The sequence below is a fragment of the Thunnus maccoyii genome, chromosome 12 (genome assembly GCF_910596095.1).
Source record: "Thunnus maccoyii chromosome 12, fThuMac1.1, whole genome shotgun sequence".
NCBI classification, from domain to species: domain Eukaryota; kingdom Metazoa; phylum Chordata; class Actinopteri; order Scombriformes; family Scombridae; genus Thunnus; species Thunnus maccoyii.
The window spans coordinates 30017873-30144932 of NC_056544.1; the positions used below are offsets into that span (position 1 = coordinate 30017873).

Genomic DNA, 127060 nt, shown 5'->3' on the forward strand with positions numbered 1-127060 from the left:
AGTCATCTGTAGATCTCTCCCATATTCCCAAGATGACTTTGACACCAGAAAGCAGGTGACCAGTATTTTCAAATGAGACGTGAGCTTCATTGTATAAAAAAAGGTTTAAACACACAGTATCTCTCTCATACTGCTCCTCTTCCTGGAATGAATCATAGCTTGATAACTCCTCCCTCTTCTTCCTGCTCTCAAGCACAACAAGCTCCAGTCTGTCCACGTATTTCCGTGTTCCCTCCACTTCAGATCTACAGTTTGAAGATGGGTGTAACCAACATGTAAAAGAGCTGCAACCTCCATTCACTGCAGAATCACATGCTGTTTAGATCAGAGCTCAAACTAGTTTCACTTCTCACAAAGTGAAACTCAGACAGTCGTCACTGAGAGGTGAAATGGCGCAGCAAGGAGCTCAGCTGGACGGAGCAAAATTCTGCTGTTCGATCTGTTTGGATCTACTGAAGGATCCGGTGACTATTCCCTGTGGACACAGCTACTGCATGAGCTGTATTAAAGGTTTCTGGAATGAAGAGGATGAGAAGAAAATCTACAGCTGCCCTCAGTGCAGACAGACCTTCACACCGAGGCCTGTCCTGGTGAAAAACACCATGTTAGCAGATTTAATGGAGGAGCTGAAGAAGACTGGACTCCAAGCTGCTCCTGCTGATCACTGCTATGCTGGACCTGAAGATGTGGCCTGTGATGTCTGCACTGGAAGGAAGCTGAAAGCCCTCAAGTCCTGTCTGCATTGTCTCATCTCTTACTGTGAGAAACACCTCCAATTTCATTATGAATCACCTAGATTTAAAAAACACAAGCTGGTCGACCCCTCCAAGAAGCTCCAGGAGAACATCTGCTCTCGTCATGATGAGGTAATGAAGATGTTCTGCCGAACTGATCAGCAGAGTATCTGTTATCTCTGCCCTGTGGATGAACATAAAGGCCACGACACAGTCTCAGCTGCAGTAGAAAGGACTGAGAGGCAGAGAGAGCTCGAGGTGAGTCGACAAAACATCCAGCAGAGAATCCAGGACAGAGAGAAAGATGTGAAGCTGCTTCAACAGGAGGTGGAGGCCGTCAGTCGCTCTGCTGATAAAGCAGTGGAGGACAGTGAGAAGATCTTCACTGAGCTGATCCGTCTCATCCAGAAAAGAAGCTCTGATGTGAAGCAGCAGATCAGATCCCAGCAGGAAACTGAAGTGAGTCGAGTCAAAGAGCTTCAGGAGAAGCTGGAGCAGGAGATCACTGAGCTGAAGAGGAAAGACGCTGAACTGAAGCAGCTCTCACACACAGAGGATCACAACCAGTTTCTACACAACTACCCCTCACTGTCACAACTCAGTGAACCTACAGACTCATCCAGCATCAATATCCGTCCTCTGAGATACTTTGAGGATGTGACAGCAGTTGTGTCAGAGCTCAGAGATCAACTACAGGACATCCTGAGGGAGAAATGGACAAACATCTCACTGACAGGGACTGAAGTGAAGGTTTTACTGTCAGAAGCAGAACCCAAGACCAGAGCTGGATTCTTAAAATATTCATATGAAATCACACTGGATCCAAACACAGCACACACACAGGTGTTATTATCTGAGGGGAACAGAAAAGCAACATTTATGAGTCAAAAACAGTCTTATTCTAGTCATCCAGACAGATTCACTGGATGGTGTCAGGTCCTGAGTAGAGAGAGTCTGACTGGACGTTGTTACTGGGAGGTGCAATGGAGAGGGGAAGCAGTTCGTGTAGCAATCGCATACAAGAATATCAGGAGAGCAGGAGGCTCAAATGAATGTCTATTTGAATGTAATGACAAATCTTGGGCTTTAAGATGTGTCAGTAACAGTTATACGTTTTGGTTCAACAATGTCTCAACTCCCGTCTCAGGTCCTGGTTCCTCCAGAGTAGGAGTGTACCTGGATCACAGTGCAGGTATTCTGTCCTTCTACAGCGTCTCTGAAACCATGACTCTCCTCCACAGAGTCCAGACCACATTCACTCAGCCTCTCTATGCTGGACTTAGTCTTGGTTCTGGAGCCACAGCTGAGTTGTGTAAACTCAAATAGACAGAAGTCATTTCAGACTTCATGTGTCAGATTCTTTGTTGTAATTCTTCATGTTTTTGTCTCCATTGTTTCTGAGAGCTCGTTGCTGTGGTGTTTCTGAACTGCACAGAGATCAGCTGTCAATCAAACTGGGATTGTCAACACTTTTTTACCATTTGTTGTTCTGATGATGTTTTGAGTTTCTTTAAATGTCACTTTTTCCTGTGTGTTTTTATCCATGGAGGCTATCACTGCTCATGATGACGTCTTTTACCTTCACTGACGTTTCTTCAGATGAAAATATAAACTTCTCTTTGTTCTAAATGTTAGTTTCATGTTTGTATTGATGTATTTGTTTGTTGTTGTTTCTTAAACAGAGAAAACAGCAGAACTTCCTTCATCATACATATTTTGTTCTCATCACTTTGTAAATTTGTAAAGAAATGTGTCATAGAACTATAATTATCTTGATAATAATCAAGGAGGAGATCATTTATTATGTTGTTGTACATAGCTGACATTCTGGGTTAAACTAACTGATTGTGTGGATGAAGTGAATCTGAACATGAAATCATTGAACAAGAGTCATTTAACAGACTTTACTGATTGGATGTGTGAACAATCTGAAGCTTTACATAATCAAGTTTTTCTCAAGAATGAACAAAGTATTTTCTTCTGTCTTCATCTCAGGATCTAATTCAAAGCTTCTGGAGAAAATATGAAACTAATATGAGAGTTTATTTGAGGCAGTTTTCCTCCTGAAACACCACAAAGTACAGAGTTCATGTTCAGAGCAGAAGAACGTTTGTCAGTCAGTCTCTGTACTTTCAGCTTTCTTCACTAAAACAGAGAAATGAGCAAAGTTTTCTATCACTTGTTGCTTTTAACAAACTGAGATTTTATTTGTGCATTTAGTCAATAAAGAGGATTTGTTACACAGGCCTAAAAAAACTGGAAAAAATAGTTTAAAAAAATTAATTTGGTCAAATTTGGGTGTGAAGATGTTTTGTTGAGTCGTGACGAACATAAAACAACATCTATGTGTAATTGTGAACTTGAGGTCATTTCATTAATGTTGAAGTTGATTTTCATGAAGATGAAAGTTCAGAATGAGGCTGTCATGTTGGTTCAGTGTTTAGCTCTGTCACCTCAGAGTCAGACGCTTCTGGGTTGTAAAGTTTGAATCCAGACTTGATTCAAACTTCTTGTGACTCATTTTGTTCGGGGTTTAATCTCTCAAGCCACAAAACTGCCTGCTGTGCTGAAGACTTTCTGTTATTGATGCTTAACTGACAACAAAGAAATGCATCTAAAACTGTCATGATTAGTGTTTCTGATAACTGTGATTGATTTATTGCACCATCACAGGTGAAGTTACTCCACCTTTTCTAGTCCAGAAGTAATTTAGGAATCATTTCATCATAATGATACCAAACATATGAAAATCTGCATTCAGTCTAATCAGAATCAATATCAGGAGAACTTGACATGTTCATTCTAGTTTTAACAGCTGCACTGAAACTCAAAACAAATCAACACAACAAGAGTCCAAAAAAGAAGAGAAGCTAAAAACAGATCAGCTGTGTTACCTGTGGACAGGTGTGAGCAGTGACAGGAAGCAGCCAGCAGGTGGCAGCACATCATCATAACAGTAGTGGGATAGTCATGACAACAGATGACAGTGTGTGATTGGTTGACCCTGAGGGAGCCTGGTGTCTAGTTCATACATGTTGGTTCTGTTTGTCATCATGAACCCAACATGAAAATTAAAAGCTGTTTAACTTTAACAAAGAAGAGTGTCTTATGTAATAAATGTGAGTATTTTTCCAAACATGAAGAAAAAAGGTGAAAAAGTGTCTCCAACCACGACTGAAGCAGAGAGAAAATAATCCAGAACAAACAACTTCAAATCACCACAGAGCTCTGAAATAAAACAAGTTTAGATTTTTTCAATTTATAATTACACAGTAAACATTTTTAATAATTTTACTTCAATATTTGTTTAATTAAGCAGCAAAAGACAAACCAATCTGTTTGACCTGCAGTCGGTCGTCTTGGAGGTCACATGATGAAGCAGCTCTGTTACACAGTTTGTGTCTTTTTGTCGCGCTGCAGCTCACATTCAACAGTCACATTCACAAGTTATAAAAACTCTGATATCACATTACTCGGTCGTCATAGAGACCCATCTGTAGTACAAACTGTGTATATACAGGGCTCATTATTTGTTATTCAATTAGGTAATTAAAATCACTTCTGTCTCTGCACTGCTGGAACACTTCTACATTTCAAATTGGACATTTACTATTAGCTTCATATGGTTGCTGCACACTTTTTAATGCTCTTTAAGACCTCAACATGGAAAATGTAACAAAACCAACAAATGCACATTAGGTCTGAGCGATACCTTTGAAATCAATATCACTATTATTATTGATAGGGATGTTTTTGTTATTCAAAGTAAATAGTCAACATGAGCCTGAGACTGAGTCAAGGCCAACAGAAATAGTCCTGTTCTAATACAAAGCTCCAACTGATTAACCAGCAGCCACTGAAGAACTTTCTAATTTTGTTATTTCAGAGTTAATTCTGTATGAAACCTCACGACTCAAGAAATTACACAAGTTTTAGACATAAAGTTAACTAGCTCAGCAGTTCTGGACATACAGAATATCTACCAACCTTTCATCCACTTTAACAGCCCATTAAACAAGTAGGAAACAAGATTTAATTAGTGTTTATTTTGATATTTCAGTAATACATAGTAAGCTTCTGTCAGTGAGTTGGGAGTTCTGTCCTACTCAGTGATGGTCTGAAGGTGAAAGATGCTTCGGTTGTTTCTTTATTTTCTTTCTCTGTTGTTTGACAATGTACAAGCTGTACTCTGGTCCTGGCTTGTTTGAATTTATGGTGTCTTGTAAACCAATGCAGGCTGAGCAAAGTCCTCTCCTCTGTTTTGTTTACTTCCTCAATCTGTTACCTTTAGCCGGACCTGACTGAGTCGAAACCGAAGTCCAAAGTATTTTATATTTAAACAAGTTAATCCTGTGAGTCTGCATTGATTCAGAATTTAAGACCGACCATAATTCAAAATAAGGATCTGCAGGAAACCTGAGATAAAATGGACCTACTTTGAAATGAAAATCTGCAGGATCATTTTTTTTAAAAAACTGAGGCGGGTTGTTCCTTGTGGGTGGTGCTGTACAAGCTCCAGTAACGTGTCTGACATTAAGTCCTGACATGAATTGCTCTTCGTCTGGTTCATCACTGGGGACCAGTTTGCCGTGGGAGACCCTACCAAGAGCTTTGCTCCAGACAACACAACTGCCAGCATCCTCTGAGCACACAAACCCCTCCACCACAATAGGGTGGCGACTCACAGAGAGGTCACATGGTCAGATGGTCTGTGCACTGACTGGTGGACCAGAACTGAACATCGACTCACAAGTTGAACTACCACTACTCACCTGTGAGTAATAACCAGTAGAATTGTTTCTGAAAATTTCCCTGACAGATTGTCTTTAGTGGATCCAATAATCAGTTGTTTTGGGGACATTTACACCAAAGTTTTTACCTTTACTGGTGTTTCTATTAGTCTTTTCAGTGGTGGATGATGAATCAAGGCTCACTGGTTTTTCTGCTGCTGTTACAGAAAGAAGTTTAGAAAGCAAAGCCAATGACAATGTTTCTGTAGAGATGCAGTCGGGGCAGATAATATAGATATATATCAATATATCAATAAATGTGAAAAACAAGTTGTTTTCTGGTTTTGGTTTAATTTCTATTCCAATTTGCCGATTTGAAGACAAAAACGGGAAAAGGACGTGGATTTCCTTTTTTTTTTTTTTTAAATTCACAAGAAAAACAGAAAAACAAAATAATATACTGTACTGTATACACACACACACACACACACACACACACACACACACACACATATATATATATATATGTGTGTGTATATATTCAGTACTTTGCAAAAGTTTTCGGCACTAAAAATAAAGTGAGAATGCTTACAAAAATATTGCTATAAATTGTTTTAATTTATCAATTAACTTCTTACAAAGTTGAGTAAACAGCAGAAGGCTATATGAAATCAATATTTGTTGTGAGCAGCTTTGCCTTTAAAACAGCAGCAGTTCTCCTCGGTTCACCTTAACACGGTTTTTCATGGTAACTTGCAGGTAGGCTGTTGTAACCATCCTGGAGAAAAAAATGTTCTTCTGTGGATTTATTATTTAGGCCATCTCAGGTGCTTCTACATGTAATCCCAGATTGAGTCCATGATGTTGAGATCAGGGCTCTGTGGGGGCCAAACCATACCATTTGTTGCAGGACTCATCATTCTTCTTGTTGCTGAAAATAGTTCTTTATGACTCTAATTGCATGCTTGGGGTCATTGTCATGTCATGAATAAATTTGGGACCGATCAGACACCTCCCTGATGGTATTGCATAAGGGATAAGAATCTAAACATCTAAGGTGCCTAAAACTTTTGCACAGTACTGTATATTTCTTTGTTCTGTGATGAAACAAGTAGATCACAGCTTTGGACGGAGGGTAACACGGATCATTACAGTTTTATTATTTGGCTCTCCAGTTTAACTGCAGAGCCAAATAATCTGGTGAATTCATGTCCTGTGGGATTCAGAGATGCAACAACGTTATTTACTTTTTGTATTTTTTTAGATCTGACATTAGAATATAACTTCTAGTCAATTATCTTAAAACAGTTCCGAGTTTAAAATGCTAAAAGCACTAATACTGAACATTAATTGATTAATATTTTGAGAAATTCAATATTTTACAAGAGTGTTTCATGTCTTCATTCTTTATCTATTGTGTTTGAAATGTTGCATTTAAGAAAAAGTTGAACTGAGCTGGATTTTAGGAGAATACAGTAATTCAGAAAAACAGGGAGTCATCTGTAGATCTCTCCCAAATTCCCAAGATGACGTTGACACCAGAAAGCAGGTGACCAGTGTTTTCAAATGAGATGTGAGATTCATTGTAGAAAAAAAGGGTTATACACACAGTATCTCTCTCAAACTGCTCCTCCTCCTGGAATGAATCATAGCTTGATAACTCCTCCCTCTTCTTCCTGCTCTCAAACACAACAAGCTCCAGTCTGTCCACATATTTGCTTGTTCCCTCCCCTTCAGATCTACAGTTTGAAGATGGGTGTGACCAACATGTAAAAGAGCTGCAGCCTCCATTCACTGCAGAATCACATGCTGTTTAGATCAGAGCTCAAACCAGTTTCACTTCTCAGAAAGTGAAACTCAGACAGTCGTTGTCACTGAGAGGTGAAATGGCGCAGCAAGGAGCTCAGCTGGACGGAGCAAAATTCTGCTGTTCGATCTGTCTGGATCTACTGAAGGATCCGGTGACTATTCCCTGTGGACACAGCTACTGCATGAGCTGTATTAAAAGCTTCTGGGGTGAAGAGGATGAGAAGAAAATCTACAGCTGCCCTCAGTGCAGACAGACCTTCACACCGAGGCCGGTCCTGGTGAAAAGCACCATGTTAGTAGATATAGTGGAGGAGCTGAAGAAGACTGGACTCCAAGCTGCTCCTGCTGATCACTGCTATGCTGGACCTGAAGATGTGGCCTGTGATGTCTGCACTGGGAGGAAGCTGAAAGCCCTCAAGTCCTGTCTGGTGTGTCTGGCTTCTTACTGTGAGAAACACCTCCAGCTTCACTATGATGTTGCTCCATTAAAGAAACACAAGCTGGTCGACCCCTCCAAGAAGCTCCAGGAGAACATCTGCTCTCGTCATGATGAGGTAATGAAGATGTTCTGCCGAACTGATCAGCAGAGTATCTGTTATCTCTGCCCTGTGGATGAACATAAAGGCCACGACACAGTCTCAGCTGCAGTAGAAAGGACTGAGAGGCAGAGAGAGCTCGAGGTGAGTCGACAAAACATCCAGCAGAGAATCCAGGACAGAGAGAAAGATGTGAAGCTGCTTCAACAGGAGGTGGAGGCCGTCAGTCGCTCTGCTGATAAAGCAGTGGAGGACAGTGAGAAGATCTTCACTGAGCTGATCCGTCTCATCCAGAAAAGAAGCTCTGATGTGAAGCAGCAGATCAGATCCCAGCAGGAAACTGAAGTGAGTCGAGTCAAAGATCTTCAGGAGAAGCTGGAGCAGGAGATCACTGAGCTAAAGAGGAAAGACGCTGAACTGAAGCAGCTCTCATACACAGAGGATCACAACCAGTTTCTACACAACTACCCCTCACTGTCACAACTCAGTGAACCTACAGACTCATCCAGCATCAATATCCGTCCTCTGAGATACTTTGAGGATGTGACAGCAGCTGTGTCAGAGCTCAGAGATCAACTACAGGACATCCTGAGGGAGAAATGGGCAAACATCTCACTGACAGTGACTGAAGTGGACGTTTTACTGTCACAACGAGAACCCAAGACCAGAGCTGAATTCTTAAAATATTCACATGAAATCACACTGGATCCAAACACAGCAAACATATGGCTGTTATTATCTGAGGGGAACAGAAAAGCAACATCCATGAGTCAACAACAGTCTTATTCTAGTCACCCAGACAGATTCACTTATTGGCAGCAGGTCCTGAGTAGAGAGATTCTGACTGGACGTTGTTACTGGGAGGTGGAGTGGAGAGGGGAAGCAGTTCGTGTAGCAGTCACATACAAGAATATCAGCAGAGCAGGAGGCTCAAATGAATGTGTATTGGGACGCAATGACAAATCTTGGGCTTTAAGATGTGACACTAACAGTTATACATTTTGGTTCAACAATGTCAAAACTCCCGTCTCAGGTCCTGGTTCCTCCAGAGTAGGAGTGTACCTGGATCACAGAGCAGGTATTCTGTCCTTCTACAGCGTCTCTGAAACCATGACTCTCCTCCACAGAGTCCAGACCACATTCACTCAGCCTCTCTATGCTGGACTATGTTTTGGTTCTAAAGTCACTGCTGAGTTCTGTAAACTGAAATAGACAGAAGTCATTTCAGACTTCATGTGTCAGATTCTTTGTTTTTAATTCTTCATGTTTTTGTCTCCATTGTTTCTGAGAGCTCGTTGCTGTGGTGTTTCTGAACTGCACAGAGATCAGCTGTCAATCAAACTGAGATTGTCAACACTTTTTTTATCATTTGTTGTTCTGATGATGTTTTGAGTTTCTTTAAATGTCACTTTTTCCTGTGTGTTTTTATCCATGGAGGCTATCACTGCTCATGATGACGTCTTTTACCTTCACTGACGTTTATTCAGATGAAAATATAAACTTCTCTTTGTTCTAAATGTTAGTTTTATGTTTGTATTGATGTATTTGTTTGTTGTTGTTTCTTAAACAGAGAAAACAGCAGAACTTCCTTCATCATAGATATTTTGTTCTCATCACTTTGTAAATTTGTAAAGAAATGTGTTATAGAACTATAATTATTGTGATAATAATCAAGGAGGAGATCATTTATTATGTTGTTGTACATAGCTGACATTCTGGGTTAAACTAATTGATTGTGTGGATGAAGTGAATCTGAACATGAAATCATTGAACAAGAGTCATTTAACAGACTTTACTGATTGGATGTGTGAACAATCTGAAGCTTTATATCATCAATAAAGATGTTTTTGTCAAGATTGAAGTATTTTCTTCTGCGTTCATCTCAGGATCTCATTCAAAGCTTCTGTAGAAAATGTGAAACTAATATGAGAGTTTATTTGAGGCAGTTTTCCTCCTGAAACACCACAAAGTACAGAGTTCATGTTCAGAGCAGAAGAACGTTTGTCAATCAGTCTCTGTACTTTCAGCTTTCTTCACTAAAACAGCTTCATCACAGAGAAATGAGCAGAGTTTTCTTTCACTTGTTGTTTTAACAAACTGAGATTTTATTTATACATTGAGGCAATAAAGAGGATTTGTACTCAGGCCTGAAAAAAACTGATGAAATAATAAGAATTAATTTGGTCAAATGTGGATGTGAAAACGTTTTGTTGAGTCCTGACACACATAAGACAACAGATATTGTGTCGTCATGAACTTGATGTCTTTTAATTAGTTTTTATATTGATTTTCATGTAGATGAAAGTTCAGAATGAGGCTGTCATGTTGGTTCAGTGTTTAGCTCTGTCACCTCACAGTCAGACGCTTCTGGGTTGTAAGGTTTGAATCCAGACTTGATTCAAACTTCTTGTGACTCATTTTGTTCGGGGTTTAATCTCTCAATCCACAAAACTGCCTGCTGTGCTGAAGACTTTCTGTTATTTATGCTTAATTGACAACAAATAAATGCATCTAAAACTGTCATGATTAGTGTTTCTGACAACTGTGATTGATTTATTGCACCATCACAGGTAAAGTTACTCCACCTTTTCTAGTCCAGAAGTAATTTAGGAATCATTTTATCATAATGATACCAAACATATGAAAAGCTGCATTCAGTCTAATCAGAATCAATATCAGGAGAACTTGACATGTTCATTCTAGTTTTAAGCCATTAAGAGTTCATAATAGATGTTTGGTGAAGATTTGTGTTGACACCTGCTGTTTTGCTGCTCATCTCCATCATGTTACTGTTTGTTAAGCATCCAAATCATAATAAAGTAAAGAGCAGGGATGTGGGTAAAAGACAAACCAGAGTTTGGCTTCATCAGTTCCAGACTTTCAGCCAGTTTGTGGCTCAGAGACACAGAGGTGTGTGTGGTAACAGGAAACAGGAGAAGTTGTGATGTTTCAATATCCTCACATTGGTCCACTTCCTGATGTTTGACCAGGACTGACTGACAGAAATCAGCTCCTGTGAACAGAAAGACACACAGATGTTAACAGCTGCACAGAAACACAAAACAAATCAACACAACAAGAGTCCAAAAAAGAAGTGAAGCTAAAAACAGATCAGCTGTGTTACCTGTGGAGAGGTGTGAGCAGTGACAGGAAGCAGCCAGCAGGTGGCAGCACATCATCATAACAGTAGTGGGATAGTCATGACAACAGATGACAGTGTGTGATTGGTTGACCCTGAGGGAGACTGGTGTCTAGTTCATACATGTTGGTCCTGTTTGTCATCATGAACCCAACATGAAAATTAAAACCTGTTTAACTGTAACAAAGAAGAGTGTCTTATGTAATAAATGTGAGGATTTTTCCAAACATGAAGAAAAAAGGTGAAAAAGTGTCTCCAACCACGACTGAAGCAGAGAGAAAATAATCCAGAACAAACAACTTCAAATCACCACAAAACTCTGAAATAAAACAAGTTTAGATTTTTTCAATTTATAATTACACAGTAAACATTTTTAATAATTTTACTTCAATATTTGTTTAATTAAGCAGCAAAAGACAAACCAATCTGTTTGACCTGCAGTCGGTTGTCTCAAAGGTCACATGATGAAGCAGCTCTGTTACACAGTGTGTCTTTTTGTCGTGCTGCAGCTCACATTCAACAGTCACATTCACAAGTTATAAAAACTCTGATATCACATTACTCGGTCGTCATAGAGACCCATCTGTAGTACAAACTGTGTATATACAGGGCTCATTATTTGTTATTCAATTAGGTAATTAAAATCACTTCTGTCTCTGCACTGCTGGAACACTTCTACATTTCAAATTGGACATTTACTATTAGCTTCATAGGGTTGCTGCACACTTTTTAATGCTCTTTAAGAACTCAACATCAAAAATATGACAATACCAACAAATGCACATTAGGTCTGAGCGATACCTTTGAAATCAATATCACTATTATTATTGATAGGGATGTTTTTGTTATTCAAAGTAAATAGTCACCATGAGCCTGAGACTGAGTCAAGGCCAACAGAAATAGTCCTGTTCTAATACAAAGCTCCAACTGATTAACCAGCAGCCACTGAAGCACTTTTTAATTTTGTTATTTCAGAGTTAATTCTGTATGAAACCTCACGACTCAAGAAATTACACAAGTTTTAGACATTAAGTTAACTAGCTCAGCAGTTCTGGACATACAGAATATCTACCAACCTTTCATCCACTTTAACAGCCCATTAAACAAGTAGGAAACAAGATTTAATTAGTGTTTATTTTGATATTTCAGTAATACATAGTAAGCTTCTGTCAGTGAGTTGGGAGTTCTGTCCTACTCAGTGATGGTCTGAAGGTGAAAGATGCTTCGGTTGTTTCTTTATTTTCTTTCTCTGTTGTTTGACAATGTACAAGCTGTACTCTGGTCCTGGCTTGTTTGAATTTATGGTGTCTTGTAAACCAATGCAGGCTGAGCAAAGTCCTCTCTTCTGTTTTGTTTACTTCCTCAATCTGTTACCTTCAGCCGGACCTGACTGAGTCAACACCGAAGTCCAAAGTATTTTATATTTAAACAAGTTAATCCTGTGAGTCTGCATTGATTCAGAATTTAAGACCGACCATAATTCAAAATAAGGATCTGCAGGAAACCTGAGATAAAATGAACCCATTTCTAAATGAAAATCTGCAGGATCATTTTTTTTTTAAACTAAGGCTGGTTGTTCCTTGTGGGTGGTGCTGTACAAGCTCCAGTAACGTATCTGACATTAAGTCCAGACATGAATTGCTCTTTGTCTGGTTCATCACTGGGGACCAGTTTGCTGTGGGAGACCCTACCAAGAGCTTTGCTCCAGATAACACAGCTGCCAGCATCCTCTGAGCACACAAACCCCTCCACCACAATAAGGTGGCAACTCACAGAGAGGTCACATGGTCAGATGGTCTGTGCACTGACTGGTGGACCAGAACTGAACATCGACTCACAAGTTGAACTACAACTACTCACCTGTGAGTAATAACCAGTAGAATTGTTTCTGAAAATTTCCCTGACAGATTGTCTTTAGTGGATCCAATAATCAGTTGTTTTGGGGACATTTACACCAATGTTTTTACCTTTGCTGGTGTTTCTATTAGTCTTTTCAGTGGTGGATGATGAATCAAGGCTCACTGGTTTTTCTGCTGCTTTTACAGAAAGAACTTTAGAAAGCAAAGCCAATGACAATGTTTCTATAGAGATGCAGTCGGAGCAGATAATATAGATATATATCAATATATCAATAAATGTGAGTTGTTTTCTAGTTTTTGTTTAATTTCTATTCCAATTTGCCGATTTGAAGACATAAAGAGGAAAAGCACGTGGATTTCCTTTTTTTAAACTCACGAAAAACAGAAAAAGAGAAAAATAAAATATTATATATTTCTTTATCCTGTTATCAAACAAGTTGATCACAGCTTTGGACGGAGGGTAACACGGATCATTTCAGTCTCCAGTTTAACTGCAGAGGCAAATAATCTGGTGAATTCATGTCCTGTGGGATTCAGAGCTGCAGCAAAATTATTTACTTCTTGAATTTTTTAGATCTAACATTAGAATATAACTTCTAGTCAATTATCTTAAAACAGTTCCGAGTTTAAAATGCTAAAAGCACTAATACTGAACATTAATTGATTAATATTTTGAGAAATTCAATATTTTACAAGAGTGTTTCATGTCTTCATTCTTTATCTATTGTGTTTGAAATGTTGCATTTAAGAAAAAGTTGAACTGAGCTGGATTTTAGGAGAATACAGTAATTCAGAAAAACAGGGAGTCATCTGTAGATCTCTCCCAAATTCTCAAGATGACGTTGACACCAGAAAGCAGGTGACCAGTGTTTTCAAATGAGACGTGAGCTTCATTGTATAAAAAAAGGGTTAAACACACAGTATCTCTCTCTAACTGCTCCTCTACCTGGAATGAATCATAGCTTGATAACTCCTCCCTCTTCTTCCTGCTCTCAAACACAACAAGCTCCAGTCTGTCTACATATTTCCTTGTTCCCTCCCCTTCAGATCTACAGTTTGAAGATGGGTGTAACCAACATGTAAAAGAGCTGCAGCCTCCATTCACTGCAGAAACACATGCTGTTTAGATCAGAGCTCAAACTAGTTTCACTTCTCAGAAAGTGAAAGTCAGACAGTCGTTGTCACTGAGAGGTGAAATGGCGCAGCAAGGAGCTCAGCTGGATGGAGCAAAATTCTGCTGTTCGATTTGTCTGGATCTACTGAAGGATCCGGTGACTATTCCCTGTGGACACAGCTACTGCATGAGCTGTATTAAAGGTTTCTGGGATGAAGAGGATGAAAAGAAAATCTACAGCTGCCCTCAGTGCAGACAGGCCTTCACACCGAGGCCTGTCCTGGTGAAAAACACCATGTTAGCAGATTTAGTGGAGGAGCTGAAGAAGACTGGACTCCAAGCTGCTCCTGCTGATCACTGCTATGCTGGACCTGAAGATGTGGCCTGTGATGTCTGCACCGGGAGGAAGCTGAAAGCTCTCAAATCTTGTCTGACTTGTTCGGCCTCTTACTGTGAGAAACACCTCCAGCTTCACTATGATGTAACTCCATTAAAGAAACACAAGCTGGTCGACCCCCTGGAGAAGCTCCAGGAGAACATCTGCTCTCGTCATGATGAGGTGATGAAGATGTTCTGCCGTACCGATCAGCAGAGTATCTGTTATCTCTGCTCTGTAGATGAACATAAAGGCCACGACACAGTCTCAGCTGCAGCAGAAAGGACTGAGAGGCAGAGAGAGCTCGAGGTGAGTCGACAAAACATCCAGCAGAGAATCCAGGACAGAGAGAAAGATGTGAAGATGCTTCAACAGGAGGTGGAGGCTGTCAGTCGCTCTGCTGATAAAGCAGTGGAGGACAGTGAGAAGATCTTCACTGAGCTGATCCGTCTCATCCAGAAAAGAAGCTCTGATGTGAAGCAGCAGATCAGATCCCAGCAGGAAACTGAAGTGAGTCGAGTCAAAGATCTTCAGGAGAAGCTGGAGCAGGAGATCACTGAGCTGAAGAGGAAAGACGCTGAACTGAAGAAGCTCTCACACACAGAGGATCACAACCAGTTTCTACACAACTACCCCTCACTGTCACAACTCAGTGAACCTACAGACTCATCCAGCATCAATATCCGTCCTCTGAGATACTTTGAGGATGTGACAGCAGCTGTGTCAGAGCTCAGAGATCAACTACAGGACATCCTGAGGGAGAAATGGGCAAACATCTCACTGACAGTGACTGAAGTGGACGTTTTACTGTCACAACGAGAACCCAAGACCAGAGCTGAATTCTTAAAATATTCACATGAAATCACACTGGATCCAAACACAGCAAACATATGGCTGTTATTATCTGAGGGGAACAGAAAAGCAACATCCATGAGTCAACAACAGTCTTATTCTAGTCACCCAGACAGATTCACTTATTGGCAGCAGGTCCTGAGTAGAGAGAGTCTGACTGGACGTTGTTACTGGGAGGTGGAGTGGAGAGGGAGAGGAGTTTATGTAGCAGTCGCATACAAGAATATCAGCAGAGCAGGAGGCTCGAAGGAATGTGGATTTGGATTCAATGACAAATCTTGGGCTTTAAGATGTGACACTAACAGTTATAATTTTTGGTTCAACAATTTCAAAACTCCCGTCTCAGGTCCTGGTTCCTCCGGAGTAGGAGTGTACCTGGATCACAGTGCAGGTATTCTGTCCTTCTACAGCGTCTCTGAAACCATGACTCTCCTCCACAGAGTCCAGACCACATTCACTCAGCCTCTCTATGCTGGACTTCGGCTTGTAGATACTGGAGTCACAGCTGAGTTCTGTAAACTCAAATAGACAGAAGTCATTTCAGACTTCATGTGTCAGATTCTTTGTTGTAATTCTTCATGTTTTTGTCTCCATTGTTTCTGAGAGCTCGTTGCTGTGGTGTTTCTGAACTGCACAGAGATCAGCTGTCAATCAAACTGAGATTGTCAACACTTTTTTATCATTTGTTGTTCTGATGATGTTTTGAGTTTCTTTAAATGTCACTTTTTCCTGTGTGTTTTTATCCATGGAGGCTATCACTGCTCATGATGACGTCTTTTACCTTCACTGACGTTTCTTCAGATGAAAATATAAACTTCTCTTTGTTCTAAATGTTAGTTTTATGTTTGTATTGATGTATTTGTTTATTGTTGTTTCTTAAACAGAGAAAACAACAGAACTTCCTTCATCAAAGACATTTTGTTTTCATCAATTTGTAAATTTGTAAAGAAATGTGTTATAGAACTATAATTATCATGATAATAATCAAGGAGGAGATCATTTATTATGTTGTTGTACATAGCTGACATTCTGGGTTAAACTAACTGATTGTGTGGAAGAAGTGAATCTGAACATGAAATCATTGATCAAGAGTCATTTAACAGACTTTACTGATTGGATGTGTGAACAATCTGAAGCTTTATATCATCAATAAAGATGTTTTTGTCAAGATTGAACAAAGTATTTTCTTCTGCGTTCATCTCAAGATCTCATTCAAAGCTTCTGTAGAAAATGTGAAACTAATATGAGAGTTTATTTGAGGCAGTTTTCCTCCTGAAACACCACAAAGTACAGAGTTCATGTTCAGAGCAGAAGAACGTTTGTCAGTCAGTCTCTGTACTTTCAGCTTTCTTCACTAAAACAGCTTCATCACAGAGAAATGAGCAGAGTTTTCTTTCACTTGTTGTTTTAACAAACTGAGATTTTATTTATACATTGAGGCAATAAAGAGGATTTTGTACTCAGGCCTGAAAAAACTGATGAAATAATAAGAATTAATTTGGTCAAATGTGGATGTGAAAACGTTTTGTTGAGTCCTGACACACATAAGACAACAGATATTGTGTCGTCATGAACTTGATGTCTTTTAATTAGTTTTGATATTGATTTTCATGTAGATGAAAGTTCAGAATGAGGCTGTCATGTTGGTTCAGTGTTTAGCTCTGTCACCTCACAGTCAGACGCTTCTGGGTTGTAAAGTTTTAATCCAGACTTGATTCAATGATGAAATGCATCTAAAACTGTCATGATTAGTGTTTCTGACAACTGTGATTGATTTATTGAACCATCACAGGTAAAGTTACTCCACCTTTTCTAGTCAAGAAGTAATTTAGGAATCATTTTATCATAATGATAACAAACATGTGAAAAGCTGCATTCAGTCTAATCAGAATCAACATCAGGAGAACTTGACATGTTCATTCTAGTTTTAAGCCATTAAGAGTTCAGCATAGATGTTTGGTGAAGATTTGTGTTGACACCTGCTGTTTTTGTGTGTGAGCGGTGACAGGAAGCAGCCAGCAGGTGGCAGCACATCATCATAAGAGTAGTGGGATAGTCATGACAACAGATTGATATGACAGTGTGTGATTGGTTGACCCTGAGGGAGACTGGTGTGCAGTCCATACATGTTGGTTCTGTTTGTCATCATGAACCACCATGAAAATTAAAAGCCGTTTAACTTTAACAGAGCAGAGGTTTCTTTTGTAATAAATGTGAGGATTTTCCAAACTTAAAGAAAAAAGGTGAAAAAGTGTCTCCAACCACGACTGAAGCAGAGAGAAAATAATCCAGAACAAACAACTTCAAATCACCACAAAACTCTGAAATAAAAACAAGTTTAGATTTCTTCAATTTATAATTACACAGTTAACATTTTAGAAACTAAATACAGTATTTTAAACATAATTTTACTTAAATATTTATTAAATTAAGCAGCAAAAGACAAACCGATCTGTTTGACCTGCAGTCGGTTGTCTCGGAGGTCACATGATGAAGCAGCTCTGTAACACAGTTTGTGTATTTTTGTCGTGCTGCAGCTCACATTCAACAGTCACATTCACAAGTTATAAAAACTCTGATATCACATTACTCGGTCGTCATAGAGACCAATCTGTAGTACAAACTGTGTATATACTAGGGCTCATTATTTGTTATTAAATTAGGTAATTAAAATAACTTCTGTCTCTGCACTGATTGAACACTTCTGCATTTCAAATTGGACATTTACTATTAGCTTCATAGCGTTGCTGCACACTTTTTAATGCTCTTTAAGACCTCAACATGGAAAATGTAACAAAACCAACAAATGCACATTAGGTCTGAGCGATACCTTTGAATCAATATCACTATTATTATTGATAGGGATGTTTTTGTTATTCAAAGTAAATAGTCAACATGAGCCTGAGACTGAGTCAAGGCCAACAGAAATAGTCCTGTTCTAATACAAAGCTCCAACTGATTAACCAGCAGCCACTGAAGCACTTTTTAATTCTGTTATTTCAGAGATAATTCTGTATGAAACCTCATGACTCAAGAAATTACACAAGTTTTAGACATTAAGTTAACTAGCTCAGCAGTTCTGGACATACAGAATATCTACCAACCTTTCATCCACTTTAACAGCCCATTAAACAAGTAGGAAACAAGATTTAATTAGTGTTTATTTTGAAATTTCAGTAATACATAGTAAGCTTCTGTCAGTGAGTTAGGAGTTTCTGTCCTACTCAATGATGGTCTGAAGGTGAAAGATGCTTCGGTTGTTTCTTTATTTTCTTTCTCTGTTGTTTGACAATGTACAAGCTGTACTCTGGTCCTGGCTTGTTTGAATTTATGGTGTCTTGTAAACCGGTGCAGGCTGAGCAAAGTCTTGTCCTCTGTTTTGTTTACTTCCTCAATCTGTTACCTTCAGCCTACCTGACTGAGTCAACACCGAAGTCCAAAGTATTTTATATTTAAACAAGTTAATCCTGTGAGTCTGCATTGATTCAGAATTTAAGACCGACCATAATTCAAAATAAGGATCTGCAGGAAACCTGAGATAAAATGAACCTACTTCGAAATGAAAATCTGCAGGATCATTTTTTTTTAAAAACTGAGGCGGGTTGTTCCTTGTGGGTGGTGCTGATCAAGCTCCAGTAACGTGTCTGACATTAAGTCCTGACATGAATTGCTCTTCGTCTGGCTCATCACTGGGGACCAGTTTGCCGTGGGAGACCCTACCAAGAGCTTTGCTCCAGACAACACAACTGCCAGCATCCTCTGAGCACACAAACCCCTCCACCACAATAGGGTGGCGACTCACAGAGAGGTCACATGGTCAGATGGTCTGTGCACTGACTGGTGGACCAGAACTGAACATCGACTCACAAGTTGAACTACCACTACTCACCTGTGAGTAATAACCAGTAGAATTGTTTCTGAAAATTTCCCTGACAGATTGTCTTTAGTGGATCCAATAATCAGTTGTTTTGGGGACATTTACACCAAAGTTTTTACCTTTACTGGTGTTTCTATTAGTCTTTTCAGTGGTGGATGATGAATCAAGGCTCACTGGTTTTTCTGCTGCTGTTACAGAAAGAAGTTTAGAAAGCAAAGCCAATGACAATGTTTCTGTAGAGATGCAGTCGGGGCAGATAATATAGATATATATCAATATATCAATAAATGTGAAAAACAAGTTGTTTTCTGGTTTTGGTTTAATTTCTATTCCAATTTGCCGATTTGAAGACAAATACGGGAAAAGGACGTGGATTTCCTTTTTTTTTTTTTTAAATTCACAAGAAAAACAGAAAAACAAAATAATATACTGTACTGTATACACACACACACACACACACACACACACACACACACACACATATATATATATATATATATATATATATATATATATGTATATATTCAGTACTGTGCAAAAGTTTTAGGCACTAAAAATAAAGTGAGAATGCTTACAAAAATATTGCTATAAATTGTTTTAATTTATCAATTAACTTATTACAAAGTTGAGTAAACAGCAGAAAGCTATATGAAATCAATATTTGTTGTGAGCAGCTTTGCCTTTAAAACAGCAGCAGTTCTCCTCGGTTTACTTTAACACGGGTTTTCATGGTAACTTGCAGGTAGGCTGTTGTAACCATCCTGGAGAAAAAAATGTTCTTCTGTGGATTTATTATTTAGGCCATCTCAGGTGCTTCTACATGTAATCCCAGATTGAGTCCATGATGTTGAGATCAGGGCTCTGTGGGGGCCAAACCATACCACTTGTTGCAGGACTCATCATTCTTCTTGTTGCTGAAAATAGTTCTTTATGACTCTAGCTGCATGCTTGGGGTCATTGTCATGTCATGAATAAATTTGGGACCGATCAGACACCTCCCTGATGGTATTGCATAAGGGATAAGAATCTAAACATCTAAGGTGCCTAAAACTTTTGCACAGTACTGTATATTTCTTTGTTCTGTGATGAAACAAGTAGATCACAGCTTTGGACGGAGGGTAACACGGATCATTACAGTTTTATTATTTGGCTCTCCAGTTTAACTGCAGAGCCAAATAATCTGGTGAATTCATGTCCTGTGGGATTCAGAGCTGCAACAACGTTATTTACTTTTTGTATTTTTTCGATCTATCATTAGAATATAGCTTCTAGTCAATTATCTTAAAACAATGCTGAGTTTAAAATGCTAAAAGGAATAATACTGAACATTAATTGATTAATATTTTGGGAAATTCAATATTTTACAAGATTGTTTCATGTCTTCATTTTTTATCTATTGTGTTTGAAATGTTGCATTTAAGAAAAAGTTGAGTTCAGTTGGATTTTAGGAGAATACAGAAACTGAGAAAAATGGGGAGTCATCTGTAGATCTCTCCTAAATTCCCAAGATAACTTTGACACCAGAAAGCAGGTGACCAGTGTTTTCAAATGAGACGTGAGCTTCATTGTATAAAAAAAGGTATAAACACACAGTATCTCTCTCAAACTGCTCCTCCTCCTGGAATGAATCATAGCTTGATAACTCCTCCCTCTTCTTCCTGCTCTCAAGCACAACAAGCTCCAGTCTGTCCACATATTTCCTTGTTCCCTCCCCATCAGATCTACAGTTTGAAGATGGGTGTAACCAACATGTAAAAGAGCTGCAGCCTCCATTCACTGCAGAAACACATGCTGTTTAGATCAGAGCTCAAACTAGTTTCACTTCTCAAAAAGTGAAACTCAGACAGTCGTTGTCACTGAGAGGTGAAATGGCGCAGCAAGGAGCTCAGCTGGACGGAGCAAAATTCTGCTGTTCGATCTGTCTGGATCTACTGAAGGATCCGGTGACTATTCCCTGTGGACACAGCTACTGCATGAGCTGTATTAAAAGCTTCTGGGGTGAAGAGGATGAGAAGAAAATCCACAGCTGCCCTCAGTGCAGACAGACCTTCACACCGAGGCCTGTCCTGGTGAAAAGCACCATGTTAGCAGATCTACTGGAGGAGCTGAAGAAGACTGGACTCCAAGCTGCTCCTGCTGATCACTGCTATGCTGGACCTGAAGATGTGGCCTGTGATGTCTGCACTGGGAGGAAGCTGAAAGCCCTCAAGTCCTGTCTGGTGTGTCTGGCTTCTTACTGTGAGAAACACCTTCAGCGTCACTATGATGTAACTCCATTAAAGAAACACAAGCTGGTCGACCCCTCCAAGAAGCTCCAGGAGAACATCTGCTCTCGTCATGATGAGGTGATGAAGATGTTCTGCCGTACTGATCAGCAGAGTATCTGTTATCTCTGCTCTGTGGATGAACATAAAGGCCACGACACAGTCTCAGCTGCAGCAGAAAGGACTGAGAGGCAGCGAGAGCTCGAGGTGAGTCGACAAAACATCCAGCAGAGAATCCAGGACAGAGAGAAAGATGTGAAGCTGCTTCAACAGGAGGTGGAGGCCGTCAGTCGCTCTGCTGATAAAGCAGTGGAGGACAGTGAGAAGATCTTCACTGAGCTGATCCGTCTCATCCAGAAAAGAAGCTCTGATGTGAAGCAGCAGATCAGATCCCAGCAGGAAACTGAAGTGAGTCGAGTCAAAGAGCTTCAGGAGAAGCTGGAGCAGGAGATCACTGAGCTGAAGAGGAAAGACGCTGAACTGAAGCAGCTCTCACACACAGAGGATCACAACCAGTTTCTACACAACAACCCCTCACTGTCACAACTCAGTGAACCTACAGACTCATCCAGCATCAATATCCGTCCTCTGAGATACTTTGAGGATGTGACAGCAGCTGTGTCAGAGCTCAGAGATCAACTACAGGACATCCTGAGGGAGAAATGGACAAACATCTCACTGACAGGGACTGAAGTGGACGTTTTACTGTCAGAACCAGAATCAAAGACCAGAGCTGAGTTCTTAAAATGTTCATGTGAAATCACACTGGATCCAAACACAGCAAACACACAGGTGTTATTATCTGATGGGAACAGAAAAGCAGTGCGAATGAAACAACAACAGTCTTATTCTAGTCACCCAGATAGATTCATTGATTATTGTCAGGTCCTGAGTAGAGAGAGTCTGACTGGACGTTGTTACTGGGAGGTGGAGTGGAGAGGGGAAGCAGTTCGTGTATCAGTCACATACAAGAATATTAGCAGAACAGGAGGCTGGAAGGAATGTGCATTTGGATGTAATGACAAATCTTGGGCTTTAAGATGTGGCACTAACAGTTACACATTTTTGTTCAACAATGTCTCAACTCGTGTCTCAGGTCCTCGTTCCTCCAGAGTAGGAGTGTACCTGGATCACAGTGCAGGTATTCTGTCCTTCTACAGCGTCTCTGAAACCATGACTCTCCTCCACAGAGTCCAGACCACATTCACTCAGCCTCTCTATGCTGGACTTTGGCTTTATAATTATGGAGTCACAGCTGAGTTGTGTAAACTCAAATAGACAGAAGTCATTTCAGACTTCATGTGTCAGATTCTTTGTTGTAATTCTTCATGTTTTTGTCTCCATTGTTTCTGAGAGCTCGTTGCTGTGGTGTTTCTGAACTGCACAGAGATCAGCTGTCAATCAAACTGGGATTGTCAACACTTTTTTTTATCATTTGTTGTTCTGATGATGTTTTGAGTTTCTTTAAATGTCACTTTTTCCTGTGTGTTTTTATCCATGGAGGCTATCGCTTCTCATGATGACGTCTTTTACCTTCACTGACGTTTCTTCAGATGAAAATATAAACTTCTTTTTGTTGTAAATTTTAGTTTTATGTTTGTATTGATGTATTTGTTTGTTGTTGTTTCTTAAACAGAGAAAACAGCAGAACTTCCTTCATCAAAGATATTTTGTTCTCATCACTTTGTAAATTTATAAAGAAATGTGTTCTAGAACTATAATTATCTTGATAATAATCAAGGAGGAGATCATTTATTATGTTGTTGTACATAGCTGACATTCTGGGTTAAACTAACTGATTGTGTGGATGAAGTGAATCTGAACATGAAATCATTGAACAAGAGTCATTTAACAGACTTTACTGATTGGATGTGTGAACAATCTGAAGCTTTACATAATCAATAAAGATGTTTTTGTCAAGAATGAACAAAGTATTTACTTCTGTCTTCATCTCAGGATCTCGTTCAAAGCTTCTGGAGAAAATGTGAAACTAATATGAGAGTTTATTTGAGGCAGTTTTCCTCCTGAAACACCACAAAGTACAGAGTTCATGTTCAGAGCAGAAGAACGTTTGTCAGTCAGTCTCTGTACTTTCAGCTTTCTTCACTAAAACAGCTTCATCACAAAGAAATGAGCAGAGTTTTCTATCACTTGTTGCTTTAAACAAACTGAGATTTTATTTGATCATTGAGGCAATAAAGACGATTTTGTACTCAGGCCTGAAAAAACTGATGAAATAATAAGAATTAATTTGGTCAAGTGTGAATGTGAAGACGTTTTGTTGAGTCCCGACACATATAAGACAACAGATATTGTGTCGTCATGAACTTGAGGTCATTTCATTAATGTTGAAGTTGATTTTCATGAAGATGAAAGTTCAGAATGAGGCTGTCATGTTGGTTCAGTGTTTAGCTCTGTCACCTCACAGTCAGATGCTTCTGGGTTGTAAAGTTTTAATCCAGACTTGATTCAAACTTCTTGTGACTCATTTTGTTCGGGGTTTAATCTCTCAATCCACAAAACTGCCTGCTGTGCTGAAGACTTTCTGTTATTGATGCTTAACTGACAACAAAGAAATGCATCTAAAACTGTCATGATTAGTGTTTCTGATAACTGTGATTGATTTATTGAACCATCACAGGTAAAGTTACTCCACCTTTTCTAGTCCAGAAGTAATTTAGGAATCATTTTATCATAATGGTAACAAACATGTGAAAAGCTGCATTCAGTCTAATCAAAATCAACATCAGGAGAATTGGACATGTTCATTCTAGTTTTAAGCCATTAAGAGTTCATAATAGATGTTTGGTGAAGATTTGTGTTGACACCTGCTGTTTTTGTGTATGAGCAGTGACAGGAAGCAGCCAGCAGGTGGCAGCACATCATCATAAGAGTAGTGGGATAGTCATGACAACAGATTGATATCACAGTGTGTGATTGGTTGACCCTGAGGGAGACTGGAGTGCAGTTCATACATGTTGGTTCTGTTTGTCATCATGTACCCGCCATGAAAATTAAAAGCTGTTTAACTTCAACAAAGCAGAATTTCCTGTGTAATAAAAGTGAGCATTTCCAAAACATGAAGAATGGTGTTCCTCAGCTTTGACATTCTACAGTCTTTGAACTCTCCTGGAGGGTTGAACACCTTTCTTTAAAAAGATATTCCCTCATTTGGTGTTTTGATGATGGTGGTGGAGAGCGCTGTCTAACACATCGGTACAAAATCTCCCATAGGTGTTAAACTGGGTTGAGATCTGGTGACTGTGAGGGTCATAACAAATGTTTCACTTCATTTTCATACTCATTAAACCATTAAATGACCCCTCATGCCCTGTGAAAAGGGGACATTGTCATCCCAGAAGAGACTGCTCCCATCAGGATAGAAATATTTCATCATAGGATAAAGGTGATCACCCAGAACAACTTTGTATTGATTTGCAGTGACCCTGTAAAGGTAATGAAAGACCAAAGGATTGGCTAATCATTTTAATGTGCAGAGTTGTGCAAGAATGATCATTTGCTTTGTTAATGTGTGCATGTCCTTGGGAGAAGGAATGTGTTTTAGGATGCCCAATCTTCTCTTTCCATTCTTGTTTAGGCTCAGATGAGGTAACATCCTGGGTCTTGGAGTAGACAGGACAGGTTAAGGGGTCAAAGGCCACATATAGGTGAGGGCTTTTGCCTTCCTGTGTCCTATGGAGATGTGGCTCTTATCTAGCATACATGGGCATGTAAATGTATACCTTGTGGCTGTTTGCCATTGGTTGAAATCCACAAGTTTGTATGACTTGACCAATCACAGATTATCTCTCTGTTCCTTCTCTCACTATAATAGATTAGGTTTGCTCTTCGTTCAGTGAGACAAACTGATGCAAATCTTTGTGTGTTCTGTCTCCTTGTTGTACATTAATATTTTTTAATCTTCAACCCAGCAGTGTTTTGTGTATTATTTCATGTGTGTTCAGTGTTTTCAGACAATTTCCACAACAACCCTTCCCTCGAAGGGGACAAGTGGACCCAAACCATGCCAGCAAAATGCCCCCCACAGCATAACAGAGCCACCAGATCCCCTCACTGTAGGGGTCAAGTATTCAGGCCTGGGCCTGTTTTTTCCTTTAATTTGTCACCTGTCTGTAGATACAACAATGAAAGCAAAAAAAACAAGTTTTGGTTTCATTTCTATTCCAACTGCCAATTTGAAGATGAAAACAGGAAAAGTACAAGGATTTCCATTTTTTAAAATTCAAACGACAAATAGAAAAGCAAAATAATGCATATTTCATTGTCATATTATCAAACAAGTTGATCACAGCTTTGGACGGAGGGTAACACAGATCATTACAGTCTCCAGTTTAACTGCAGAGCCAAATAATCTGGTGAATTCATGTCCTGTGGGATTCAGAGCTGCAACAAAATTATTTACTTTTTGTATTTTTTTAGATCTAACATTAGAATATAGCTTCTAGTCAATTATCTTAAAACAGGTCTGAATTTAAAATGTTAAAAGGACTAATTCTGAACATTAATTAATCAACATTTTGGGAAATTCAATATTTTACAAGAGTGTTTCATGTCTTCATTCTTTATCTATTCTGTTTGAAATGTTGTATTTAAAAGTTGAACTGAGCTGGATTTTAGGAGAATACAGTGATTCAGAAAAATGGGGAGTCATCTGTAGATCTCTCCTAAACTTTGACACCAGAAAGCAGGTGACCAGTGTTTTCAAATGAGACGTGAGTTTCATTGTAGAAAAAAGGGTTAAACACACAGTATCTCTCTCAAACTGCTCCTCCTCCTGGAATGAATCATAGCTTGATAACTCCTCCCTCTTCTTCCTGCTTTCAAACACAACAAGCTCCAGTCTGTCTACATATTTCCTTGTTCCCTCCCCTTCAGATCTACAGTTTGAAGATGGGTGTAACCAACATGTAAAAGAGCTGCAGCCTTCATTCACTGCAGAATCACATGCTGTTTAGATCAGAGCTCAAACTAGTTTCACTTCTCAGAGAGTGAAACTCAGACAGTCATTGCCACTGAGAGGTGAAATGTCGCAGCAAGGAGCTCAGCTGGACGGAGTAAAATTCTGCTGTTCGATCTGTCTGGATCTAGTGAAGGATCCGGTGACTATTCCCTGTGGACACAGCTACTGCATGAGCTGTATTAAAGGTTTCTGGGATGGAGAGGATGAGAAGAAAATCTACAGCTGCCCTCAGTGCAGACAGACCTTCACACCAAGGCCTGTCCTGATGAAAAGCACCATGTTAGCAGATACAGTGGAGGAGCTGAAGAAGACTGGACTCCAAGCTGCTCCTGCTGATCACTGCTATGCTGGACCTGAAGATGTGGCCTGTGATGTCTGCACTGGGAGAAAACTGAAAGCCCTCAAATATTGTCTGAATTGTCTGGCTTCTTACTGTGAGAAACACCTCCAGCTTCACTATGATGTAGCTCCATTAAAGAAACACAAGTTGTTCGACCCCTCCAAGAAGCTCCAGGAGAACATCTGCTCTCGTCATGATGAGGCGATGAAGATGTTCTGCCATACTGATCAGCAGAGTATCTGTTATCTCTGCTCTCTGGATGAACATAAAGGTCACGACACAGTCTCAGCTGCAGCAGAAAGGACTGAGAGGCAGAGAGAGATCGAGGTGAGTCGACAAAACATCCAGCAGAGAATCCAGGACAGAGAGAAAGATGTGAAGCTGCTTCAACAGGAGGTGGAGGCCATCAATCGCTCTGCTGATAAAGCAGTGGAGGACAGTGAGAAGATCTTCACTGAGCTGATCAGTCTCATCCAGAAAAGAAGCTCTGATGTGAAGCAGCAGATCAGATCCCAGCAGGAAACTGAAGTGAGTCGAGTCAAAGATCTTCAGGAGAAGCTGGAGCAGGAGATCACTGAGCTGAAGAGGAAAGACGCTGAACTGAAGCAGCTCTCACACACAGAGAATCACAACCAGTTTCTACACAACTTCCTGAGGGAGAAATGGACAAACATCTCACTGACAGGGACTGAAGTGGACGTTTTACTGTCAGAACGAGAACCCAAGACCAGAGCTGAGTTCTTAAAATGTTCATGTGAAATCACACTGGATCCAAACACTGTAAACACACAGCTGTTATTATCTGAGTTGAACAGAAAAGCAACGGTAACAAGTCAACAGTCTTATTCTAGTCACCCAGACAGATTCACTGGATGGCCTCAGGTCCTGAGTAGAGAGAGTCTGACTGGACGTTGTTACTGGGAGGTGGAGTGGAGAGGGAGAGGAGTTTATGTAGCAGTCACATACAAGAATATCAGCAGAGCAGGAGGCTCAAATGAATGTATATTTGGACGTAATGACAAATCTTGGGCTTTAAGATGTGACACTGACAGTTATAATTTTTGGTTCAACAACATCTCAACTCCTGTCTCAGGTCGTCGGTCCTCCAGAGTAGGAGTGTACCTGGATCACAGAGCAGGTATTCTGTCCTTCTACAACGTCTCTAAAACCATGAAAACCATGACTCTCCTCCACAGAGTCCAGACCACATTCACTCAGCCTCTCTATGCTGGACTACGTCTTTATAATGATGGAAACACAGCTGAGTTCTGTAAACTGAAATAGACAGAAGTCATTTCAGACTTCATGTGTCAAATTCTTTGTTTTAATTCTTCATGTTTTTGTCTCCATTGTCTCCGAGAGCCCGTTGCTGTGGTGTTTCTGAACTGCACAGAGATCAGTTGTCAATCAAACTGAGATTGTCAACACTTTTTTTATCATTTGTTATTCTGATGATGTTTTGTGTCTCTTTAAAATTCATATTTTTATCCATGAAGGCTATCACTGGTCACGATTTTTGTGCTGTTGTTTCTCTTCCACTTCAGCGTCTTCAACAGAGAAAACAGCAGAACTTCATCATAGATATTCTGCTCTCATCACTTTGTAAATTTGTAAAGAAATGTGTTATAGAACTATAATTATCTTGATAATAATTAACAAGGAGATCATTTATTATGTTCTTGAACATAGCTGACATTCTGGGTTAAACTAACTGATTGCGTGAATGAAGTGAATCTGAACATGAAATCATTGAACAAGAGTCATATTCATAATAGATGTTTGATGAAGATTTGTGTTGTTTCTAAGTTTTCTTACTCATTTCTTACTCTTACTCATTACTCAACCTTGGTTTTAACAAAAATAAATAAAAAAACAAAACAAACAAAACAAACAAAAAACCTTGCATTTCAGCAACAGGAAAATAAACGTGTGTAGACTCTATCAAGTCCAGTCATGAAATTATTAAACTGTAAAATGAATAAATCATTCTTGACATCTGGTTTCAAGTATTTCCATGTTGGTCAATCAGATTTCCTGAGATGTGTAATCTCAAATAACACACTGCTAAGTTTTTATTTACAACCCGAAAGCTGATGTGACTGCACACAAGATGGTGCCTTCATCCTGCTAGGTAGGGATGTACTGGAGTTTAACGCTCCTTAACTCAGTTTGTCTGTAGTTTTAGTTAACATGTTTTTAGGGCAATAAGATGATGGTGTGAAACTGCTGAAGATTATTATACATATTTTAAGTTAAAAAAGGGCAAGTTTTTTTTTTTGCTTTTTCGCTATTGCTTTTCTTTTGGTTTTGTTCTTTTCTTTTATATTAAGAACAGCCTGGTGGGTTTTATGTAGTTTGCCAGTTAGACTTATATAATACTCATATAAGTATATATGTAAAAACATATAAGGTGGTAAAGTGTAAAAATATTTTAAGTTTTTAAGTTTTTAAGTTTATTCAACTATAAGAACAATTGCTGCCCAAACTGAATATTTCACATTTCGATCTAGCTGATACAATGTCCACCCAGTTCAAAATATTAAGTCAAACTTTTCTTTAACTTAAAGTGAAAGTGAGCTCAACTAATCATTCCTCTGTTGGGTCTCACCGGCCGACCAAATGTTTCAAGTAAATTTTATGAGACTGAATTGGCTATCTTTTCCCCTGACTCCAGGGTGGTGCCCTGTTATTATTCATTCTCATTGATAACTTCTATTGATTTTAATAATTAATAATTATCTTATCATGAATTGTTGCTGTTAGCCAAACCAGTAGCCAAGTCCCAGCAAAATGGTGCCCCGTGTGAGGCAGAGTATTGTAGGCAATTATTCATAATCGTGTAATATTAATTTCAGCATAATTTCGGCCAGTACCAAAATTTTGGAATTTAAAACTTTTAGACTATCCAAAAGCCTTTATATTCAACAAAACTAGTCAGCCACAGGAGTACATATCTAGCTGTGCCTACAAACAAGTGCAGTGTAGTGAGATTTGATTTTTCAAATCAAATTTAGCTAAGGCAATTAATAACCCAAATCTTAAGTTATTGGTAAATACTGCTTTAAGCCCTCATAGTGTTAAACTAAGAGCTTGCTGTTGCTGCTAGCCACTCAGGTTGAACCTACTCTGTAGGAAGTATAAGAATTTCAGTTTAGCATCCGAATACCACATATTAAATGCAATCTAGTCAAGCTGTCAGAATTGGCTGTTAATTCATGTGCTCACCGTTTTAACTAAAACACAGCATGCCACCAGCCCTGTGACACATAGAGAGTTTGTGCCTGGCTGTTAATGCCATGCATTCCAGCCTGAGTAAGAAATAGAGCCTATGAGATAGAGCCACAGCATGCTACCAGCATTTTCCCCATAGACCACCATTGTAAAGAGACGTGTGTAAAACTGTTGATAGGATGCGTCGACCTGCAAACAATGTCAATTATGACTCTTTCTATTATGGGGTTTTATATTTGTATATATTTGTATTTGTATATTTTTTTATATTTGTAAAACTTTTCTTGAGCTGAGGAAAGTGATTTAAAAATCCATGATGTTATCACAATGTAAAGTCTATGGGCCAAATGGGAACTCGCAGGCCCTTCTGATGGGTGTATATCAGGAAACTGAGTAGGGTATTGTGCTCTCACTCTGTTCTTTGTATATGTGGAGAGAGTGGTTAACTGTATTACAGTGGTACATTAAAAATATGGTGTGCTCTTGCCTTTTTTCTTTTTGAGGGTGGAGAGAGTAGCATTGGTGCCTCAGTAGTAGTAGCAGTGTTGTCTCCCTCCTTAATGTAATGTATATGTATCTTTGGTTTTATTTGAGGTTCATAACAGTACATTGTACAAAGCAATTGTTGGCTCATTAGTTTATTAGTGACCTGCACTAAAATTCACCAGAATGCAGGAAATCAAGTCTTTGTAACTAAAATTTTCCTAGTGAGGGACCCCGAGACCCCCCCCTTAAAAAGTGACTTGACTGGGGCTATATTTCGTGCCATATTTCCCGGTCTGAATGATTTTCCCAGTCCAGCCCTGTCTATCTCTGTTATAATAAACATTATCTTTACTCTGTTCACTTCTGATTTAAATTGTTCCTGTATAAAAGCAGTTTGAAAGAAACACACAAGCATTTATTTTCTAACATTTATTCATCCAAAATTGGACAAAATGAAAACAGCTGCTTCCATAAAACAGTCAGTCTCCCATATTGCTATGTGGATCGTCCAGTCTTCTTTAATACAACTTTTTTATCATTTGAACACTGTAGTTTGTAGTAACAAGGGTTAAGGGGTGAGTAATTGTTCACTTTTATGAAGTTCAATTTCATTTCAATTCAGCTCCTAAATGGAATCTGCTCTCTATTAAAAAAGGCTGTAGCCAAGAATTTACCTAGTAGCATTTTAATTTAAAGAAAGAATCTGTTTTATTTGAACCTGATGTATTACCCATAAATGTGGCAGTTGTGGCTCATTGTGATGTGCTAATTTTTTGCTCTCAGCTCCATGATAGAGATTCGGGCGATTCCCAAAAACAGCTTTATTGCACAAAACAATGATTATCCGGGCAAGCTCCTACATCTTTCCAAATAAACATGACTTTTTCAATCAATCACTTCAAATGTTTGTTTCTGAATCTGAACAAAAGTGACCACAGAAACTAGCCGTCTGTAGCAGCCATTATGGCTAAACGAAGCAAGCTGCCCCATAGTTCCCTATGATACATATCTCCACAGTAGCACCTGTCTGGTTTCAGAAAGCAAGGAAATGCTTAAAATAAATTAAAAATTTTGACAAAGAGATTGCAGTGTTGTGTATTACTACCTGCTGCAAGGTGGAACAGGGCACTAAATATGTCAATACTGAGTGGAACTGTGATTCTCTTTGTGAGTAAACCTACAATCACAGCCTTGTGTTCAGACTGCTCTGACACCTAGTGGTGTTCTGTGCATACTTCATCTCCATTCTCCTGATCTCCATGGTGTCTTTATATCTACACAGGCCCACAGGTAACACTCTGAATAATTCACTCACCTTACAGACACTCTATCAATCAACCAACCAATCAATCATGTATTGCACATTATCTCTATCAGTTATATGGTGTTACTGGAATGTTATTTAACATCAATCTTTGACTGTCAGTTGTGTTCTGGAAAATGTTTCTAAATCTCCTCATACAACAGGAAATGGCCATCTCCATGGCAACACCACTGCCCACCCAAACTGTGGAGAGATTGGCTTAGGAGTGCAGTGACATCATGGCGGTCACCACCGAGCATCAGATAGACGTAGCATTTCTGCCTGACTGTTCGGCTGTGCTGGAGTGACTGCAGAGTATATTCAGATCTGTTCACATGTGATACTGTCTGTGTGTTTTCTACAGATTAGTCAGACAGAAAGCACTTGTATTTGTTGTGGTTTGGTAATGGTAAACCGAGTGAGACATCCTGTCTGTCTCTTTGGTGTGTTTGATCAGTTTCTACAGAGAATTATGTCATTACAATAACAGGCTCATCACACTGACGCTCTTAAAATCCTGAACTGAAATCACATTTAATCATTCCTCTATGCTGTCAAAAATAATGTCAAACATGTTTGTTAAACGTATTCTTAATAGTTTTGTATTATTAGAATGATGAAAAAAGTGCACTTTTCCCCGATGAATGTTTGTTTCATGGCTCGTTCAACAAGCTAAGCTGCAGGATAAGACGTGTTCATGTTTGTAAGTTAGATAAGAAGGAGACTTTAGCAGGAAAGCTAATGTGAGTTGTTGTTCAGAGTCTGTGGCTCCTGTGTTGTGTAGCAGGATGCTATCAGGCTCAGTGTGACTGTCTGCTCTGACTATGATAGAACGACACGTAATCGCACAATGCAAACATTTGACTTGCTGTATCGAAATAAGGACTCCAGTTGCATAAGTGGATGATGGAACAGTATTTAATCGAAATAATGTAAAACTAGGAGACGCTACAATGAAACCAAAGATGACATGTCTGCCTTTTTGGTTTCAAGTGTTCCTCAAAGGAGAAGACAGGACAAGTGATTTACAGAGCAGATATGTTGCTGTAGAAGATATAAAGATGCAGTTTAATTTCAGTTGGACAGTGTGCGTGTCTTTAAATAACAGACATTGTGGGGACTCGCTTTGCGTTTGTGACAAAAAGCAGGTCCTCCACAAGGTAAACATATGTGTGTGGTTTGGTTTTTGTGTGGTTTTTCAGTAATTTTGCTCAAACAACAGGGTCTTCTGACATGAGTCAGGCATGCACAGTACAGAGCTGTTCACCAATGGTTGCTGCACAATGCATGCTGGGTAGAATTCAGTCTGGCATGCTGTGTCGTCTTTGATTTTACATGGTTTGGAATATTGACTTTGATGGAAGACACTCCTGATCTGTCAGAGTAACGACGCTGAAATCGTTGTTTCAGGTTGTGTCAAAATGTTCCTGCATCAGAGGAAAATCTCAATCAAATAATGATTGTTTTTAAAGATATAACAGCTGTACTGACTAATAGCTGCGCTGAAACACAAAACAAGTAACCACATGGACTCTAAACAGGCAGGAAGTTTCCTTCATAAACTAAAATCATGAAAGATGGCAAACAGGAATCAATTAGTAAAGTGTTATTAACATTTAAAGAGTACAGTCTTGACCTGCTCTATGTGAAAAGTGCCTTGAGATGACTTTTGTTGTGATATGGCACTATATAAATAAAAATTGATTGATTGTTTGATTTACCTGTAACCTGTAAACAATCACCTGTATGTTCTTTTCCAATATAGACAAAAGTCACACACAGCTGTTAGCAATAATTACTGTTATTGTTAGAGACTTAGAGTTAGTCTGACTGCTTGAAAAATGACAGCAATGAAGCCAAAATGTTGAAATGTAAGAATATGAGATACATTCAGGCTGCTAGCTGCTGATGCTAACGCTACCTGCTGTTAACTGCGTTTGTGTGTGTTCAATGATATAACTTGAGTCCTGCAGCAGACACAGTGATGACAGAGAAACATTCAGAACTCAGACACTGATAGAAAGCCCAGTTTGTCAAAAAAAAAGTTAAAGAAGTAGTAAATCTGGGAGAAAAATACAAGAAATGAAGAGCAATAGACGGAGACAGCAGCACAAACCTAAAACAGTAGTAGAACACGGAGAGAAAATATCAGCAAGTGAATGGAGAAAGATTTCTGAATGTTCTAATTTTCTTGAACTGTGTTGTTAGTAAAACATGATTAAATGTATTAACAGTTCAGATCTGTCTGTGAAAACCAAATGTAGTTATGTATACATTTAAAACATGTCTGTGCCAAAATATCTTAAAACAAAACCCCCTTCAGTAGTTCATACATTGATTTTGTGTATTAAAACAAATTAAGAATAATCTTTTTCAACAAAATCACTTTCTGTGACGCCTCAGCAGATAGAAACTTATAAGTTCTCAGAGTTAGAAACATCTATCTGAAAATCACCTGATCCTGAAAACCCCATTAAACATGTGATAGGATTTTGATATTATGTATTTAGAGTACATTAAGAGTGTCTGTTATTTTTGACATTAAAAGATAACTGACCTTTATATCAATTTTGTTAACTAGCATGTCAAAATTTTGAACCTGAATAACTGAAAACCTCTCGGACTGCAGAGAGAAGCTGATAATATTTCACCTGCACTGTAAATTTTCTGCCTCTGTCACAGGGTCAGCATCTCGTTGTGCCGTGTGTTGGTGCTGCATTTCTGCTGCTCACAGCTTCATCTACCTAGATCAAAATTTATGGATACCTGAATTATAGTGTGCCTGAAACAGTATACCTAAAATGTAACCTTTACATTGGAATGACCCACATCCATGATGAATGTTGTAAAATAATGTAAAATGCTGAAATGGGGTTGAGAACATTTGACTGTTACTCATCGTCAACTCTGTTATTATTAAACTGAGTAAAACATTAACAGAGTTGACATTTTCCACCATTTTGATCCTTAACATAACTGGCTCACCTGAAATCAGATAGCACATGGCACGTCTAAAAACGAGAGATTCATCACAATACCAGATTTGACAAATAATAAATCTGCTGTAGGTGTATCCTCATCAAAATAAAGATAGAAGAAGCATAACACACCTCATTCTCCTCCAGAACATTTTAACATTTGTCACATTTACTGCACAACCTGGAGCACAGACTGTTGAAGAGGTTTTGGACAGTTGTTTATTCTTCTCTGGACTTTGACTGCTTTCAGTCTCATCTGGAAGCAGAAAGCTGTTGTTAATTTTTTGTACATATATGCAGCAACCCCCCCCCCCCCTTTTTGATTATTATTTTTTCTATCCTCTACCTTTCTTTAGTTTTGATATGATTTATCTATTTCCTTTTTTTTCATAGGTATGTGACTTAAAGGATGTATCTGCACATATATTGTATAAATCGGTAGTAGGAATACACCACCTTTGTTATTTTTTGTTTGTTGTTTTCCATCAATTTGGCTCTTACTGTTAAAAACTGGAATATGGTGGAAAGCTGGTTATGCTGTATATATATTATGTACAACTGTACAAAACCCTTGTTATAAATGAAAAATAAAGACTGTGTAAACAACATTATTAAACAAGTCGGTCAGTATGACGGGTAGAAAGGTGGCGAGAGAGAGGTTGGTCAGCTTTAAAGCATCAAAACTGTGTGAACTTGAGCGGTGACATTTAAAAAAAAGATATTAGACACGGGCCAAAATGTAATTTACCCTTAAGACTTCTGCACTAGTGTTAAGTGAGGAAAAGTTTTTTTTTTGTAATTTGGATGAACTAAATGTTTTGACATCTGAGCTTCTGTATCGATACCAAGACAAAACTTTGAGGTCAGTAAAAATATGAATCATTGTTTGTTTACGTGAATATCCTGATAATTAATCAGTCTTTCAGAGTATTCACCTGTTAATTTGTCATCAGCTGAAATTAGTTTTTTCCAAACTGTTCATCAACTTCAGGCGTCAGTCAGCTGCACCTGAAAACTGATTTTCATTACATGTGGACACAAAACATTGAAATAAAGACTAAACAGAAGTCCAGAGTTTGTCTTTACAGCAGAGTTTAATGGATGATAAACATTCACTTTTTTTTTTAGATCAAACAAACACTTTCACTTAAATGAAAAATATTTGACGATATACAAAACACTGTAAAAATTGAATCTTAAAACACAGCACCATGAACTCAACTACTGTTTATCCATTTAGTCAATTTACTGATTGAAACACAGCGGTCAACACTGTAAGAAAAGGACGACTTCAACCTCTAAAGCGTCATTTTGGAAGCAAATACAAACATAATTTGTTAATTTATGTTCACAATCTTCTTCATGTGTCCGTTTCAAATCCAAATCTAGTTTGCATCTCGTTTAAGGTTTAAATTTTACAGTTTTCAGAACAGCTGATTAACTTTAATAACATGAATACAGTACAGTGGAATAAAAAAAAATAAAAATAAAAATGAACAGATATAAGTGCCGACACAAGCAGAGTATCACATTTCCACCTATGGGAACAAGTGCAGTCAATAAACATAATCAACTATGTACAACATCATAAACACAATGTACAGTAGCTGCATCACAAACAGATCCAGAGCTTATCTGAAGGCAGGATTCCTCCAAGAAAATCAATCGTCTCTGCCTCATGAGAATTTCCCAGTAAATTCAAGATTTTACAACACATCATAAAAGTCTATTGTAAAAAAAAAACACAAAACAAAACATGTCAAACTTGATCCACGTTTAACTTCAAGCATTTAAAGCTGGATTAATGGATTATTTGGACACTTGGGGGCAGCAGAACAAACATTTTAGTTGTTTATTCTCATCATCATGAGTAAAATACTCAACTTTTTCACCTTTCAGCTCTGATTTGCTCTCCTGACAAAAATATCTGACTGATAAAACCAAATCTAGGAGCTAAAAGAGGCTAAAAGTTGCAGAGTTGCTGTTGATTCTCAGTGGGATTAGCACTAAGAGACCCCCTCCCTTTCACATTAGACAGTCATTTGATCCATTGGTAATATAAAAAATACTGATTATTGCAGCTCTAAATGAAAAGTAATACAAAGTCATGCAAAGCAGTATTAAAAATATTAGTACTATAGATTGATTTTTGCTCATTGATGAAGTATTGGTGATGTAACATTTCCTGAATTGTCACATTTCTACAAATTTGGCACTTTGAGTGAACAAAAACACATCAGGTGATTCAGAAGCTCCTGATTTACACAGAAACAGAGAAGTTTAACCTTTAACCCTTCATGTTACAAGTCAGAGCTACACCAATAGATACATCAATATATATACTGTATAAATCAATATATGTCGGCCACTGAGAGCACAGGCATGTTTATTTCATCCCATTCAGCACATATGGTCACAATTCTTTTAAAACCAACTTTAGAGGATTCTTGTCGATAACGTTGTATTTTTATGTGCTTATCTTACAAAAAAGACTAAATGCTTAGATATTATTGGATGCTTTAAAGTCTCAAATATCAAAAATGCAGTACATCAGATCTGATGCCACGTTCACACCAGGAAAAGGTTACTGTGTTTCTAACTTGTAAATGTTCACGTTGTGCGTAAAAATGCAGAGTTCAATTTAATCAATTAATGACCTTGAGCATCAGACTGGCTGATGGCGTCCATGCTTGTTTTGACGTTTTGTTGGATATATCAGAGCTTTCAGAAAGTCAGAATCTATTCAGTTACTCCCTGACATGACATGAACGCTGCATCATAATCACATCGTGCTCCTTTGTTTGAACAGGAAGAAAATTCACGATCTGGAAGAAGATCATGAAGAACTAAACATCAGATTTCTCTGCTGCTCTGACTGATGTCGACAAAAGTTTGTTACACAAAAACACACGAAAACACTGAAAGTTCACAGAGGAAGAGTTGATTTGCGCTGCACAGCTCATCTCTCCCTTCGTCAGGTTTTCTAAAAGGCTTGGCGTAGTTTGAGGCCCAAATATGATTGAATCTTTACAAACTTTATAAAGTAGAAACCTTATAAAGTGTACAGTACATGCTTTTCTTTACTTGTTTGTTCGTCCCAGCTTCCTGCCACACGTCTTTTCCTGATGAAAACAGTTTCCTTTTACAGGAATCACAGAGTGATAACTGATCAATACTAACAGTTTATATTTATCTGGTATTTTGAGAGCTGAGGGGGACTGAATGCAGGGAGGAATCTTTTTAATGTATTCAGTTTGGGATTGGTTTGAAATGTCCAGCATGAAGTTAAAATGAAACATGTTGATATTAAAAATTAAAAACTTAAAAGAGATTTTTTTCCTTTTGTTGTGACTTTAAAGATTCGCTCCCTGATTTTGTAACAGCGCCCTCAGATCCCAAAATGTTTCCTCCCTGCTCGCCCTTCAAACTCAACGCTCAAAGTTTCACAGTTGAGTTTCTTCCGTTCACTGGAATTATTGCTCCCTCAAAAGTCCCTGTTTAAAAATATGTGTGAAAAAGTGTCACACAGAACCAGACCTGACTCACACAGGAGTTGTAAAAGTTTCAGTTTTTCCCTGCTCGCAGTGCCAGCTGGGTGGAGTTTGCATCAAAAGAAACAGGATTGACAATCAAAGGCTGAGTTCACACGAGGATTTTAAAACGCCCGGCAGCTTTTATGGCTTTCTGAAGCTGAGAGAGGTTCAGCTTTCCAGGAAAATATCAGTTGCATCATTTCAATGCATCAAACAACAGCACAGAACTCTGTGCAGCACAAAAACTGATGTTTTGTCCACTAGTTTTCATCAGAAACAAGTTGTGACCAACACTGACACATCATCAGCTTTTAAGTTGATATGTTGAACTTGTTAGCAAACAGTTGCTTATTTCCACATCCAGCAGTTACGGAGCAACATTATCATTCATTTGGAGTCGTGTTTCTGTCCACCTGGTGAATGTAAGTCCAATATTCACTCTCTTTTAGCTCTGTTTTTGTTCTCCACCAACTCCTGAGGGAAATATCTGGCTCTTTAGCTGCTAAATGCTCCACTATGTTCAGCAGCTAGTCTACAGCTAACTGTGTCTGTTTGCTGTTTGGTGCTGAGCAGGTAGTGTACAGTAGCTTTTTACAGCTTTTATTCTGAAAACAGCTGCCTGCTGCGGCCCAAAACGACGCTATGAGAGCGCTGAGAGTGAACCAAAACAGTAAAGTTGCAGCCGGACAGATAAACAATGAGCTGAAACTCACTATAAAGCTTCTGCTTCAGCGGCTTCTCTTCCTACAGAAAATAAAACCGCGTGAACACAGCCACATATATTTGAAAATGTATTTTGTATAGTTAATGCAGTGACTCCACCCATCTGTTACACTGCGCAGGTTAAACCTAGAGCTGCAACGATTAATCAATTAGTTGATCAAAATATCACACTTAGAATAATCACATTTTTCAAGCAAAAATGCCAAATATTTGATGGTTCAGGTTCCTAAATGTGGAGAATTTGCTGCTTTTATTTGTCTCACATTATAGAAAACTTGTTCTTTTTGGGTTTTGTACTGTTGGACGGACAAAATAAAAGCTGCAGAAGACATTGAGGGACATTTTTCACTGTTTTTCACAATTAATTGATTAATCAATAATGACAATAATGACTAGTTGCAGCTCTAGTTAAATCACACATTAACACTGATCTGCATGTAACTGTGGAGCAGGTCGGTTTATGTTTCAGCAGCATTTTAGGATAAATCGAACACTTCCCTGTATTGTTTTTCTGTATTTCTGAGCTGCTGGCAGGTAAATGAAGGCACTTTACAGCTGAAGAGTTTTATTACAAAAAATGCTCTGTACCTAAAAAAAATGATCATTTAATATCCAACAAACAAAAAGGTTCATTTAATTCGTTATCCGATACTGTTAAAGCTGCACCAGGAAACATTAAGATACTGGATCTTTTAAAAAAAAGTTTCCAGGTTCTGTGTGTGAACTTACAACTTAAAACTTAATAACAATAAGAAATGTTTAAGTAAAATGCCTTTTGCACCTTATTTTACCACATTTTCTACTTTTATTTATTATTATTTTTTGCATTTTTGTTTTACATTTATTTTGATAACATTTATTATTACTAGCAGTACTCTATTCATTATAATTATGTCATGTCTCTTTTTTTTAATACATTTTAAATATATTTATTTATTGATATTCATGTTTTAATTAATCACAGTTTTTAATTAAACTATTTTAGATTTAATACTCTACCCATGTACATTTTATTATCATAAATTATAATGATGAAGATGAAATGGATGTCTAGTAGCTGTTGTGTCACACACACATTTTGGGAAAATATAATGTCATAAAATCAGAAATTGTATTTTTCCACCAGAGAAAAGTCCAAGAAACCACAAGACCCGGTGCAGCTTTAAGGTTCCTGCTAACAGGATGCTTCACATCTTGTGCTATCAGACGTTTCATGTATGTGAGTTTTTTCTTTTTTTTTTATCGTGGCTTTTACATCTTAATTTAATAAAACTCTTCATTCAGTTTCCTCAGGAAAACAAATGGCACTTTTATCTCGTACAGTAACAAATTTCAGGTAGATCAACAAGACGTTCAGGTGTTTTTGTGCGTTTGGTTTTCAGAAAAAGTAACTTTCTCTCTTATTTCAATTATTTTTGCTTGTTTGTTTGTTTGGTTGTTTGTTTTTTTTTGCTTTTCAAACCTGAATTTGTTCTCCAGACACTGGAAGTCTGAAATGTTTGGTCACTTTGGACAGCTCAAAAAAAGCCAAGTTCAACATGTAACAATAGAAGATTCATTTACAGCGTTTGAAAAATACATCAAGTATATTTAGATGTTTGATATGATTATTATCGATCTTTTAAAAGCTGCTAAACTACAGTCACCATGTTAATGAGCTCCTTCAGCATTTTAACAAACAACACGCCGTCTGCTTCGGCTTTTAACACGCCGGGAAAATCCAAACATCCTGTTTCATGGAGGCTTTTTAATGGAAACATCAGAAAGTTTGTTTATTCACAGTTTCATTCTCCATCTAACTGAAATACTTCCATCCCTTCCTCATTTGTCCTCCTGTCTCGTGAGCATTTATCAGGATAAAATCAACTTTTGTGTTGATGCAAAGTAGAAAACTGTCTGAGGATTTGTTGCCATGGAAACTAAGCCCATCAGGACAACTACAGCTTCTTAGCGACAACCTGGATGTGACATGATGCTAATTTTCCCAGCATTTTTGCTTTGGATTTAAAGGCTAAATATTAATAATATGTCAATTTGAATCTATTTTCAAACATTTTAAGAGCTGCAGCCCGTCTGGTCGACGCTTCTCAGCTCACAAAAACTATTTAGATCAAGTTTACATTCAAAAAGTAGTAATTTTAAGTTTGTCAAAGTGTCAGGCGCTGCTGTAAAATGTTTTCCAGAGCTCAGTATAACTCTTAAAGTCCTTTAAGTGCAACTTACATGCAAACAGTTAGTGAAATGTAAAATATTTCTATTAAGTTCCCATCAGACCTTTTCTTTCAATCTTCTCTTTTTACTCGTTTCTTGATGTAATGTCCTGGAAAAAAAAAAGAAGCAGAATGATTCCTTGTTAGTTCTGTTATGTCTCAGCTTCAGTTTGACAAACTGAGATGAAACGATTTGATTTCAGACTCACCTCCGTCTTCGCCTTCCTCCACTCGCCCATCGGGCCCGACTTGGTCAGGACTGAAAGAGAGCAGATCGACAGGAAACATGAAACTGATCCGCTTGTTAAAACTTCACACTTTCCCAATGAGTGTGACAATAAGGTTCGACTCATGTGGGTTTCAAAAACTGGTACCTATAGTTAAAATTGTTGTGTTTTTGACCATTTTATTTCAAAACATCACTAAATTTTGTAATTTATTTCATCATTTCATTCCCTTAATTTTGTTTTGTTCGGGTAGAAAAGTCAGTAAAAGAAACATTTGGACCATCATTGCAAATTGGAAGTTGGTTAAACAGTGTTTAATTTAGCAGAATCATTAAAAAAACATTTGATTGACTTCATGTAACCTGCAAATACGTGATACTTACACATAAATGTTGTGATCATCATGAACGCAGTCGATGCTACGGCGGTGCTCCACAACAGACACCTGCAGCGAGAAAACAGTGAAGTTTTACTGATTAATCTGTAAAGATGTGAAGAAAAAAACAGCCGTGTTGAAAAACTGAAGACAGATTTAAAGATCCAATTTTTAGGGTTTATAACTGGAATTAGATTTGAATTAACACTTTTCAGTGTTAAACTGACTTTGTTCCTGATCACCTGGTTGGTTTTTAGTCCAAAAGATCAAACGTTAACTAATATTATCTGCTGCCGTCATCAGCCGCAGTTCCTCTGACGGCCACTAGAGGCCGAAAGAAAACTGTGACTGTATTGAAGTGAATGGGAAAAACCCCAAACGTCTTTCTGGAAACATAAAATCATTAAAGTAATTTCCACAAGAGGTTAGGCTCTTTGTTCAATCACTATATTTACATCATCATCATCATCATAATAATAATAATAATAATAATAATAATAAAACAGATAAGATTTGATAAGTGATTTAAAAGATGTCACTCAGGTCCTCGAGCAGGCTCACAGTTGACAGTTTTGATTATAGTTTAATGTAAAGTGCCTGTTTAAATTGATATAAAATGAGAGTTTTACCCTGAGTATAGAGCCGTAAAGATGAAGATGGTGAAGATGAAAAGCAGGAGGGTCTTCATGGTTAAACCTGAAACATGAACACAAACATGTCAGAGAAACAGAAACAACTTTTGTGACACAACAAACATTTCAGATATCTTCTGTGATTTCTGTGTTTGAACCAGAATTTAAATTTGATTTGACTAGAAACAAAAAAGTAAGTAAGAAAAAACTCAAGAAAGAAAGATCAATTTTATAATGTTCAAATTCTTCTATTTATGTTTTTGTCTCACAAACTAGAATCTGATACATGTTATCAAAGGCTGATTAATTAATAAGCCTAACTATGTTGTAGGAATATTTAATATCTTTTCATGATCAATTTGTTTATTTTAAAACCCTATTCCAGCAGCAGTGATGTACCTGTGTGCTCAGGTGAGCTCTGACAGCAGCAGTGATGTACCTGTGTGCTCAGGTGAGCTCTAACAGACAGCAGTGATGTACCTGTGTGCTCAGGTGAGCTCTAACAGACAGCAGTGATGTACTTGTGTGCTCAGGTGAGCTCTAACAGCAGCAGTGATGTACCTGTGTGCTCAGGTGAGCTCTAACAGCAGCAGTGATGTACCTGTGTGCTCAGGTGAGCTCTAACAGACAGCAGTGATGTACCTGTGTGCTCAGGTGAGCTCTAACAGCAGCAGTGATGTACCTGTGTGCTCAGGTGAGCTCTAAACGCAGCAGTGATGTACCTGTGTGCTCAGGTGAGCTCTAAACGCAGCAGTGATGTACCTGTGTGCTCAGGTGAGCTCTGACATCAGCAGTGATGTACCTGTGTGCTCAGGTGAGCTCTAACAGCAGCAGTGATGTACCTGTGTGCTCAGGTGAGCTCTAACAGCAGCAGTGATGTACCTGTGTGCTCAGGTGAGCTCTAACAGCAGCAGTGATGTACCTGTGTGCTCAGGTGAGCTCTGACATCAGCAGTGATGTACCTGTGTGCTCAGGTGAGCTCTAACAGACAGCAGTGATGTACCTGTGTGCTCAGGTGAGCTCTGACATCAGCAGTGATGTACCTGTGTGCTCAGGTGAGCTCTAAATGCAGCAGTGATGTACCTGTGTGCTCAGGTGAGCTCTAACAGACAGCAGTGATGTACCTGTGTGCTCAGGTGAGCTCTGACATCAGCAGTGATGTACCTGTGTGCTCAGGTGAGCTCTAACAGCAGCAGTGATGTACCTGTGTGCTCAGGTGAGCTCTGACAGCAGCAGGTGTTGGTGTAGAAGGGCGAGGGAGGCGGGACTTCTGACAGGCCGCCCAGTGACTGTGTGAACGTCTCCTTTGATTGACAGATCTCAGAGCAAATCTCCTCCTGGATGAGCAGCTTCGGGGGCGGGGCCACTTTGTCAGGGGGGGGCAGGACCTCAGTGTGGTCTGAAAGAGACAAAACAAATTCTTTTAATGTTTTGATTCAGTATATTTATTTATTTTATTATATTTTATTATTTTTTATTCATCTTTGTTTTAAACTATTATTATTATTTGTTCATTATTATATTGTTAATTTTCTTTCTTTTTCTTACTAATTCTTATTTGCTCATTTATTTATTTAAATAAAAAAATATTTAATTTAATTTTAAAAAAGCTCTTAATGTTTTGATTCATTACATTTATTTATTTTATTATATTTTGTTACTTTTTATTCTTCTTTGTTTTTAACTATTTTTATTATTTGTTAATTTATTAAATTGTTTTTCTTTCTTTTTATTACTAATTCATATTTGCTCATTTATATATTTAATTTAATTTTAATTATTTTTTGTGGGGAGTGGAGGTTCCACCTGCAGGTGTAATTGTCTTCATTTGTTGATGATTTGACATGAGTCTTAAAATTAATCATGATCTGTTGTCATAGCGACAAGTCATGAAGCCCAAACCTGCTAAAGTGCAGTTTATTGACAGTTAGCCAGATTATGACAAAGATGTCTTACTATGAATAGATTTTCAGAAAGAAATGTCTAATTTTCTAATATTTATAATGTGCTGTCTTATAATTATGACTTTCGTATGTCATAATTATGATTTAGTATCTCAACTCGTAGAAGTTGTTGGGATTGTTCAGGCAGAAATAAAAGTGAATTAAATGAGGTGATGTCATCAGGCTTCTGTGTTCACAAATAATGTTTGATTCCAACCTTAAACATCTCTCATAATAACGAGATCAGGATCTCGTTATTATGAGAAAAGATTTACAAGATCTTATTGATGAGACACATACGTCATAATTATGACGTAAGGCCTCCAATTATTTTCACTGGTGAATGAGATGTGCTTCTGTAATAATGAAAGAAGTATCAGTCTGTATCTAGAGGGAAGTGAAGTTATTTGGGTGAACTGAACCTTTAAGCAGACTGAAGTTGTTACTCACCGTACGTGAAGTTACGGCTCTCGTCCAGCTCAGTGCTGTTGAATACGGACCAGGTAGACTCGTCCAACAAGGGGGAGCAGTTTTCCTGGCAGGTTCTGTCCCAGTCACAGTCTCGGTCCTGCTCCTGCTCTTGCTCCTGGTTCTGGTTCTGGTTCTGGTTCTGGCCCGTCCCGAAGACGCCTCTGAAGACTTTCTCGTCCAGCCACGACTGGCAGCTCTCCGTCACGTCGCTCAGTAACCGAGCCAGAGAGCCGCGAGGCCTCCGTCTGCGCCGAAAGACCCTGAGAGACGATGATGAAGTTTAACTTCTGCTCTGATTTTACTACTATTGTTAAGATTTTCTCTTCGATCTGCCCCTTAAAAGATACGTTTTTATTCTCGTCAACGAATCTCATGTTTGGATCCAAACCAACAGCGAACTGATCTACTAACAAGTATTGTGTGTTATTCCTCCGTTGTTGCTCTGAAAACTATTAAAAACACGTTGATGAGCGACACCGCTGCACTGGGTGACGTGTTCCTTCATTATCAAGAGTTTGATCACGTTGGTTTGTTTAGAAACGGCTCCAAAGACTAATAACGGCACGTTTACAGTCCCCGAAAAGTAGCAGAAAAATATAGAAAATCACCAGCCTTAATGTTAAAACTACAGAAAAGGCAGGAAATTCTTGGTTGTTTATTGGACAATTTAGCGTTTCTGTAATCCAGATCGGTCAGTGACACTGCAGTAAACTACCACAGATGTATATGTATGTATGGTGGGATAGTATTAATAAACTGTCATCTAAAAGTTAATTTATGAAGGAAAACATCTATAAACGAGGTTTTTTAAAAGCTCTGAAGGTTAATCAGTCATGTCGGAGAACAAAGAAGCTCTTCTCATGCTGATGATGAGTATCTCAATAACATGCGGGTCTCCTAGCAACCGTGACAGGTGACGTCACGCTCTGGCTCCTGAGCGCAGCAGATGTCATACATGAAGAATTTACAGCCTTTAAAACCTGCCCGACATGTGCCGCACGGCTCGCTCTGATTGGCTGCAGAGAATTATCTCATCGCTATAAAGAGTTTGTGTGTGTGTGTGTGTGTGTGTGTGTGTGTGTGTGTGTGTGTGTGTGTGTGTGTGTGTGTGTGTGCGGTGTAGCAGCCATGACAACATGTCTGTTTGCTGCGTGTTGCTGATGTGACTTCATGCTTCAGGCTGATAAAATTGTTCTTTGAGGGGAAGCGTCCTTTAGAAGTCCAGGTTCCAGACATTTAGACTCCGTCCACCAACTCTTCCGTTTTACATTTGATTTCCATCCTGAATCATACAACGTCTCTCTTAAAAGAGGAATTCAACTCAAAAAGTTGCTTTCTGACCACAAAACACAGAGTTAGACGTTCTCTCTCGGGTTGGAAACGTAACCACTGCTGGAAAGTTGACCAACCAAAATTTCCAAAAGGTAGTGAAGCTGTTTAAGCTGTGAAGACACTGTTTTTATTTAGGGCTGCAACTAACAAATATTTTCATTATCGATTAATTGATTAGTTGTTCGGTGCATAAAATGTCAGCAAATATATTTGTCCTCCTGATAAAAGCTAAAGTTTTGACTTTACATCAAAACTTTTACATCATGTTTCACAAATCGACACAATATAATCTCGTTCCATCCGATAGTGGACAGTCTGGACGGATGGTTTGTTGCCTTGAACCATCTGAGGACTTTGGAAACTGTTTGGAAAAGGGCGAGCATGTTAAAAAAATACTTGGCAGGTGATTGGATGAACCATCTGTCTAACTTCTCGCTGTTGTCACTCCTAAACCACGCCCACAGCTGCCAGTAGTTCCTCACAGGAAGCTGATTGGTCCGAACCACCGTTGGTTCGGACACGAGCGCGTAACTTGAAGCCTGACAAGATGGCTTCCTGCATGATCTTGTGATGTTATGATCTCATGAATCCGGCTGCCTCGTGAGGTGACCCTCACAGCAGGAGAGGTGTTAAATATGTGCTGTTTGAACGCTGCTGAACTTAAGTCTAATAAACCGACGAGAAATGACATTTCAATGTGTGAATTCTAAAACTTTCAGCCTGTCGGACCAGGACATGTTTGTTTGTTTTTCACAAACACAAACAAGTGGCAGTGCGACAGAAATTTCAACCAACCATAAACGTAGCTGACACTGTTTATCGTCTCTAGTCTCACATGTAGGAGACATTTTTAGACAAATTAATTAAAATAAAATAAACTGTAACTTACTGATGGGAAACATGACATCTGAACTCAGATACAATCCTAAACAGTGTTATAAATACATTTTTTTCTAAAATGAATTAAACAAAATGAACTAAACATATGTGCTGGTTAACGTTCCCTCGATGGAAAAACGCCTGGATTACATGTTTTAATCTTCCTTTCTGCAGAACTGAACCTGTGACTTTTATACTGACACGGATGAACTGAGCGTCGATGACGTGGAGCTCACAATGAATGTAGGCATCCAATCTAGAGCTGCGATGATTCATTGATTAAACTATTTTGATAATAAATTAATTGTTTGGGGTCATTTTGTAAGAAAAAAAAAGTCCAAATTCTCTGATTCCAGTTTCTCAAATGTGGATATTTTCTGGTTTCTTTTGTCCTCTATGATAATAAACTGAATATCTTTAGTTTGTGGACAAAACAAGACATCTGAGAACATCAGTTTTTCACCATTTTCTGACATTTAATAGTCAAAACAACTAATCGATTAATCAAGAAAATCACTGATACATTAATGAAAATGAAAATAATCATCAGTTGCAGCCGTAGTTCGTTAGAATATCTTACTTTGGTTAATCTTTTTATTAATCTCGTCATATCTTTAATGTTCCCATTTCTTACATCTGTCTTTTAAGTTTTTTCCATATTATTGCATCTTTTTGTACGAAATGTTCTGTATAAATAAAGTTTATTATTGTTGTTCATGTAAATGGATTTGATAAACATTGTGTCCATCTCACCTGACCAGGTTCTCCTTGTAGGACACGTTGGTTTTGCAGGGCGTCAGCGACACGTTGCCGTCGTCGTCCCAGGAGAAGCTGTCCTCGGTGACGGCGTAGTATCCGTTGGTGAGGAGGCGCGGCGAGCGGCGGCAGCTGCAGGGATCGCCGCCATCCGCGGATGAGTAACAGACGTACGAGGAGTCGGGAGAGAGGAGAGACAGGTCGAGGCTGCGGGAGACACGGACAGGAGGTTAGAGGGCGGGATAAAACAGACAATTTAAAACTAATGAATCAGCCTCAGTTATACTTTGAAATCATTGCTAGCATGACATGCTAACAGGCTACATGTTAACATACTATCCGTGTGCATGTTCAAATATTAACATAAACATGTTAAAATGCTACTAATAGAATATACAAACACGTTAAATGTCAGCTTGTTATTGATTATATTTTAAATGAATTGATTAATTGTTCAGTCTATGAAATGTCAAAAATTGTCAAACATGCTAATTACAAATTTCTCACAGTCCAAGATAACGTTTTCAAATTGGCTGTTTTGTCCAACCAATGGTCCAAAACACAAAAATATTGAATTTATGATGATTTATGTGAAGAAAATAAATATAAATCACTAAATCCTCACATTTGAGAACCCAAAATGAGATAAATTTTCGCGAAATGGTTGTAAAGTTCAGTCATATTAACGTCTGTGTGAGATTCATTGACAACAGGAACTGAATACATCTCGTCTCTTTCTCCATTGAAGTGAATGGACGGAGATTTTTTCTAAACAGCAGTAGTTCAGTTTTCTTTCTATGAAAACAAACCGTCGTCTCTGCTGCAACTAAACACAACAAACAACTTCAGATTTAGTCACAAAGAGCAAAAGAAACAAAGTTTTTACCTCTGACAGGAGTGATGACCTCGCAACCGTCGTTTTATGGGTGAACCTGAACAACAAAGATCAGATATAAGTTACACTAATAAACAGGTTAAAAACTAAATATATTTACTCAAGTACAGTTTTGAGGTATTTGTACTTTACTTGAGTATTTCCATGCGATGCTACTTTCTACATTTCAGAGGGAAATATTGTACTTTCTACTCCACTACATTTATTTGACAGCTTTAGTTACTTTTCAGATGAAGATTTGACACAATGGATAATATAACAAGCTTTTAAAATACAACACATTGTTAAAGATGAAACCAGTGGTTTCCAACCTTTTTGTCTTTTGACGTCTTACAAAAAGCAGTGTGTAGTCGGGGTCACATTTCACATGTCTATGAGTTGTTAACAGCTCTAAAAGATCCAAAATTTACAAGTAAGACAAATGATGAATTTTTTTTTATCTGTAATTCATTTTTTATCACTTTGGCTTCAAAGGTCTTTTTCTAGTGATCAGTGTCAAAAAAGTCACATAAATTCCCAGGAGGTTGAATAATCTTCACAGGGGATATACATATATATATATATAAATACAACACTGAGTTTAACATAATGAGTACTTGTACTTGTGGGTTCACATTTTTTGAGTGTGTCTTAAAGCAACAGTCAGGAGCCTAAATGCACATTGAAATAATGTGATGTATGAATAAACCTTTAAATCTTTACTTGCTTACTTATTACTTATTACGTATTTTTACTTAAAGGGGACATATTATGATTTCTGTGTTTTTCTGTTATTTATATCCTGTTATAATGTTAAATGTTAAACATCAGAGCATTAAACACAAAAATCCTGCCTGCAAGTCAAAATCCAGGGCTTCAAACCTGCACTGAGCTCTTCATTTGCAACAATTTTTTCTACCTTGCTGAAGAGACATCAGCACTTTTACTTGTAAAGAGTATTTTTATACTGCGGTGTTTCTAAATTTTACTTAAATAAAAGATCTCAGTCCTTCTTCTTCCACTATAAAACAGCTCACATGTTACTGGTGTGTCCTGTGTTGTTTCGTGAAGCCGACTTTGCTCTGAGAGTTTTCTAAATAAAGACAACTTTATCAGTCTGAAGAGCGACGGAGCATTCCCGAGGACTACATGCTGATAAATGACCGTCAGCAGGCAGGAGAGTGACACACACAGGAAGATAATTAATCACCTTGTGCTCAAGATCATTTAAACCACATCACAGCAGCAAAGTAAAGAACAGAGAAGTTAACCGTGTTACATCACATCACAACACGCCGTGTTAAAACTGTTTGCATCAACAGGTCAACTGCAAGTTTCCCCATAAACAGGTCAACTACAAGTGTCATCAATCAATATCTTTGTTTCAGTACCGATACTGAAGTGATGATCTGCTGGATGCACGGCGTTGCCAGATGGGAGATGTTAAAGTATCATACTAGAGGCTTAAAATGATCGTATTTTGAGGAAAATGATTGTACATGAGTCATAACCAAGAGAACAAACTGCCGTGCTGCGTTCACGGACGCACCATAAAATCCGACTTTGAAGATGTGCGGTCACAAATACAACTTAGAAAATATTTCTAGATTACTAATGTAAAATATCTCATCAAAGGAGGCATATTGGAGAAAAAAAAACATGCATGTTAGAAGCTTTTTAGACAGCGTGATGTTCAGATGTTGCTCTACACATCGAGGCTGCTGTCTTTCTTCTGCGTTGTAGACGTGAGTTTTTAATTTCCCACAGCACTGGAAGGCAGCAACTGACGCAACCTGTGTGACGAGCACATACAGGTTGCCCTGTATTTATACTAAGTGTCACAAAATGATCAAATTATCGTATATTATGGGACTTCTGGCATTATTGATCGTACATCATAAAGAGGGATAAATTATCGTACAACTATGATAATTATCACACATCTGGCAACACTGTTGATATTTATGTTTGTGGAATCGTAAACATGTTTCAACCTTTTTTTTCCATTTAACAAAATGATAAACTGCTGAGAGCAACGTATAAAATAACAAATAAAGAAATTATAACTACTTACATATATAATAGATAACGCCACTAATTATTCGATTTTTTTAAAAATTAGAATTTGTTTTGGATAAATGTTGTTTAGAGTAATCTACAACTGGCCAATAACAATAAGCATTAAACTTTATTTTCTAATTCACACATGAGAACTTCAAATTAAGAGCAATTTAATGATTTGAAGGTGTGATTTTTGTTCATTTTAAGAACTGAAGATCATGGCTGTGTCCAAGGTAATTTCCTCTTCAAAATATTTTTTTTGACATTTTGCATTATTACATCCTATAAAATAATCAAACAACACAAGATAAATTGTTGTCTTACACTCATTGGTCACTAACCAACAGCAAACTACCATCATGTGTTGCAACGACAGACAAAATGGTAAATGTAGACGTGAAATGACCAGAGTGTCTGAAAGTGTTTTGATGACGCCATCTGACACTAAACAGAAATAAAACTAAACATGAAATTACAAATTTGTTTGTTTTACCATCAAACGCAGGTGAAGAATCACTGTACAGACACCAGACATGATGTTGTCTTTATCAGAGGAGAAAACAGGTAACGTGACGCGTCAGATGGTTTGTTTTACACAGAAACATCTTGGAAACAGATTGGATGAAACATCTGTCTATCAAAGGGCAAACTTCTCGCTGTCATCACATCTATACCACATCCATAGCTGCCAGTAGTTCCTCATAGGACGCCGCAAGTGCATAAATTGAAGCCTGACAATTATTATTCTCGCAAGGTAAGAAAACGGGAGCAACATGACGTCATCAGAAACTGTTCTGGGCTGCGAGTTAACCTCTTCAACCCGTCTGGAGCCGCCAGTGGGCTCATTAAACAACACATGTGGTTTGGATAAACCACGTTCAGAGCCACAGAACAATTTTTAATGCTGGTAAAGATCTCAAAGTTTCCAAACATCAAGCTACATAATAGTGCAATAGTATCTAGAATGTCATGCATTAGAAAGTATAATCAAGGCTTTTTCTCCCTTTAACCACTTAATCAAACTTGAATGAATTTGTCTTGACAGCGTTAGTTTCACCAGACAGGCACTAGGTGGCGACCTGGTACTTCCTCCATCGAGAAATAATCATTTAAAATAATAATTTAAAATCTACAGTCAGCTACAGAGCCGTATTTAATTGGAACAAGCTACCAGCGTCCGCAAGATGAATACAGAATAAATATAGATTTAAAAAGATACTGAGAAGTGTTACAGATGTGATTGTTGTTTTTCTTCTGTATTTATCTTCTTTTTAAAAAAAGTGTTTTTATTTCATTATCTTCATGAACGGGTAAATTTAACGTTGTGCTACGTCCTCAAAGTCAGCATGAATTTAAGACTTTTCTCATGCTTTCTTTTAGTTTATCGTTATTAATATTAACAACTTCTTTTCTTAATTTATTATCATTAACGTTCTGTATTTGTGTTCTGTTGTTATCATTGTATTGCGAGGAACCCCGGGAAGACTAGCTGTCATTAAACTGGCAGCTAATGGGGATCCTAATAAAACAATGTGTGTGTGTGTGTGTGCGTGTGTGTGCACGTGTGTGTGTGTGTGTGTGTGTGTGTGTGTGTATTTGGCGTTCACGCTGTTGTTGCTGACGTACTTGTAACAGCTCCGGAGAAGAACAGAGCCATGTTTGTCTGCAGCCGAGCTGTCGAGCTGTCGATCTGTGAAAGAAACCAGAAACCAGAAACTATTAACAGGAAGTTAAATAATAAAATAACAAATTACAGTCGTATTTGAAACAAAATCAGCCAGTTTATAAATGAGATTCTGTGTAAAAGTTGCTGACTTAACTTATTACTTAATAAATTTCTTTCCCCGCTGGAGTCATGAGGATGTTTTGGTCTTGGATGAGTTCATGAAATGTTAAATTTGGATCCAAACCAACAAATGAACTGATCCACTAACAAGTACAGTGTGTGTTCATCCAAAGCCTGATATATCTAATAACACGTCAGAGACATGTTCCTTCATCATGAAGAGTTTGGTCACGTGAGTTCGTTTAGAAACGTCTCCACAGACTAATAACAGCGATCACGTTTTCAGTCTCCGGGGAGTAGTTTTATGTAACGCCACTGAGCATGTGCAGACAAGTACTTCCTGTGCTTCAGATTCACACTCTGGCTGTATTTGTCTTTTACTGAAGCAAATTCAGATCTATTTATTTATTTCAATCTCACACTGCATGAGGGCTGCGACTAACAATGATTTTCATTATCGAGTCATCTTTTTTGATTAATTGATTGTTGTTAATTGATTGATCGATAAAACATCAATCAAATGTTTGGTTTTGCCTGATCGACAGTACAAAACCCCCAAAAAAGTCAATTTATTATAATATAAGACAAAGAAAAGCAGCAAAATATCAAATTTTAGAGCCTGAGAAATTACCTAAGCCATATATAGATTATCAAAGATGATCAGAATAGTTGAATCAATTTTCTGCTGATCAGCTAATTAAGACCAGCTGATTAATCGACTAATTGTTGCAGCTCCTCTTTAGTCTGTTATCTTCTGTTTTACCTTACTTTTATCTTCTTTTTTTCCTTTGACTAATTTAAAATCCTATATTAATGTGTATTTTTTTATTGTCTTGTTATATTATTGTTATATATATTGTTGCATTTTATGTTTTATATAAATCACTTTGATTTGCTTTGTTGTTGGAAGCTGCTGTATAAAAAAAAACTTGCCTCGACTCGCCCGAGACAGACCAAGTCAAAATAAACTGCAGTGTGTGTGTTCATGGTGATGAAGGAATATGTCATCCAGTGCAGCGATGCGGCTCTCTGATGTGTTTTTAATAGTTTATAACAACAACAAAGGTCTACGGCACAGAAGAAGAAGATATATCAGGCTCTGGATGAACACACACGAGAGTTGTTAGTGGATCAGTTCATCGATGGTTTGAATCCAAACATGAGATTTGTTGATAAGAAGAAAAATATTGAATAAAACCAAACAGACAGGAAAGAAAAAGCAGAGCGGTTTGATTTTTTAAAGGCACCAAAATGTAAGTTCCTCCCTCATCTGCTCTTCAGTAAGTTATTATAGTTCAGTTAATCTCTGCTGAGCTGATCAGAGGAGTCCTCCTCCTTCTCCTCTCGAGGATTAACTAAACTAAGACTCTACCAGCTAGAATCTAATCCAAACTGATCAGACTACTGAAGAAGAGCAGCGTATTTACACCGAAACACATCACATGTTTTTTTTTAAACCCTTACCTTTAAACTTTCTGCTCAGTTCTTGTTCTTGTGCGCTCGGTTTTCAGCAAAGTCTTTCTTTCTGTTGTGGTTCTTTCACATCCTGCAGCAGCGGCAGCCTGAGAAAAAAAAATGCAGAAGAAAGAGAAAAGAGAAAAACAGATGGGCTGTGACTCTGAGCTCATGTTTCCTGTTAACTCCGTCTCTGCCGGAAGATAATTCAACTGTCACAGTCACATGGTGACAAGCCCGAAGGCTCCGTTCAGATCCATCATTTGTCTTTTCGGTCACGTGTTTTGTTTTGTTTTTTTTCCCAGTGACTTCACGTGCAAAAATAAACCAGATGATTATGAAACATCAGGCTGAAGAGAGAGTTTTATAACAGTTTGATCTGTAAGACGTCAGTTTAGAGCTGATTGATCGACAGAAAATTGATCAGCAACTTATTTTTGATAATAACACCTAAAAGGAAATAAGAAAAGAGACACAATGCAATAAAAAAGACAATAAAATTAAGATTTTAAATGAGTAAAATAAAAAAATAATACAAAGGTCAAATAGAAACAGATTAAACAGGAGAATAAAAATTACAGTCAGGGTGTAGAACTGAAACAATTAGTCGATTAATCAATTAGCTAATCTGCAACTTTTTTTGTCACTTTTCAAACCAAAACAGTAAATATGTGACGCTTTCTGGTTCTTAAATTAGAGAATTTGCAGCTTTTCTTTGACAGTAAATTGATTTTCTTTGTGTTTTGGACTGTTGATCAGATGAAATGACACATTTAAAGGCGTCATCTTACTTTCTGTCATTTTTTACAGCTTATTGATGATTTATATTGGAAGATTAACAGATAATGAAAATAATTTTTAGTTGCAGCCCAACCTGAACTTAAATGATTAAAATAAAAACATTAGACCCAAACAATAACTTATAGCTTATATACATACAAATCTGTCAACACATTAATAAAGACTAAAAGTAAACAGGCCTGCTGTACATAAGATGAGATTCGACCTTATTGTGAATGAAAAATGATACAAAGAAATACAATTTAGCATGTAAACAGAACCACGTAGCAAACAACGTACACGCAATAAATAAAAAGAAAAGAAAAGGTTTGTTTCTACAACTTTTAACAGCATCAGAAAATATTAATAATCTGAATTTAGTTGTTTAACATCAGACCTGTCAATCATTATTAAAGTGGTAGAAGGTTTGAATCCCACATTATCTATTTTCTGAACATCAGCGGCCTCACTGAGCACGCTCAGAGATCCTCTAAAGATCTCCTCTGTCTACTCTTGTTCTTTTGTGTCGGATGAAAGATAAACGACGGTGAACAGATGAACTGGGTCAGCGACTGTTAGTGGGCTGAACACAGAGACTCTCTGTGTTACAGTGAATGCAGGACGGGGTGAGGGAGGGGTAAGGGGGGGGTTTCCCTTCCCATCTTTCTCTCTTTCAACTGAAAAATGCTCCTTGTTATTTTAAACAATAACAACAGACCCCCGGAGGCTCCAGGACAGTGTTTAACAGAACAAACATGCTGGTGATTTAGCGTTTAGTGAAGTTAAAGATGTAAAGTTGTTCTGGAAATGTCACAGATCTTTACTGACAGTATTTGAAGCTGTTAAACGCTCAGTGAAGTTTTTACAACAACTGAAATCTGAAAACTGAAGCAGGACACAAGAGGGCGCCGTCACATCCTGATGAGCAGGGATGCAGTGGAGGTTAAAGCTCCTCCACTCAGTACAGAGACGATTAATGATAAAAATACCTGGAGGAATAAATCATTGTGTTAAACTGTTGGTTTATGATTTTCACTGACTGGATGTTTAAATATAGTTTTCCCTCCTATAATATAACTGAGGCATCAATACACTATTTATGACAATAAACTCATTTAGTTTTAATAAAGCTCAAAGCTTGACAAAGCTTAAATACTTTATTGGTATGATGAGAAAGAAAAGCTGTGTGTGGTTTGATAATTACTTATCATAAGTCAAATGTTTAATAAAAAAAAATAAATACAGATTGATTTGGAAATTATGAGAAATATGGAGCAATTACCAATCTCATCTCATGCTAACAAGTATTTTACACCGGAAAACACAAATGGGGAACAGATTTTAAGAGAGATTTCATCATAAATGAGGGAACACTGTTTAACATCACAGTATTTCTACTCCTGCTAGAATGAATCAGCACTTGATAACTCCTCCTTCTTCTTCCTGCTCTCAAACACGACAAGCTCCAGTCTGTCCACAGATTTCCTTGTTCCCTCCCCTTAAGATCTACAGTTTGAAGATGGGTGTTACCGACGTGTGATGTAATACAAGAGCTGTCAGCTGTATTACATGCAGAGACATGCTGCTCAAACTTGTTCAATTTCTAAGGAAGTGAAAGTCAGACAGTCGTTGCCACTGAGAGCCGAAATGTCGCAGCAAGGAGATCAGCTGGACCGAAAAACCTTCTCTTGTTCGGTCTGTTTGGATCTACTGAAGGATCCGGTGACTATTCCCTGTGGACACAGCTACTGCATGAGCTGTATTAAAACACACTGGGATGGAGAGGATCAGAGGAAGATGTACAGCTGCCCTCAGTGCAGACAGACCTTCACACCGAGGCCTGTTCTGGTGAAAAGCACCATGTTGGCAGATATAGTGGAGCAGCTGAAGAAGACTGGACTCCAAGCTGCTCCTGCTGATCACTGCTATGCTGGACCTGAAGATGTGGCCTGTGATGTCTGCACTGGGAGGAAGATGAAAGCCCTCAAGTCCTGTCTGGTGTGTCTGATCTCTTACTGTGAGAAACACCTCCAACCTCACTATGAATTGCCTGCTTTCGAAAAACACAAGCTGGTCAACCCCTCCAAGAAGCTCCAGGAGAACATCTGCTCTCGTCATGATGAGGTGATGAAGATGTTCTGTCGTACTGATCAGCAGAGTATCTGTTATCTCTGCCCTGTGGATGAACATAAAGGCCACGACACAGTCTCAGCCGCAGTAGAAAGGACTGAGAGGCAGAGAGAGCTCGAGGTGAGTCGACAAAACATCCAGCAGAGAATCCAGGACAGAGAGAAAGATGTGAAGCTGCTTCAACAGGAGGTGGAGGCCGTCAGTCGCTCTGCTGATAAAGCAGTGGAGGACAGTGAGAAGATCTTCACTGAGCTGATTCGTCTCATCCAGAAAAGAAGCTCTGATGTGAAGCAGCAGATCAGATCCCAGCAGGAAACTGAAGTGAGTCGAGTCAAAGAGCTTCAGGAGAAGCTGGAGCAGGAGATCACTGAGCTGAAGAGGAAAGATGCTGAACTGAAGCAGCTCTCACACACAGAGGATCACAACCAGTTTCTACACAACTACCCCTCACTGTCACAACTCAGTGAACCTACAGACTCATCCAGCATCAATATCCGTCCTCTGAGATACTTTGAGGATGTGACAGCAGCAGTGTCAGAGGTCATGGATCTACTACAGGACATGCTGAGGGAGAAATGGATGAATATCTCACTGACAGTGAGTAATGTGGATGGTTTACTGTCACAACCAGAACCAAAGACCAGAGCTGGATTCTTAAAACATTTCAGAGACATCACACTGGATCCAAACACTGCAAACGTACATCTGTTATTATCTGAGGGAAACAGAAAAGTAGAAGCAGCTAAAAACCAGGGTTATCCTTATCATGTAGACAGATTCAATTTTTGGTATCAGGTCCTGAGTAGAGAGAGTCTGACTGGACGTTGTTACTGGGAGGTGGAGTGGAGAGACGGAGGAGGTTGTGTAGCAGTTGCATACAAGAATATCAGAAGAGGAGGAGGCTCAGAAAAATGTAGATTTGGATACAATGACAAATCTTGGGCTTTAAGATGTGACACTAACCGTTATGAATTTTGGTTCAACAACATCTCAACTCCCTTCTCAGGTCCTCAGTCCTCCAGAGTAGGAGTGTACCTGGATCACAGAGCAGGTATTCTGTCCTTCTACAGCATCTCTGAAACCATGACTCTCCTCCACAGAGTCCAGACCACATTCACTCAGCCTCTCTATGCTGGACTTAATGGAGCCACAGCTGAGATTTGTAAACTCAAATAGACAGAGATCATTTCAGACTTCATGTGTCAGATTCTTTGTTGTAATTCTTCATGTTTTTGTCTCCATTGTTTCTGAGACCTCGTTGCTGTGGTGTTTCTGAACTGCACAGAGATCAGCTGTCAATCAAACTGAGATTGTCAACACTTCTTTGTTAAATCATTTGTTGTTCTGATGATGTTTTGAGTTTCTTTAAATGTCACTTTTTCCTGTGTGTTTTTATCCATGGAGGCTATCACTGCTCATGATGACGTCTTTTACCTTCACTGACGTTTCTTCAGATGAAAATATAAACTTCTCTTTGTTCTAAACGTTAGTTTCATGTTTTAACCACTTAGTAAATTGATAAAGAGATGTACAATCAAACTGTAATTATAATGATAATAATCAACAAGGAGATCATTTATCATTTTCTTGTACATAGCTGACATTCTGGGTTAAATGAACTGATTGTGTGGATGAAGTGAATATTTGCAGACTGTAAACTCTTCTCTCCCATATTTCCCATGTGACCTGAATGCAACGTCAGTGTTACAGACAGATTTACATATATTTAAATCTCTCTTTACTGATATTGTTTGAAGCTGCCAAAGGCTCAGTGGAGTTTTTACATGTTTTCCTGCAATGAAAATCACAGCAGGTCAACAACTGAAATCTGAAACCTGAAGCAGGACACAAGAGGGCGCCTTCACCCTGCTAACCAGGGATGTAGTGGAGGTTAAAGCTCCTCCAATCAGTGTATAATTTGCAGGTATGTAGCAGGTAGTTTTCAGGACATTTTGCAAATCATTTTGGTGGAACTGTGTACAAATTATATGAAAAAAGGAAAAGAGTTGGTTTATATTTGGATTCATTATGTAGTTCTTGATTTGGAAAAATTCTTAATAAATTAGAGTCTTAACAGTTCTTTCACAGACCAAAAAAATGTACTCTTGCATGCGTATATTTCTGTGTGAAATTATATGTTAGCTTATTAGGTTGTTTCTTTTAAAATGCTGTAACGATTGAGCATCTGTCAACAATTTAGGCAACATTTTATTTCCACAGATTCTTACTTGACTCATAATTTCCAGAACAATTTTTCAATAATTTCCTAAAGTAGCGTCTGTGTAATGCTCTCATTTCAGAGCTGTTAAGAAAAAATCTAATAAGCTATCATGCAGTTTGACACATAAAACTACACACTGAAAACTGAGTATTTTCTGTCAGTTAATGAATTATCAAGAGGTTAATTTATTAATTGTTTTTGGAAACTAACAACTCCGATATAATGCTTGGACACTTACCAAATAAACCAACTTATCATTTATCTGTTTTTTAAAATATTATATTTTATAAAAAACAGCACCACCCTTTCTGTAAAATGTCCTTAACGTGAATCATTACATTTTCACAAGTTACAAGGAACATTTCCTGGAAATTAGTATAAAATAAGCGTCACCTAAACTCATCTACCAGCAATAATAGTTTAAAGAAAAAAGGAAGTAGATGGTATAAGAAATGTACTGGTTGAGGTGAGGTCGGCATACTCATGCACATGTTATGGTTTTGCTCTGATGTGAAGAGGTTCAGGAAGAATCTAATTGATTACCCGTCATCAATGTTAAATGTGCAGACTCTCTCCTGTCAAGCCAAATGTTTACTCAGAGAACAACATGAGGATGTAAAAAGAAGCAAATACAGGACTGTTTTACAGGATTTCTGTCAGTAAAACAGACGATCTTCATGAGCTGGACTGTTACAGTTAACTACAATCTAACATCTGATTATATATATATACACACATATATACACATATATATATATATATGTGTGTGTGTATATATATATATATATGTATATGTGTGTGCCTCAAATAGCATGTATATTCTTTGAGACACATTCACTGTATATCAGTCCAAAATCATACTGGATAAAGTAAATTGTGGACATTTGTAAAGATATAAGCAGTGAAAGGACAGAGCTACAGTGATCGACATATAGAACATCAGATCTCAGATCCCACGAACACTTTGGCAGCAGAAAGCAGAGGTGAGGAGTGTTTTTTCAAACGAGAAATGAGCTCCATTGTAGACACAAACAGGCTGAAATACACAGTATCTCTTTAAAACTGCTCCTCCTCCTGGAATGTACCAGCGCTTGATAACTCCTCCCTCTTCTTCCTGCCTTGAAACACAACAAGCTCCAGTCTGTCCACATATTTCCTTGTTCCCTCCCCATCAGATCTACAGTTGGAAGATGGGTGTAACCAACATGTGAAAGAGCTGCAGCCTCCATTCACTGCAGAAACACATGCTGTTTAGATCAAAGGTCAAACCTATTCAACTTCTAAGGAAGTGAAACTCAGACAGTCGTTGCCACTGAGAGGTGAAATGGAGCAGAAAGGAGTTCAGCTGGACTGGGAAACATTTAGCTGTTCGATCTGTTTGGATCTACTGAAGGATCCGGTGACTATTACCTGTGGACACAGCTACTGCATGAGCTGTATTAAAAGTTTCTGGGATGAAGAGGATGAGAAGAAAATCTACAGCTGCCCTCAGTGCAGACAGACCTTCACACTGAGGCCTGTCCTGGTGAAAAACACCATGTTAGCAGCTTTAGTGGAGCAGCTGAAGAAGACTGGACTCCAAGCTGCTCCTGCTGATCACTGCTATGCTGGACCTGAAGATGTGGCCTGTGATGTCTGCACTGGGAGGAAGATGAAAGCTCTAAAGTCCTGTTTGCATTGTCCGGCCTCTTACTGTGAGAAACACCTTCAACCTCATCATGAATCACCTACATTCAAAAAACACAAGCTGGTCGACCCCTCCAAGAAGCTCCAGGAGAACATCTGCTCTCGTCATGATGAGGTGATGAAGATGTTCTGCCGTACTGATCAGCAGAGTATCTGTTATCTCTGCTCTGTGGATGAACATAAAGGCCACGACACAGTTTCAGCTGCAGCAGAAAGGACTGAGAGGCAGAGAGAGCTCGAGGTGAGTCGACAAAACATCCAGCAGAGAATCCAGGACAGAGAGAAAGATGTGAAGCTGCTTCAACAGGAGGTGGAGGCCGTCAGTCGCTCTGCTGATAAAGCAGAGGAGGACAGTGAGAAGATCTTCACTGAGCTGATCCGTCTCATCCAGAAAAGAAGCTCTGATGTGAAGCAGCAGATCAGATCCCAGCAGGAAACTGAAGTGAGTCGAGTCAAAGAGCTTCAGGAGAAGCTGGAGCAGGAGATCACTGAGCTGAAGAGGAAAGACGCTGAACTGAAGCAGCTCTCACACACAGAGGATCACAACCAGTTTCTACACAACTACCCCTCACTGTCACAACTCAGTGAACCTACAGACTCATCCAGCATCAATATCCGTCCTCTGAGATACTTTGAGGATGTGACAGCAGCTGTGTCAGAGCTCAGAGATCAACTACAGGACATCCTGAGGGAGAAATGGACAAACATCTCACTGACAGGGACTGAAGTGAAGGTTTTACCGTCACAACCAGAACCCAAGACCAGAGCTGAGTTCTTAAAATATTCACGTGAAATCACACTGGATCCAAACACAGCACACATACTGATATTATTATCTGAGGGGAACAGAAAAGCAGAGCGAATGAGTCAACACCAGTCTTATTCTAGTCACGCAGACAGATTCACTGATTGGTGTCAGGTCCTGAGTAGAGAGAGTCTGACTGGACGTTGTTACTGGGAGGTGGAGTGGAGCGGGAGAGCAGTTTATGTAGCAGTCGCATACAAGAATATCAGCAGAGCAGGAGGCTCGAAGGAATGTGGATTTGGATTCAATGACAAATCTTGGGCTTTATATTCTGACAATAAAAGTTATGGATTTTGGTTCGAAGGTATCAAAACTCCCGTCTCAGGTCCTGGTTCCTCCAGAGTAGGAGTGTATCTGGATCACAGAGCAGGTATTCTGTCCTTCTACAGCGTCTCTGAAACCATGACTCTCCTCCACAGAGTCCAGACCACATTCACTCAGCCTCTCTATGCTGGACTTTGTCCTGTTTATCATGGAACCACAGCTGAGTTCTGTAAACTCAAATAGACAGAAGTCATTTCAGACTTCATGTGTCAAATTCTTTGTTGTAATTCTTCATGTTTTTGTCTCCATTGTTTCTGAGAGCTCGTTGCTGTGGTGTTTCTGAACTGCACAGAGATCAGCTGTCAATCAAACTGAGATTGTCAACACTTCTTTGTTAAATCATTTGTTGTTCTGATGATGTTTTGAGTTTCTTTAAATGTCATTTTTTCCTGTGTGTTTTTATCCATGGAGGCTATCACTGCTCATGATGACGTCTTTTACCTTCACTGACGTTTCTTCAGATGAAAACATAAACTTCTCTTTGTTCTAAATGTTAGTTTCATGTTTGTATTGACGTATTTGTGTGCTGTTGTTTCTCTTCCACCTCAGTGTCTTAAACAGAGAAAACAGCAGAACTTCCTTCATCATAGATATTTTGTTCTCATCACTTTGTAAATTGATAAAGAAATGTACAATCAGACTGTAATTATAATGATGATAATCAACGAGAAGATCATTTATTATGTTCTTGTACATAGCTGACATTCTGGGTTAAATGAACTGATTGTGTGGATGAAGTGAATATTTGTAAAGTGGAAACTCTTCTCTCCCATCTTTGCCATGTGACCTGAATGCAGCATCAGTGTTTCAGGGTGTGACTTCTGTCAACAAACTGACACAGTGTGATATTACATATATTTAAATCTCTCTTTACTGATATTGTTTGAAGCTGTTAAAGGCTCAGTGGAGTTTTTACATGTTTTCCTGCAATGAAAATCACAGCAGGTCAACAAGATAAGATTAAGATAAGATAAGATTAATTATAAAAATGCTCAGAGGAAAACATCATGGTTAGGGATGTCAAACTGCTGTAGGTCATCACAAATGCATTTTTTTAAGTTAAATAAAGTACAGAAATTATTGCTTAAAAAAAAAAAGGATTATAACTCTCACAGACTGGTGGGTTTTGTGGAATTTGCCTTTGTTTATTTACGCTACCTTCCCTCTGTCAATTAAAATGCCATTTATTACTGTTCATTTGAAAATAACTTGTTTCTGACATTTTTTTTTTAGCAGTGTTCTGGTTTAATTTGCACCAGTTTTAGTCTGTGCTACCAGCTATTGGTAAGAAAAGGTCAGGTTAACCACGGTGTGTTTGTGAGAAGGTTTCATTTCACGTTGATGCTTTTAAATGAAGAATTGTCTTTCAAACTGATCAATAAAACTTAAATCCTTCACTGGTATGATGAGAATTAAAAGCCAAAGTTTGATTCCTGTTGGTTTATTTGAGACACATACACTGTATATCAGACCAATAAAATCATACTGTACAAAGTAAATGTGGACATTTGCAAAGACATTTAACATTAAAAAACACACCTTTTATTCAAATTTACATTCTGAATTTAAACTGCTTTATCCACAAATACTTAGAGGACGTTATCAAATAACATTAGTTCAGTAGATTTTATAACATTACTGGAATTTCATCATTTCTACAACAGTGATTAATTTCTGTTTTTCATCTAGTGTATTTGAATTATTGTAATCAATAAAGTGTTTAATTAAGCTGAATATCAGAAGAACTCAGTAATTTTATGCACTGAGGAGTCATCTCAGATTCCAAGAACATTTTGGCAGCAGAAAGCAGAGCTGACTCTGCTCCCCCAGAGCTCTGCAACTCCTGGGATTGGACAGGATGCATCTTCTGGGTGGGCAGACTGAAATTTTAAAGCAGTGTCTTACCTGAGACTCTAGGCTGTTTTTAAGGTGCTCTTTTGGCTGCTGCTTTTTGCTGGTTGCTACGTGCTGTTTGCTTTTGTCTTTGTCTTCTTGCTTTCTGCCATGCTGGTTGAAAGTTTGCATTTTGCTAGTCTGAAGATGTGACTCAGAACAACAGGAGGTGAAACCTCAGAATGTAGAGTCATGAGTTGAAGATCAAGCTTAGGAGAGCATGAGAGGATAAACCAGGAGCTCTCTTCCAATGGAAACTTTTCCGGACTGGCCGACTCACTCATCATTACAAGATCCAAACTCCAGCTCCTCATCCCGGTGCATCGGACTCCATTCTTCAAAAGAAGCCACCACAGGGAGCAAGCAAGCAGTCCTACAAAACCTTCATCGACTTGCTCGAACCCTGGTGTTTTCATAATTTGCAATTTCAATTAGCAATTCAGAACTAACTTGTTGTACCGTTGATTTGACTCACTGCTTCTCAGATAACAGTCATCTCATCTGTTTGTCAGGTCTCTCATACCAACTGCACAGTAGATAACTCTGCATCATGCATTTCAATTATTCACTAGCCATAGCCTTGTGTACCAGTTTCCCTTTCCCTCTTGTGTCTTGTTTGTAAAATGTTGTGGTGTTTAGTACTTGTACCTGTAGTATTAGTAATAAATGTGTATGTAACTAAAGTGGACTTGTTTGTGTTTTCTTGTGCTTGTATCTCAGTCACTTAACCTTAAAAGACCTATACCCTCGCAAAATCATAATTAATATTAATAACAATCACATTTCTAATTGATCTCTCTTGTGTGGCCAACAAGGAGGACTATTTCTTTATTATTATACCTACTCTAATATGAGATATGTCACTGGACGAATAATTTCATGTTGTGCACAATAATAAATCATAATTCCCTCATAAAATCATAAAGATATTTGAGTGCACAAATTCCTATATACATTTAAAGAGCACTTATGGAGAACTTGTGTTTCCAAATGAAGAAGAAAAAACAGATTTAGATCTAAAAAAACCCAAAATAAGTTAAAGATCTGATAAAAATCACTGTATATTAATTCAGTAGAGATGTGTGAGATTCTTTATATCTTATCCTTGAAATAAAACATCCCTAAAACATTTCTATAATCCTCTTCAACCGCCTTTAAGTGTTTTTGTCTTTTTTCCTCTGGTATCTCTATAATATTCCTTTAGAATAAAAACTCAGTACCTTCAATGCTTTATAATAGAATTACTGTCATTTATTTATTTATTTATTTATTTATTCCCCCCCTTTTTGTTTCACATTGGACTCTCCCCATCCTATCTTTCCCAGCATGCCTTGCAGCAGCAGTCTGGTCTCTGCTTTGTTGGAGCTGCTGATGTTGGAGGAAAACGCGTCGCAGGAAGCAGAAAGATGGATCGAACCATTTTACCAGCAGCTCCAACATCACTGTAACACTTAAACTGCACCTGCAGTCAGTCTCTGTCACATCTTCTTAATATATGAATATTAAGATATTAATAGCATGCAGCCTGTTGAAGCTGCTGGGTGTTGAAGTTTTAAAGCCCTTTTTGTCATTTGATGCTTTTTTATTTATTATTCCCCATTATATTATTGCTTTAGTACCTCTTATTGCATGTGTGATTCTCTATTTTGATTTACAGCAGTGTTAGAATATTGTTATTGAATTGTGCTTTTAAATAACTTTCATGCTTAAAATGATAATGCAGCTCAGATATGAATTTATAATTTTTCCTTGTGTTTCCATTTTTAAAACATGATCTACACCTATAACAGCGCCTCATAGTGTGTTTATTGTTCACTAATGAGATGTTGCACCATCCTTGCTGTTCTCATAGTATTGTTATTGAACAGTATTCCCCTATAATTTGATCACTTACAATATTTATGTTGCTCAGAGGTGAATTTATAAAGATTTTCTTGTATTATGAGGTATTCTTTTTCATATTTACTCATAAAATATTGCACTATGTTGCCTCATGGTGTCTCTATTGTCCCTGCAGTTCTAGTAAATATTTCTATGGACGTTTTATAATCTCTATAATATTCCTACAGCATATTTAGAGAGTGCCTATAGTAGCTATTTTTAGCTGCATTCCTGTAATATTTCCATGATAAAGTGTGTCTGGTATGTCTGTATCCTCCTGCTGGTGTTGCAGTGTTATTAGAAATTAAAAATAAACTATGATATATGATTATTGTACCGGAAGATATTAAAGAATGTTGCATTCGTCATAATCTAGATGAAAGAATATGGTCATTTATTTCAGTTTTTAACCAAATAACGGAAAAAATTAGTTAATTTGCATGAAATAAAGTATCGTTAAAAATAATTTCAGTTATTTTAAAAATGTCTAAAACCTTCAACGCTGTTTGTTTCTATTTGCTTCAAATGTTCAAGTTGATCTCAGCAGAAACTGAACAAAATGCAGACAAAGAAATAACTGAACTGAACTCACCGTTTTGTTTTCCTGCAGGTTTTTTCTGCTGAAGTGAAGAAAAAGTATTTTTCCAGCGGATAGTTCAACTTTCCTTTCTGCTATTCTTCCTCCTCTTCTTCTTCTTCCTTCTGAACTTCAGTCTTTTTAAAATCTTGATATTTTTTTATTGGGCTGAACAAAGTCCGCAGCTCGGGGCTCCGCAGCTGTTAGTGACGTCACTGAGCCTCGCCTCCAGACAGGAAACAGCTCCTCCTGTCCCGTCAAAGTAAAACACAGAACAATACAGGTTCCAGTGACGGTTTCATAGTAAAAACACAATAAACTGTGTTTTTTTGAATCAGTGGTTCACAACGTTTATGACCTGTGACCCCTTAAAATAAAGCAAAGTCTACCTGAGACCCCTTGACAAATGTTGCATAGTTTACCAGTTAAGTTACCGATTATTGTCTTGATTCTGTTCATCATTTTGTCCACAAAATGTCAGAAAATAGTGAAAAATATCCGTTAAAGTTCCCCACAGTCCGAGGTTACATCTTCAAATGTCCAGTTTTATCTGAGCAACAGCCCTAAAGATTATCAGTTTATCATCATGTTCAACACAGAAAAGCAATAAATCACATCTGAGAAGCTGAAACCCGCTTTATTTTTTTTTATATTTTTGCTTAAAAAATGATTAAAATGATTATTCAGTTATCAAAATAGTTGTTAATTTATCTTCTGTTGATCAACTGATTGATTCATTGACTAACCTTTCAGCTCTACAAAGAGAACTTGTTGTTTTATTTGAATAACTTTTAAAGGCTTGAGGAGATAATAAAACACAGAAATTCACAAGTAGCAAAAATTAGAAGAAAGCTTGACCTAAACAAACAAACAAACAAACAAACAAACAAACAAACAAACAAACAAAAAAACAAAAAAACAGATCACAATTTTGTGTCCTAAATGTTTTTTGTTTGTTTTTTTTTCTCTTCTGCATCCTGTCCCTCCTGTGGGGGTCCCGATCCCCAGGTTGAGAAACAATGTTCTAGATTAATAAAAAGTACCAAATATTTAAAAAGACAAAACAGAATTTTATCAGTATTATCACAAACATTCCATTTAAAATCATATCTAAGATATTACATATAAGATTTATCAGTATTATTGTAGATAAGACATCCACGTGTTGAAACATTAAAACATAACAGAAGTGAAACAGAAGTGAAACAGATGTGACATATAAAGCAAGAATAAAATTTGATTATAAACTCTCTGATTTTTAAACGGTTTTATTTATGTACACTGTTTAATATGTTTCTATTTTGTATTTATATCACATGTTCATGTGCTTTGTGTTTTTTCACTCCTGTGCAACTGATCATCCCACATAAAGTTAAGTGATTAATAAGGGATTGATTTTGCATCAGCCAATTAAAATACACACAAACATAATAAAACTTACCTTTTACCATCAATAAATAGAGAATCCACCTTAAGACTGTCTCATCAGGAAATAACATTCAGATTGAAATATATTCTTTCTTGTGTTGTTTGTAACGCTTTTTTCCCTCCAAGAGCCTGTCCCCTTTATTTTGAAGGTAAAGTGCCTCAATTTCCGGCATAGCTTCATTAGCTTGACACAAAATAATGGAATCAAACTTCCCCCAAAATCCCTACAAAAATGTCCCTGTAGTGGAAAATATCCCGTCGTGATGTAATTTGTGCATATTATATACAATATAATATAGTATAAATATTGTAAATGTTCAAAATAGACATTCTTATAAATAGATGAATCCCCAACAACTACTTTGTTTGCTGGTGATATCTGGTGGCTATTTTGCTCAGATTAAATTAAATAAATGATTATTTAGCTTCACTGTAAAAAAGAGAAAATGACAACAACAAAAACAAAAAGAACATCCGTATGTCACAAAATACACAACACAGAAATTATTAACTGTATTAAAATTTATTTCATATTTATATACACACAAAAAAATATGCTAAATAATATACATATAAAAAATAAGCCGAAAAATAAATAAGTTACATTCTGGACAAGGAGCCAAATGAAAGTGTTAATATGTTTTATGAATTATATGCACAAAAATTCTGAAGACTGAAGAAAGCTGCATTTCTTGGAGATGATTTGTGTTTTTAAATTAAATTCCAGGAGAGTTTTGAAGGATGCAACGTCATCAACACGTCAGCTGTCAGTTCAGTCGTGTTGGTGTTGTTTTGGCTCAGTGGTCTCAACCTAAGAGAAGGACCCGGCGGCGGGCTCGGGGATGTTGGTTGCGTGCATGTCTCGCGTCATGTTGGACTTCTCCTTGAGCTTGGCCTGCAGCAGCGTGTGCTCGACGACGCCGATCCTGACGTCCATCTGAACGATCTCCTGCTTCAGTTTGGTCAAACTCTGCTTGATCTTCACCACCGGAGCTGAAGGGGGGGGACGAATGCAGACGCTCAAGTTTCATATTAAAAAATAAAAAAACAAAACAAAACAGAATAATACGAATGATCAGCTGAACGTCGTCGGTCTCACCTCCGTCAGACATGCTGCTGCCTTTCTCCTCCATCTCCTGCTTCACCTTCTCCAGCTCCTCACTGATCTGACACACACACACACACACACACACACACACACACACACACACACACACACACACACACACACACACACACACACACACACACACAGGTCGTCACAAACTGTCTACCTGCAAGTTATAATTCACTGGAGCTTGTGTGAAAAGTACATAAACACACACACATAACATAAATAATACAGACATGAAGTAGTAAAGGACGTTTTCATACTTTCAGTGTCTTTTCTCTTGAATGTTTTTCTTGTCACAGTTTATTAATCCTCCGTTTGCATGTTTTAATAATATCAAATATGTAAATAATTACAATATATTCATGGCAAAGATAATAAAATGGTGTTAAAAAAATCCAGCCACTCCATATTTTGAGCTCAATTAACCAGCTCTGCGGCTGCTGATGGATTTATATTTTTGCACCACCGCAGGTCCCAATTAATACAAATAAATATGAATCCTATTATAACTCGATATGTTTGTAATCAGATGTCTGACTGCAGATGTTTCTTCCAGATGGCTGTGCCAAAGACGGCGCCGTTAAATATAAATTAGTAAACGAGTCAGAGAAAGCGTCTCTACGGACGCTGTGACTACGCACGGTAGTGAGTGAAATACGCTCCGAGGCTGCTGAGGAGCTTCAGCAACGTCGTTTTTGTTGCATCACCCTGGATTCAAAATGAGCAGCCAGATGGCCTCCGCACGAGACAGTCTGACTGGAGGCCGGAGTCACGTGATCCGACATGCCGGAGACTCAGAGAGGACTGATTAATAGTCTGTAATGTTTATATATCCGATACAGACACAGATAAAATGATAAAAGAGATCAGTCTGACTGTCAGGATGTGACCCGGTCATGTGACCCGGTCATGTGACCCGGCACAGAGTGAGGTGTATGATTGAAGCTCTGTAGTCTTGGTAACAATGTGGAGGAACAGATAGAAAGATGGAAAATGATGGAAAACGAGGAGATCTTTGTCCACATAAACATGAATGTCGAGTGATATAAAGCAGCGTCCTGGATGATGCGTTCACTGACCTCTGCCAGGACTCTGGTCCTCTCAGTCACACCTCCGCTGGCCTGCTGGTAGCGCTCCTTAGCCTGATGATGAAGAACACAACGAATCAAGAATCATCCAGTTCTGCTGCCTTATCTACAGATGTGAGAGGAGAGGTCTGAAACTTTGCTGTAGTTTTCAGTTTCACAGTTTGTCTTTCGATGCTCAGGTGACTAAAACTGAGACATTTAACTAAGATTAACTTCTCATTTACAGATCTAGAAAAGGTCGTCTGTGCTTTTATATCCTCCGGACTTGACCACTGCAACGCACTTTATTCAGGTCTAAGTAGGCAAAACATCCAAAGACAACTTATACAAAACGCTGCTGCCCGGCTTTTAACGTGTTCTAAGAGAAGCGATCATGTCACATGGATCCTGGCTGCTCCTCACTGGCTGCCTGTGAGTTTTACACTTGATTTTAAGATTTGGCTTCTTGTTTTTAAAGCCTTGCATGGTTCCTGCTGATATCTGTACTCTGCTCACTCCGTAAGAGCCCGATGGCTGCTTTAGAGCCTCTAGCAGGGTCTGATTAATGGTTCCTAAATCTCACTGTGTCACTAACGGTGGCGAGGCCTTCGCTGTCCGGGACTCAGGCAGGAAAACTCAGCATCTTCTTTTAAACCTCTTCTAAAAAATTACCTTATGACTTATTCTTGACTGATGATAATTTGTGTATCTATTCTGGATTCTTTATTTACTTTTTACTTCTTGTTTGGACTGTAACACACTTTGTTTCCTGCGTGTATGTGATACTTTCATCGCAGCCGTTCCAGATTCATGCAGCGATCAAAATGAAAGTTCGCATGTAAAATTGTAAAAAAAAAAAAAAAATCACCTCGCTGAGTTTGGCCTGAGCGCTGCGGTACTCCTGGATCAGATGCTCCAGCTGGTTGTTGATGTATTTCTCTCTGCTGCTCACCTTCTCCAGAGTCTTTCCGATGTCCTCCTGCAGTTTGTCCAGGTAGCTCTGCGGAGACACGGAGAGATGACGTGTGACATCACAGCCAAACGTGGATGTGTTAAAGGCTGATTTCAACATTATCAGAGAAGAAGAAATGATTGAATGAGTCCAGCAGGTGGAGCCAGAGACAGACAGACTGGACTGACAGTCATCACCGCTGTGAACCGGGTCAGTGAACGCACCTTGGCATCTTTGAGTGAAGACTTGATCCCGTCTCTGTGTTGATGCATCTGGTCCACGTGGACCCTCCAGTCCTGCAGACCAACAGACAGACCGGACACCTCAGTGACCAGGTTACGTTTACCTGCACTGTAGTTACCATGGTTACTGTAGATCGACAGGTTTCTTGTTTACATGACAGTTAAGATATCGAGCGTTCTGGAGAAAGCTGACAGAGAGCATGCTGGGAAACCGCAGCACCCGTCTCAGTTTGTCATGATGTGAAAATAATTAAATTCTACTAAACACACGGCATATTTTGTCTGTAATGTTTCTATATCCTATAAATACAGTTTATTCACACCAACTAATGAAAAAATAGATTCATCTCATGTTTTTTTGAATTTATTTTATTTCACTTTTGACTTTTGCTTTTGTTTTGAGCTCATTTTAAAAATGAATAAAAACATAAAGTTTATGATTATTAATAAGTAGTTGTATTAATGGTTGTCATCAGAGACACCTCCCGCCTGCTCAGACTTTTAAACTGAACTCTGTCTTTTCATTGGATGAGCTCTCTGAGTGTTTCATGTAAATGTAGAACAGAGACTCAGCGGGCTTTCATTATTAAAACAGTGCTTGTGTAAAAGTTGTTTGAGCCACGTAATCCCATCAACTGGAAATCTGACATGAGGTCAGTTTTGAGTCAGAGTGAGGATGAGGATGAGGATGAGGATGAGGATGAGGGTCAGAGTCTCACTCTGCTTTGACAGGAGAGATGACTGCTGCTGTCAGCTCTGCCCTCTAAAGGTCGCAGAGTCGCTGCATCAGTCGATAAACCTCCTGAGTTGACTCACATTCTGTCAGTCAAACTGCTGCCTTCTCTCGTCTCCTAATGACGACTTATCTGTCAACAAATCTGATTCTGATTCTAAAAACATAACTGTGATGAACGGACAGCGTGACGCAGAGAGACTGTGATGTTAAAAACAGCAAAGTCGGTTAAACTCCTGTTTAAACAGACTCGTACCAGCGTCTCTACCGTCCAGTGTGATCGACCGTTCAGCTGTCAGCAGCCAATCAGGAGAGACGCTCTGTGCTGCGCCTGGATTTTACAACTGAACCGACACCAGGATGCACTTTTTTATTTCTCTGACTGACGTTTTCACATCACAGATGATGAACAACAGCATTAAAAGACGAGTTTAAAACATGAGACTCATGTAGCTGTTGCATCAGTTTAGATGGTAACTGAGACATAAATAATGTTTCTCACAGGCGGCTGTGTTGAAGAAAGAAACAAACAGTAATAATATTGTTTAGTATGTCGGCTAGGACTGAACAATTCATTGAAATTTTATTGAAATGGCAATATGGCGTACTGTTAGATCTGACCTGCACATCATTTTCTACACACTTAAGAAAACATATTTGTTTGGTACAAAAATCACAACATAAACATTTTAATATGTTTTTCAATGAAAATGAGAATAATGATGTAACAGTTATCATCCCTCCGGTGTTGCAAATCATATCAAAATTGTGATCTCAGTCAAAATAATCGCTGTTAGATATTTTTTCAAAATCGTTCAGCTCTAACGGAGGCTTCTAAAACTAAAACGTATGTTAAGAGATAAAAACAGATGAGAATGTGAAAACGACACGCAGCTGTTTTACAGACATGTTGATGCATCTGAAGGATTATCTTGGAGGCTGTTGTTGACACTCATTGATATAAATGGATGAAATATTAGAAACGCGTCGGTATAAAGCGGCACAGACTACGGCCTCCGACACGACCACGAGGTTGAATCAACAACATTCTGCTTCTATGAGGGTGTGATGTGACTTTGAGCGTCTGGAAGCTGAACCTGTATCTCTACAACTGATCCACTATTTAAAAAATAAAGTGTTTCAATTAAACTAAGTTAAACTGACTGACTGTAACTTCCTGCAGACGCTTCACAGACATCAAATCTCTTTATTTTTACTTTTATTTTATGTCATCAACTGTTTTAGAGGCTGTTAATAAAAGTATCTGTAGTAGTAGTACCTGTGAGATCATGAAGTGGAGGAACAGCTGAAACTGACTGATTTAAGTTGGACTCGTAGGCTACACAACTTAACTACACACAGTTTAGACAAACACTTCGTACAGCAACCCCAACACATCCTCCAACCTGTTTCTCACATCCATAGCTTCGACCCTTCACTGTTACCTTTTTTTTTATGTTGTTGTTTTCTGCTGTTTTTTTCTTGAATTTCTCTGTTTTCTCTTCATTTTTTCTGACCTCTTACTTGACTGTTCCGACCCATAGACTCTGTTTTATTTACTTACTGCAGGAACATTTAAACATCTTTTTGCTTGCTTGTTTTTTTTAATGTCATGAGCACATTATGTTTGATTTTCACATAAGGAAATAAAGAAATAAATAAAAGAATGAAACTGATTCTGGATCAGGTCCTGGAGTGAAGACTCAGCTCAGCGTGTACCTTGTTGTCTGTCCTGATGGTGACTTTGAGCTGCGGCAGGACTCTCTCCACCTCCAGGTTCCACTCCGCTGCGTCGACCGTCGACTCCAGAATCTCGTCCGGTTTGGAGGAAGGTTCTGTTTCCTGTCAGCGGAGGACAAACGACGTTTCTTCATCGAGTGTGGCAGGTTTCCAATGAACCACAGATGGTTTTTGAATGAAAAAAAGTTGACTGGAGTCAAAGTGTAGTTGCTCAAAATGTCCCAAAACATGAAGCTGTCAGTCATCAGCATCAACAAGATCAAATTACACATTTTAAAATTCAGTTCAATTAATGAAGTGATTACAAGGAATTTAAATGCTTCTCAGGCTGTTACTAAAGATTAGTTTCATTATCGATTTTCAGATTATTTTCTTAATTAATAAATTAATCGTTTGGTCTATAAAATGTCAGAAAATTGCAGAGTTTCCTAAAGCCCAACGTGGCATCTTAAAATAGCTTATTTTAACAATCCATAACCAAAAAATGATCAATTTACTATCACATAAGACAAAGAAAATCAGCAAATCCTTCCAAGTGAGAAGCAGGAACAAGATACTGTTTGGTAGTTTTTAGTTTTTTGATTATCTATTAATCTGTTGATTATTTTCTTGATTAATTGATCAGTTGTTTGGTTCATAAAATGGTGAAAAATGTTGATCAGTGTTTCCCAAAGTCTAAGATGACGTCCTCAAATGTTTTGTTTTGTCCTAAACCCAAAAACATTCAGTTTACTGTCACAGAGGACTAAAGAAAACAGAAAATATTCACATTTATGAAGCTGGAATTAGAGAATTTGGACATTTTTTTCTTAAATAGTGACTCAAAAACAATTAATCGATTATAAAAACAGTTGGAAACTAGTCGATTAATTGTTGCAGCTCTAGTGTTTTTGCTTGAAAAAGGAAAATAAATTGTGAAAATAGTTGCAGATTAATTTGTTGGTGCATGTGATCTCACAGTGTGAGTGGTCCGTAACTTCAGGGCTTCCAGGTCCATCACGTTCTCCTCCTCATCATCAGGCTCCTCCTGAGTTCACACACAAACACAACAAATGTTCACGAACGTCACTCAGCAGTTTTAAAAACTATAGAGATATGACGAAGCTCTGAAGACGATCTTTACGTCTCGCTGTGACTGAAGCATCAAAAAGCTGAATATCGTCGTCGCTGCTGGAGATTAAAGACTCGACTGGTGAAGAAAGTGTCAGAATAAAACAACTTAGTTTTTTTTTACTTTTTATCCCTGAACAGATCATTTAAAATAAAATATCAATAAATAAATAAATAAAGTGTTTCTTGCTGACAGACAGATTCTCCTTCACTTTAATTATATCCATAATAAAAGTTAACAAGGGAAAAAACAGATCATCAAAATAAAAATCTTTCTCATGAATGAAGAAAGTTGTTTATGGTTCTTTTGTTGATCAGACCGACAGTTAAACAAATAAAACATAGGAAGTGATCCACTTGAGTTGAATCTGTAATCTGTCTCCACTCAGTGACGCTGTGATGTATCAGATCAGTCCGATCAGCCGCAGCATCCAATCAATAACTGATATCCAATAACGAGGACTTTAAACAATAAGGACGAGGAGTAAAACACCTACGATCATCTCCTCCTCTACTTTGCTGAGTGTGAGCTCTGCGTCGTCCTCTATCACAGACTCTTCTTCTGTGGTTTCTGTTGGGTAGGTTGGCCTGGAGGAAACAAACAGGAAGTCAGAATGCATCAACATCAAACAAACCAACCAGAGACGTTGAATAAAGACAGACATCAGCTCAGAGTCGTGTCCACATGTTGAGATTAAAAGTGTATTTCTGAGAAACATCTTTAAACGTCAACTTAAAACCTCTCATGAAATGCCACATAAACACTGAGCATAAAGTTAAAACATCTGAGTCCATGATGAGAGTAAAAGCTTTTACAACATACGTGTATATGAAAAACTTTCCTCTCTGTCAGACTGACTGTTATTACGAATTTAACTTTTATTAAGTAGTTATGTTGTATCACGTTACAATACAACAGGTTAAATTCACCATTAACAGTAACACCAACTGTAAAGTCATATAAACGTCTATTTTTAGTTTAGTTAGTCTTTTATCTACTTGTTGTGTTTTTTTCCTTTCGTACAGTAGTTGCATGGCGGTTTTTATACTTTTGCATGTATTGTTGTTTTACATGTAAATTAATACACTCAGCACTAATAAGGTACATTAACATTTTGTGTCAATAGATATATTTGATATGTTGGGTTTTTAAATACATAAAAATAGAAAAACATACCATAATGTGTAAAAGAAACCTGATAACAACTAGATAAAACTAAACTAAAACAAAGGGAATAAAAGTAGTGATAATAATAATAAAATGTGTTATTTATAATGAAAGAGAAAAGACAGAAGAAGAGAAGGAAGACTGAGCAAATAAACTACAAATAAAAACAAATTAGTGTTACAGCAGCACTGAAATTGGCACCGCGGGGAAAACATTTATCATCATTTTATTCCAGCATATTAAACTATAATATGTGCGTTTGCAGCAGGACTTTTATATGAGACTGAAACTATAAAACCAGCAGGTGTTGTTGTGTTTCAGCTCCGGTCTTAAAACGCTGCTATAAGTTCTGCAAACCACAAGATGTCACTGTGCTCTTTTACAGAGACTCAGACTTTAAAACCCTGAGCTTTAAATTTACAGCCGTAAAGCTTCATGCAGCTTCATTCACCGATCACTCGTAAAAGGTCGAGTGCTGGTCGAAAAAAACACAAAGAAACAGAGTGAGATTTGTTTTAGAGAGAAAAACAAGGGGGACTGGAGGAGAAATGCGTCCGTACCTCCTGAAGGAGAACCCCCTCCTCTTCAGAGCCTCCTCGGCCAGTCGGTCCAACACGAAGCAGACGAACTCGCCTGAACCCGATTTCAGTTTGGAGGGCGGGAAGTCCACCTTAACACCCTGAGAGATGCACAGCGACGGGTCAAATACGTCTCTCATGTTCTCAAATCTCTGAGTTCTTACAGTGTAACAGCAGATAACAAGGTCAGGATCAAAAACACACCCAGATATTTTATTCATTGTTACATTTTTCATTCACCTTTTCAATCAGTTCTCAAGCAAAAACATAATTTAAGAGAGTGAGGAAATGTCAGAAGGACAGCGAGTTTTACTCTGATTTGATACTTTCTGATATTTCCAGCACAACAAGTTGGCATCGACTCTGTCTCTTTTTTTTTCTATTTATGTATTCTCCTTTTTCTAAAACTGACAACAAAGCCTAACTTTACTTTTAACGTTAACAATTGAAGAGCAAACGTCCTCCTCTCGTCCTCCTGCATCGACAGGAGAGCAGCTCCTTGTTTTATGAATGAGGCAGTAAACGAGGTGAAGCAGCCGCAGTGTCTGTGTTTGACTTTTTGGGGGTAAAACAATCTCTGGAGCTTTGTTTAGACGCTGGATCCTCTGATGGAAATGCAGGTAGAGGAAGCGAGTTCCTTAAAAGGTTCTTAGTCCCTTGGGGAAAGTTCCTGCAGTGGAAACGCGGCTATAGTCAGACTTTTGAACTTTTTAAGACCTTTTCAATGAGAAACCCAATTACAGAGTGAAAGAAGTTGTCAGGAGAACAGCGAGTTTTACTTTCAAGTACAAAAAGTTGGTATCGACTCATTATTTATTATTTATTCTCTCTGTTCTCTCCCCTCGTCTTTTATTTTTCTTTGTCCCATCATGATGCAATTGTTTTATAATTATTTATTTTAATATGTCACTGCTGGTATTGTTAATTTATTTCATGTTTTCATTATTCTGTTTTATGATTGGCTCCTGGCAGCATACTGGTTGTGACGACCACCTTTGTTGTTGTAAATATTAATTGTAATAATGAATAAATTAGGGCTGTAGTCTGTTGGTCGATATGCTCTCGTCCGACTAAATTCTCATTGGTCGAATAATCTCCGTGTTATTTTCATAAGGAGAAAAGTGCAACATCAACAGCTTTCCAGGATTAATCCATTATTTCCTGCGGCGGGAGGGACAGACTAACAAATTACCTGTGAAAACAACGGGGGTGCATTCAAAACACCCCCGTTGTTTTCACAACTTTGAACTCGCCCAACCTAACGGAGACCGCCGGGTCTAACTGTACTCAACGTTTACTGAACGTTTACTGAATCAGTGTTTCTCCACAATGACACAACCAGAACCCCCGCCAGGCCAAAAAAAAAATAAATTAATATTTGATATCGATATAAATCGATAGCGTTTGGGAGTGTCAGAGCAGCGCTGTTCCGGTACGTGAGTCAACCTCTGTCGTTGCCTGGGAAACCACTAGTCGCGTGGCTCCGTTAAGGAGTATGTTTGCGTCGCGAGCGGGAAACAGCGAGGGGCAGAGAAGTGACGGTGGATGCGAGCGGAGCAGAGGAAAAGGTTAGTAGTAAGTTGTCAGTCTGGCAGTAAATGTACAGTACAGACTACAGTGTGTCAGTTAATAAATGCTAAAAAGTCACGTCTGTTGTTTCCCCAAATGCTGGAGAAGTAAAGGAGGTTAGCTCCAAAGTTAGCAACAATGGGTTAGCATAACCTGAAGACACAAAACAGAGAAATACAGAACAGAGAAATGCGTGGCTGCCGAGTTTACTGTGCACTCTGTCCCATTACACCCCCCACCTCACCCCGCGACTAATCGATTAGTTGAAGATTACGTACGATTTCAGTCGACCATGATTTTCTTTGGTTGACTACAGCCCTAGAATAAATAAAAGTGTGAAGAAGCAGAAGTTTTTCTTTGATCAGACGGTTCCTGATGTGACCAACAGTTTCTCAGTTTTACACAATATTTTATTTAGAGAAAGTTCTTGTACAGCTGCTGGTGTTTAGAACTGAGAACATTTGAGAACTTTGGTTTCTTTTGTTAAATGAAAAAAAAAGTTTCAGTAGATTTTAAAAAAAAATATTTCTCAGAGTAAGGAATCCAAAAATAAACAGTCTGTGTATTATTAACTCAACATATCAGCGTCACTTAAGTAAAACATTTGTATGACCTCAAAAGCAAAAATCCATTACAGCCTTGATTTTAAATAGTAAGACTATAATCCAGGACCTGCAGTTACAACTCAGTATGTACGGAGATAAAAAGGCAGCTTGTGTGTTTTATCGGTGAGAGACGCGGAGCTGAATGTCACTTACGAAAGCTCTGAGCTCAGCCAGGATGTTGGACACGGTGGCGTTGGGTTCGTCGTACTCCTGCGGCTCGGTGAACGGCCTCCCCGCCGCGTTGATGAGCCACGCAGCGATGATGGTGAACATGTAGAACTGCTCACCCGGGTTGGACGCCAGATACGGACTGGAGACAAAGTAATGTCTGGCGAAGAAAACAGGCAGGAGGTTAGAGACAGATAGAGAAAACACTCAGGATAATTTAATCGTGGTGAATTTACATTATCAGGTTAATGTGAAGTCCTGTTGATTTCCTGATATATTTTGAATTGCCAGTTGCCACAAGGGGGAGCCGCATCTTTCCAGTCATTCCTCACTGTGGCTGAAGGCTCAGGATGTGAATGCTTGAATATGATAGGTAGATTTTTTATTATTGTTTTTTTTTGTGATTACCTGCTGGGTGTTGATGAAAGTCTGAATCTGTCTTTGTTTGTTTTTGACTTAAAAGGATGTTCACAAAAAAAGAGATGTGTGTCCTATGATGCAATAAAAATATTTGTTTCTTAACTAAATGTAAGGTAAAGTGATACCAGTGTGTTTTAGTGCCGTTTTAAGAATTTTAAGCGTATTATATCATTAATCGCATTATTTTGGCAAGGATAATCGTGATGTGAAATTTGAAGATTCTCTAGTTACAGTATTAACATGATTTTCTGATTAATTGGTGTTACCACTTACTACTTGATTTTTTGATTATTTTCTCAATGAACCAGTTGTTTGTTGTCTGTAAAATGTGAGAAAATAGTGAGAAATACATGCACAGTTTTCTAAAGCCTAAGCTGACACCTTCAAAGTGCTTGTTTTTAAATACAAAACATTTAATAAAAAAAAACAAAAAAAAAACCACTTTGTTTTTTCTTCTTTCCTCTCCCATTAATCATCTCACGACCCCTCAGATTTATCTGCTGACCCTTTGGAGGGGCCCGACCCCTAGGTTGGGAACCACTGGACTAAACTAGCTAACTGTATATAAAGTAGTGTAAACTAGCTCCACCTCCAGCAGCTACAACAGTAACATGCTGCTCTAATACTGATGCTTCACTATTAATAATCTAATGATGTCATATATAATAATATATCAGTCAGAGGGACCAAACCACTACTTTTACTGCAATACTTTAACTACATCAAGCTCATAATACTTATGTACTTTTACTGTAATACTTTAACTACATCAAGCTCATAATACTTATGTACTTTTACTGTAGTAGGATTTTTCATGCAGGAGTTTTACTTGTAATGGAGTATTTTTTAATCGCTGTATTGGTACTTTTACTGCAGTAAGGGATCTGAATACTTCTTCCGCTACTGTGTATTTCACATCTGAACAGTTTTTGGGAACTTCAGGTTGAAGCAGAATAGCATTGAAATGATGATTAGTCGATTGACCAAAAACTATCAACATTTTTAATAATAGTCATCAAGTAAAAATGTCAACATTTCTCTGGTTTCAGCTTCTCTGATGTGTAAATTTGCTCCATTTTTATGTCACTCTAAATAAAATATTTTTGGATCTTTTGGACATTTAAAGATGCCACTTTTGACTCTGGAAATTTAACAAATTCCCTTTTCACTATTTCATATCATTCTGCAGACTAGAGGATTCATAGATTAGTGGAAAGTGATGATTTGATAACAAAATAATTGGTAGTTGCAGCCTGTAATTCAGAACATAATGAACACTTCTGATTTGCAGCTTGCTGTTAAAATTTTTTTACCATGAAAGAAAAACAAGAAACACAGTAAAACACAAACATCTTGTTGTCTCGGGCTGCAACTAACAATTATTTTCATTATCGATGAATCGATCTGTTGATTATTTGCTCTGTTAAGCTGAATACTTCTTCCACCGCTGCCGGTACAGTCATTTCTCACCTGGACAGGTTCTTCATGTTGTGTTTGGCTAAAACATCCTCCTCATAATTCAACACCTTCAACTTTTCCAGCAGACACTCCATCACTACAAACACCTGGTGAGCCGCTCCGGGGCCGCGATCCTCTTCTTCCCCTCGTCTACCATCATCCGCCATGATGTGTGATCTACCGGCTGTCAGTCACACAAATAAACGTTTAGAAAAAAGCGTGAGAACGCATCAAAACAGCAGCTTTTCACTCAGGGTTGTTTGGCTTCCTCTCCGTTGTTAGGCAACCGGGGGCTAATGCTAGGCTAGGCTAGGCTAGGCAGCTAACGTTAGCTGCTGGCGAAATCATGTTTTCAAATGTTTCTTCGTTTATCGGAGTCTGAGCATTTGTCAGTCTGCAGTAAATCTACATGAGAAGAATATAAAATAAGCAATGAACATATAAATTACATCATTAAATCCTGTAAAGTGACTAGCTGTGTTGTTGGCTAAACTCTCATCTAGCCTCAAGCTAACCACTGACTTCCTGTTTCTTCTTCTTTTATTATTTATTGGTGGTTGGTAAACAGCTTTTAGCACATTACCGCCACCCTCTGGATTGGCGTGTTGATCAGAACTTACTATACTATTACATTGAATTCTACCATTAAGTCCTGTGTTTTCTAAAAATCTGAAAATAGCTCTTTATCCTACATCACCTGAACTCCTCTGCAATATTTCTCTAATATCATGTGACTCCTTTGGAGAGTAATTTTAAATATCCGTGTCTCTTGTTGATATCTAGGACAGTGTAAAAATAAACGCTCCACCGTTTAGTTGTTAAAGTTCTTCCCAACACTGTTGCAGAAGTTAAACGTGTTGACATCTCAGTTTGAAATAAAAACAAAAACAACAAATGATAAATAAATACAACAAGGGGAGAATTAAATAACATAAATGACAAAAAACAATAAAAAATGAATAAGATGCAGAGACTTTGTGATGCTCGACAATGCTTTTTCTGTACGATTCAAACAATTTCTTGACTTTTTTTTTACAAGTAATTCTGTGTATTTTTGTAATAAGATAAGTAAAGTTTATTTGTAGAGCACAATATCATACATGTACTTTACAGAGTGATAAAACAGTAAAAAAAAATCGTTAGAACATAGATACAGGCAGACAAAACAAAATTGTGAAATTCGTGATTTTTGTACAGTACGTGGAATTTGCCTAATAATATAATGTGTTTCAGTATGTTGAGACCAGACTGAATGAGGCAGATTGCAGCACTAAAATCTAAAAAAGTTACACTTTTTAACCTTCATTTAACCAGGAAAATCTCAAGATCATCTTGCCAGGACGCTCTTGAATTTCAATGAGGTTTTCCTGGTTATATAAAGATAAACATGTCAGATGCAAATATTGTACTTTTTACATTTATCTGACAGCTGTAGGGCTGCAATCAGCAATTACTTCCATTATCGATTATTCTGTCCATTATCTTCTTCGTTAATTGATCAGTTGGTCGGTCCATTCCCAAAGCCCAAAGAGACGTCCTCAGATGTCTAGTTTTATACCGACTAACAGTCCACAATCCAAAGATATTCAGTTTACTGTCAATTGTTTAATCGTTGCAGCTCTCGACAGCAGATTTTAAATAACACATAGGATCATTGTTATTACCCAACTGTGCATAAAGTTGTTATAAATGAGCTTCTTCTAAAACAGCAAACACCATTATAATCATGCTTATATGTTAAAGCATCAGTAATAATGTTGATATAATAAAACATATAATAACAACACTGACAGGCTGCATGACGAGTGCTTTAACTTTGATACTTTAGTACATTGAGAACTGTACTTTTACTTGTAATTGAGTGTTTTAAAATTGTGATGTTACTATTTTTTACTTGAGTAAAGGTGCTGATAATAAATATATTGACTTTAATTGGTCTTTTGTGCCTCATTTTTAATTAAGTAAGAGATGATATACGGGTGATCACACTGAGAGAATGTTACTTTTAATAAACGTTCATATATCCTTCTCATCTTTTCCATACTTTAAATATTCAACATCAACATAACCTTGTGACCTTATCTAGTGAAGCATGATACACACAGTTTCTACCTTGTGTGTTAGTTGGTGAATAATTCATATCTACACCCCCCCTGTGGTGCAGCAGGCAGTTGAAGGAGGAAGGGGGGGGGACGTTTGTTTAATCTGCATGCTGCTCCCTTCCTGTCTGTGAGCGCACAGGTGGAGCTCCCTGGTGACTGTGTTTGATTGACAGGCCTGCTGACTGCCTGCTGCATCGCTGATGACGTTCAGTGAGCCGCATCCCAACTTTCACCGACAGCCTCGACTCACCGTGACGCCGCCGAACTGAGAAATGTAATCACACGACGCAACGCAGAGAATTGGGTGCCACACAAACATATTGGAGTAATATTCAGACTCTTTGGGAATATGTTTGTTTGACGTCCACACAGAGTCAGATGAGAAGATAGATAGATGTAATCTCTGTTTGTCCAGCACAGAGACAGGAAGGGTGAATTAGAGTAATGTGGGACAATTTTTGCGATCGGCACTTAAGCAGTATATTTTAATATGAAGCACTAAATACCATTGTGTTTTCTACCAGAAACAGAGAATGTACACAGATGTCACACTCAGATAAGAAAATACCAAATATAAAAGTGTTTCTTGTGCCAAATTGTTCCAGATTATGTGCCTTTCCTAAAGTGGGACAGTTCAGGCTGAAATCTGGGACACTCATTGGGAGGCTGAAAGGTCTAAATCACCTTAATTCATACAATAAAAACCTCTCTGGTTGGTAACACTCAAGGCCAAAGTGCCTCATTACAGTGTTTTTTCTGTTAAAAATAGTAATGTATCATATTATGTATTAATATCAGTAATCAATTAGTATCGGTAATTTGCAATCTGCCTAAAAATGACTATAAATTAAGCATTACAAGACTAAGACTCCTGAATAACTGTTGGTATTGCACATTTAATGTACTTAAATGCATATTTAACCAATTTAAGAACATAAATTACTGTCCCACATTATTAAAACCACATTTCAAACCACTTTTCTAAAGTGGGACAATAAAAAAATGGACTGAAATCACAAAAAATATGAAACATGTTTAAACATATTTTATATCATAAACAGAGTCTGATAACAATTAGCAGCGTTGCTTCATTTATGACAGATTTATATCCTTAAAATTAAATTACTACCTTTAATTGGACTTCACAGCAAGCGCTTCCTGTTGGAAGGTTGCCCCGCCCCTATCTCTGACATCACATGTGTGAAGTCATGTGATTTCATTTACGTGACACCTCAGGTTTAATTTGACAGCAGTCCTACTCATTAGCATTCGTTAGAAGAAGAGATAAGATATATTTGAGCTGAGGTGTCCCACATTACATTCATTCATGAATGCTCCCAAGTCAAAGAAACGGGAGGTTTTTCCACATTAGGATGAAAATAATCTGAGACAATTTGGCACAAGGGACACTTTTATATTGGCCGTTTCTCCTCTGGCTGTGATATCTGCGTTCTTCTTTTCTGATATTAGTAGAAAACACTTTGGGGATTTCAGAACAGAACTGGCTTCATATCAAAATATATTACTGAAGTGCCAATTGCACAAATTGTCCCACATTACTCTAATTCAGTTTATTCCAAGATTAAAAGAAGACAAATGGCCTATAAGCCTCTGTTATGTACTATTTGTAGCAGAAGTCAAACAAATTGTGTGTAGCTCTGTTTTAATTCACTGAGTGAGTCTTAATACTGGATTTTTTTTGATGTAACTGCCAGTTTGTTGACACTTCTGTTCTTTTCGCCAAGTAGGAGAAATTCCTGTTATGTTCGACTCAGAGTTACAACTAGGAGGTCATTTAGAGTCAACAGTAAAGTCAACGTGCTCACAATGACCATGTTAACACGTTGATGTTTAGCAGCTTTAACATTTATCATGGTCACTGTTTCACCGTTTAGCGTGTTAGCATGCTAACATTTCAGCAGGATGATTTTATAAACTACATGATAATCATACCATAGAATCTGCATATTGATTGACAACTTTTACATTACAGGAAGCCATTTGGTGCAATTAGTGAAACAATTATATGACTACATAATTATATAATTCAATTGTTTAGTCTTTTCACAAGCAAACCTGTCAATCAATTTATGGGCTTCAGTTTCTGAAATGCTGCTTTTCTTCGTCTTATACCGCATAAAAGCTGAATATCTTTTGGGGTTTTTGGATTGTTGATCTGACAAAACAAACAAGTTGAAGACGTCGCTTTGGCTTGACAGATTAAGAGATATTAATCCTAAATTGCAGCTGTGGATTCACTGTTTCTATGAAAAACATCACCTAACGTTGCTTCCTCTGAACCTGTTCTGTTAATGAATCTCCTCCAGCCGCCTACAAATCAAACCCAGACCTGAGCGAGTCTTTACACAAGCTGTGGAAAAAGGGAAACTTGGCTTCATCTGTGCTCCGGTGTGATTACAGGCTCAGCGCAGCCAGACAGCATGTCAGCCTGTGGCCTGGCCTCCTTTTTTTTTTGGCTCACCAGCGTTCGATGGAGAGGTAATTGGGAGGAGAGGCGGAGGTGGATCCACGGCTTAACCTGAGCGAGGCGGTAATGAGTGCCGGCTGCCGAGAGGCCTCGCCTGAGGGCCAGCAGGCAGCTTATCAGCCTGCTGGGCGTCATTCAAAAATGCTATTTATGCCTTTTTGCACTAAAATAACTGCTATCTGAGAGCTATTATTTCACTCCACATTTTCTAAAAGGGGTGATAGGTGATGTTTTTTACTGCTCTGTAGCATTAAATGACCATGTGGTTGTCAAGGTAATGTGGAGGGGTTTTTTTTGCTCTTATGAGTTATTTCTACATACACCTGTTTATCAATAAATACAAAAAAAAAAAATACAGTATCGTTTATCTCCCAGGTGTATTTTGTGATTACCTTATGCTGTACCTTTCCCTCCCTACGATTAAAGCTCCACTGATAAGGAATAGTTTTTAATAAATAAAATGTTTGACATAGTCTCTTCTAAACAAACCACCAGTTTCATGATATATTATGCATAAATATATATATATATATTATATGCTGCTGCTGTTGTAAACAAAATGTGGCTCCATAGTTGGTGAATTCACTGAAAAAGTGACCCAGAAATTAAACGTGTACTGATTCACGCTGTTAGCGGCGTATGTGACAGAGTTTTATTGGACGTTCCTCGCCGAAATGCACTTTGGGAGTCGTAGTTCACTTCTATCTTGAAGTTTTTAAGTCCACAGTCTTCTATCATTGACTTTTTTTTTTTTTTTTTACTAAAGAACCAGATATTTTCTAACACAGTTGTTCATCTTTTGTTTTGATGTTTCAACCAGGAGATTCGTGCAGATCAAAGCTGTAGAAGAGAGAGAGAAATGACAGTCAGTGGGACTTTAACTTCTGGAACAAGTCGCCGAAACAGCTCGGAGAAACTCTTAATGAGCTGCATGTTGCACAATGCAGAAGCAAATCTGGAAGCTAGAGAGCTTTTTTGGCTTATTTGCTCAGCGAACAATTTTCCGGTATCCAGTTTCTACATATATATATATATATATATATATATAATTCATAAAGTGGACACAAACACAACTCCAGTGTATGATCATGTTGCTCTGTGTCTGCTGGATGTGAAGCTATATCAGCTGTAACCAACAGATACTGTCAGCCAGAGAAACTTTGTAAGATAATATGTCAGTGTTGGTGTCTATCAGCTTGTTGTGGAGCTCTTCGGCCCCCCGAGTGGCCAAAAAAAAATCAATGAATGCACCTTTAATGATATCACAGCACACTCCGCTTACCGCTCACGTCTTCCAGCGTCGTCGTAGTTTACTGACAGAGGTCGGTAAATGATACTAAAGTCTCTCTTTGAAGGAGTAGATTTCATGGTGTTAATCGTAGCCGTTGTGTGTGTGTGTGTGTGAGACAGATGTTAGATCGGCTCACAGCTTCATTAGTATTCCACTTCCTCCGCCGGCGTGTCAGCGCTCATTTCCCTAACAGAAGGTGTCACTTCTTTCAGACGGTGGATTTGTCTTTTTTTTTTTAGAAAGAAAACACTCTCTTTTTCACAGCTTGATGAGTCATTATATTCCCTGAAACCGACTGACAGGAGAAGCGATTAGATCCCACACACCGAGAGCTCCATTCACACACACTTAACGTTAACATTTCCACATGAATACAGTTTCCAGGCCTGAAGACGATGTTCTAGAAAACTCTCTGATATCAGTGAGCACCTGCCTTTTCTGACTACAGATTATTTATAAGGCATCAAATATGAGAAGAAATATAAAATCCTCGTACATACTTAGTTTTATTTGTGTTGTGGGGCTTTGTCTAACATATGTTAATTTCTACTGTTTGGTTTTTTATTGGTTAATGTGTCTGAATAAGTCAGAGAGGGATGGTTCATGTAAATATATTTGGTTGATACAAAAACTTAAATGTACAGACATGAAAATAAAACTGTTCAGTCATTCAGTGGACACAGTGATAAAAGAATAAAAGCCGACCTGACAATATATAAGAATAGTAAAACCCATAAAACAGAATAAAACTAGCATTAAGTTTTGAGCTTAGATTTGAAAGAAGCCACTGACTCGGCCTGCCTTTATTACCTCAGGCAGGGAGTCCAGAGCCTCGGGCTGATCTCCTGACAAGTATCGTGTGTGTATCAATGCCTGATATATCTTATTCCTCTGTGCTGTACAAAAAAATATTAAAAAACGCATCAGTGAGCTACACTGTGTCCTAGAAATGACGTTCATATACAGCTAAACTGTTTTCCCCAGTTATGTTGCGTTTGTAAATGTAATCGCTACCTGGATTACGTTCACAGGAAACGTTTTTCTGGATCGCTCTGAAGTCGGAGGATGGACAAAAACCAGGCTTCACATCCTCAGTTTAGAAATATAACATCAAGTCAGTAGTGGAACAGGCTTAAAGGACAGGTTCACAATTTATCAAGTGTGTCTTAAACCAGCAGTCATGTGTCCATATGAACAGTGAAAGAGGTTTTCCTCGCTGTAATCATTCCACCTGTTCATACTGGATATTAAAAGATCCTTCAAATGTGTTTTCAATGGAAGTAATGGAGGCCAAAATCCACAGTGTGTCCACACAGTCATTTAAAAGTTGATGTGAAGCTTCTATTCAGCTTCAGCAGTCTGAGTTAGTCATATCAAGTGGATATCTGACACATTTACAGTCTTTTTAGCATCAAATTCTCTCTTTGTGTTTCCTCGGACAGTGTTTCCCTGTTGAGCTGCAGGTGGAAGTATAGTAACAAAAAGAGGAACTTTGGTACTAAAAAGACTGTAACGTTGAAAGATATCTACTTGATTTGACTCATTTGGACGCTGAAGCTTCATTTTAGCTTCAGATAAACTTTTAAATACATTTAAGCACAGAAGGAGGACTGTGGGTTTTGTCCTCCATCACTTCCATTGTAAGGTCATTATGAAGGGATCTTCTAATGGTCAGTATGAACAGGAGGAATGATTACAGCAAGAAAAACATGTTTAATGTTCATCTGGGCCCCTGACTGTTGTTTTAAGACACATTTGAGAATTTGAAACTGTCCTTTAATGTAACCTTAAATATATTTTCATTCAGTGTTTTCCCTGCCTTGCGGTAGATTTGGGTTTTCACAAGAAAATTGGATTTAATTTAGTAGAACATGAGTCAAAAAGTAAGATACTTTACAGAATAAGTGGCATAGGAAGTTGGAATACGGTAAAACAGCCACTATAGCTTCATAGAAATATATATAATTCATTCAGAGAGATAAAACTTAAAGAATATGTAATATAACCCTCAAATGAATGAATGAAATGAGAAAGTAATTACAGAAACTTTAACATTTTCCTTTAGGACACATTATACCTGCACATTATTCATGTCCATAACTCACAACACTCTTTTCACAAACTTTTCTTTTCACAGTTTTCTCAACAGCAGGATGAAATAAATGAACAGATGAACCATTTAAACCACAGAATGACTCTAAACGTGTTTACTGACATTTTTCTTTTTTTTACAACATTTATTTGGCGTCAACGCAGAAGCAGGTGGACACGTTTAATTTGTCTGTAGCTTCCATATTTGAATAATTATGAAACATTATGGAGTCTTTTCAGTGTCACAGTATAGTTGCAGAGTGATGCTTCCTTTTATTCATGTTTTTTGTCCCTTTATAGCTGCACTAATCAATATTTCATATTAATAATGGATCAAATGATTCTATGTAATATGAAATGAGTCATATTACTCAACTCTGCAGCTCTATGAAGCTTTTTAGACTCTTTTAGCTCCTAGTTTTGGTTTTATGGCATGTTTAGTGTTACTCAGTTTATTTAAATACTCAAGTCCTTTATTTAAGTAAAAGTACCAGTACAACAATGTAAAAATACTCCATTACAAGTAAAAAAATCCTAAGTTAAAGTATTAAGTAAGTAAGGAATGAAGTATTATCAGCTTTATGTAGTTAAAGTATCTGCAACGATACAATGATTTGTATTTTATTAGCTTGTCGTATGTCTGAAAAGTAGCTAGTAATTAAAGCTGAAATGTAGTGAAGTAGAAGTAGAAAGTGATATAAAACGGAAATACTCAAGTGTTAAAGTATCAAAATTGTCCATAAGTGCAGTAACCTTGAGTAAATGTACATCAGCGGGATGATAATGCTGCTCTGTGTTTGCTAACATGTCAACTGTAACAACTTTATAAGATGTTAATATGTCAGATGTTGCGTTTACGGCTCGTTACGCTGCCCCCCAAACTAAACAAAACATGAATTCACGCAGCTTTAAATTAACTTTCTACTAAGGGTGTGCCCGAATACAAATACATTATTCGGCAAAGCACAAATAGTGGGTTTTATACGAATATTTGTTTCATACATTCATACATTTGTTGGGGGTGTTCCCCAGAGATGAAGCTGAGCTACTGACACAAGCAAAGTGCTCCCAAGTGACTCTCCATCACCTGTTGTTCCCCTTCTCCTTTCCACAAAGTTAGGTTGTAAAAAACTAGACAATAAATGAAAAGTGCAAAGCAAGAATCACCTTTGAAGTTCCTCCCTACATGTTGCATGGTGTGCTGTCTCTGTGTTGTGGGTGTATAAATAGGTAGAGGTCTGTCTGCAAGGATAATAATAATAAAAAGAAAAACAGGATTTTTAAGCCTCTTTCCACTTTTATTCGAATACAAATACAAATTATTTTGCTGCCTCAACAAATACAGATACAAATACTGGGATCTCTGCACATCCCTACTTTCTACCACACTAACTATTGTTTTCCAAGAGTTTAAAAAAGCAAAATGTTTTTATTCCTCTTGTGTCAGGTATCACTCCCTCTTCCTCTTCTTCTTCTGTGGTCTTGTGACTGTCACTGTAGACCTCTTAGTGTTTGCTTTATGTGGATAATTTTAGAGAAAACATTTCCTGGATTGCAGCCAGACAGATTGACTCTCTCAAGGGAAAAAAAAAACAACCTCAAAATCCACTCCTGCTGCGTGTAATGTAAATCCTACCTCTGATGGTGTTAATGCATATTACTGCGGCTGAAAGAACGGATTTGACAAGTCAATCTCAATTTGACAAGCAACAGAGACTCCTCAGGAAATATCTGCAGGTTATTCAAGTGTTTCTGGCACAGAAGAGGAAGTGGTTGCGATGAAAACGTCTTAATGGAGTCGTGGATCAGCAGACGGCACTCCTCTTTTCCTTCGCTGCACCTGAATCGCCCGAGGCCGTTCATTTCTCTGCAACAGATTGCTCGAAAAGTGCTCGATTGTGCTCGGCTAATGCATAACAAACAGATGGAGCTGAATGCAATCACTCCAAAGTGGTGTCTCTATCTCTTTCTGTCCGTCTCTCTCTCTCTCTTTCTCTCTCATGAGCTCTGAAATAAATCAAAATTATGGTTTTGGCATCAGTGCCGCTCTGCAGGAGGAGAAACATTGCAGAGGAACACTGTGATCATGTGGCTCCAGAATCACAGATCTGCTCTGACTGAAGCGAACTTAATTAAAGTCATTTTGCTCCACTTAACTGAATTTTTGATGGGTACAGTTGCCGTGACAACCCCGGTAACGGTGGAGCACAGGTGCCCGTAGGCTATGACCGATATTTTGCAGCAGGAGGTGCAGACGGCGGCGGCGGCAGCGGCGGTGTCATCTTTCTAAGTGTGTCAAGGTTATAAAAAGCATCGCTGAAATTAGACAGAGCAGCTGACAACCTGCAGAGGTAAAGAGAGAGAGAGAGAGATCAGAGTCTGCAGCTCATTAATAGAGATTCATAATCACATTCAACACGCCGACTGAAAGACGTCTCAGGCCTTTAGACAAAGAGAACCCAGAGGACTCAATCAGATCAAACCAGTGACCTCTGAGTCAGGTATACGTCCATCATTTTCTATATATGGACACTTATCCATAATCCATTAATATACATTTATTTTCCCCAGTTTTCAACGTCCACTTCTGGTCTCCTTGTCCCTGCTAATGCTGTAATGCTTATACTGGGAAACTGGAAGCTCTTTGCCTGGTTCAGACCTTTGAATCCTCCCACTGAGTTGACTGATTCTGTTCTGGCATCATGACATGAAACGGTGGATTATCGGATGATAAACTGATTATCCAGTAAGCGCCGTGGGAGATTTGACCCCCCTAGATTAACAAATGTATTTTACATAGACAGCATGTCTTCTCAATGTCGCCCGACATCATAGTTTGTTTTTACTTCGCTGTGCTCTACTCTTAAAACCCCAACAAAACCAGTATGTTGGAATTACTACTATTATACGTTTCAAATGGATACATTGGTCTCTATCGATTGATTAGGGAAAATCGAATCCACTTCCGCCACGGAAATCGGTTACAGTGGAAGCAAATGTCAGACTGAAGTTGGAAATGGAGTGTAACGCTACAGATTTACTCCCGAGTGGATGCGAACACGGACAGCTGCGGACACAGCCTGGTCGCCAGAATAAAACGTTGGTGTTGAATGTTTCTGCAAACCACAGAAACGTTGAATATCTACGTTTCAACACGTGAAATACGTATCATATTAACATGGTTAGTAAGTTTGTTGGCAGCAAGTTGGAAATCAGCAGGGAACACGGTTCGAGACCACCTCGAAACCGAAACCAATGTCCGCTTCCTGTTTCAACCGACAAAACCGGGTGTTTTTAGTGAGACATCAGCCGTTTTTGTTTTATTTTTTATTTTTATTTTAACCCAAACCATGGTCTATCGCTAACCCTAACCAGACCTTAACCACAGCGTTGTCACACCATAAAACATCATTATTCAACAGGTAGAAATGTTAATATGCTACGTTTGTAGAAATGTTGGTATGATATGTATTACACGTGTTGAAATGTAGATGTTCAATGTTTCTGTGGTTTGCAGAAATGTTCAACGCCAACGTTTCCTCTGGCGACTGACACCACGTAGCTCTGTTTATACTATTTTCTGAATCTGCTTGGAGGACACGTTCCACACATGTGCAGTAGATCAGCGTCCACAGAAAGACAGCGTTAATTGAAGGTACGCAGATGTCCGCACAGAGCCTACGTGTACTCCCTCTGAAGACAAAATTTACGTCACACGGACCCTAGTGGACTCTAGTGGACCCTAGTGGACCCTAGTGGACCCTGGCGTACTTGCGAATGCAGAAGGTATAATTTCAGCTTAAAGAGTTAACAATTCTGTCTGATATCAGGCAAGAAAGTTCAGATATTTCTTGGCCCTTAATAACAGTGTTGGACAAGTTATTTGAAAATTGTTATTAATTACTGATTACAAATTAGTCATTGTAAAAGTAATTACATTTACATTTACTCATTACTCGACAGTCTGAAGGAGAAACATATTTGATCCTGAAGCAGTTTGTATCTTTAATCTCAGCATCTAACTTCCTGATGTAAAAGTACGTAAGTATTATGAGCTTGATGTAGTTAAAGTATTGCAGTAAAAGTACATAAGTATTATGAGCTTGATGTAGTTAAAGTATTGCAGTAAAAGTACATAAGTATTATGAGCTTGATGTAGTTAAAGTATTGCAGTAAAAGTACATAAGTATTATGAGCTTGATGTAGTTAAAGTATTGCAGTAAAAGTACATAAGTATTATGAGCTTGATGTAGTTAAAGTATTGCAGTAAAAGTACATAAGTATTATGAGCTTGATGTAGTTAAAGTACTGCAGTAAAAGTACATAAGTATTATGAGCTTGATGTAGTTAAAGTATTGCAGTAAAAGTACATAAGTATTATGAGCTTGATGTAGTTAAAGTATTGCAGTAAAAGTACATAAGTATTATGAGCTTGATGTAGTTAAAGTATTGCAGTAAAAGTACATAAGTATTATGAGCTTGATGTAGTTAAAGTATTGCAGTAAAAGTACATAAGTATTATGAGCTTGATGTAGTTAAAGTATTGCAGTAAAAGTAGTGGTTTGGTCCCTCTGACTGATATATTATTATATATGACATCATTAGATTATTAATAGTGAAGCATCAGTGTTAGAGCAGCATGTTACTGTTGTAGCTGCTGGAGGTGGAGCTAGTTTACACTACTTTATATACAGTTAGCTAGTTTAGTCCATTGGTTCCCAACCTAGGGGTCGGGCCCCTCCAAAGGGTCAGCAGATAAATCTGAGGGGTCGTGAGATGATTAATGGGAGAGGAAAGAAGAAAAAACAAAGTTCTGATACACAAATCTGTTTTCAGTTTGTGGACTTTTTCTCTAATCTTTGATTTATTGGTGAAATATTGGATCATTTGAATTGCTCTTCAGGGACAAATAAAGTTTATTGAATTGAATAATAATAGAATAATAATGGGATGGTGGTAAAACAATTTTTAGGGAACACCGGACACATCTAATCAGGGAAAAGTATTTTCTCTTGCCATGCTATGAATGAAAGGTGAAGGTTTCCTCTTTTATAATCTTTCATCTCTTCACTGGCTTTGTGTGGCAGCCGATTGGTTTGACTGGACTATTTCAGGAAATACGGGCCCCGTTGTTTGTTTTAGGGCCAATAAATTCACACTTGACAAACTGCCGCTGTGACCCGCAGCCACACAGAGACGCGTCCGACTGTAAATTCCCTCCGGAGCGAAGCAGAATGATTGGCATTTCATTTAGACGCCGACGCTGGCGGAGAAGTGAATCTGTGGGACTCTGCTGACTCAGTTGAGTGATCGTGTTTTGCTGGAGCCGACATCAAGTTAGTGATTTAATTTGAGCCGCAGATAGATGAGATCAGAGGAAGGCAGCGACTGAGAGGAGAGAGATGATGATCATGAGCCTCGATTGCTGCTGATAAACACAGAACTGATACGATGAGAAACCCCCATATCTATAAAAAGATAACCAAGGGTCAAAAGATCAAAATTATAAATGTGATTATGATAAAAAATTAGGAGGAACTGATTGTGTGTCTTTGGTACTCAATGAAGACTCTACACTGACTTCATCCTAAAGTATTGTAAGTAGGATAAAAATATAATTTCAACAAGATAAAGTTGCTGTTTAAATCTAAAATAATTTTGAATTATGCACTGATATCATAACTCAAACTAATGGGAATTTAATCATTCATAAGAAACTTACAAAGCAAAAAAAGTAAGAAATAAATTAAATAATATTTAACATGGCTGAATGTAGATATGAATTTTCTTTAAAATTTTCGCCAGTCAAAATTAAAAAAAAAAAACAGCTATCAATGATTTGATTTTCATTTTCCTTTGACAGAAATGTGCCTTATAAAAGTTAAAGTCTCTAATTTCAACAAGATAAAGTTGCTGCTGAAATTTAAAATGTGCACTGATTTCATAACTCAAACTAATGGGAATTTAATCATTCATGAGAAACTTACAAAGCAAAAAATGAAAAAAAAAAGAAAAAAATTTTAACACGTCTGAATGTAGATATGAATTTTCTTTTGCCAGTCCAAATTTAAAAAAAAAAAACAGCTATTGATGATTTTTGACAAAAATGTGCCTTATTTAAAGTCTCTAAAAGTAAATGTTCCTCTTTCCTGCTGCATTAAATAAACTGAACTGGGGGGAAAACGTCCCTCAATGTCTTTAATTTTACAATTAAAAACACACAATCATTGTGATGATGATGATGTTTTCTTGAGATTGAATATTTTAACAACGGATTTTGAACAAATGCTAAAAAATTACACATCACATTTATTCCCTTCTTAATTAAACTGTGAGACCAGTCAGTTCAGCGCTGGATCGTTCTTCCCTCACACAGACAAGGGGGATGCTGGGAGTTTTCTTACACCAGACGGACTCTGTGCACATTCAGCCTGATTTTAACCCTCAGTCAGAATGAAGCTGCATTTCTCTCAGATCAGTTGCAATTTGAGGTCATGACATCTAATTAATAACCTGATCGATCAACAGTCTGGTTGTCGGATGATCAGTTTGAGCAGCTCTGAGATCAGATTTCCAACATGGCTGCTGTTAAAGCTTGTTTGAATGTGATTGGAGGATATTTGACATGTTGTGGTTAAACTGTCGTCCGTCAGATACTGAGACAGAAAACTGAACTTCACATTAGATTGTTGCATCTTCCAGACATCTGGTGGTTTTTTTGTGCTTCACAGCAGAACTGCACAAAGTAACTCTACCTTTCTCTCTCTAATAAAAATATGTTTAAATTCATACCATGGCATCAGTTAATGTTATGTCTTCTGTACTCAGTGATACATTGTTGTGAAAAAAGTAGACAGAGCAAACATGATGTAAAATAATAATAATTACAAAAAACATTGTTATGTTTCTTTCAAACAATTACTCTGATTAAACATGGATGTAAGTAAATAGAACAAATGCATGTCTGTCATTTTACTCTTTTAAAAGTGCAAACACTGTTTAATAAATAGAATTACATTAAATTAAAATGATAGTTTGCATGAACACATAACAAAGGCTGTAATAGATAGATGTAATAGATGTAGGCACATCAAAGTATCACTTTACATAAACCTTAGGCAGCAATCAACAATCTGCCCTCGGTATTATTTTGAAGTCTCCCACTGATGAAAAAATAATCTAATATTGTTTTTTATGCAGATGAAAACTGTTGCTTTGGCACATTCCCTCCGATGTCTGCGTGATGAACGACGACATTCAAGACATCTGAAACAGTATAAGAACGATTTGGGCCAATGTTTTGTTTGGGAGGGAAAAAGTCTGCTTATCCAGATTGAGGCATTCTTCACGCAAGCCTGATTAAATCCAGCTAATGACGGTTCTGTTGAGTGCAGTCCAGTAACAACTAAAAGTCCATTATTAGCCTCTATATTAGCCACCATCGACGAACAGAAAAACCAGAGTATCACCTACTTGTTGTCACCCTGACCTCAATCTCAACTTTGAGACAAATGGTTAATGTATTTCAATGATAGCACATACTGGAGGATTATTTTGAAAAGTATCTCTTGCCAGCCATAACAGAGTCTTCTTTTTGTAGTTAAACCCATGGATGATCATTCAATCTGCAGTTTTCAGGGCTTGTTTAAGGCTTAGCTCAGTTTCCCCTCTGGGATAGCTCTCTAGAACGTCCTGGCGGCCTCCGTTCTGCACAGTCTGAGGAAATGATACCCAATTACCCTGTAGATGATAGTTGGAGTTGGTCATGATGCCATTTCTCTTTTTCTCAGAACAGCTCTGCTGCTGGATAAAGAATTGATCTTGGCCTTGCCCCCTTTTCTGCTGAATTGAACCACCAATCATTATCTTACTTCCTGGATCCTTCACTGAAATGTTCAGCACTGATTTATTGAATTGGGTCATCCTGTTCTCCAGAACCTGACCTGAACTTCATCACAGATACAAACTTTGCTATTAGTATTACATTCGAAACAAATGCAAAGTAGACATATGTATGTGTATATATTCAGGGATGTGCAGAGATCCCAGTATCTGTATCTGTATTTGTATTTGTTGAGGCAGCAAAATTATTCATATTTGTATTTGTGTTTGAATAAAAGAGGAAAGAGGCTTAAAAATCCTGTTTTTGTTTTTATCACATTTTTAATTTTAGAAAATTTAAGTGTTACAATAAGTGTCCATGAATAAACTACCTTATGAAGGAGGTCCCCACATCGGGTCTTGAACTGGAGTCTCCCAGATCATAGACGACTAGGCTGACTGATGAGCTAAAACTTTACTCATCGCCTCATTACAGACAGACCTCTACCTATTTATACACCCATAACACAGAGACAGCACACCATATAATATGTAGGGAGGAACTTCAAAGGCAATTATTGCTTTTCACTTTTCATTTATTGCCTATTTATCACAACCTAACTTCGTTTAAAGGAGAAGGGGAACAACAGGTTTGGAGAGTCCGTTGGGAGCACTTTGCTTGTGTCAGTAGCTCAGCTTTATCTCTGGGGGACACCCCCAACAAATAACTTTTAAAATATTTGTATGAAACAAATGTTCATATAAAACCCACTATTTGTGCTTTGCCGAATAATGTATTTGTATTTGGACACACCCCTAATAGCTACAGCAATTTACTTCACAAGCATATTTATTTTTATAAAAAAAAGCCACTTTTGCTGCATTTTGTGTTGCATTACATACTAACACGGTGTTGTGTTCAGAAGTTGCCTGCAGTTATTTTTGACTCCCAGTTTTGTTGGCTTTGTGCATCATTACAAATATCTAAGAGTTAATTTAGTCCCGATGGGATTTTTTCAGTTGTTTGTGTGTGCATAAAAATATTTAAATAACCTGCTGTGTACCGTCAGCAAAGGTTTGATGCTAAGTGCAGCGATTTCAAAGTAAAAGCAGTGATTTTAAAACAATTATATTTGTCTGCAGAGTTACATGTATAATCTACTGCAATGCAAGAAACAAAATCTGAGCTTTGTCTCCTTATTCTCATGTTTTGTTTGAATTTCCAGTAATTCCTGCTGGATTTTTCAGGGGCTCAAAAAGGGGTTCAGCCGTTACGACATCTCGTAGCTGTCGATGATATTGTTTGAAATGTCTTAAAGCCGGAGTTGAAACAACACACCGCGTCCCGCCTCCTCCCTGTGATAAGCTGAATATCAGGAGAGATGGAGGAGGTTCTTGACTCTGAGTGAACTGAAACATCTGTTTCTCATGAAGTAGTGGAGCTGTGTTAGTGTTTACAGGCTGTGTCATATTTTTGCAAACTTTTCATAATGTTAAAAGTGAGTTGTTGGTTTTTTTTGCCAAGAACTGGAATCGGGGAGAGCAGAAACCTATCAAACACTTATAAACACTTATTAGCTCCGGTGAAAGCTCTCAGCTCTTCAGTACAACAGCTGCTCAGACGTTTGTCATGAAGGGTCAACAGAAGGATTGAAGACAGGATCTGGTCTATAAACATAACGTCAACTCTTATTAAGCAGTTATCTTGTTTGTCTTGACTGTGTTTTGTCTGTCGTCCTTTGATTTGACAGTCAGTGATTGGATTGTAAACAGCTCACGACGTACATTCAACTTTCATTTAAAAGGAATTCCTTTATTATGAGAAGTGGAATTTTCTGATCTATATTAAAGTTCTTCATAAACATATTTGCTTTACTGCTGGAAAATAAATCTTTTGCAATTTATTTACTCATAAATATGACTGGATATTATTAAAAAAAAACATATTATGGAGGTATGAAGACATTTAAATTAATATGTCTGGTATCTGAAGTCATACTGAACAAGATTCTTCACTTCTAGTCTAAATTAAAACAAAGACTATGATGATTGATATATCAAGTAGGCTACAGAAAAGCTTGTGTAAGCACTGACGCTCCATTAACTCTTACAAAGTTTGCATTTTTTGAGGATGATTAATGAAATGTTCAGCAAAAAGCAACATAAGTGATTGAGAGGGGAATGTATATATATCAGATATTGACAAATCTGCATTGACAGTAATTATTTATGCTCATCTGTGCGTTCCTGTCTCAGTTACCTCGCCTTTATGTCACTAAAGTGTTTTCTTCTCTGTATTGAGACTGTAAAAAACGAGAGGCTATGCTGTTAATACCTACTGGTCACCTGATGGTGGGGGGCCAAACCAGGACGCTGCAGGCGTCACAACACATGGATCAAACTGTAGTGGAGCAGACAAGTGTGCCAAGCTCTATCACTGTAGAGATGGCAACGTAGTGAGAAGTTTTATCACATATTTTATAAAAAATAGAGACTTCAGATACTGTAACTGGATTCCTTGGTTTCATCCTTACAAGCTATTTAAATTCAAAGTGGATGCGCAGTATTTTTAAAATGTACGTCTTGCTTTTGGCCCAAATGGCGAGGACTGGATAATGTTGTTACACTGACTAATTAGGCTTAATTGCCATCATCCAACACTTGTGCCGTAGAGCAGCAGCAGTCGGTATGTCGACTTTTTGACTTTCAGCACAGCCTTTTCTGTATGTTTTGAGAGGTTGGGTGTTAATGAGTAAACCATCTGGTACTGATGTCATGTAGTGGGCACTATCCAAGCTTGGAGGATCTCCTCACGAACCATCTGCCAGTAGCCACATCTGGTTCTTCTCCCCAACCCCACCCACCATGCCCTTGTTTTGGATACAGTGCTATAACACAATCCCACACAATATACACAACATGGCGACAGTTGTGGTCAACTCGTTCCAGAAGCAACTTTAAACCGAATGGCCATCATCTATGCGGCGTCCAGAGCAATGTGCCCGCAAGTTTTCATTCCAGAAAAACACTTTGGCAGATGATTTCTCTGATTAGCACTTTTAAGCTCAAGCTGGCAGGAACAACAAGTGCTGTTGATTCTTGTGACTTTGTGTGGAACGTTTTCCCAGCCCGTAGAAGGAACCTCACAAGAATGCAAACACTGAAAATATTTCTTTGCCTTTTGGCAGTGATGTATGCCTGGCGCCTCGCTTCCAACTCCTCTGTGATCACATATGTTGTGCGTCAGTATAGCTTATTACAGATGTTGTCACAGGAGTGTTATATATCCACCTTTTCTGAGAAGCGTGCAAATTAGCTTCAAGTCAACTCTGGTGCAGTGCGTCTTTAATGTTTCAAACCGCACACTGTCCCATTCAATAAATAAATAAATCAAGTTATCCACTTTAGAGGTGCTCTTCAAAAAACTGTTTTCAGTGGCTGAAAGTGCCAGATCAATGGGACAAAATTAACAAATAAAGATGCATTATCAGATGTCTGCATAGTTCTGTGATCATAGTCTGAATGAGCAGAAAGCATCGCTGCAAAGGAGGATATGTCCTCAACAAATTTTGTTTCAGTTCATTTTTGTTAATACTGTAAATTGTTCAGTGGTGCCGAGCAGGTGAATCCATTTGCAGACACTCAAGGCAAGTTTATTTGTGTAGCACATTTCAACAACAAAGCAATTCAAAGTGCTTAAAAAGCATTAAAACAGAATATAAAAGCAACACAAGTAAAAAGACATATAAAAACAATTAAAAGGTGTTTTAGAAATAAAAATAAGCTAAAAAGGGAATAAGACAGATAAAACAAGAGAATAAAAGTAACAGTGCAGTGTAAAATATTAACCCTCAATATGGTTTAATGACAGAAAACAAACAGAAAAGTCTTCAGCTGCGATTTAAAAGAACTGAAAGTTGCAGCAGATCTACAGTTTTCTGGGAAAAGGTGAGGAAACAGGGATATAAGGGAATAAGAGAATGCAGGTCTGGGGAAGCTTGGACCGGTAACTGGGAAACTGGGACTGGGGCTTGGGGAGGTAGCTGGGAAGAGTGGGGATCCAGGGCAAGGAAACAGGAAAGAACAAGATGAAATGAAGAGCTGGAACCGGGGTTGACAGGACAGCAGGGGGGGAAATGAAGGCCAGAGGAAAAACAGGCAACACCAGGAAAACTGGCTCAGTGTAGACTGACCGTGCAGAAGCTACAATTTGGCAGCATGAAAGTGGCAGATCCAAGTCTTTGTAGAGGCTTGATTACAGACATGAGGTGCTGCAGGTGTTGCTCTGCTCTGAGTCCAGAACACACGTCTCCACTCACACAACCAAGGCTGGCAACCAAGGATGTCCCATTTCGAAGGCTCCTTCAAATGCGGACCTTATTTTTCTGAATTTGGAGGATCCAACAGATGGATCCTTCATGGCCCAACCTATCCCAGAATGCATTTCGCACCAACCTGCAGCGATATAGCGAAGACTTTGAGCCAGGCTTAGAGCTGCTGTAATTTTCGCTGTAGTAATACGTATATATAATATGTTCAATATTTTTTCAGGGGAGAAAGTAACCATTTAGATTCCTCATATGTGGTCAGTTTATCCAAATGATGACCAGCATCATCTCAGCTGCTAGCAGATCGACTCCTGAGATGATCGACCGGTGGAGAAGATGATCTGATGAACTGATCTGTGCAGCTCTTTGGTGATTTACCGCTGACTCTAATGTCTCCGTAGCATTTTGATATATGATATAATTCCTTTTCAGAGGATAAATGTTGGAAATCTGACAATCGTAGCTGCAACATTAGTTTGTCTGAATGTAAAGTGAAGCTTCATGTTTTTTATCATCTTAGAAATATATCCAAAGTCAGATCTTTCCTGTCACAGTCAGATTCCGAAAAGTTGGTTCACGCATTCATTTCCAGTCGACTAGACTATTGTAATGGACTCTTTGCTGGACTGGCAAAGCAAACGCTTAATAAACTCCAGCTTATCCAGAACGCTGAAGCCAGACTATTAACCAAAACCAGAAGGAATGAACATATCACTCCTGATTTAATTTCTCCTCACTGGCTCCCAGTAAAGCAAATAATTGATTTTAAAATACTTCTTATGGTTTTTAAAGCTATGAACGGCCTTGCTCCCTCCTACGTTATTGACATGCTCTCTGAATTCACACCAGACAGACCCTTGGGACCATCAAATAAAGGTCTCCTCACCATACCTAGAATAAATCAGCTCATGGTGCCTTCAGCCATTATGGTCCGACTCTTTGGAATTCAGACAGTGTCTTCCTTTAAAAGCAGACTAAAAACATCTTTTTTCACAAGCTTTTAGTCAGGTTAATGGGTAAAACCTTCTTTTTAGCAACAGTATTATTATTGTTATTTCTTTTAACAATGATAATAATAATATAATAATAATAATACCTTCTGACCTTCTAATTTTTTTATGCTGTCTTGTATGTTTTTACATATGTAACATCTTTTTATTTTATGTTTTATCTTATTTGTTTTATATATGTAATGTTATATATGATCTTTACTTGTTTTTAAGCACATTAAGTTTACGCTTGCCGTATGAAATGTGCTATATAAATAAATTTGACAGCGCTGCCTCTGTTGCTCTAAATGTACAGATATCACCAAATTTACATAAATATATTGTTTTATTCTATTAAACTACATAAAAGTTAGGATTTTTATTGTAGCTACATTACAGACTGAATAACTTAATTAACTTCATCTCTCTGTCAGTGAGGTTATTATTTTGTGAGAGGAAGAAGTGTCAGTGGAGTCTTGAGTTGAGATGATTTTGTCACTGTACAGTCAGGTAGGTTTGTGGAAACTGAGCTGCAGTATGCTGCTGTTCCAACTGCAGAATGACTGTACTGCTTCCTCTTGTCCTCGGACGCCAGAGAACCACTTAAGCAAAAGAGAGAAGAAGAAAGAAGACATGAGGTTGCAGAGAGAGAGGATGGACAGGCTCTTCTACTTGAGAGATTAGTTATAAAATAAAAAATATTGAATGAATGAATTAAAATAAAGTAATTGGTAAATACATTAGTTATTTCATTTACAGCAGTCTTATTCCTTGTAGTGGAGTAACAGGGTGTCTGCAGGTCCTCAAAAAGTCTCAAACTCAGTTTTATAAATATTAGGCCTTAGATAATGTGTTTATGTGTACTTAGGTTCAGCTGGTCAGTGAGTCCCCGGTGCAGCTGCTATAATAATAATACAATAGAAATAATAACAATAATACAAGTAGTAACAATAATAAAATGAGAATTTCTGGCTCCGTTTCTACTAGCTGTGTCCCGATTGTCAACTGCAGCTGTCGAGGTTGCTAGGCGACAGGAGCGGTGGGAACAGCTGGTGACGCAAATAGGAAATCCTCTGTAGACCAGACTGTCTCACTAAACAACGCTCGGTTCGGCCTCTGCTGTCTTCTACAGAGGACACGCCTTTGTAGACCGCGTCCTTCGAAGGACTGCGTCCCCCCTGAAGTGAGACACAGCCACTGAAATGGAGGTGGAGGGCGTGGCGGGCGATGTCCGAGTGGAAACACCACCATAGGCTCAATTTAACGTTACGCAATAACCAGTTAACTCAGATGAGCACATCTGGCAGGGTTTTTTTTGACACATCTGTTTTTGTTTGACAGAACGTTCAACTGTATATAAGATATTAGAATATATACATTTGCTAAATTGACCTGTTCTTCAACTCCCACAGCAGAAGTGCATGAGTGAGACGGTTTAAGAGGACATCTTGTCAGACCATTTTTATTCTCCAAATGTTAATCACTGCTCTGGGAAACTGGCATCCGTACAAGCATAAATAGTCAACTTCTGTTGATCAATGCCAGCAGTGATTTGGTGTGAAGGCAGCCAAGAGGGAGACTCATGGAGAAATTCTACAAAGGGGTATTTAAATCTGTCCAACCATTTTTTTTTTATAATGACACAAGTGCAGCCATGCAGAGCCCTTCATCATACCGGGTTTCAAGTTAGATTGACTGGAGTTACATTTTTTTTCTGAACTCACATCAATTACATGACAATCAAGAAGAGGAAATTGCTGCAATTTAAGTGTTTTAAATGGAAATTCTTGTTGTTGTTGGAGGTCCAATGAACTTGAGAGAAGGGTATTAAATATATTCACTGCTACTTTTCTTAAGTGTTATGTTGTTTTCACGATTAACAAGTCAGGGTCAATTACAGTTTTGTCAAACTTTTAGTTCCTTTATTAATGATATACTCTTTCTAATTCATAAAATTACACAATTTGTACCTAGAAACGGCCTTTAAAGTGAGATTATATCAGTTTTAAATGAAAAAGTACCAGTTTTCTCACAAATAATAAGTTGAACTGAAAAGAAATAAAACACCTGGGATGTTGCTGCTACAGTCTTACTTGGTTGTCTTACTTAGTTGGCTGCTGCTCATCATATGTTACATAAAATTGCTTTAAGAGATGGCGTTTCCCAAAAGTACATCAGCAGTGTATCTTGAGATAACATTGCAGATTTTCCAAAATATTACACATCGTTTCTAACCTCTTAATGAATCAGGAGTTGCAACATTAGCAGCTCTCTGGCTTCTCTGACCTGCTAGTGGACAGAAAACAAAGTGAGTAAGCTAGCTGAAGCCATCAGAGAACTGCAATGATTAAAGACGGTAACACATGAAATAACAGAGAAATGCTGGTCATTAATCTTTTGTTTGTTATGGTTCCCTTGGGAGCACTTCATTTGTGTCAGTAGTTCAGCTTTATCTCTGGGGAACACCGCCAACTCCGGGACTGATGTCCAAATTAGGAAATGTGCGCCATGTAGCAGGTGGATGTGACTCCCCTCGTTGAGACCTGCTGATAGACATAACTGCGGAGCAGAGGAGAGACACTGAGATAGTGATGTAACCGACCTGTGTGCTGGTATTTAACATGTTTGTTTTTTTTCACGAAAACAAATAATTTTTATGAATATTTGTATGAAACAAATATTACGAATATTTGTATGAAACAAATATTCGTAAAAAAAAAAAAACAACAACAACAACAAAAAAACCCCACTATTTGTGCTTTGCCGAATAATGTATTTGTATTCGGGTACACCTCTAATAGAGACTGACAGGAAATGAGGGGAGGGAGGTATTTGCTCTCCAAATATCAATTCATAACCAGTATGGGGAGAGGAAATTATTAAATCAATAGGTCTCTCAATGTACTGTATATGCCATGTGTATTGTCTTAAGATAGACCTGAAAAAACCCAAACATATCCTGTAACAACTAATTGCTGGTAGCCTTGTAATGCTTAGTGGCTCTAATCTCGCCCATGTGAGCCTGTTTTCCATCTGTTTTTCCTAAAAACAACCACTGATTGATCTCAAAATCAGCCATAATTTGTAGAACCACAGTTACATTTGAAACTTTTGCTTTGGTCCCAACAACCTTCAAAGCTTGTCTGAAAGACAGAAATCTCTAAACCTCCTGAGGTAGTCAGTGAGTCAGCAGTATTGATCAAAAAAAAAACCCCATCATCCTCCTGCAGATACATTATGATCATTTTGTGCTATGGGGCAGTAAAATTCTTTGTAATTGCTTTCATAAACTTTTTGACTCCCATAATGGCAACAAGCTGCAATCACAAAGTTGGTGTCAGACGCTGTTGTGACAGCCAGCTGCTGGACTTTATACTCCTTTACTCTTACTGGCAACAATTCAAACGTGGAGTGTTTTCATAAACAGCTCTCAGATCTATCAAAAGGACTGAATGCACTTTTATGAATGCAAATTTTACATTTTAAAGACTTTACTGCGACTCTCCAATCTGTTTGCAGCGCAGCATCAACTCAAAAGTTGAATACAAAATTTGGAGACGAGCATGTGCTTTAAAAACAGACAGCTTTGAAAACGGTCTCCGCTCAACAACAATACAGCGACACATGGCCAAGAAAACTGGAGAATTTAGAGATTATATATAATGTTCCTCTTTGTTTCCTGTTTACATGATCCCTACAGTCAAGGAACATGGAAGAAAAGCTTTCATCAGCTCTCTATGGAAAACCAGTTTTTTTTTCTTCAACACAGTGGCCCAACATGCACACAGGTGCTCCACTTTCACTAAACGCTGTGCAAGATAAGTAACCCACCTGACAGTAAAATCTAAAGTCAAAATGTCTGTGGGGAGACAAAGCACTGAACACATTAGTCTTTTGAGCGTGTGTTAGTTGGCTTTAGTGCACCATCACACTATGCATCATTAATCATTATAGCTGAAGCCAAGGACAATAAATCGACTAGAGCTCCAAACAATGAAAGGCCTGTAGCTCTACAGACCGAGATATTCTGGTGTGAGACAAAAACAGCTGCCTGCAAACCAGAGAACTCAGTATTTCATAGCTGCTTTCTTTTTTTCCATCATAGTCCCTTTCAGATGCAAATCTTATAACTCTGAAATGTCAGCTTTTGATGAACTAAGAAAAATGGGTTTGTTTACAGCATGAAGACAATCCAGTTTTCACACCACTCAGTGTTTTTGTAAAGGTTTCGGATACCCGAGAGGTCAGAGAATTTTCCCGACCCATGAAGCGTATAATCCTCCAATTCACCTCTATTGGAGTTACAAGGTTTGCACCTGACAGTGATGATATATGGGAGAGTGGAATCTCTGAGAAGCAGCTGGGAATTGAAAGTTTTATTTATTTACAGAGGAAACTAACAGAAAGCAAGCTGTCTTTTTCAGGAGTGTCCTGTTTACAGCATAATATAAAAATAATAACAGGTAAACCAAGATGCAAGTTACAAATATTGCTCACAACACGGAGAGTTAAAAGATGACGGTATAGAGTTCACAAGTGAGGCAGAAAACTGAAAAATTAAATCAGACATTCAGCTTGTGGCAAAGTTTCAATAACTGAGGTAAATTGTGAGTAACCAAGTGTGCCAAGTCCAATAGTTTTCTGATTGTTATTCCATTGCTGAAGTACAGAGTCATTAACAGCTGATTTTCCAGGGTTTGTCTTAATCTTTTCCAAAAGAGGACTGAGCTGAGCGTGGCAAGGCATGAAGAATTTTGGAACTGTTAAGTCTGCTAAAATATGTACAGTGGTTATAGTTTTTTCTCTGGAGGCTTTTATAGATGAAGTGCTAGCAGTGTTACTTGCACCAATGAGAAAGAAATATCATATATTTTATACTTTTGTTTGTGTACATTGATGAGTACCACATTACCACCAGTAATGAAACAAAAAAGCACTGTAATACAGTGAAAAACTCTGAAATAAGTTTTAGATTGAGAGATCTTTTCAGCAAAACCTTTAATTAAAAACCACAATGCAGTGTATTAAGTGTGTGTTCATTCACTGGGTGCAAGTTTAATCAACAACAGGGGAACTCCATCGATTTTACACATCAAAGTCTGTTTACAGGTCTTACTAGCTACTACAGCCAATGTGAAAGGAGTTGTGTGAAGCCTTTTGTGGCTCCAGATGTAGCTTCATCAAAACCATAAACTGTATAAAAATATGGACGTAGTTACCGTGATGTCACCCATTGGTTTCTGAAGAGCTGTTTTGAAGTGAGCCGCTCTGGCTGTTGCCATCTTGGCAGTACGTGACTCTGTCTAACTCCCAGCCAATCAAAAATGGGCAAAGAGGCGGGCCGAATGGCTGAAACAAGCCACCTAGGCTAATGTTGTCTGGCTATATGTTAATGCTAGGCTCGTTAATAGTTAAGCTGTAGTGTTATAGTACTATGTTGAGTTTTATGCAAGAATGGGTTTTTTCTGCCTTTGGGGAAAGGCAAACGGGGGTGGGCAGGTGTTTTAGGTTTGTTTCTTTTCCCTCTTTTTCTATTTTACCCTACGTTTTAGAAAAGTTGCTCTTTTAGCCCATTTTTGATACAAATACAACCAAACTGAGATTTTCCAGTTTAGGGATTTATGAGTAATTCAATTGTAAAAGGAGAAGGTTTAATGCAGCATGCCAGCTGGAACACAAAAGACTTAAATAGTGCTATTAAAAGGGGAAAGGTCTTGGCTCATTTAAAAAAAAAATTGAAAGCAGACATTGTGTTTCTGCAAGAGACCCACCTATGAGATCAGGATCATTTCCATCTACATAAGGGTGGGGCAGGTGTTTCATTCTCATTTTCAATTTAAATCCAGGGGTGCTGCCATCTCGATTAGCAAAAAAAAAATCATTTCATTTCTTTTCACGTCTCTGCAGATCATCAAGGCAGATTTGTGCTTGCTTGCAGTGGTTCTCAACCTTTTTTGGGCCAGCGACCCCCTATCCATTATCCAGGTCCCTTACCGCCCCCCATCAATTAAAATGTAGGCTAATTGTCTTTCCTGAATAATAATGTTGATTATTATTCTGTTATATCATTAAAAAAAGTGTGTCACTGAATGCCAAATAACAGATTTGATTTAACTGGGCAGTTAGAACATCATTATCATTACTTTCCCAGGGAGCAAAAAAAGCCCAGTGAATAGAAATTATATTCATGAGTTTTAAACGAATGCAACGGTTAGAAATTTGACATTCAAACTGTAATCAGGTCTTGTTGCTGATTTGCTCCCACAGACAAGAGCAGACAATACAAACAGACTGCTACAGAACAAACCTGCCTGCAGCAGTCAGACTGTACAATACAGAACTAAATGGAACAAAAGATGGAAACCTGAAGTCTGTGGGCTTTGTTTTTGTTTGTTTGTTTGTGTTTTTTTTTTTCTTTTTAGTGTGTTAGTGTTGTATATTGTTGTTTTTATGGCATTTTAAAATGTATGCATAGTTGTATGTAATGTATTGATATATTTCTACTTTTATTAATGTAAATTCTGCTTCTGTAGAGCATGAATGCCAATAAACACAAACTCAAATACAAAGTTATTGATCACAGACAGCAGGTGCCAAACAAGAAGCACTCTGCAGTTGTTCCAACAGAAAACAAGGGCAACTAAAGAAAATAAAGCTAGATTGCTTTAAGTTAGTGTCAGCCCTGCGCTTGGTGGTTCTCTGTGGGCTGCAGAGAAATTAGTTTCAGCCTGAGTGCGCCTGAGACTGTCAAGTACAAGCGATTGTGGTACTTGGACTGCATGTAAAGGACCTGGCTGAATCCCTGCTCATCAAGGTATGTTGTTGGGAAAGCAAGAAGCAGCAGCCTGGTCTTCTCCCAGAGAGCTGGGTAACGCTGTGCATATCTGACCCATATGCTGCCCCAGCTAGAGGTGCAGAAAATAGTCTGGGCCTCGTCAACAAGATGCTCCTGGATAGCAGGTTCACATTCAGTCATGTCCACCTGAAAGGGCTGCACCACCCAGAGAGTAACATCGAGGTCCATGAGGTCCCTTAAGCAGATCTCCATGTCAGCTTTAACCATCCTCAGGTGGTCGGTAAATGAGGAGGAGGTCATCGGTAAGATCCTCAGACACCTGCAACAGATTTTTAGACTATCTGATATTGAACCTGTTATTTTATTGCTAATTAGTCTACCAATAAATGTTTCTTTATAATGCATAATAAACATTACAACATAATATATGTATAGAACTAAAATATTATAATAATATCAAGCCAAATGGTTATTATTACTCTCAAACTTTGCTTTTGTAGCCAGGACTTACATTTTGAAATTGAACTATTTCCAATGGAAAAACAAGCGAATTTGCATCTTTTCATTCACATAAAGTCAAAAAACATCATATGAATCACTGGATATGATGATGGGAGACTATATTTGGGGGCTGATTCATGAAAATGATTTACAGAATAATCGTAAATCTTGAAAAACTACTTGCTTCTAAATCTTTTGTGGTCACTTTTGTATAACTTTAGTATGAATATAACACTTACTACCCAGGAACAAAAACTGTGTTACATATTGTAATATATTTATTTAGTGTTGTTTCTGAAAAACAGTAGATCACCTTGGTCAGCTGCCTCCTGCCTATACTCTGCCTGTACAGATCCAGCCTGGAGGTGACACTTGATGATGACTGGACCAGAGTAACTCCATTTCCTTGGAGATTTAGTGTGACTTCATTCATTTTTTTTCAAAAAAGCCTGAGAGGTACATGATGTCACAACAGCTGGATGACAACTTTTCCCTGGGAGCTGCATCAACCTCCTCCAGGAACTGCACGATGCTGTCAAACACCTCACAAAAACAAGCAAGGCAGTTTCCCTTTGAGAGCCAGCGGACATCAGTGTGGAGAAGAAGATGCTCAGAGTTCTCATCTTTTACCTGACACAGCTGTCAGAACAGTTTCTCATTCTGGGCATGGGCTTTTTATTTTGTTCATTGCCTTGACTGCAATATTGAGAGACTTGAGGAGAGGTGGACTTTTATATTTGGCCACATGGTTGACACAGTGGACTGTGAGGATATGCAGGACCTGCTCCTTCAGCAGAGCGGTGAAGCCATGGTAGCTGCCAACCATCTGTGATGCATGTTGGTGATCGGGATTGATTTCTCCTTTAGATACGCATTCCGTGCATTAAAAATGGTCTGGTCCTTGGTGTCTATTTCCAGATATTTGGAAGATAAAAATTCCTAAGCCATCTCCTAACTGTTGGCAGCCCTTAAGCGGATGTAGGCCATCAGAAGAGCATTGTTGTCAGAGGTGGTTGTCTCATCCAGCTGAAGGCTGAATGGAGAGTCCCGCAGGATGGCACGCAGCTGCTCCTCTGTATTGGCGCCCATTTCATTGATTCTGCATGGCACGGTGTCATTACTAAGTGAGATGGATTTCAGCACCTGTGTGAGATCACCCACATAAGAATGAAATGAATTAATAAGATATAATATATAAATATATGCTGGCCAACATTTCTCAGAGAACGAGAGGTGAGAATGGTTGAAATCATTTATTGTACTTTTGATAGCCTGCTATCTGTCATATCATCAGCTTGCTCTTCCAGAGGGGATTCCAACAGGCATATCTCTCCAGGAACACGGCTTGAGCTCTGTCGTGGGTGATCCAGTTAATTAAATAATGGCACCTGCAGCAGTCTGGCAGAGAGCATCAAATGAATTAACCCAGCTCAAAGGCTAGGCCTACAGGGGTTTAATGTAGTGAAAACCTGGTTAGTAAGAGCAGAGGAGGCTAATCGAAGTTCTGCTTTTATATAAGCTCCGATCAGGCATAAATGATCTAACAAAGAGTAAGAGAGCTGACTGTACAGAACACTGACATATACAAGGCTTCTTCCTATGCAAAAAAAGTCAGAGTCCTCTTCTCTCTCTCTGTCTATTAAGCACTGTTGCTTGTAGTTTTCCAACGCGCCTCGCAGTTGAGGCGCATGCAAGCAATTCAGAAGAAAAGCCTTATCTTTAGCAAAAAAAAAAAAAGCTTCAGATGATGGTAGTAAAAGCAAGTCTAATGATAAGGTTGTGAAATTGTAGGACTAAACTGATATTAAAAAACTTACTTTTTTAACTTTTTTTTTTTTACATTAAATTTAAAGTAAAAAAACAGAAAGTTGCCTTAATTTTACATTCAGTAATAGGATGTGTATTATTTGTATTTTTACATAGAATTCAATGTAACGTAACATTCAAGATCATTAAGTAATTGAAAAATCCTGTTAAAAAAAACTATAATATTCCATTATATTAATTTACAGATTACAGCCTTTATTTTATGGTGAATATTTTTAATAAAAATAATTTACTGTGTTTTTATGGCATTTACACTTAATGTAGAAAAAACAAAAAAAGCTGTAAAATAATACAGTAAATTTCTGTGAAATAACTCATCGTCTCTCATAGTCACACCTCCCATTTAGAGTTGTATCAAGCTCTTTAGATACTCGGACATGACTGTTACACAGCCCCTTTCTTCCTTGTTTTACTGTAGGTGAACATTATGAGTACAGCATAGACAGAACAATGAGAAGCAGATTGGTTTGTAACGCAGCGTTTGCCCATCAAGCAGAGAATTGTGAACACCACCTGGGTGTTTTATTGGTACTAAGCTGCTGAATCGGCAGAGCTATTATCACCAGGAGTTGGGGAAATTTCACAAGTTTAAGCTGTCTCTCTCAACCTCTCCCTTCCTGGCTCTGTTTCCTCTTCCTTTTCTTTTTTCGTGTCCTTCTTACTTGCCTTCAGTCTCTTTGTGTTTCCTCATGTCATTCTATTTCTCCCACTCAATGTCTTTGTCTTTGTTTTTCACTCTCCGTCTTGTTGTCCCTCTTACTCTCTATCACTTGATTTTGATATATCCCTCTTTCCCGGTCCCTGTCCTCATGATACCAGACAATAGGAGATCTCCGCCTACCGAAGTCTGAGGATTTCTAAATGCACGGTAGTTGGTTGAACAGTGGCGAGAATGAGGAACCTACGTCCCTTACATTTTGTCAAGGACATGCCTTACCATAAAATGATGCTCTCTCCCCCGTTCTCCTCTGTAGTGAAATGCATGTCAACACCCCAATATGAAGGGTCGCCCTAAATACTTTGGATTGGTTCTGCAATGCAGAATCTCTAATTGTTTCCACCCAGTTTTAACAACAAAACCTGAGAAATTGTCCTCATTCTCTGTGAGCAAAGCATTTAGAGTCTAAATGGAGGGTGCTCCATCTGTGATTCTTCATGTTTTGTCTGTTTATCTTTCCCCCTCTCTTGCTTTTCCTGTCACTGGCTGTTCTTTCTCTTTGTCTTCCATGCTGCTTTCCTGTTGCTCTGCGTCTTCATGGCTCATTGTGTCTCTCCATGTCACTCACTCATGCTGTTTTTTCTCCTCTTTTCATTTTTCTGTCTGGCTTTTTTTCCCTTCTCTTATTTGTTATGTCCCACTTATCTGTCTTACTCTTTGTCTGTTTTTTGCCCTCCCCTGCCTTTTGCTTTTCCTCCCGCTTGTTTCTTCTCAGCGAGCAGCCCTCACCATGGCTGCTGCTGTGCTGAGTTCATCTCAGGACAAAACCCTGCTCGACTGCTGCTGCTGTTGTACACACACTGTTTGTCAAGACTGAATCAAAGTTTGGGTGTAATGGGGCCCGGGGACAGATGGAGAACAGTGAAGAGGAAACAAAGACGTTGTCCTGGTTTTACTGACGCACAGAGCAGGGTAGAAATATCGACATGACAAAGCAGGCTAAGACTAGGATGTCACTTGTCACAAATGGATGCTGTTCAATGGTTCTTTGCACATGGACACACATACAAAACTGGCACAGACTCTGCCCTGTTGGCTTCATTTTCTTTGATCAGTTTGCTCTGTGTTGCTTTCTGCCAGTATATTTAAGTAGTTTTGTCAAGAGTGCTTAACAGATTTGACTTGATTTGACTTTTTGCAGCAGATGTTAATCAGTAGTTGTATAAAGCAAAACAAAACTGAAAACTGAGGTATAACTTTGGGACAAATATATCAATTTTGCTCATCTAAAACTACAAAGATGCAATAAGATAAAAGTAAAATTGCACTGAAATGATTTAACTCCAGTTACATTATCCACACTAGCATGTCTCTAGGGATAGTAAAGCTGGCCTGTCCATTATTGGTCCAACACTTTAGTCTAATGTGAAATATCTCCACATGGCCATGAAATATGGTACAGATATGTTAATGGTCCTCAGAGGATGAACGCTAATGACTGTGGTTATTTCATCCATGCAAAATATCAACTTGTCCAACATTTCATGACAGGATACATCAACAGAAAATTACCAAAGTCTCCTCAGCCTCAGCTGGACTTTGAGATTGATACTAACATTCTCACATTTGCATGCTAACACGCTAAATGTTATACAGTATGTTAGTGTGTTAACATACTAACTGTGACCATTTTAACATGGTATAATTAAAGCTGCTCAAATCATTTTTTTTTTTTTTATTAACAGTGGATCAAATGACTAGATGCTACTTTACTTTTACCTGCCCACCACCAAACGACAGACAAAGTTAGCAACTAGCTGGTGAACATACAGTAGTGAAGCATTTAGCTACTAAAGAGCCGGATATTTCCTTCTGTAGTTCATGGAGATGCAGACTGAGCTGAACATTTCACTCATACGTTCAGTATCAACATTTTTGCAATTTGCCAAATACTTTAATTAACATTTTCTCATTATGTTGAGAGAAATTCAGCCAGCATTACATTTCTAGCTAAACGTATTTGCTGTTGCAATTCAGTTGCATAAGAACTTAATTTATAGGACACAGAGTTGTTTGCAATTGGTGAATGCTACAAATCGGTGTGTCAAAATTCACCAAAACTGAACGTGAAAAATCTGCAAAACATCTGCTAAAATGGAAATATTTTACTCCAAAATCTCATAACCCTGGTTTGATCTTAACTGTCTGCATTAATATTACATTTACTTTTACATCCCGTGTTAAACGTGGCTATAATATTAGTAGGAGACATTTTTGATGGATGACAATTTAAGCAAAACGTTAACTGCAAGCTGCAATATGTCAAATGATGAAAAAAACACACCAAAAACTGCAGTTCAAGTGTTTTTTTTATCCAGCAGAGACAATATTTTGTCCTCATAAAATATAATGAAATGTTAAGTTGACATTCAGAGAACATTCATGAGAACTTTATTCATACAAAAACGATGACAACAACAACAAAAGGATAAATGTCTGGTGCTGTTTTTACATTACAGGCCAAAACAACAACACAGGTCTTCAATCAGCTGTTTTTCATTGTAAAGTGTCAAAACTGGATTGTGATGATTGTAAAAAACATAAAATTGAGTTGGTAATCAAAAATGTTCAAACCAAATACTCAGTCTACGGCATTAAATTCAACATCGGTACAGTGTAACTCACCAGCAGAAATACAGGAAGCTATGATATGAAACAGAGGTTTAAAGCTATACAGCAAGTGTAAGACACTGTATTAATGTGAAATGACAGCACTAAGCAAAGCTTCTACAGAAAATATTAAGAGTATCTGATGACTGAAGCTCCAAAAAACTTTGAATCCTATCATCCTGATGAAAGCTTTCACATCACTAATCACTCCAGGAGAATAAACTTGCAGAACTTCAAAAGAAACTATAAATATCAAGCAGCGAAATTGAAAAAAAAAAACACATTTATACACCAAAAAGCTTTGAAGCCACCAACACCACATCTCAGACTGCCTTAAATCCACTACATTCACTATGAGAAGAGTAATTACAGCCATCTAATGTCTATAACATGACAATCAAGATAAGCTTAAGTTATAAGGGACTGCGTTACTATAAGGTTCATGCAAAGTTTTTATTAGTTTTATCTCTTTAGTTATGTGCTGCTCACTTAAACTTAAAGCTGCATTGGGCAAAGATTTTATCAGTGTTTGTTTGCTTGGCTGAGCTTTAGTCAAACTTTATTTCAAATTCTAGTGGAGATCCCAAAATTTCCAAAGATACCGACTGTTTCAGGCTGAATATTGGGGGGAAATGGGCCCAAAATAAAGCACAAGACATCTAGAAGTAAACGCACTCAGAGGCTAATGTCAGTCAGTTCACTGGATTTATAACTCCTCTTTATTTGTTTTTTCCTGCTTGAGGTCCCATTTCACTTGCTCTCTTACATCTTTCAAGCAGCTGACTAAAGGGCATGTCGGAAGGGAATTTCAATATGCTGTTATCCTGTAATTACCACTTGTGGCAACAGTGGACGCTGTTCAGCAAAAATTATAAAAATTATATTCTCGCTTTAAAGTAGCCTAGTTCCAGACCTCTAAATTTCTACCCACATCTCCAATTTGTTCAGTGATTCAAAGGTCAGCCGGTTATTTCAGCCGGCTGTAGAAACACCCAAACAATCAGAGTTTTGTAGATGAGATAAAGAATCTTCCTACACAGTTAGCTAGTAAGGTACCTGGCTATAATCCTGAGAAATAGTGACACAAAAATGACATATGTGTTCAGAAATAAGTCTGAAATCTGCATATTTGTTCAACAAAAATGTTAAGTTAACTGCTGCTAGCAGCCGCTTTGTGTCCGTCACTTGCTACTGATTGGTTGGAGCAAAACACTCCCAACAAAGCATTGGCTAACATGGACACAACTGCAAGCTGAATGAATGAAGTGAAACCAAATGGAAAACATAAAGTTAACTAAAGTAATCTGATACTAATTTAGTAAATGCAAACCACATTTTATCCCTCTGTGACCAACTCTCTGCCTATCGTACAGCCAAAGTTCATCTCCAGATAACTATTCATTCAGTTTTATCCTGCTCGATATTAAGCATTCAGCATGAATTATAACAGTTTAGCCTCTGTGGATTTCTGAGTAATGAAGTCCCAAAGCTTATTTCTCTTTGCCTGGTGCAGCTTTAATGTTTATCTATGCAATTAACTGATGCTACTTTTAAGCACCACAAAAATTCTTTGCTTCCTACTAGATTTGTTTCTCGTACAGAAACCAGTCTGACGTTGAATCCATGTTTTTTGTTTTTTTTTTCTCACTAGGCTTCTCAGAGACCAGCTGAGGCCTGCTCGGACTAACTTCACCTTCCTTGTTTTGGCAGTATGTACAACATTATATGTACATCCAGATACACTAACTTCACATCAACATTCATCATCCTTCTCAAAGACTTTTCAACCGTTTCATCCATCTGTCTTTTCCATCCAGCCATCTTGTGCAAATAAACCCAAACGCAACACAACCGATCCCATCACATCAGTGACTTTAGGAACTATTTACCTTCAATCCTAAACTTTAATTCTTCTTAGTGCATATAAATAAAGATTCTCACATTCATGTCTGAGTTTGTATCAGATTAAGTGGTTTTAAATTATATAGTTGTTCAAAATAAGTGAAACATTAGATTTGATAGAATAACTAGACTTGAATCCACTCCCTGAAATAGATTTGTGGTATCAGTACCAACACCCAACTCAAGAACATAAAAACGTCCTTCGTCGATGTTGACCAATCAAAGACCTTCTCTGTAACTTCTGGGCATTATGAGCTTTCTCTAATTTCCAGCCTCCTCTTCATATCAGCGCTGCAACATTGCAGCTGATCTACTTCCTGTAATCCTCCTCTCCTCCGGCTATCCGGGTAGCGCCGGCCTCCTCCACAGGTCCCTCCCTCTTGGTTTCTGTGACGACCTCGGTGTAGGTGACGGCTGGGCTGGCCTCTGAAGCGTCCCCCTTCTGGGCCTGCGTGTGGTGCTCAGACTCGGCGTCGGCAACCTCCTGGCCCTCAGCGACGGCCCTCTCCTTCTTCAGCTTGATGCGGAAGGTCTCTTTGTTTGGGGCTTTCTTGGCAATATTCTCCTTCAGCCGTTCGCCGGAGTGCTTCAGGCGCTCGCCGGCTTGGTGCATCTTCTCCCTCCTTTCAGGCGACATGACTCTCTCACCGAAGTTGTGGAACCTGGTGCCCAAGTTGCCTTTGGTTTTGCTCATGTTCTCCTTGGAGAAGGCAGCCTTCAGGGTCTCCCCACTTTTCGCCATTGACTTCTTGATGCGGGCGGCTCGTGAGGGGTCGGACTCCTCCACGCTCAGGTACTCCTCATCGGAGGAGAGGTCAGCAGGGAGATCGTAGGCGTCGGGCTCAATCTCCAGCCCCTCCAGGCCTGTTCCTTTAGGAGACTTAGTGACAGCCACTGATGGGATCTCTGCCTCGCCCTACAGAGAAGAAGAAAGACAGGACAGAGCTTTCAGTGTCTGTATTTCTATATAAACACATCAAATCGGGAAAATGCAGCATCTAAATGGATCCAGAGAGAGAAAAACGACAAAAAGAAACAACTTGCTTGAGAGTAGGGTCATACAATTTACCAAATACTGTTTATGCCCAGGTATGCATTGCATTAACATCTCTGGTTGTATTAAGCCAGGCAGAAACTGTACAGATTTTAACCAAGTTGGTTGCTTCCAACTGCAGTCATTGTGGTTTGACGTGCAGTTTAAGGTCACAATACTTGATTAATTACCTGAATGATCAACAACGATTGGTTGAATTTCTTGAATGTCAGAAATTTTGGTTGGCTGTCTGCAGTTTAAGCAGTTTCACAGTCTCACAATTCAGCATAAGAATGATGAATAAGAAGCACAGAAGTAAACAATTACAAACATGGCGCAGATGAAAGAGCGCATTGTGTGAACAGGGTCTGTGGAGAACAGGCTAATCCAGCGTTCGGGGAAGTTTCCACAAAGGAAAATGGCTAAAAGTACAGCTGCCTTTGTGTTTGTTGACAACAAGGCCATGTGACTATCTTGTTTGTATAGAACTTTATTGGAATGGTCAATGGACAAACCAGTTCGGTCCCCTTATCAGATACAGCAATGTGTGCCACAAGGCATGTAGTCTGCTGGAAATCAGAATGAAGAAGAAGAAGAACCTGTTCCGTGTAAACGTTCAGTGTGAGCATCACGACTGGGAAACGTTCTAATCTTTTCTAAAAGCTCAGATGTATCCGGCTTGGCTGAAAATCTAGCCAATAAGGACGCCTCATGTCAGCCAAAGCCTATTGTTCATGGTGACAAACACATATTTAATGGATATAATGTAATTTTGTCAGTGAAGGTATTTCTAACTCTGTAATCATACAACTGTCTTGACTGTCTTGTCTGATGACATGAATGCAGCAGGCTAGACACATCCTGGACCTACATCTCATGGGACTCTGGGGAAGGCAGCAAATATTTCCACAAATGTTTAAGTTTTTTAAAATTGTGATTCTACAAATTTTTTTAATCTCAGCATCTGCTTTGCTCTTTGAAGTTTTGAGCCAACTGGTGGTAGGACTTGTCGATATATTAAATTGGACTGTAGTATAAGCACGGAGATGAAATGGATATCCATTGTCTCATCTGACTCTCTGTCCATTAAGGATAAAATGTTATGTTGCTTGTCGAGATGATGCAGGTCCTGATAGAAAACACGATACTCTGTCAGACCGGACCTGCAGCCTCTTGCCTCTGAACACACTGGGATCTTCATGAGATCAAGTTTTTCTATTTTTACATATGAGGAGAAACTGAGACTCATTCATACAGGAAGCTTCTGGCAGGAACAACACCTGTGACTCAAGACAGCTGGTAATAATAATGACACCATCTGTTTGTACCTCCACCACCATGTTTAGACTGAAATATCTCTACAACTATTGGATGGATTGCCATGAAATTTGGTTTACATTCTTATGGTTACCACAGGATGAAATCTACTGAATTTTCATCCAGTGCCACCAACAGGTCAAAGTTTTCACCTTTCCACATTTACTGGAAGGATTGATATAAAATTTGGACATTTATGGTTCCCAGATGATGTATCCCAATAACATACTTTATGACCAAATACCTGCAAAACTACTCACATTCCCTTCAACCGCAGCTGTATTTTGTATTTTCCGCTAATAAGCAAATTTTAGCATGTTAGCATTGTTACTAAGTGCTAAGGCAACCTTGAAGCAAATTTTAGAGGCAGCGTGACTGCATACAAGGTCAATGGAAAGACATGATTAGTAGTAAATTTGCTGCACAAGTTGGAAATGTTTCAACTTGAAATCTGTATGTATCTCTAAGCTTTGGTTGGTAGCTCACTTACAGCTAACGTACAGTTGGTATTTTGGCTGTTTGGATCAAATAAACACAGTCAAATTTGTGCAAAAGATGCAAAAATTCACATTCACTTTCCAACCACACCTTTGTGTTAGCATTTAGCTCAAAGCACCTCTTTGTGACAGTCCAAGAACACAGAGTCTCACTTTTCTAAAAATACACCAAAACCCATAAAAACGGATTACACTCTGATGTGCCTCTTGATGGCCGACAGAAACAGCCCAGCTCCACCTGCTGCGCCCTACAGGTGACTTTGGATGTGAAAACCAATTAATCCTAATTAAGCTCGGCCACCTACAACGATCACACTCATTAATCAGGGAGGAGTGATCAGAGCGCATCCAGTCTCTGTGAATGACACAATAATTACAGCGGCAGGCAATGTGGGTCAAGGCGTGTATTAATAACCTCGGGTGGCGGAGAGAGAGAGAGAGAGACTCTGCTGCTGAGCACAGTTTAATTTTACAAACAGTCATTATATCAAGCCACACACACAGTGAGATGCAGACCACCTTGAGCTTCAATGCAAAATTAAAACAGGTCGCACAACTCTTCTCCACTGCACCACTCTGCTTTATTCACTAAACTTTTATCTCACCTTCATCAGGGTGGTGCCTGTTACTAATTTTATATACGGGAGAACGAAGCTATGCAAGATGCCGCCCCTTCCAGCTCTGTAGATTGAACATAATCTGGATCTTAATTATAATATCCTGAAAAGTAGGAATGTTCTCCAAGGAGCCTGATGTAATCTGCGGCTGTATTCACAAAACATCGTCGGAGTCTGTCCTAACTTTAGGACTGCTCAGTTTTTGGTCTGCAGGTAATTCAAAAAATATTTTAAAGTAGCTCCTCAGTCTGAGAGAAGTTGGAAGAGGTCCAGACCTGCAGTCAATCAGTCAGCTGAGTCAGTGTTTTGGAAAATAACAAACTTTTAAAAGCATATTATTTAGATGGCAGTCGAGTTAAAGAGCTCACCAACAAATCGAGCAAATCAGATGATGGCTCGTACAACTCTCCACCACTGGAACACTGGAAAAATGACATTTCTTTAAGTCTACATTAAATAAAAACCAACTGCATTAACTTAATAAATAAAGCTGCCACCGCTGGATTACCCGGTGAGATCTGGTGAAGTCTCTCACTGAGGACCCTTGTCATGCATATCATCTTTATGACGTGTGATCAAAGTTTGATTTAAGATGCTGAAGTGTTGCAAAGCTGCATGTTCTCCATTACAGTATAGTGTAACTCAGCGTTACCAAAACACCTCTCCTCTCACTGAATATCTCTGTCTGTCTGAACACCGTCTCCTGGCAGGTCAGGACTCCTCTGGGAACACTTAAATATCGGCTGAGATAGGAGTGACTTCCTACGTTCTCCTAGGACCAAAAATGTGTCACTCTGAGAAGTTTTGGCCAGTTGGGAGTGATTTCCTGCTGTGAGAAGCTTGATAAGACTAAAACAGACTGTTTTCTCAGACTGTTGTTCTAAGAAACATGATGTAACCTTGACCTTAATAACAACACTGAAATGTTCTCAGGAGTCAGAACATTTTGACAGATAACGTTACTATTACATTACTTACTATTATAAAATGTTAAATACTAGAACAGTGAATCCCAACCAGGGGTACTCTGGTACTTCTGCAGTTGCCAGGGGATACGAGTTAAGACTGTGCAGTAGCTCATTGAATTAGAAAAAGAAATTACTAGTTAGGGAGCAAACAGAGGCAGTTAACTGAATGTAATGTATAAATTGTTGAAATAGATGTGAATGTGATGAGTAAATGTTTTAAATGAAACCTTCAAGTAGTGTGAAAATGGTTTATAGAGCTGTATTAATGGATAAAAGTATAAATGGTTGACGTGTCCACCTTTTGTGGGAGTCGTATGAATGGATGTGAGTTCAGCTGACAGGGGCTGACTGTGAAGCAGTATAGTAGTAGACAGCAAAACATTGTACCAACATGTAACGTCACTAAAACTGTCAATGAACTTTGTAAATCAAATGTTCTCCTGTAACAGCAGCTTGGTGACCTCTTGTTTTAATCTGTTTGCCTGTGAGCAGTTTAACTCAGCTTTTCTCATTGCCACAAAGCAGAAATATCACAAAATAAAAACCCATTAACTCCTCTAAAAATTACACATTGTCCTCTAATGTTGGGAACAACAGCAGAGGTGGACCGGCCCTGAGTGTAAACCAGCAGCCATTTATCTTTTTCTTATTACTGCCCACTGTCCCAGCCTTCATTATTCAGCCACTGGCGACGACTGTCTCTAACAAACCGCTTGTTGCTTCCTGGCTAAATGACCAGAGCTGAAGCTCTATATTAGGAGATGAAGGGAGCCCTCAGAATAACCGACAGCACATCAGTCATGAGGAAACCCAACACTGCGACTGTCTCCTCTGCAGGCAGGGCGGGGGAGAGAAAACCAGACTGAGCTAAACCTGGACTCAATGCACTGCTGAGACACAGAGTGGGCTGAAATATCTGCTTTAGCTCAAAACATACAGTATTGTTTTCTTTGGAACGAGATGATACATCTAAATATCTTGTAAATGAGGGGTCCCCAACATTTTTTTTTGTCTTGCAGGGGCCTGTTTTAAAAAAATGTACAACATGAAAGCTTGCAGACTGAAACTTTCCTCAAAGAAAATTACATTAAAGGTCGTAAAGTCAGTCGCCCAAAAACGACATATAGTCACGTTTGAGTGACAGATCATCTAGCAGTCGTAGTAATTTTGATCCGGAGCAGTGGTGCAGTTCAGATGACGTATATATATGTGGACAGATTTCCTCATTCAGAGGCGGAAGGATGGATGGAGGCATTAACCCGACAGTGGACTTTGCCACAGGAAACCATTACTACGATTGTTCCACTAACTTTAAAAGATAAGGCTGGTGATTTTCTATAATTTTCTTCTTATCAAACAAATCTCATGTTTGGATCCAAACCAACGATGAACTGATCTTCTTAAAAGTATTGTGTGTGTATCCGAAGCCTGATATATCTTATTCCTCTGTGAAGTAGACCTCCGTTGTTGTCCAAAAACTATTAAAAACATATCAATGAGTCACATCGCTGCACTGGGTGACATGTTCCTAGTCCATGAAGACTAGAAGGCTACCCTAGCTTGTTCAGAAACGGCCATAAAGTATTAAAGGCTTTTTAAATTTACCCTCAAATCTTTCTAATAACTCTAAACTAGTAGGATCCCCAAACTGAAGAGCACCAGAGCACCTTTCTACATTATGTTATTTAAAATTCTGGGCCAGATTTGGGGTTAATACAAGCTATTTAGCCCCAGTTGACCCAGTGACTTGATGAAGCAAACATATATTCATCTATATGCACCATGGAAGCTTTAATACTCTTTACTGTAATCAAAAGGTCCCTCAAACTAAAAAAAGATTTTAATTGAGGGCCCCTCTACAGGAAGGGATCTTTAGATTCTGGGTTCTGTGGTACCCAGTCGTACATACCAAACAGATTTTTTTTTATTTTCAAACTACCGCACTGGCTGATTGGCTGGCATGTCAGACCCTGATGCTGGTTGACAGCAGTTTACAGCGTGTCCCTGCTGGCAGCGACGGAGAATGTGGAGATCCCAGAATAGGTCTCTCTGTCACGGATCCACGGCAGCTGCTCGCACAGCACATAACACTCCGGTTACTATTCTGAAGTCTGGACGTTAACGAGGAAAGCATCTCCATTTAATAGCGACTGCTGAATGTATATCTGTACGTATAGACTAGTGTTTATCTCCAGGACAGTCCTTCATCTTTATCATCAACAAGGTTTCTATTTTATAACAGAGTTAAACTGGCCTGGATGCTTTATTCAGAGGGATTTCCATATGGACAAGAAGTAAAATTTAGTCAGAAAACTGATTGAAATGGCATTTAAATTTATAAATGTAAAGATTTTCAATAAAAGCACAAACTAACAGGTCTTGGTGTTGTCCGTAGGAAACCTGAAGATGAAGATAAAGATGAATAAAGATTATGTCCAGTATAACGTTCTTCCAATCATATGAAGCTGAAATGTATATTTGCCCATTACTTTATATTCATTTGTGATATTAAGTTATTTTAATGGATTACCTGCACCTTGAATCAGAAGATTTAGTTAATAATTTTTTAAAAAGATCCTGTAAAACCTCTTTAATCTACACAGAAAAAAAAACCTTTATTCAGTTTAACATGTTAAAATGCTTTCAGGGGTAAATTAATAATAACTTATTTTAAAGCTTTGCTGATTTTAGTGAGTGTCACATGTATCAGGATGTGTAACAACTCAATAAATCACTGAAGTTATAGTTTTAAAATGTGTCTGCTTTACATTATTTATCAGATTATTTTATTGCTTTGACCTACTGGATTTAACTCTGATAAGTAACTAAGATACTTGGATATACTTTGGTTTTTGGCTTTAATAAGACAACTTTATATCATCTTTAACACTTCCATTAGTGAAGTCATATTCCCGAGTGATGGAAAGTGCAGATGTAGTGAGTTTAAAGCACAAATTATTAATTTGAGAGCATGAAATAGTGTATTAGGTCAAGGAAATGAATGAAACAAACCTTTTACCAAACACTGTTGCGCCTTCATTTACAGTGATCACTTTATGATACTTATATGAATGTGAACATGTAATACATCTATTGATAGATTAGAGGTCTCATCTTTTCAGTCACTGTGGTTATTTTCAAAGAGAGCACAGTTGCATAAAATTAATCAGGAACAAAGCACAGAAGATTAGACGACTGAAACCATAGAAACATGGAGTCTGCAGAGAGGTGGGTGTTTAAAGTGACAAACTGAGTTAAAACCTCTACGAAATAAGTATTCAAATCATAATTTAAAACAATGATTCATCAGAAATCTTCACCCCTGACACTAACCGGGCTCTGTGTGTTTCATTTGACACTGTTCTCATCTTGTCTGACCAAAGCCGCGGTCGCAGCGCCCGCAGCGACGCACAGAACGTCTTTGATCACCATTAAAACTACTCTCGGTTCACAGAATCATCTGTCATCCCACCAGCTGCTTCCAGAGAAAATCCCTCAGCTCTCCAATTCACTACTATTATAAAGTCTGTCCATCTCTTCGACAGCGACGGCCTCCTCAATCAGCAGCAGCCTCGGAGTATTCTCACTCTCTTTGCGCTCGTAAAAGGACGAGTCATCGGTGTCTATTTGCAGATAAGACACCTCGTTTGGTCTATTTTTGGACCCTTCGTGTTGAAAGATGACTCGACGTGAACGTTTGTTCATGCAAATGTTGCTGATTTCGATGCTCGTGGTTTCAATAAGCGCTCAGATTGTTGTGATTTCGTGGCCTCAGACAAACTCTATCTTACTTTATTTTCATACTTTCTCTGACTGGGAATGTTGGCAGTGGTGGTAGTAGTAATTATTAGAGTAAAAGTATTAATACGCCAATGTTAAAGTACTTTAACAGTTAAAATCCTGCATTCAAATTTTAAAACTGAAGAGTGAAAGAGAGGAATTATTAGCACAATATATTTAATTTACCTCAAGGTGGAGCTTTTAATTCTTATATATTGCTGGATAGTTAAATGAATAATAATGCATCATATTTTAATTGTTATATATTTGTGAGTAATATCTGAATCTGCAACATAACCAGTAACATTAATCTGTCAGATAAATGAAGTGGTACAATGTTTTCCTCTGAAGTAGAAGTATATAGTTTCACATTTTTTAAGCGCCTTGGGGGCCTTTTGTAAGTTATTTCGGGTTATGTTGAGTAATGATAGTAACATAATGCAATATTTTTTCATATCTGAACATCATAATAAATCTATAGCTGTTGGGGGCCCCAGGCAGTTGCCTACCTAGCCTGATGGTAAAGTCCGCCCCTGTGTGTTCTTGAAATTTAAAGTGTCTCGTCTGCCTGCAGAGTTCGATGAAGTGTTTCAAATCAGTAAAAAATCAGTAAAACTCTGAAGGTGAATCATCTTGTTTTCACGTTTTTCACCTGACCTGATTACGGTCGCTTGCTCTCAACGTTAATAAGGATGCTTTTCTCAAAATTGCCAGAGTTAACGGAGACGAGGGGCTCTTAAGGGCTTGGACCTGAAACTACCATTAATTTCCTCACATCCCTCCCGCTCACCCTCTCACTTAATGAATTGAGTCAGAGTTCATTTGAGTTAAGATCTCGCTGCTTGGCACAGAGTTTGTACCGACCGTCTGCAGGAATTAATCTACTCTATTTTTGATCATTAACTTAATTATGCTCCAGTTTCTCGTAAAACGGAAACGGAAACATGAACAAGACCTCCGGATCTGATAATCCAGAGAGAGGAGCTGCCCTGTCTTAGCATACAGTTCCTGTATTGACGAAATTCAGACATTCTTATAACCAATTTTCCCTGAAAACCAATTTCCTCATTCAGATTCTTAAGCTGCCATTATATACTTCATCAGAACTGCTCTTTGGATGATTGAGCTGCCCCACTTCACACAGTGATGGACAGAGTTACTGCAGTGTTCACCAAATTGAATTTAACTTTTCAGTACTACATAGAATTTAATACCTTTTTCAAGGTCAAAGAATGACGGAAAACCAGTAGAGACAATAAGGCCTACAATTATTAATAAGTACACAAATTTATTGATATGTTTATCACATTTTTGTCAGTACTTCCAGCTTTATTTTACAACTTCTGTCAATAGAAAACACTATGTCGGATGGATATTTGAAAGATTTATATTTAAAGACTTGACAACAGTATCATGATCTGTCACTATCTGCTCTCTGCAGCCACATCCTCTCATCTCCAGCCCTCCTCTGCATTGCCCTCAGTCTGTTTTCAGCCCCTGCTCACTTCTCACAGGCCATGTTCTTTCCTCCAAATCCCCCCCTAGACCCGCCATCTTCAAGCTGTCCACCAGATGCCCTCGGACTTTCCCTCCTTTTCCCCCGTCCACGCACCTGTCCCAACTCAGTAATTGTCTGCACCTGCTGCCCATTCCCTCATTAGCTCATCACTATTTCTACTGGTCCTTTTCCTTTGTTCTTTGCCAGGTCATTGAAGTTGTTTTATGGGACATTTGCTCTCTAGCTGTCCTGATCTTGGACTTTATCTGTTCCTGTGGTTTATCACCTGTTTATCTGCTTTGAACTGGTTTCTGTTTCTACCTGTAAGCCTGAGGTTTTTTGCTTTTGCATTAAATTACCTTCTCGTTTCATCTGCCTGTCTTGTGAGTCTGCATTTGAGTCCTCGTTCATGACACACAGGAAGGTTATATTATAACTAAGTTGGTCGTCTGAGAGATTAAAATACTGTATATCCATTAAATTTGTGTTTAATGGCTTTGACTGATGTGTACATATTTGTCTGGTTTTCAGGCACTTCTGTATTATTACGCACAAAGTGGGATATATCAGAGCTTTCAGAAAAATCCCAGTTTCTCAGTTGTAATTATAACTTGGAGGTTAACGAGAACGCTCGTCTGAAGCTCGTAATCATGGAACTCCGATATGATGTGAATGCAGCATTACTGAGAATTTCCAATCAAAGTTAAGACGATTCTGGTTGTTTTCTGTTTTGGTCTCACTTCTCACTGGTTTGAAATGGGTGGGGCTCAGCTGGACGAAGATGATGTCACATATTTCCATTCACCAATTAGGAGTTATCATTGGAATCAAAATATGATGACAGTAGTAGAGTCTTTGCTGATGTCGTCTGCACTGTCAGTGAAATCTGATCAAACCACACCCACACAGTCCTGATAGTCTACAGATGAGTTTTTGATTGTTAAACTCTTAAATAATAGTCATCAATAATGATTGTTCTTTAAACTTTGATTTTCCAATTTGTCATGTATATTTAATATCCAGAAAAACATAGAATTTGACACCAGCTTTAAGCATTGTTATTGATATTCTAACATAACTATTTCACATCAATTAGTTTGCATTGATGTCCTTTAAAACAAAGGTTTATCTATAGTACAATCTTATTATTGTTTTATTGAAGTACTTTTTAGGGGCCTGAAGATGTGAAAGTATCCAGTAATTTATAAGCCAAAAACAAAAACTGAACAAAATCAGAAAAATTAAACAGAATTTTGTGAGCAGAAACATATTTTTCTGTTTTCCCATCCAGTTAATCACCTCAAGACCTCTCAGGTATCTGGTTGACACCCAGGTTGGAAATCACTGGATTAATCTGCCGAATATATATT

General features: G+C 38.3%; 6 protein-coding genes and 1 long non-coding RNA gene across 10 annotated transcripts in view; 4 read left to right on the forward strand and 3 right to left on the reverse strand.

The window, feature by feature from the left end:
* Nucleotides 1-311: 311 nt before the first annotated feature.
* Nucleotides 312-9045, forward strand: LOC121908372. Its single transcript, XM_042428314.1, has 2 exons — nt 312-2048; nt 7282-9045. Exons 1-2 carry the CDS (start codon nt 390-392, stop codon nt 9019-9021), a joined length of 3399 nt encoding a protein of 1132 aa, XP_042284248.1. The 5' UTR covers nt 312-389; the 3' UTR covers nt 9022-9045.
* Nucleotides 9046-13857: 4812 nt separating this feature from the next.
* LOC121908373 lies at nt 13858-22626 on the forward strand. The gene is made up of 2 exons (XM_042428315.1): nt 13858-15675; nt 20860-22626. Exons 1-2 carry the CDS (start codon nt 14004-14006, stop codon nt 22566-22568), a joined length of 3381 nt encoding a protein of 1126 aa, XP_042284249.1. The 5' UTR covers nt 13858-14003; the 3' UTR covers nt 22569-22626.
* Nucleotides 22627-38799: 16173 nt separating this feature from the next.
* Nucleotides 38800-66349, reverse strand: tmem71 (transmembrane protein 71). Of its 3 annotated transcripts, XM_042427844.1 has the most exons (12): nt 66180-66349; nt 53877-53974; nt 52253-52316; nt 48578-48623; nt 47689-47898; nt 44704-44984; nt 43536-43709; nt 42872-42892; nt 42308-42374; nt 41686-41747; nt 41285-41334; nt 38800-41185 (listed from the first exon to the last, which is right to left on the reverse strand). In XM_042427844.1, the coding sequence occupies exons 3-12, from the start codon at nt 52281-52283 to the stop codon at nt 41162-41164; spliced, it is 966 nt and encodes a 321-aa protein (XP_042283778.1). In that variant the 5' UTR covers nt 52284-52316; nt 53877-53974; nt 66180-66349; the 3' UTR covers nt 38800-41161. The 3 variants fall into 3 exon arrangements, with proteins under 3 accessions (XP_042283778.1, XP_042283777.1, XP_042283776.1); XM_042427843.1 differs by lacking the exon at nt 42872-42892 and having other exon boundaries at nt 43515-43709; nt 52253-52308; XM_042427842.1 differs by lacking the exon at nt 42872-42892 and having other exon boundaries at nt 43515-43709.
* LOC121908106 (tripartite motif-containing protein 16-like) lies at nt 55521-62056 on the forward strand. The gene is made up of 2 exons (XM_042427820.1): nt 55521-57572; nt 61604-62056. Exons 1-2 carry the CDS (start codon nt 56217-56219, stop codon nt 61994-61996), a joined length of 1749 nt encoding a protein of 582 aa, XP_042283754.1. The 5' UTR covers nt 55521-56216; the 3' UTR covers nt 61997-62056.
* Nucleotides 66350-68156: 1807 nt separating the features above from the next.
* Nucleotides 68157-81435, reverse strand: ift57 (intraflagellar transport 57 homolog (Chlamydomonas)). The gene is made up of 12 exons (XM_042427838.1): nt 80966-81435; nt 80529-80700; nt 78624-78798; nt 76279-76397; nt 75048-75138; nt 74399-74467; nt 73420-73542; nt 70950-71021; nt 70642-70773; nt 69786-69848; nt 68692-68758; nt 68157-68585 (listed from the first exon to the last, which is right to left on the reverse strand). The coding sequence occupies exons 2-12, from the start codon at nt 80681-80683 to the stop codon at nt 68404-68406; spliced, it is 1248 nt and encodes a 415-aa protein (XP_042283772.1). The 5' UTR covers nt 80684-80700; nt 80966-81435; the 3' UTR covers nt 68157-68403.
* On the forward strand, nt 77825-85426 carry LOC121908123. Of its 2 annotated transcripts, none has more exons than XR_006099176.1 (3): nt 77825-77864; nt 82758-82892; nt 84946-85426. It is a non-coding gene; the product is annotated as an uncharacterized LOC121908123 (long non-coding RNA). The 2 variants fall into 2 exon arrangements; XR_006099177.1 differs by having other exon boundaries at nt 82792-82892.
* Nucleotides 85427-113759: 28333 nt separating this feature from the next.
* cavin4a (caveolae associated protein 4a) overlaps nt 113760-127060 on the reverse strand; it is a 15163-nt gene continuing 1862 nt past the window's right edge. The window contains exon 2 of the mRNA XM_042427841.1: nt 113760-116896. Coding sequence (XP_042283775.1) covers nt 116291-116896 — 606 coding nt within the window. The 3' untranslated portion in view covers nt 113760-116290. The remainder of the gene's footprint in view (nt 116897-127060) is intronic.

Bases quoted from the DNA above. Each gene is read 5' to 3' on its own strand.
- LOC121908106 (XM_042427820.1), top strand. From the start codon at position 56,217: ATGCAGAGACATGCTGCTCAAACTTGTTCAATTTCTAAGGAAGTGAAA. The intron at 57,573-61,603 runs GTCCTGAGTAGA...GATTGGTGTCAG, and splicing joins GATTCAATTTTTGGTATCAG to GTCCTGAGTAGAGAGAGTCT.
- LOC121908373 (XM_042428315.1), top strand. From the start codon at position 14,004: ATGGCGCAGCAAGGAGCTCAGCTGGATGGAGCAAAATTCTGCTGTTCG. The intron at 15,676-20,859 runs AGACAGAAGTCA...CTTCTCAAAAAG, and splicing joins TGAGTTCTGTAAACTCAAAT to TGAAACTCAGACAGTCGTTG.
- ift57 (XM_042427838.1), bottom strand. From the start codon at position 80,683: ATGGCGGATGATGGTAGACGAGGGGAAGAAGAGGATCGCGGCCCCGGA. The intron at 71,022-73,419 runs GTACACGCTGAG...GTTGGTCTGCAG, and splicing joins CCATCAGGACAGACAACAAG to GACTGGAGGGTCCACGTGGA. The intron at 70,774-70,949 runs GTGCGTTCACTG...GTGTCTCCGCAG, and splicing joins CTTCACTCAAAGATGCCAAG to AGCTACCTGGACAAACTGCA.
- LOC121908372 (XM_042428314.1), top strand. From the start codon at position 390: ATGGCGCAGCAAGGAGCTCAGCTGGACGGAGCAAAATTCTGCTGTTCG. The intron at 2,049-7,281 runs AAACTCAAATAG...CATGCTGTTTAG, and splicing joins GAGCCACAGCTGAGTTGTGT to ATCAGAGCTCAAACCAGTTT.
- tmem71 (XM_042427843.1), bottom strand. From the start codon at position 52,283: ATGGCTCTGTTCTTCTCCGGAGCTGTTACAA. The intron at 43,710-44,703 runs GTGAGTAACAAC...TGTCTCTTTCAG, and splicing joins GAGCCGTAACTTCACGTACG to ACCACACTGAGGTCCTGCCC. The intron at 42,375-43,514 runs GTACATCACTGC...TTCATGTTTCAG, and splicing joins GAGCTCACCTGAGCACACAG to GTTTAACCATGAAGACCCTC.